The sequence below is a fragment of the Struthio camelus genome, chromosome 1 (assembly GCF_040807025.1).
Source record: "Struthio camelus isolate bStrCam1 chromosome 1, bStrCam1.hap1, whole genome shotgun sequence".
NCBI classification, from domain to species: domain Eukaryota; kingdom Metazoa; phylum Chordata; class Aves; order Struthioniformes; family Struthionidae; genus Struthio; species Struthio camelus.
Window position 1 is genome coordinate 213,111,415 of NC_090942.1, and position 144,179 is coordinate 213,255,593.

At 40.7% G+C, this 144,179-nt stretch overlaps 1 protein-coding gene and 1 long non-coding RNA gene across 9 annotated transcripts; one reads left to right on the forward strand and one right to left on the reverse strand.

Annotated features, from left to right (window-relative positions):
* Nucleotides 1–8,189: 8,189 nt before the first annotated feature.
* MTNR1B (melatonin receptor 1B) lies at nucleotides 8,190–66,880 on the reverse strand. 8 transcript variants are annotated; one of them, XR_011138749.1, is made up of 6 exons: nucleotides 66,532–66,880; nucleotides 28,115–28,233; nucleotides 22,166–22,251; nucleotides 16,621–16,788; nucleotides 13,950–14,157; nucleotides 8,190–13,101 (listed from the first exon to the last, which is right to left on the reverse strand). XR_011138749.1 is itself a non-coding variant. In XM_009686780.2 (2 exons), exons 1-2 carry the CDS (start codon nucleotides 66,830–66,832, stop codon nucleotides 27,365–27,367), a joined length of 1,170 nt encoding a protein of 389 aa, XP_009685075.2. In that variant the 5' UTR covers nucleotides 66,833–66,880; the 3' UTR covers nucleotides 22,281–27,364. The 8 variants fall into 8 exon arrangements, 1 of the variants encoding a protein (XP_009685075.2); XR_011138747.1 differs by lacking the exon at nucleotides 22,166–22,251 and having other exon boundaries at nucleotides 27,154–28,233; XR_011138750.1 differs by lacking the exons at nucleotides 8,190–13,101; nucleotides 13,950–14,157; nucleotides 16,621–16,788; nucleotides 22,166–22,251 and adding exons at nucleotides 30,378–30,463; nucleotides 37,999–38,044; nucleotides 56,269–56,362 and having other exon boundaries at nucleotides 28,122–28,233.
* Nucleotides 66,881–67,012: 132 nt separating this feature from the next.
* On the forward strand, nucleotides 67,013–79,123 carry LOC138065651 (uncharacterized). The gene is made up of 3 exons (XR_011138753.1): nucleotides 67,013–67,116; nucleotides 70,633–70,741; nucleotides 75,249–79,123. It is a non-coding gene; the product is annotated as an uncharacterized lncRNA (long non-coding RNA).
* The last annotated feature ends 65,056 nt before the right edge of the window (nucleotides 79,124–144,179 follow it).

Sequence of the window (144,179 nt, forward strand, 5' to 3'; positions counted from 1 at the left end):
TCCAATTTTGTTTTTGTGGTACTGTATATTAATGATATTCCAAATGTCATACATTTAAATGAACTCCTGGAGCTAACAACCCGGAATGAACCCCACTTGCTTTTACTTATTGCTTTGATTGCCTTGAAAAATCTACCACTAACATATTTAACGTGTTCTCTTTTATTTTTATTGTATTTGTATTGGACCTGTGAAACTACCACCTAGTATTGGATAAATGTACAGAAACTACTTTCCATGTGATGTATACTGTATTCTAATGATATGGAATATAAGACCACAAGTTGTATACTGTCCAGTAATTCTGGATGGACAGAATAACATATCTGAAAAGATGTTGCTCTTCAGAGGCCCAGCTGCTTAATGCCTCCAAAATCCATCCCCCTTAAGGCTTCTTTCTCAAACTGAGCATCCAAAATTGAGGTGATCAAAATCACTTTTGAAACTCTTACAGATATCCCTTAAAGTGTATAAATTAGCTAGATTGAACTATATTTAGAAGTTTACAGTATTTATTTATTTGCATTAGTGTTGGGGAAGTTTACATGTGGGCAGAGAACTTTGCTGCTGCCCAGGAAAATGTTCCAAGAATTTGCAGATGTTCCTGTTTTGAATTTGAAGGAAAAGCAGGCTTTCTAGGTTTTTTTATAGAAAGGCAAAAGGTAAGAAGGCAGGAGGCAGGAGGAAGCAATTGTTGAGTACAGAGAAACAACAGAAAGATTGTAACCCCAAAGGACACAATGGCCTGTGAAACAATCAGCCATTGTCCCACAACACATGTGAGTATCACAGACTCAGACACTCACTCGAGTTGGAAGGGATGTCTGGCAACTCTTGGTCCAACCTCCTGCTCCAAGCAGGGCCACCTTCAAAGTTACACCAGGTGCCTCAGGGCCTCATGCTCTTTTGTCTACCCATAATAGGCTTCTACAAGACTCCTTTTGACTGTCTCTCATGAATTTAACAACTGGTAACTGAACTTAAGCTCTTACATCAAATATGGGAAATTTGTGACCAACCCTTGCATCTTAACGTATATTAACCCCATCTAAATAACAGGTGACATCCAAGTGCTGGCAATCAGCTCTCCACTTACCAGGGTATTGCTAACAGGTCTTTCAGATGCTCTTTTTTAGATCTGAATAAAAGAATTGGGCATCTATTGGCCAAAGGCAGTGAACCTGTTTCGTACATCATAAATGATTTCTTTAACAACTATATCAAAAGAATGTTTTGGCTCTTCTGCTGAGTTTTTGGTGATTTATATAAAGTGGAACAGCATAAGCAGGAAAGAGTAAAACGCCCTTACTAGAATAGCCTTGGTGTGCACAGCAGTCTAACTAAGTCAGACACAGAGCAGGTTACCTCCACAGATATACCTGAGATAGCTGTGAAATCACTGTCTCTGGTAGTGGTGCCTATGTAGTCCTTGCAAAATGGGGTTCAAAACAGACTGCTATTTACACAGTATTTTTGTTGCTGTTGTTTATATTTTAAACAAACATATTGACTTGTTTAAATATGGGCCTTAAAATCCCATGCTCATAGTACCTAGGACAGAACTATCTGTCTCCATTATTCCTTCCTGTGGGAGCTCTATGGCCTATAAGTTGACTACATTGTGGATATATCTCTGAATAGGAATACTAAGACCTCCATATGTCTGGTGAGGCCAGGCCCCGATATGTGATATCTGGTATTTCAGTGTGGATGCAGTTTGTATTGTTATATCAAGTATCACAAGGATTTCATAATTTTCAGTAATGGAGGACCTAACTAAATGAATGTGACTTGCTTTTCAAAGGTTAGGTTCCTTTTGACAAGACAGGGTGGAACTAACCCTCAGATAGTTGCTTAGAGCTTAGATAATCTATCTTCACTTCCTAGCTTTGTCACAGCCTTGTACAACTTTGAGCAAAACATTTGCTCTCTCCCAGAACTTGATTCCCATTTGTGAAAGGGAGAGTGTAATCTTGGTTTTCTTCCATCTGCTTTTTGCTGTTAGATGCAAATCCAGCCCAGTCAGACAGTACTCTGTGTGTGGACAGTATCTGAGCATGGTGGGGTTCCAAGCTCCAATACAGTTTCTAGCTTCCAAGCAACACAAGTCATGAGTTATTAAAAATGAAACTCTACTTTATTTCTGTAAACACACAGCACTTGCAACATAGCCTTGATGAATCTGAAAGCACTGAGGATGCTTTCACCTGTGCGGAGGAATCAAGACTCCTCTTGTCTAGTCTCTTTATATTTGCTCTCTGACCTTCATAAATTGCTTACTTCTCTATGCCTTGGTTTCCAACAGCGGATATAGTATTCCCTACTAGAACTGTTCAATTCGTTAAAAAAACTCGGAATATTTTATGACTGCATGAACTGAAGGGTTGGTTGGTGTGAGGGTTGGGTTGTACTTCATCCTGAGCCAAGGATACTGTTGTTTATCTGATATCCACAGGTTCTTTTCTTTCTCAATTATATTTGTGGACACAAATTTATTGAGGGGGAGAGAACCATAGGTGTTCATGGAGTATCAGCCGGAAGGATGCACGCTTACAACCAGTGATTTGGCTCTGTAGCTGCACCTCCTCGTTTAGGTCAGGGCTGCACTGATTGCTGATTCAGTAAGACTTTGCCCCCTCCTTTCTATCACAAACCAGTTGTACTTCCTCCAGGTTTCCACAAGCAGTTTCTCATCTTTCATCTTATCATTTTAGGAGATCACTTTCCTCTTTAAGATGGTTCATGAGTTTCTTGCCTGGACAGTTACACATTCATTATTTTTACTGGTTGGTTGATCAGCTTCTTCATATTTCATTGCCTCTATACCTTGCTGAGGGAGATGCAAGAGGTGCAAAAGTGGAGTTCTATGCTAAGTTTTTCAAAATCTGTGGAACGCTCAAGACAGGACTTGAGAACATTTGGGGAATGCTCAATGCCTAGCTAGCGGAGAAGACGGGGAGAGTAGGGGGTTTGGAGTAGATGATCTCCAGAGGTCTCTTCCAACTTCAACCATTCTGTGACTCTGTGATTCTTTGAGAGCAGAAGAAAGGATCAATACAGAGGATGTGGAAAATTGCCTCATATTTCTCAGATAAAAAATAAACAAATTAACATAGATTTCACAGTACCAAAAGAGGTGCTATATAAGATGTATTCACTGAAGAAGGCTGACCTAGTCTGTTTTTCAGTCCTTCACACTGAATCCGAATAAAAGTGGCTCCAACTAAGAATGCTGTAACCATGTAAATAAAGAAAAATAAGTGTAGCATTTTCTTTTCAGAATTGGTGTAACCAATATGTTTTATACACAATATTCAGAGCTGTCTTCTTTAACCTTGGAAGAGATAAAATGACAAATATTTTTTCAAAGGGAAGGTGGAGAACAAAAAAACCTCACACAAATTGTGTGTACTCAGTTTTTTGTCATAGTAGGGTAATTGCACAAAAACATTATGCAGCTGTGGTTTTAAACTGCCACTGTGTTTAGATTGTCATTTTTTTTGGAAGTCTGTGATTCAGATGCTGTCTGTTAAAACAGAATGCTTATGCTTGACCTCTCCTGACAATAAGGGATGAAACTGAACCTATCTACCCTGGCAATCTACCCAAAGATCAATTTCATTCTTCAGACAACTGTGTTGCTCTTAACAATACCTATTTCTAGCTGCAGTAAGTGTTAGGAAAATACTGTAGCTCACTAAAGTGACAGATTGAATCTCTCTCTTTATAAAGGTGTACTTTTATTTTCATTTTACTTTGAGCCTAGTAGTAAAAAAGTAGAGGTGAGATATAATGAATGTGTCTACGGTGGTGGTAACCATCTCTCCAGCCCTGTGAAGTCGGGAATGACTGCCAAAAGTTACTCGTGGGAAATGCTTCGTTTTGTGCCTCCAAGAGAAAGGTCTGTAGTCTCCTGCTTTCAAGTGGTTAACATTTTATTGAAGATCCCCTCATAACTATTTATTGAATAATTATTAAAGAAATATCCCCATGAAGGTCTCCACATTTTGGAAATATATGCAGTAATTTCGAAGCTGTGATGTTAGTCTCCAAAGAAAGAGCACTGTCCTCTTATGTAGGTCAAGAGAGCTTAGTTAGTGAGGACTTGGCTGTGCTGATAAGAGCTGGCTGATCCTGTGAGTCCTTCTAGTCCAATGGGAGGAATTCATTTCAGAGTAATGAAATTGAGAATTGTCACTTTGGAGTCTTAGGTGCAGCATTCCAGTATTACCAACATCTGGTGTATTTATTCCTTAAAATGGAAAAAAAAGAGAGATGAGAAAGAGTAAAAATGATGAGTAAAATCCACTTAACTGTGTAAAATTTCATTCGAATCAATATTTTAATAAATCATTATTTTATTTTTTAAAGGAAATCACATCACAATGGAAATCTACATTTAACATAGACCTATTTGTGTCCCCATATAGATGCTTTTGCTCATTATACCCATCAGTGGCTTTGGGCAAGTCCTTCATTTGACAAAATGCTGCATGAGAGGTGAAGGGACTGGAGGTCAGCTTGTGGAACCTAATCTTTAACCAAGTCAGGAGCAATTGGAAATAGTAGCCCTGGCATATGGCCCAGCAGTGAAGAACACATGGAAGTGAAAGCCATTTCCATTTCACTCAGCCACCCAGTCAAGAAGCAAAGCTGAGCTGATGATTTGCTGAATGCTTTTAACTTCTGGAAAAATTTCCAGGACCACCATAACAATTCCTTCTTCCTTCCTCTCTTCCTCTGTTCCAGCTTCAGTACTGGCTGTTCAAGTGCACACCAACACCTCTGAGCTCTGTTGCTAGCAGGTAATTTTAATCTGAGTACCCAGCTTCACTGTCCTTCAGTTTTCATCTGCCTTTTCCTCATACTTGCTCCCTCCAGTAGCAGCAATATGTTTCTGGTTATTACTCGGTATGTTAGAAGCAATGTATTAAGTTTCACCCAAAGCCTGAAATGTGTGCATTTGACTCTTCTCCGGCTTCCACTCAGTTAAGTCCTTGTCCAACAAAGCAGGAGACTAGGATTGCTCACTCTCTCTAGTGACTAGAAAATTTAAGCACCAACAATCAGTTCTTCTAATCTTAGCCTGAATCCAATTTGCTTCTGGTTCTAATCCTCCCTTTGATTCCTTGTGCTGTCAGACCCTATGTAAAAATTGTGAGTGACCCCTTCTTGTGTGGAATGAGTGCAAGGTCTTCACCTAGATGCATCTTAGCTCCCGGCAAAGAATTTAAGGGATAATCTGGCCATTCATTCTCCAAATTTATCAGTTTCACGCCTCCTTACAGTCTAACAAATTATGTGACAGGCGATCCTGTTATTTTTAGCACTTCTTTAGCATTGCTCTGATTTGAGATTCACTTATAAGAAAATGATTTAGCAAGATCACCCCCAAGAAATCCCTGTGTGTGTTTGATCATAGTAGCCAGACACTTATGCAGCTGCTAAAAATTTCCTAAATGAGAGACAGATAAATAGCCGGAAGTCTCCTTTATGCTGGCAGATGGGTGGACAGACTGAACTACAAAAGCATACATTTTCAGTCCTCAAAACTTTTATGTAGTATCGTCACCTCTTCAATCCTGAGCTTGTGACTGGATTCTTGAAACTATTACTATTAGATTTCTGAAGTGTAGCACTTACAATGTTAAAAGATTTAGCTTTATTTTGTCAAAAAGCACATATCACCTGTTGCTTACACACAGATAGAGCTAGTTCTTTATTAGACTTCTCAGAAGTAAAGAAGAGGTCAGAGGGAACTCTACCTCCCCCCGTCAGCTTTTCTCAGTAGAGAGGAGAGAAATTCCTGAAGAGAAAAATTATTATCACAGCTCTAGACTGCCCACTAAGCTGTTTTTCTAAATGTGCATTAACTGCACTTTTATTTCTTTTCCTTAAATTTTTAAAATAAAATGAAAATTGAACTCATACGCAAGGCTGAACCTGACTCAGTCAATGTAACAACTGCAAAGAGGTTTCAACAACGCTTAATGATATTTTATGTTCACCTGCTTCTGTACTTCCTACCTCAGGCAGGTTGGCTGGTTGGAACACAGGCTGTCCAAGAGCCCAATCACTCTAGTGTGCCTGCAAGGCATCTGAAAGAATGTCATCTTTTCCTACTGTGATTTCAAACTCATATTGTCTTTCCTCAGCTTCTTCCTGTTCAAGAGGAAGGGTAAAAGCAGATTGTTCTATGTGACTTCATATGACATTAGTTACTGGAATACAAGGATTTTTCAGTGTTGTCTGCCATCCTGGGTTCAAATCCTGGACAAGCCCCCAGTGACCCTGCTTGAGCAGGGGGTTGGACTAGATGATCCCTAAAGGTCCATTCTCAACCATTCTATGATTCTGTGATCTGAGGTCAGGTGGCTTTAAAGCTCAATACAGCTGCCCTTGTTGCATCACTCTTCAGTGAGCTACTTACACTGGTTCTGAACCTCACTATACTGTCCTTAATATTCTTCTACTCTCTATTTTGGGGCAATAAATTCCCTATATATGCTGAAAACAAAATTTAGCTCATCAGGTCTTCATCGCTGCTCACTTTTAATGCATTTCTAAAACCCTTTATTCTGCATACTTTCATCAGAGTCAAATTATTTCTCCACCACTGACTGTAGTTCAGACTCACTCATCCACTTGTGGCTGCTGCTGAGCCCCCCAAAATGTTATTACCCTCTAGCCTGCACTCATCTGCTTTTAACTCTTTCCCATCTATGATGATCATATCTCAGATGAGCCAGCAGGAGTGCTTGTGCAATTGCTCTTTAATCCATCAGACATGATTTAGCTTCTTTTAAACAGCTTAAACTAGGTCTTTTGAATCTAGTCCTAGTTGAATTGACTGAATTCTGTTAGGAAGCAATTACTCAAACAGTTATGCCAATGGATGTGAAGAGTGGTGACCAGCAGGCAGACATAGGCTAAGGATGGAGATTTCTTCATCAGGATCAGCCACAGCCAGGATAGAATGTGTGAAATCAATCTTAAGATATTTTGCATACAGATAATATATATGGGACATTTAGGAAAAGGTTCTACTATTGCATGCACAGCTAGTTTTCAAATTAATTTTGTGTATAAACTACTGAAAAGTCAAGACTGAGTGATTGTTGGGATTTACTCTAGCCTAACAGGTAGTTTAAAAGGAGAGCATAAGCAATAGTGATCTAAACCTCAGCCCCATCTTTCTGACGAAGAGTAGACAAATTTTCCCAAGTTGTATTAGGAACTATTCTTTTTTTCATTCTCAGAAAGCTGACAGTTTGTGGAAGCGTGTGTCAAGCCCTTCACACGTTAGCTGTACACCCCACATGTTTTGTAGGAGTACATACTTTGGCTGGGAAAATTTTTTAGAAGTTTAAGATTCTTCTTTTACAAGAAAAAGACTGAAAACACACAGATTTAGAAGAATGCTTTGTTATGCTTTAAATTACAATAAATACATAATTATTATCTTTTTTTTTTTAATTAGTTAATCAATTTAAGTAATTCACTTGTTAAATGTAGTGGCTGTACTGCTAGGTGTTTATACTAAAGGTGCTTGCCTGAAATGAAGCTGATGAACTACTCATTATCTGAACTGTTTTCTCCAAGAAAGTGGAAATATAGGAATAAGGAGAAATTTGAAAATATGATGTGTTGTTAGTGGAGTCAGACTGACCTAATTTTGAAGGACATATAGACCATACTCAGAACTAACTGGTCTATGGCCCATGGAGTTACCTAGCACTTTCAGAATCTCTGGAGCCCACTACAACACAGCAACGTAAATTCAAAGTGCTCCTCAGTGTCAGTCTTTTATTGTTAGTGTTGCAAAGCTTAAAAGTCCTAAACATTTCCCTTGAAGTTTGTATTTCAGCTGCCTACCTGATTTCACTTGACGCTTTCTTGCTAGATTCCCTGCAGAAAACCCTCATTCTGAGGACGAAAAGCCCCTCTGAGTTAGTCAAGGAGAGGCAGCTGCCCACTCCTCTGTGTGCAGTAGAATTCAGATCTGTGTGGAGGTGTCTCTAAATGCTGTGTAAAAGGCTCTTACCTCCATCCTGACGACATAATACAAGGTTTAACTTACCTGCTGTGGATGTACTATGTTTGTTTCCAAGCAAATAGTCAACAGACTGCAGTCAGTATGAATACTCTGTGTAGTTACTTAATAAACCTAAATGGCTGTAAATAAAAAGGACCTTTCTGAATTACTGAGTAAATAATAATTGTTCAAAGCATTTTTCCCCACAGCAGACCTCAATTACAGCTGTACAGTATGTCACAAGATATTTATTTAGTTACCTTCCAGAGGGCCTAGTGATTCTGCTTATAGTGAATACACCTCCCTAATTACTCCTTTGCAAAAATTACTCTTCTGATGAGATTTTTGTTTAGATGTTGTTGCTGTTTTTGATTAAAAGAAACAAACAACTCAAGAAGAGGTCTTACTGCCTGTCCATCAGTCCCTCTTGCCCATCAGAAAATTTGCTGCTGCTTAGTCTTATCTCCTTCTTACTTTCAGCGCGGGAATTGGTGCCGACACTTCATTGCGATCAGATCTGATAGCAGCTGAAATCACTAGGGATGGGATTCATTTCTAAATTAAGACATCGCAATGAAGATATTCATATGTGAACCAAGTTTCTAAGCTCACATTATTGGTTGAGATCCAGTCGTAAAACCTATGGAACCCTTAAAGCAAATCAGTTGACCAGCTCTGAAGAGCCAAATTAAGTTGCCTAAGCAGAGGCACCTTAAATGATTTGAAATGCCTTAAGGTTTCTCCAGTAGGATACATATCTCCCATAGGTCCTTCATCATACATGGCTAAGATTAGCCTCAGGTTATTGTAAACAGCTTTAAATACCTATGTTTAGGCAACAGGATCATATCTTGGGGATCTAACGTGGGATGAGCTGAACTGATGTACAGACTTCTCTTTGTAATAAGAGCTCACATGTAGAAATCTACATACAGATGGCTAAACTGAAATACCTTAAGACTGATATCCTATCCTTTCCATAAACAGTATTGATTTTACCTCAGACCTTTGTAGGTAGAAAGGATAAAGTGTTTGCTATGAAACTAGGATGAGCAAGTCAGGTTATATGTGGTTCTAGTTCATTTCAGTTGGACTAGTCCATTAGTACAGCAGTGGCTGAATAATACCAGGAATATTTATTTGAATGATAACCCTAAATGTTCTCCACTGGTGTGTGTGTGGTGAGAGAGGCCATACAGAACAGAGGGAGATTTCTCACAGGATGTTCAAGCCAGATGGCTTCAATACTAAGAACTATAGGCTGCACTTCGGAGTCACTCTTTAGGCTTCTCAGAGTCTTATAGAAAGGATTTTTGTGCTCTCTGCTCACTGTTTTCTGGAGAAGACTGGAAGAAATAAGATGTGTGTTCGAGCTAATTTAATACTCACAAAATCCCAGGTCAAATCCTGCCATAAAAACTAAGGGATTAAATCTCTATTCCCTTCCACACTGAACTGTGCTTTGCCACCACTCGAAGAAGGAAAAGAAAAAAGCAGAGTGCCAGAGAGCAGATGTGCATGAATTTATAAAAATGTAGATCTATGGAGTGCTGGACCAAACACCTCTGTTATAATGTGGTTTGACACCACCATAGGACTTCTCAGCACTTCAGGCTTTATGTTCAAACCTATGGGCAAAGCTGAATTTTGCACTCAGGCAAAATTGAATTGTGCCTCACCAAGGATGAGAGGCACCTGCCATGGGTAGGAGAAAGGTAAAAGGAGGACATACAGTGAAGATAAAAATCCAAGGGTGGAGTCCTCGACAGCTGTCTGCTGCTTATCCTACTAGCAGAGGTTGGGAGAGGTTGTGACTGCTCCTGCTGGAAGGGTGCTCATCCCTTCTGCACCCTCACACCATCTTCAGACTGACTTCTTAGGGCTCTGGCATTGACAAATTAGCTGGTCTGTCTGCAACCATTTTAATACTGCTGGTGATCTGCTGCCCATGGCAATGGCCTACTTCATCTACATCTAGAGTCAAGCGTCTTGAGCATAGTAGAAAAGGGGGTAAAGAAGAGAGGAGGACAGAGAATATAGAGTCTACCTCTACAATGCAGTTGTGGCGAAATCAGGGGACCAGTCCACTCATGAGGGTCGTGCTACTGTTCAGTGTATCTAGGTGACTTTAACAGTCCCACGTTGGGAAAGTGTCACTCTTTGTGCAATGAAGCAGGCATCCCTACTTGGCATAAAGGAGCTGGATTATGCTCAGCTCTCTGCTGAGCGTCGCTTGCTTTGCAAGCTGTAATTGTGATCACTGGCAAATTCTCTGCAGTTAGTTAGAGAAACAGCATCATTTAAGTTTCACCTCACCCTTGGACATTTCTAATTTAAAGGAGGGGCTGGGAATAGGGGAGTGAGAGTTGATTCTGTTTAACAATATCGAAAGAGTCAGGAGGCTTCATACATAGCTTAACAACTACATACATACATAGCTTAGCTGTGCTTTTATTTGCAATACAGTGTGAGGAAGATAATCTACTACTACAGCTCATTCTTAGAATAGATGTTAAACGATCTTTGACCCTGCCAACATGATGGTCAGTAAGATTAGGACAAAAAGGAGCCACATTCCTGAAGCAAAAGGGATGTGGATGACTTTCATTTCTACATAAGTTGAGTCTGTCTTCACTGTGGGCCACAATTATTAGACAAAGACCAAGAAAAAAATGGTTTTCTTTTGTATGACCCATGAAAAGACCAGGCAGAATTGCAGCCCTTGCTTCCATCCTGTTTAAAGGGGTGAGTCTGTTATCTTGAAGATGGCAGGGAGAGGGCTAGGATCATTTCTATGCATGCCTCCATGCTTACTGACCATCGAAGTTGGGCAGCTGTGGAGGAAGCAGTAGGCTCTGCAAGTTGTTATAGTATTGTGCCTTTTACCTTCCTACTCTCATGAGCCACTGGAGTCATTTTTCCTTAGAAAACCAATGCCTTCCGGTGCCTCTCAGATGGTATGAGTGCAGTCTTCTTCTAAAATGGATTTTTATGGTACTAATTGCAAAGGGCAGGAGAGTTTTGCCTATAGCAAACTGCACTGATGTCTGACTGAAATGAAGCAATCTCTGACTGACTCAGTAGACCTTTTGATAATCATGCATTCAGCTCTGTCTTTCTTGATCATAGTGAATAGTACTTTAATCTCAAAGGAAACTTTGATGAAATGGATATTTGGGCAAAGTATTATTTACCCTGTGTAATACCCTCACTCTAAGATTAAAAGGTAAGTATGAATATTCATATCCATGAGATCAAAAACTGAAAATTAAGATGAAAGAAAGGAACAAATAGCTATTATCCTGGTACTATGTATTTATTTTAGATTTATATCACCATGATTCTAGAAAATCTACTGCAGTGTTTGGTCATCTGTGGAGAAAGACCGGACCTGATTTTTCATGTGTAGCATCTTAAGAGCGTATAACGCTGAAGGAGCCTAGGAAAATCATAACCAAGCTACAGTCAGTGAACCTAGGCGCTGCACCTTGAGGGCTACCCAGAAATTCATTATGCAACAAATGCGGCCCTGCTGCAAACAGGGGTGGCATCAGGAAATGTGTAGGCCCTCTCATACTCCAGTCTGTTTGGAAGCTTAATATGCCTGATATGTGGCTTAATCCACTAGCAAAAACACTTCAACAAGCTCTCTGTTAGATGCTCAAATGACAGGCTTATATACAGGAGCCAAAAAAATCTAACAGCATGTTGTGTTCATGGATGGTCCAGAAATCAGTCTTTTGGATGGAGTAAGTATAGTAAGTACCTCAGAATCACAGAATGGTTGAGGTTGGAAGGGACCTCTGGAGATCATCTAGTCCAACCTCCCTGCTCAGGCAGGGTCACCTGGAAAGGTTGCTTAGGACTCTGTTCAGACAGCTTTTGAATGTCCCCAAGGATGGAGACTCCACAACCTCTCTGGGCAACCTCTTCCAGTGCTCCGTCACCCTCACAGGAAAGAAGTTTTTCCTCATGGAAAAGTTCAGATGGAACTTCGTGTGGTTCAGTTTGTGCCCGTTGCCTCTTATGCTATCACTAGCCATATTCCTCCCTAGGTGCAGGACTTGGCACTTCCTTTTATTGAACCTCAGGAGGTTCCCCTCTGGCCGTCTCGCCAGCCTGCCAAGTTCCCTCCGAAAGGCAGCACAGCCCTCTGGTGTATCAGCCACTCCTCCCAGCTTTGTATCATCGGCAAACTTGCTGAGGGTGCGCTCTGTCCCTTCCTCCAAGTCACTGGTGAAGAAGTGGAACAAGACTGGACCCCGTACTGACCCCTGGCGCACACCGCTAGCTACAGGCCTCCAACTAGACTTTGTGCCATCAGTCACAGCCCTCTGAGCTCTGCCACCTAGCCACTTCTCAATCCACCTCGCTGTCCACTCATCCAGCCTGCCCTGAACTTGCTCTTGGGGATATTACGGGAGACAGTGTCAAAGGCCTTGCTGAAGTCCAGGTCGACAACATCCACTGCTCTCCCTTCATCTGCCCAGCCAATCATCCCGTCACAGAAGGCGAGCAGGTTGGTTAAGCAGGACTTCCCCCCTGTGCATCCGTGCTGACTACTCCTGACCACCTTCTTGTCCACCACCTTGTGCTTGGAACTGGTGTCCAGGATGAGCCGCTCCATCCCTTTCCCAGGGATGGAGGGCAGGCTGACAGGCCTGTAGTTCCCTGGCTCCTCTTTCCTGCCCTTTTGGAAGACTGGCGTGACACTGGCTTTCTTCCAGTCCTCAGGCACCTCTGCTGATCACTGTGGCCTTTCACAGACGATGGAGAGTGGACTTGCAATGACGTCCACCAGCTCCGTCAGCACTTGGGGGTGCATCCCGTCAGGGCCTGTGGACTTATGCACGAGCAGAGCACCCCTCCTGGTTGACTCCTCTGTCACCTTTTTCGGAAAGTTGTCATCAGTGCTCTCCAGGAACCTCCTGGGATGTTTGTGCCCTGCTGTGTTGTTCCTCCAGCAGATATCAGGGTGGTTAAAGTCCCCGCTGAGAACCAGGGCCTGTGATTGTGAGGCTACTTCCAGCTGTCTCTAGAATGCCTCATCTTCTGGATCAGGTGAGCTATAGCAAACACCCACAACAATGTCACTCATGTTAATCTGCCCGTTAAGCCTTTCCCGTAAACCCCGCTTATCACCCACTCATACATAAAGCTGAATGCATTCCAGTTGCATAAAGGGTGACTCTCCTTCCTGGCCTTCCTGGCCTTCTTGGCCTTCCTGGCCTGTCCTTCCTAAAGAGCATGACAACATGACAGTCATGCAAGCTATCTGCCATGTCTCCGTAATCGCAGTGAGATCATAGCCCTGTGACTGCACACAGATCTCTAACTCCTCCTGTTTATTCCTCATGCTGTGTGCTGCGTATAGTCATTGTGCCCTCATGGTATTTCCCTGAATGTATGGAAACAAATGCAGATTATAGCTAGATCTATACCTCTCCCACTGTTTATTTCTGTCTTAGGAAAAGGGAGTTTAAATTTTTTAGGTACACTGATTGAAGTGAGTAGTAAGTTACTGACAGAATTGAAAGCCAATATTTTTTATATCATCTTTGAGATCCTGAAGACTTAGTTCTTTCCAAAGTGGTCAAGAGACTTCTTTTCCAATTAAATGAGGCAGGAAGACATCCCAGGATGGTTTTACTTGCCCTTTGTTTACGAAGCCCTTATACTTGTGGAAGAATGGGTGCCATACAGTACCAGTGTATGATCACTGCTATCCTACTGCAACATGAACTCTCTAATGTAGAAAGTCCCCCCTGCACCAAAAGCCTTCATCAATATTAGCAGTATCATTGACAGCCTGGACCTACTTGGGTGTAGAAACTGTACATATGTCTCTTGTATAAATATGTCAAGTGTACCAGTAATTACTATTACTTAGGCAGCATGGAGTAAAAGTTCTCACCTGTTTTGTGGATGAAGAGGGAATTTAAACGGTCTTCTTTTCAGTGCCTTTCATAAACACTAAATGCAGCTTCAGAATGACTGGTCTTCATTTCAGTGTAGCTAATCAGTTAACATTTCACCTGTGAATACAGTTATATTTTCTTCTGCTGAAACCTTTGTCTTCCTCTTCTCCTCCATGTAACTACAGAGACTTCACTTTGAATAACCTATAGGAAATGTCATTTCTATATGAAAATTTTCATCTCGAAGTCTAGAAATTGTGCAGCAGTTTAGAAGTCTAAAGTTTAGAAAATAACACATTAACATTTAAATGAAGTGTAAAAATACTATACTTCTGCTGAACTTCAAAGTTGAGGATGTGAATTTTTTACAAAGGGCATTTACGTCTTCAAAGAGAGAGAATCATTGACTTTTGAAACTCATAAGGTAAATCTTGCAGCCTATAACAACCTGGTAAACATAAATGAAAAAGGCCTTGAGGAAGAATTGCAGGGCTCCGTAACAAGCTACAGCGTAGTTACTTAGAATGCAGGCATCTGAAGGAGATCTCTTAGGCTTAATTTACTCATTCATTCAAAATAAGCTAATTTAACAATTGGATAACCTCAGCATCCTCAATCAAACCTGCAGCATTGATCTCTGTACTAACAGCTAACAATTATCCTTCCAGCAGCTAATGCCTCTGGAGAACCATAAGAAATGCTTTAGCCCTTATTATTGTCAGATTTCCTACAGTAGAGAAGGAATATGAAAGCTCCAAACAAAATATTTGATCCTACTTTCCTAAATACCACTTATGCACTTGCTTTGTCTTTTCCTGATGCTTCATACTGCAGATGAAGAGGTCTATCAGCTGATCTAGTACAAACAAAAGGAGCCACACATTAAGCGTGAAAGTAATGAAGAGTCTACTTACCAAGAATTTTCTTTGAAAAGTATTTCAGAGCTCATTTTTCCCCATTTTTAAGTTACCTGAGTTACAATTTACCTGATTAATGTTATGCAGTAACTGCCTAAATGCAACAGTCAAGTCATTTTGGAAACAAAATAGTCCATTTATGGACTTTGGAAACAAAGACTATGTTAATTATTTATGGCCTAATGAGAAATTATTCTTATCCTCCAAAGAGTGTGTACCTCTTCTGATAACACAGAGCTCCTAAAGAAATAACTAGTTTCTTAATACAGAAAGACTTACAAATTCAGTGTACATAGGGTTAAAACATATCCTCTTTTAAAAAATAGGCAGGTATGTATGAAGGAAAAATGAAAGAAACTTTTTTGTTTTTATTAGCATCATGATTACAAATATTCTCTGGTGTCTTTGTGTTTCTAGCAGAAAAAAAATCCATATTTCCATGCTTTTGTTGAATGATAAAATAGGATGAAATGTCATTTGTGTTATGGAAAGCTTTATCCCTTTATCCCATTTCTGCTAGTGCAAGTGGCCATTTTACTTTTAAACTGAGAGAACAGGATTACAGGACTGAGTGTGAAATTTCTACAGGTTGTGGGCCAAGTGCAAGCTCTAAGATCAGACTTCCTAACATAGCTAGTATGTCTTGACTTCCTAATTGCCTCTCTCCTAAAGACTCAAGGTGATTTAGCCACTAGATAAATAATGAGTTAATCCCATCCTGCTTGTGTAGAGCGTAGCAACTCTAAGGTCTTCCTTCACCCACACATTTGAGCAGTAAGAGACCAATGCGAAATACAGTCCCCAAAAGATTCAAGTTCCTTTGAAACACAGAATCCCAAGAAACAAGGAATCACACATAGTGGAGCCACTGTTCTCTCTTCAGATGCTTCAGTGTGGTCTATAAATGCTTGAGGTTGTAGAGTGCCTTTAAGAGTTGTGTGCGAACATATCCCAAGGTCTCAACGGAGCAAATAGGAGGAAGCCAGAACCAAAAGCTGACAAAAGTGGCTGACTCTTTCAGTTACCTTGGTCATGAGTGGGCCTTGCCTAATCAGGCAAAACTAATGCTTGTAAACAATCTTGTAAGACATCTAACCAATACTCTACACTTGGAGTTTCATGTAGCCAAGAAAAATACCGAATGTTTTAGCTTTGTTTCATTTATCCCACTGAAACTACTTATGAGAAATATCATGTGAAAAAAAAACACTCCTATTTTAATTTGTTTGTTTCTAACACTTTGATTTTATCATGACTCTTATGATACTTAGGTATTTTCATTAACATCCAGTTTCATAGTACAAATGTTAGTGGTAGCACTAGAGCAGAAGGACAGTATATACTGTTTCTGTAGTCATTGAGCCATCCTGGGTCTGCTTCACCACAGATTTTCTGAACAAGCCGGTATATTCTGTAAAATATGGTTTAGACACATTTGCTCATCACCAGGGGAGGGTGTGAGATGTTCACTAGAGATTATGAGGTGCCGATTTTGTAAAAGCGATGGGAAGAGAGGCTGTTTTCAGGACTAGATTCTCATTATTCTGAGGAGCAGAAACGTATTGTGCATTTGATTATTCATCTTGCAGCAGCTCATAATAAATTTTTCCATGTACCCATTATGATCTGACCTCTTACTTGGCTTTCTGCTTTGTAAGGCAATATGATTTGAAATGTTAGCAAATGGGTAGACAGCAGTGGAAAACAAAATCAAACACAAAAACAAAAAAAAGGCAGAAAATCTACTTACCTGGGTTTCATATGCAGCCAGCTGTGCAGTGCTTGTTACTTTTACAGAGATTCTCACTACTATTGTCTCAGAGAGGGTGATGTGTGCGGTATGTGATGTCTAGAAGGCGCACATGTCATGTATTGAATTACGTGGATGTACAGATCTCTGTATTATTCTTCAGGAAACCTGTAATAATAATTTTAAGACATTTAACTGCTTTTTTTCATTTTAGAGAGTGTTCCTGAAAATGATTGGAGTAGCACAGATGTAGTATTTAACAGGAATGAGAAAAGCAATTTCCCTATTTCTTACACACTATTCTATTTGCTGTGTAATGGACTGGAGATTGACAAGAGTGATTTGAATTTGGAAAAGGGAGATACGCATGTATTTGCAGCAGATGACTCTTGAAAGTACTAATTTCTCACCAAGAATAGATTTGGCAGTGCTCAAATCCTCATTAATAAAATCTTAAGAACTTCTAGATAACTTAATGGCTGGGTCATGATTTGTATTTAGGTTCTTTGGTGATCCCTGCAACTTCAAATGCTTTCAATCAACAAACTATGAAGAAGAGATCACTCTCTTTTTCTGAAGTTACTTAATTATATTTAACTAAGAGAGACGTATTCAAGTATACTTTAAAATCCCTTTCTTAGCTCGCCAAACAAAAGTCATGTTCTTACAAAGCCTTAGTTCCTCTGGAGTTGTAGAGGTAGGAGGACACTGAATTAAATGTGTCAGAAGCACAGCAAATTCTTACAAATAACACTATTCTAGCTTCACAGGTTTCAGTTCAATTCATGCAACATTATTTGCACAGGAAAAGTTGAGCTGATAGAATTAGCTATTCAAAAAGTGAAAGTACCCTTTGAAAAGTAACTGGAGAATGAGATGCAGCATCGAAGTCAAGGATCTGTATACGTTTTCCCCGATTATATGGCATTCGAGGCAGCATGATTTGTTGCATCTATTGCATTTGAAAGGTGCTCTCTATATATGGAAAACGGTTGTGTTTTTTGAAAAAATTGTTCTCCACACAAACAGATCTGGGAAAAAAAGAAGTAGGCCCAGTGTGTCTTAACGCAGATGACTTCAGTGCCATATCTGTTTATGATATACAACAGAGAGGGCTATTACTGCCATTGGATTCACTTTCTGTATTTCCAGCTAAAAGCTGAGAGTTGTAGCCAATGGCACAGCAGTATAGCTGCAGTAGCTTTTCGATGGTTCATATCTGCTAATTATATAAAATATTGTAAAGCACTAAATGTCTGCTTGAAATTCCGCAGCAGAACAGGCTTTCATGGTGTTGCAAAGTGGTACTCTATTTAAAGATTAATGCCACTTCAGAAGAAAGGGCAAATCTTCTGATAGACAATATTTAATGATGTAATGTTACTTGAAATTCGTATTTCATGATATACTATTGCGTTAAGTGCTGGATTAAGACTAATTAACACTTTCAGAAATCTAGCTCTATGAAGACAAAACTTGCATTGACTTCAGATAGCAGAGTGATTAAAGCATAACAGAAAAGCTGGATTGATTAAAGATGGAATTAGGGCCTAGTATTTAAAAAGCATTGGGATCACTAGCTCATGGTTATATGGATTATTGTATTAAAGCTAAAGTATATGGGATTAGTGTATACATTGCAATTTGGAAAATCTTGCATGTACTTTGTAAAATTATTTATTACGTGCACTTTATAGAAATATTTCTGGTTCCTCATCTGTTAAATAAAGTGAATGATAAAGCAAATATATAAAATAGATGTAGTTGTAGTAGTACGGCTAAGAGTAACTTCTGACAAGGATGCTTTAACCTTAAGAGACATAGGCACAGCTGCTTAAACCAGACTAATTCAATGGACTTTTGGCTAAAGGTCTGCTTGGCAGCAATGAAGAGTTTGGAAAGTGTATAAAATGCCCAGCTGGGGGAAAATCCAGGTGGAATTTGATATTCACTTTTTCAATATCAAAAACAGCTTTTAGAATAAGTCCCTAAATTGCTACTAAAAGCTAAGAAGAGGAAAAAGCCTCAAAATCTGATAATCCTTTTTGATTGATTCCTTCACAAAATATTTACTCTTGAACATACTCTAGCATTTGATGAAATAAGTTGTTATTAAGGATATTACACTACTTTCCAGTCAGAGTCTCCTATATCTCTCCTAGTGAGACATACACTCAGTTTGGATCATCAAGAATTAGCCTGTGCTGAGGGTTGTGGTCAATGGTGCAAAGTCCATCTGGAAGTCAGTAACCAGCGCAGTCCCTCAGAGATCAATAGTGGGACCAATACTGTTTAATGTCTTTATTAATGACCCAGATGATGAGTGATGAGTGCAGTCTCAGCAAGTTTACGGATGACACCAAATTGAGGAGAGCAGTCAATATACTGGCAGGCAGAGCTGCTCTTCAGAGGGATTGAATAGGCTGGAAAAATGGGTTGAGAGCAACCTCATTAAGTTAAATAAGAGCAAGCGCAAAGTTTTATATCTAGAATAGGATACTCCGATACAAAGGACAGGGTGGGGCCCCGCCATTTAGGAAGCAGCTCTGCCAGAAAAGGACCTGGGGGTGCTGGAGAACAAGCCGAGCATGAGCCAGCAATGCATCTTTGCAGCAAAGACCAGCAACTTCTTGAGCTGCATTAGAAAGAACACTACTAGCAGGTCTAGGGAAGTGATCCTTCCCACCTATTAGGTTCTTATAACACCAAATCTGTCGTATTGTCTTGTTTTGAGTTCCCCAGTACAAGAAATATATTGATGTACTGGAGTGAGTCCAGTGGAGGTCACCAAGCTGATCAGGAGGCTGGAGCAGAGGACATTCGAGGAAGTGCTGAGAGAGCTGGGTTTGTTCAGTTTAGAAAAGAGAAGATGAAGGGAAGATCTTACTGCTATTTATAACTACCTGATCAGAGGATACAGAGAAGATGGAGCTAGATTCATCTTGGAGGTGCACAAGGATAGGATGAGAGGCAACAGACAGAAGCTGGAACATGGGAAATTCCGACTAGATATCGGGAAAAAAAATAGCCATGACAAAATACTGACCGGTCTAGAGAGGCTGCGTAATCTCTGTCCTTGGAGGTGGTCAAGATTTGACTAAACACAGTCCTGAGGAATTTGATCTAATTGGATTTGTTTTGAGCAGGGAACTGGATTAGATGACCTCTGCAGGTCCCTACCAATGTAAACTGTGATTCTATGAATCTTAGAGTTTTATGCGAATTAACAGGGAAACTGTATAGCTGCTCATGTACTGATTACCACACAGATGTGAATATTTAAAGCCAGAAGTAGACTTTATTTTAGAATCTCTTCTAAATGTTATTTTTCTTTTGGTAATAATTGCCCCAAAACATAACAAAAATGGTTACACTGAATGCAAGATGTATTCATCAGTGACCTGGATGAAGGGACAGAGTGCACCCTCAGCAAGTTTGCTGATGATCCTAAACTGGGGGGGAGTGGCTGACACACCAGAAGGCTGTGCTGCCCTTCAGAGGGACCTGACCAGGCTGGAGAGCTGGGCGGAGAGGAACCTCCTGAAGTTCCACAAAGGCAAGTGCAGGGTCCTGCACCTAGAGAGGAATAACCGCAGGTACCAGGACAGGCTGGGGGTTGACCTGCTGGAAAGCATCTCTGCCGAGAAGGAGCTGGGCGTCCTGGTGGACACCAAGTTGAGCATGAGGCAGCAGTGTGCCCTTGTGGCCAAGAAGGCCAATGGTCTCCTGGGGTGCATGAGGCAGAATGTTGCCAGCAGGTGGAGGGAGGTGATCCTGCCCCTCTCCTCAGCCCTGGGGAGGCCTCACCTGGGGTAATGTGAGTACTGTGTCCAATTGTGGGCCCCCCAGTACACGAGAGACGTGGCGCTACTGGAGAGAGTGCAGCGGAGGGCTACCAAGATGGTGAGGGGACTGGAGCATGTCTCCTCTGAAGAAAGGCTGAGAGAGCTGGGCCTGTTCAGCCTGGAGCAGAGAAGATTGAGAGGTGATCTCATCAATGTGTACAAGTATCTGAAGGGGGAGTGTCAAGAGGATGGGGCCAGTCTCTTCTCCATGGTGCCCAGTGAGAGGACAAGCGGCAACGGGCACAAACTGAACCACAGGAAGTTCCACCTAAACCTGAGAAAAAACTTCTTTACTGTGAGGGTGACTGAGCACTGGCACAGGTTGACCAGAAAGGTAGTGGAGTTTCCTTCCCTGGAGATATTCAAAAGCCGTCTGGATGTGATCCTGGGCAATATGCTCTAGGTGACCCTGCTTGAGCAGGGGGGTTGGACTAGATGATCTCCAGAGGTCCCTTCCAACCTAAACCATTCTGTGATTCAGGAGGCTATGAGGGAGATTGTCTTTCCCGGAGAACTGATTTTGTCAGATGCAGAGCCAGTTTAAGGCTCCTTAGCCATGTAAGCAAATCATCCTTCCCAAGGCTGGGGAAATGAGGATTGGCCAAGATTATCCTGATATGGGAAAGGGAGCAGCAGGAGAAAGGGATACAAAGGCATTGAAGAACTACAAATAGATCCCTTGAGATTTAATGTCAGCAGAAGATAGGAGGGAGAGTGATCGTGACAGTATTTACTGAAGGAATCACTTTCCTACTAGCAATAACTGTGGTCTTATCTTCCCACAAGCCATCCATCCTGAGCAGCAACAGCTGCAGCAACAACTTGGCTTGCCAAAGTGCTTTCTGAGCCTGGCCTATCTGTGCATTTTTTTTATGGTTGCATCAAGCAAGCTCTGTGTTTTGGAAAAAATAAAAAGTTGTCTATGACCGGAAACCATTATGTGTCCATAGGCAATCTTCTACATTTTGCTCTCGTGTTATTCTACGTGTGTCTTCAGTTTCTTGTGGGGACTTCTGAAACTGTACCCTGTGTCTGAGCTAGCTTAGGAATTGCAGAGTGCAGAACTCTTCAGGAGGGTGTCTTTTGCTTTGGAGTAGGATTGTATTACTTTTTCCTGTGGAATTTTCCAAAGTATTTTGCATTTTTTTTCCAGGATGAAATGGCTGCAATTACACTAAACATATGGAAATACATGACCACCTACAAGGTTTCAGTATGAAACAATTTAAAACAATGGTCAAATGGCTTGTTTTCACAGGCTTTTTGTCTTTTCTAAGTGCAAAACCCGACTGTTCATGCATATGTAATTAAAAAGCAAACCTGTCCCGTTAGTGGACCTCACTTGCCACCGCCTATAATTTTAGCTGGCATGCATTTAGTTCTGATTGTATCGCATTGTAGGAAGAAGAGTGGAATTGGTTGGTATGTATCTCAGACATAAAACATTATTTTTAAAATGCCATTACTGTGGTCAGATCTTCTTCATTCTACCAAGGAATGATTCTTTATGCTGCAATTTCAAGAGTTCATTCTGCAGCCATCAAGGCATTTGCAGTTTTGCCTGCACAAGAATGTGAGATTAACATCTTCTGTGAGTGGACACCAAAAATATTCCATAGAACCATCCCAGCTGTCACAAGGACTAAGCCTTTATAGCTGAACACAACAGTCTCTGCAGTTAATAGCTGTGACAGTCTTACCTCTGTGACTAGATCCAGAGAGAGTTACAGTTGATCACCTTCTTTGTGGCTTCAGCCTTCAAATCCAGCTGTTACATTCAGAGTATCTAATTTTTTTTACAAAAGATTCAATATGGTTCTTATCCTAGAGGTTACATTGAGCAAATTTCTGCCTTAAAATATTTACAAAAAGATTTTAAAAAAAGTTTTAGCCATTTTTTCTACTATAGCTGGAGTCATTACTAATAAGAGGAAGAACATGAATCGGTTATGCATTCTCCAACTCACACGCATAGCTGTCTCTATGAATGCTCATTATGACTGATAAATACTGATTTATTATTATAGACCAGATGTATAAGACCCAGTTAAGCAGCAATAGATGACTGAATATATATATCAATAGATGACTGAAAAGAAATTTTACCTTCCATATTTTCCATTAAATTTGTAATAAACTCAAATGCCAGAAAATATTCAGCTGAACAAAACTGTCTTATATACAAGATTAAGAAATATATGCAGTCTTCCATAGATATTTATTCATTGTAAAATCCAAGCCTCATGCACTTCTTTAAAAATACATTTGGGGAATAAAAGTAATCATTTTTAATCTAAGAGTTTTCTTAAAGCAAGGAGTGGAGACACAGAAGTGTATTTCTGCCCCTGAGAATGGGCAAGAAAGAATCATTCTATTAAGTCAGTAATAATATTTAATCCTTAATATTAGTTTTAATTCTTCCTTGAGAGTGAAATTTTCATTTGCACGAAGGGAGAGCACAAGGCTAATACATCACTTCAGTCTCATTTAGACTTCACTATATCCTCCACTTCCGTCTTTACTGTAGTGGGGTTTATGAGCTGTCTTGACTAATCTGCCTAAGGGTAGGTTTTCTTCTGGTCAGATTTCTACTGTAAGAACAACTGTAGAATAGATTTTTTTAAGTGAGAAAATACAATGCTTTCCAATCAAGATAAAATTAAATGGTTGAAAACACACCAAATTTACTGGAAACTGACTGTCAACACCTGATATGCTGGTATAGATACTTTGGGGTCTTTATAAATTAAATAATAATTTCCTCAAAGATACATAAACCTGTACAGAATGTTCCTCCTGAGTACGCTTTCAAATCATGTTATAAACATATCGCCTATATTGATGGTTAGTTAAATTGCAAATTGCATTCACAATTTCTTTGTCAAATTTAGATTGAGGGGAAAAGGATTTGAATTCAATAAAGTGAGGGATAAAATCAATTTAAGGCTTTTAAAATAGGTAGGTGGGTGCATTATTATATGAAAAAAATAAAATATTGCTCAATGAAGAAGTTTCACCATGGAAGAGCTGTACTTAGTCATCTAAATTAATTTAAAAGAAGTCATGTAGTTAATTGATTTCCAGTTTAAATCAAAATGTAATGCTGTGCAGTAACACATGTTATAAATACTTACTTTACCAAGCACAAGTTATTGTCCATACTTCAAGACTCGATAAGAAGCAGCATCTGGCACATTGAATAACTCCATTGTTTTTGCACAGACACCATGCAGAGCTAAGTCCTATTCAGTGCATGTAGTGGTAGTGGTGGTAGAATCCATGCCTAAGAATTCAGCATTGTTGCCATATTTTTTTAAACACTTGTGATGAAGGATCAAGTGCTGGAACATTTCTTTCTCTGAACAGTGAATTATTCATGTGAGCTTCGTTTAGGATTGTGGGATTGAGGAAATACCAGCAAAAGGATTCTTAAAAGTGACCTTTCATTTTTAATGTCCAGTGATAATTTGTAAAATGACTTCATAAAAATATCAAATCTGCTTCTTATGAATATGCCGAGCAATAACTGCTCACTTTTATGGCTAATGAAGTGGTTACAATGTTTTGATTTTTCTTGTGAAATTAAATAATGATGGGAATTTAATGCAAATTCTGGACTCTGTTCTGATTCATGTCATCAAGTGATAAAAAAATGTTCAAACAGTTTTACTTCTATTGCTAGTTTATCTATAAGTTGGACAACACATTTTGACTTTCAAGTCATAGTTTTGAGTAGTTAGGGATAGGAGTCATTAAAAACAATATTGTCAATGGAGCAAACTTGGAGCCCTCTCCTGCATTCTCTGACTCTCAAAACTTCTTATTTACTATGAGGACAGTTTCCCATGTAGACATGCAAGTACATTAGTTCTATGTTCAGTACCTTGGTATGGAAGTCACGAGGAAAGAAAATACAAAACTTCAAGCAACAGCTTTGCAGAATTATTTTCAAAGTAGAATCAATATATTAATGATTGCTACTTTTAGCTACAATATTTTTACCTCTACTACGAGACCAATTTGTCCCATAATTATCAAGTTACATGAGCAATATTTATAGGTCCTGGTTGTTTAGCTATTTCCTCTAGTAGATTAAATATATCTTTATATCTATCATCTAGAGATGTCTGCATCTCTTTTAGATACCTATTCATAGAGTTTTCAGCTGTCATTAGACTACTACTGTATGAGGGCTAGGGTACTGTACTTCAGAGATTATTAGAAATTACCTGAACAACAGTGAAGTAGCTAGAACAATCATCACATTTGTTATTTGGCTTTACTACTTTTACTTTAGATAGATATTTTGGAAAGTAAATAAAAATTTAATACTGTGGTTCTTTGATATTTGTCTATAAGTATAGCAAAGTAGAGAGCATGTTTAATATGTCTAAACAGATCCAAGAGCAGTATGTTTGATGCATAAATTAACATTACTATACAGAGGTATTTTTCATAATAGTTAGGCCAGAAAACCCGAACTGGAATGTAAATAGCAACCTGCATTCCTCTTTTTTCCTATTTCATTACCAGAAGTGGATTTGCCAGTTAAAAGCTAATTGGCCTCTCTGCTCTCCCTGGTTTGTACTACTAGAGTGATGTACATTCCAGGACTAACAAGGAAATAACTTTATTCAGCCTCTGATTCCATCTACTCCCAATCCCTAATTTGGTATATAAATAATGCAAATCACACTGTGCAAATGACTACAATGCTGAGAGGTATAGCCCAGATTATAGTCTGCTCTGTATGGTCATTGCTAGAATGTGATGACATCTGAAAAAAAAGAAGCCCAGTCTAAGTTACTCCACCTGAGTCTCGAAATATAATGGAAAAATCATCCTTTTATCATATGAACTGTGCAGATTTGAACTGTAGTTACACCAAGGATAGGGTTCAGATGACCTATTTTTGTCTGAAGCGTGCGTGTCTACATATAAACTGTCTGATCTCCATTACAGTCAATAAGGATACAATCAGTAAGGTCTTTTCCTCTGACCAATATGTCTGTTTCAAGATATTATGCATCGTTTCCTAGAACTCCATGCAATACAGTGGGAGTTTAGAAATTAGATCATATGCAAACACCTACACTGCAGACACCCCAAATTAATCAAGGTATATCTTGTTCCAGCTATCAATAGTGAGGAGTTTAAACTAGTAATCAAAGCTCCTTCTAAAGTTAATGAACCAGAATCTCCACAGAGCAATTCATCCCATCCTTGGACACTTGTCTACCATAGGCAGGAAGAATTCTATCTGTGCAGACTGTAGAAGGAGCCTTGGAAGTTAGCTTAGACTAGACACCTAGGGTGGACTTTGTTCAAGATTAGATGTTTGCATGCTAGCCAAATATCTCAGCTACCACTACAGTCAGTGAGCCTTCTTTCATTTGACCACACACAAGTGTCTATTGCTATCTGAGATGATCCAGGGTATCCTAACTGGCCTCCTCTTTCTTCTCCAGAAAAGCACAGGTCATATGCCGTAACTGCCAGCCTGTTGCAAATGTCAGGTATGCTAAAGTACATAAAATGCCATTTGATATATATGTTCAGGTAAATAAATGGAGCCCAGTGAAGATGTAATCAATACAGGCAATGGAGCCTAGACGGGTATTCAGCTCACTGGGAGTTAGAAACCCAATGGCTGTTGAGCTGAATCTTCTGCTAGGTTCCTCTGAATATATTGACAGGTTATCACAAGTAATCACCTACACAGAGACAACTAAATATAAGTGTCTTCACTATAAACTGAATTCACCTCTGAATGGCAGAATTAGATGAGGTAAATCTCACCCTAACAGCTACAGACACAGAAGTTCACAGTGTTACTAGAACTGCACTGCAGACCAGAATACCCTTTTCCGTATTCAGGAAATACTTAACTAGTCACAGCCCCTTCTTAAAAGGTCTTCCACTGAAGCCAGGTTCACTTCAGCTGTTAAGGGTTCTGAGCTGGATCTTTGAGAGTACTATTGAAAAGTGTCATTTTTAATTTTGCTATGTCATTTGTGTCATTCCTATTTGGGACTCATTCCTTCATATGCATTCTGGAGTCTATAACTCAGAAGAATTTGCTCAAAAAAAAGAAAAAGAAAAGGGATTTATAACATTACGTTTTTCAGATTTTTTGTATAGTTATGTGCCTCCTGCATTTTAGTGCAGAAGTAACTCTGCCTGATATTGTAAGAATGCTGATCATATGCCCTTTCTAAAGGAAAAATATTGCTCAAAGTAAATGTATAAGAAATGAAGCCTTTGTATTATATCTTCTACCATAAAATTGACCATAGAAGATGAACAAGAGTAAGTACACTGAGATGGGGAATGCTATGTTAATATTTGTTGTTGCACCAACATTCTTCTCTCCGATTCACAAATTTTTTTCCAAGATACTACTACTTCCACCAGTACATGCACAGAAATGCTATGTTTGACTCATGTATGGAAAGCAGAGTAATATCTGCTTCACTCTCTTTGTTCAGATATAAGAGGGGTAAAAAAATCACTTTCCAGGGCTTGACCGGCTGGTGTGCCCTTAGGTGAGTGCAGTCACTGCATTTTCTAAGGACTAAATCCTGACTTTGGATGAAGCATGCAAAACTGCCACTGAAGTCAAAAAGTGCCTCATTCACATGTCTGAGGGCAGAATTGAGCTCTTAGAACTAAAACAGCTTGCACTCACCTGCTGCTTTAATTCTGAAATATGTTTTCACTTGATATCTTGTATATTTAGTGAATTAACGAGAGCAATGTACTTTATCAAGAAGACAGTATTCCAGTCACAAAGTGCCATTCAAATGGAAAACTCCAAAAAGTAAACAAGAATGCCCAGGATATTACAAATATATTATTGGAGTTCTCCTTTACACTCTCTTGCATTCACTGTTACACATTTACAAGGTATCAGTTTTCATTTGGTCATTGTTGTTTAAAGCAGGAGAAGGCTTGCTCTTCTGACCTTCAGTTCCTCCTTTGGATGTGTCCTGGAAGAAAAGCCTTGGCATCCACAGTGACATTAAAATTCGTTTGTATTCTTTCCGAAAATTCTGATTGAGAAGTCCATATATTATTGCATTAAGGCAGCTGTTGAAATAGGCCATGAAGTAGCTTACAATGAATAACCATTCAGGAACTTTTGGTGCCATTTCCAAAGGATCAATGGCTACAGCCAGTCCAATAAAGTTTAAAGGTGCCCAACAAAAGGCAAAAATCACAAAAACCACAAACATGGTAAGAAAGTTTCTGAAGTCACTTGGCTTCAGTCTTGGCTTTGTTTCTGACTTGACTCGTCTTCTAACTTGAATCACTAAGATCCAAATTCGAAGGTAGCAGAAGCTCACGATGGTGATAGGGACAATGAAGTGAATTACCACAACAGCTATGGTATAGTAGGAGCTAGCAGTCTGAACAAACGTGCATGAATAAATGCGTGGATCATACTTCAAAGACCCCACAAAAAAATTTGGCACAGTTGCGATAACTGTTAACACCCAGATTAAGGAGACATATAGCATTGTGTTCCAACAGCTATACACTTTTTCATAGGCAAAGCTATGACATATATAGCAATATCGGTTTATTGCAATCGCAGTGATGTTGAAAATAGAGCCTATTACACTTAGACCCATTACAAAGCCACTCACTTTACAGTGCATTTCACCCAAAGTCCATCCATTGTGGAAAATGGCTAAGAGCACCAGGGGGTATGGGTATAAGGCCACCACCAGATCAGCCAAAGCCAGGCTAACCACAAATGCATTACCTAGGGAAAAAGAGAAGATACATAAACATAAGTCCAAAGGCAAGCATGTTTGTGAACAAGAAAAAAATATTTTATCGTGTTTTGGATATTGGCAATGTCAAATTATTGATGGTGCCTCCAAGCAGCAAGTATATGGGATCCATTTATCTGTGTTGGAAGTAATTCTGCCCCTTAAAGCAAATTGCCATAGAAATAGCTGCAACAACATGATGGTTCAAATCTACTGGTGACTGGATTATACCTTCATTTCTGTTCTAATCATTAATAAATGCAACCGTCAATGACCTATTACATAAGCACGCACTGAGTTGTTTCCATATAGCTCACTCCAGCAGTAGGAGTAAATAAAGTGAAAAAAAGACGAAAGTGTACAGAGAGCTAGGTAGATAGGCTATTATGTCATTCTAACCTGTCACTGGAATATCAAGGGGCTTGACAGATGGCAAATGTAAAGATACATAAAGACCAAATCTAACAGCATTAGAAGGACGCACGGTTTTATGTCTGTTCTGAACAGCTGCACAATAGGCTGAAATATAGATATTTTCTTGATGAATGGCCTACCCATGCTGCAGCTCTTTTCCTATTCCAGTGGCTAAGGAAGAAGACTGAAGTGCTTTCACTACCTTCTACAGACAGGCATATTAAATTATACAAAATAAAAATACGTGAGTGTAATGGAAATGGAAGAAAGCATTCAAATGCACAGAAAGAGCTGTTACATCTCTTTCTGCTGATGATGCTCAAGGAAATTTTAGTAATATAACTGAAGCTTATCGTCTGTCTTTAAATAGTGTCCGTTTCATCATTTTGAAATTTCTGCACAGTGTATCTAAGGATATACTGCATAAAATAGCTAGTTACTAAAATATATTCTTAAAAAATGAGATTCTTGCCATGGTAAGCAGTGGCCCCTTTAATTTTTAGGAAAATTGTGAAATAGTTCTGTAGGAACTTCCCACGAAGTGGGAAAGGAGATGTACTAATCTTAAGGGTTTGGCATGTAAGCAGCATAAAAGACATATTTTTAAAAGAGACATTAAACTTTCAATCCTGCAAATCCTGAGCTTTCTAGTCTTCATCTAACAAACCAGTCCTGCATATTTTTAATTTTAAGGATGAAAATAATCTTGTGGACAGGGACGTCAGTGGCTAGGAGCCAGAACACTAAGAACTTTGCGGGATTAAACTTCTCAAAAAAATAACAGAATTCCACCTCTATGCCATTTGCTCTACCTGCTCCTTTGCCTAACCTGAACAGAGGAATGAGGAGCTCTCTTTCTGTCTTATACTCTAGAGAAAGACTGTGGTTCATTAGAATTTCTACACCAGTCAGGGAACTCAAGAGAAAGTAGGATTATCCATGTGTAGCCACAGAAGCCTGACTCCCCTCAAGAGCTGCATAACTTATTTCAGGTGGTTCCTTGTTATACATTTAGCAGCCCATCTCTCACCTTCTTTACACTTCTAAGGCCACACAAGTGTCTTCATGTCTATGATTCACTCAAATAGAATTAGATGGAAGGCTATTTGTCTTAGAAGCAGGATGTAAAATTAATAGTATCATGCTACTTTTTGTGCCCTCCCAAGCCATCCTTACTTTAGGGATGAGAAGGGGTTCATGTGAGTATGTTCCTGGACCTGCACAAGGTGATATTTCCTGCTGTCTATGTGTGTGACATACTGAACACTCTTTAGTAATACCATGCTGCTACGAAAAAGGGAAACATCATTTCTAGATTCATGATCTGGACACTTTGAAAAACACATCTTTTTGTACTGTTCAGCATTGGTGAGGCATTAGAGAATTGCCTCCAGTTTGGGACTTTGCACTTCAAGAAAAAAGTGAATCCTAATTAGAGCCAGTCCATCAGAAAGCGATGAGAATGATCTCTGAGGAAACACTGAACAAATTAGGGAGCAGACTGAGGGCATTGTGATAGCAGTCTTCAAAATAAATGAAGAAAAAAAGATATAATCCATTCCCCAAGTCTGCAGAGAACAGAAACAAGCTTCAGTTGCAGCAAGGAAGATTCAGATTAGACATTAAGAAAAACATTTTAATAGTGAGAAAAAGGAAGTGCGGGAACATCTTGCTTTGAAGATTGTAGGAAAAAGATAAACAAACATTTTTCAGGACTGACCTAGATACAAGTGATCCTGCTTGGAGCACAGGAAGAATGGGATGACTTTCAAGGCCCCTTCTAGTCATATGATAACTATGACAAGCCTAAGAGAGATGCAGGGACATCTTTATCAGAATATACTTACATTGTAGAAATAAGAATTTCCCTTATATTTTTTCATCACTGTATCTGACAGTAGATGATAAAGAAGGCAGAAGAAAGAAAGAGTATTTTTTCCCTTTTAATATGTTTTTTGGAGAGAAAAGAATACTGTTTAGTCCAGGATGCATACTAAGATTAACAAATCTCATCTTTCAGGCCTCCCAGCATAAGCACACACTTAAAATGTAATTTTTCAGTTAGAAACAACTGGGCAGTCTACTTCTTCAGCAATATTTGGACACTTCTTTTAAAGTATATTTGGCATCAAAATTTTTAATTGTGTATGTAATTTAGGATTTCTTGATAATTCCAGCTGTAGTGAATCAAGGCAGCTAGTAATGAACCTGTCAAAAAATAGCATACTATTTATACCATAGAAAAAAAGTGGTGCAATATCTATAAAGGGCCCGGGTTATTTGTCCTTTTTATGAGTGTTGTACAGGGTCAGGAGTTTGCTTTGAAACCGAGTAAAGGGTAAATTTTATATCATGGTGTTTGACTTTTCATTCGGAGTTATTTTGGTTGTTACACATTTGTTTAACAAGTTGTTTTACATTGCATATAGACTTCACCCTCTTAGCTCAATTTGCTGACAGCTAGGCTACAGAATCATGGTCTTCCTTTCATACTCTTCTACTGATCCCATTAGTCTTGTCTTCTTTAGAGTAAAATGGCCAAGCTTCAACAGGAAGAGTGCTTCTACACAGGCTATCGTACAGACCATTGCATTTGTCTCTGAGAAATGGGAGAGAGCGTTTTTAATCCTCCCTAGTTTACAAGGGATTTGAACCATACGCTAGTGTTCTGTCTACCACGATAGTCAAAGGCCACAGAGCCCCCTCTTCTCCTATTGTTGAGCTTGGACCACTGCATAGCGAAGAATGGCATGAGGGCAGAAAGGGCGTGAATGTGATTATAGCATAGTGGATGAGTGTTTGGAATAGTGAAGGACAAGGCCTGATGATTCAGGATATTCCTGCTATTCCTCCATTTTCATATGCTAACCTCATGAGGAAACTCAAAATCCCTCTTGCACATTTCTTGCTTCTTTGTGTCTTCGGTTGAAATGTAAGTGAAAAGTCTTTTTGTTAAGGATAAAGGCTTAAAAACATGTATAATAATCAGCACAATGTTTATAATTAAATAGCCTTTCATACTGTTTGATAATGATAAGTAGTAGAGCTTTTAAAATTATATTATCTGTAGGTGTTAACCTTACTGTAAAGAAGAATTCCTCTGCCAGACTGTTGTAGCCCTTGTACTCAAAATATATTTAAAAGAGAGTTCTGGAAGGCTTTGATAATTTTCGAGTTGTGTTTGATGTGTAAAGACACAATCTGGGTTCATTTTCTAGGCAGCTAGTCAAAGGCACAAGGTATTATTTCATGGATGCATGGTTTTATGCATTCTGTAAGTTACTTATGTACAAACAGTAAGCATAAAAAATATTTGTTGTTCTAGTTTTTAAAATGTTCACAAAATACACAAGGTGAGTCTAATCTTTTAGCTCTTTCCTGTAGATCAGTAGAGGAAATTGAAGTATATCTTTTACAATCTCAATCATAATTCCAACTTTCTGCAAGTGTGCAGTGCATGCGTACAAAATCCTTCCTCAACTGTGTTATCACCTCTCTCTAATAAAGGTTACCTTAATCCTAATAATAGGGTTGGTATGGAAATTCTTGGTGGCTTAAAATTTTTATTTCTAACTGTTAGCAATTTCTGCAAAGAAAATGTCATTTTTATAATATTATTTTTAATGTTATTACCTCTAATAAATTATGTAGTTTTGGTCTAAATTATCTGCCTCGTAGGGCTATTTTATGACTGCTGAAGTTAATTGGAGAATTGCCATAGATTTAAATGAGTCATTAATCAGTCCATTAGAGGTCTGAGAAAATAAAGACCACTTATTCTAAAAATGAAGCTTTTATCACCTTACTTTCTAGTCTGGAGTAAGCTAAGAAGTCATGGAATTGTATTAGAAAAATCTAGCAAAATCTACCTGGAATTCTCACCTAGAGACATTCTGATGAGACAGCTCCAGAAGGGTTAAACTCAGAGAACATAAACCTGATAGCAAAAAAATTCTTTGCCGATGAAAGATACAATAATAATTTTTAAAAAGCACATAAATAATAGTTGGAAACAAAAGCAACAAATCAAAGCCAAAAACGCTCTCACAGTTCCTACGACTTTTAAAAGAACAGACCTCACCTTCAGACAAAGATATATAGCAGCATGTTAATCCCAACACACCTTAGTTCACGTTCACTGCAGTGAGTGGCTTATGTGGCTCTATTGTCACAGTCTAAAACATCACGGAAATTGTAGAGGAATATATAACAGACTGAAGAAAGCAATCATCCCTTCAGTCAAGAAGACAATCCCTCTTTAACTTACCCTTCGCTACATAATTAGTAATAAAATTATGCTATTCTGATGAAGTATTGTCATGAACTTTTCTTGTGTAAGATTGTCTTTCTGGATCTAGGCCTAAATCTAATTTCCAGACCCTTCTGACTGAGTCTCAAGGTCTGCAGCAGATCAAATTGGAGCATGCTCAGCTAACAGGAAACTGATACAAAATGGACTTCACATGCCTATGTCCGTACTTCTGGTTGTATAGGAATAGCACTGAAACTGAAACTGAGACCGAATTTACTTCTCAGCCAAATCATTTGAGCAGATGATTCTGCTAAGGGCCGGGTTGAATGTAAACTTAAATAAGATATGAGCATTTTTCCACCTCAGAGTTCAGGATATTGGCAAATCAGATGGTTACTGTGATGCTACTATGTATCTGTTTCCACTCCTGACACTGTGTTGAAACTTCCTCATTATATGTGTGTCCATGTACGCATGAATGTCTAATATAGCATTTCTTTGACTACTCTTCTTTCCTCAAATTTCATATAGTTTTGGTATATTTTAGGAAAGAATTACATCATGAAATAATCAATAAGTTATATTTTCAGAGCCAAAATTTCTGCTAAATGTCCAGCTGATAGCTTTTAAGTGGAATTTCTTGCCAAATTTTTGCTGGTTCTGGCTGCTGCCAGTGACACATGGCAGAAGCATAATGCTTATCTTTTCTGATCCGTCATATTTTTCACTGGGCCACAGTACCTTGCAGCTCCCTTTGGACTTGGCTGGGGGCTTTGCTTCATAAGGTATGCTCTTTTATGTGGAAATAAAAACACTACTCTGGAGGGAAAAACTGTCATGTGGTAGGTAGGCAGAACTAAGGCATAGGTAGGGGCTTTTTCTCTGTTCCCAAAATGCTCCAGAAAACTTGCATGACAGGCATATATGACTGGAGTACTGCAGTGGATGAATACAGGCTATTTAGGAAGGACAGGTCAAGAAGGCAAGGACAGGGGCAGACTAACATGGGTGACGTTGTAGGTGTTTGCTACAGCTCACCTGATGTGGAAAAGGAAGTAGAGGCGGCGTTCTAGAGACAGCTGGAAGTAGCCTCACAATCACAGGCCCTGGTTCTCAGCGGGGACTTTAACCACCCTGATATCTGCTGGAGGAACAACACAGCAGGGCACAAACATCCCAGGAGGTTCCTGGAGAGCACTGATGACAACTTTCCGAAAAAGGTGACAGAGGAGTCAACCAGGAGGGGTGCTCTGCTCGTGCATAAGTCCACAGGCCCTGACGGGATGCACCCCCAAGTGCTGACGGAGCTGGTGGACGTCATTGCAAGTCCACTCTCCATCGTCTGTGAAAGGCCACAGTGATCAGCAGAGGTGCCTGAGGACTGGAAGAAAGCCAGTGTCACGCCAGTCTTCCAAAAGGGCAGGAAAGAGGAGCCAGGGAACTACAGGCCTGTCAGCCTGCCCTCCATCCCTGGGAAAGGGATGGAGCAGCTCATCCTGGACACCAGTTCCAAGCACAAGTTGGTGGACAAGAAGGTGGTCAGGAGTAGTCAGCACGGATGCACAGGGGGGAAGTCCTGCTTAACCAACCTGCTCGCCTTCTGTGATGGGTTGATTGGCTGGGCAGATGAAGGGAGAGCAGTGGATGTTGTCGACCTGGACTTCAGCAAGGCCTTTGACACTGTCTCCCGTAATATCCCCAAGAGCAAGTTCAGGGCAGGCTGGATGAGTGGACAGCGAGGTGGATTGAGAAGTGGCTAGGTGGCAGAGCTCAGAGGGCTGTGACTGATGGCACAAAGTCTAGTTGGAGGCCTGTAGCTAGCGGTGTGCGCCAGGGGTCAGTACGGGGTCCAGTCTTGTTCCACTTCTTCACCAGTGACTTGGAGGAAGGGACAGAGCGCACCCTCAGCAAGTTTGCCGATGATACAAAGCTGGGAGGAGTGGCTGATACACCAGAGGGCTGTGCTGCCTTTCGGAGGGAACTTGGCAGGCTGGCGAGACGGCCAGAGGGGAACCTCCTGAGGTTCAATAAAAGGAAGTGCCAAGTCCTGCACCTAGGGAGGAAGAACCCCATGCACCAGTACATTGTGGAGTCTGATTGGCTGCACAGCAGCTTTGCAGAGAAGGACCTGGGGGAACCTGGTGGGCAACAAGCTGGATGTGAGGCAGCAATGTGCCCTTGTGGCCAAGAAGGCCAATGGTATCCTGGGGTGCATTAGGCAGAGTGTTGCCAGCAGGTGGAGGGAGGCAATCCTCCCCCTCTCCTCAGCCCTGGTGAGGCCATACCTGGAGTACTGTGTCCAGTTCTGGGCTCCCCACTACAAGAGAGACATGGATGTACTGGAGGAAGTCCAGCAGAGGGCTACTAATATGATCAAGGGACTGGAGCATGTCTCCTCTGAAGAAAGGCTGAGAGAGCTGGGCCTGTTCAGCCTGGAGAAGAGAAGGCCAAGAAGAGATTTATCAAAGTGTATAAATATCTGAAGGGAAGGTGTAAAGAAGATAGAGACAAATTCTTTTCAGTGGTGTCCAGCAACAGGACAAGAGGCAACAGGCACAAACTGAACCACAGGAAGTTCCGTCTGAACATGAGGAAAAACTTCTTTCCTGTGAGGGTGACGGAGCACTGGAAGAGGTTGCCCAGAGAGGTTGTGGAGTCTCCATCCTTGGGGACATTCAAAAGCCATCTGAACAGGGTCCTGGGTAACTTGTTCTAGGTGACCTTGCATGAGCAGAGAGGTTAGACTAGATGATCTTTAAAGGTCCTTTCCTGCCTTGCCAGTCTGTGACTGATTCAATTGTCATACATATTAGCTGCTCCTGGAGAAGTGCTGATTTTTCTTACTTCCCAGATGAAGAAAAAGGAAAGTAAGGACTGAATGCTAACCCTGAACCATAATTTCATTCCTTCTTGCTCATGGAATATTGCAGCTACATAATAACCATGGATTTCCAGGTGCTGATTTGGGATACAGCTAGTTGCAGAAGTGTAAGTAAACTCAAACAAACAGCGAAACTTCAGTTTATAAAAGAATGTGGAAGTCTCACCTCTCACATTGCCTATTTTTTTATTCAATTTGGACATTTTGATTATTATTTTTTAAAGAATTTAACTCTTGCAGTTTTTAACTCTTGGTTTAAATATGTAATTTTTTAGACTTTTAAAAATTACCTGTGATTGCTCTATTTTTGTTTTTGGGTTTTTTTTTTTTCACAATAGAAAAAGAAGAATAAATCCTGCCAACTTAATTCAGATGAAACTCCCTTCCTGTCAGCAGGAATGAAGCCAGCAGAAGTGGACACCAGCCTGCAGGTGGAGTGGAGAATTAAGTCTTTCACACACTGATATTTGAATTCCCTGTAACACTACCAGCCAAAACCTGTGGTAATCTTTGATTTACTCAGGCATGTGTTAATCTAGTGTAATGTTGAGCGATATGTTACTAACAGAAGGTTTAACATAATGCTCCAAGCAAGTGCCAGATGGGTTTTTGTTTTCTTTGAACGTGATAGTTTAAAAGTGGTGACACACTCCCTTGCAGTTATATCTCATGTTTTCAGATATCTGTTGGATGTACTGCAGACACTGATGTAACAGAAGGGACAGGTAGTATATTAGTATATTTTAACTAGAACTGCAGTGCTTTAGTGGCAAAAAAGATACTACAGACAGAGAATCAAGGTTGGATCTTTTACCTATGAAATATTGAGGTTATTTCTTTTCATGAAAGGTATGTGCTAGGAAGCTATTTAAAATATTTGATGAGTGTAATTACCCTATGCTATGTCTGAGGGAAATTCTCTAACATCTTTGGGAGTACTCTATGCAGAGCAGAAGGGGAATATTTACCATGGGAGTTATCTTTCTATTGTGCATCTACCGACAGGCTCTGGGAGAGTTTTCCATTCAGAAGAAATTCCAACGTAGACAGCTGGAAAGTTAGAAATCTGTATTTGCTAGTGTTTTTCACAGCAAAATATAGAATCCACACTGAGCAGGCTCAGGACTTAGTCATCTACATTCTGGATGACAGCACTAACCTGTTATGCAGAAGATGAGAAGAAGTACTTCTCATTTTAAAATAGAACAACATAAACAACCCCGCTGTGAGGTAGTTTAGAGGAGAACACTCTGTATACCCCTTGTTTAAGCTGTGCTCCAGTGCCAAGAATACAGGATTCACAGAACTAGAAGCTCAGCAAGTCAAAGGTAGCTTGAGATTGTAGTTTAGTGACTAGCAGACTGCTGTATTGGGACAGACTTGTGATCTTGACCCCAGGCTCAGGATTATTGTTTTATGAGCTGGAGGTAGAACACACATTTGTAGGAGCAGATTTTAGGCCAGAAGCTGTAATTCTCAGGTATTGACATAGCGTTTCTAAAAGAGGTACGTAAGTTGCACCGTTGATGAATATGTTTTCTAAGATCGTTATTTTGGCATGCTTGGCAGGTAGGTGTGAATGTAACTCAGTAAGCAAAGCCTCAGGTTCTGTTCTCAAACTTATTCTTCCACCAGTTAAATATGGGGGCATTGGTACTTGCTGTGAGTTTGCTGCCATAAGTGCCATAATCTATTGTAGGTTTAAAAAATCTTTCTAATGTTGTGCTATTAAAAAGCTGGCAAATGCTCAGGGTTTGTAACCCGTAGATGTATAATTTTGTTCAGCTGTGGCTTTCTCTCATGCAATCATTCAGAATGAATAGGGACTATGATGACTCTATTGCCACCTAGTGCACCAGCCGAAACAGAGACTATAAATTGCATCTAACACCGCAGAAGGTAAAAACAAGTGGGTTGTTCATCCAAAGCAAAAGTCCAATCGTTACTCAGGTAGTATGTTTATTGCGGTGATAAGTATTTTTCTGGGCTCCTGAGACTTTCCGGGATTTCAGGAACTTTCCTGGTGCTTAGTGCATTATTTTTTAAGAAAAAGAAGGGGAGGAGGAAGAGATAAAACAATCTTCCAGAAAATTGACAATCTCCCAGCGGTTAGGACACTTCCGTGGTAGTAGACTCTTTTTAAAACCTTACGTGGAAATAGGACTTAAACCTATGTCTCCCATAGTCCCACGATAGAGCCCTACTCACCAGCCCAGCTGCTCTTCTGGGATTAGCCTGTGTCAAGAATTTCACCCTGGAACCAGAACACATGGGTTATCACTTATGTTGTAGAGCGCTCTTCATCTATCTCAAAGTTAAAAAAAAAAAAAAAAACTTCTCATTTAACAGAAATTGTGAGGAATTGAGATAGATGCAGGAACTCTCCCAAGGAACAGCTTTGGAAGAGCATTTACGGTTCATGAATACTGCTCTTTTATACTAGATAATACTACCTCTATTAGGCTCACCTTGCAAAAAATGACAATGCCTGTCTGGTTCATTGCTCCAAAATGGCACCACAGAGTGGTACTGGTGTTGAGGGACTACTCATAGTCTGCTGTTAAAGACAAAGTATGAGCAGCTGTATGCTTGATCTGAACCAGTACAACTGTTTTATGACGCGTACAGTATGTTTCAGTGACACCAGTCAGAAGCACAGCTTTTGCTGGAGCTCCCATATTGTGCTGATGTAGTATGATGCAACATCCTCGTTCAGATCCTTACCTGCCACTTCACTACACAACCAGCCTATTTTTGTTGGCAAAATGTATGAAGGGGCAGTAACCTTGTTCTACATCTCTATTCACCTGCAATTGAGCTGCTTTTTGCGGCAATCTTAGGACTTACATTGAAGTCAGAATTTTGCCTCCAGGGTAGTCTAGCATGCTCAGAGGCCTCCGTTGTTACCGAGAAAATCTCTACATCTAAGGATATCTAGTCCTCTGACTGTTACTTTTTACACATTTGCAGAGACTAAAGGGAAGATGTTTACTCAGAATTTTCCAGTGTGGGCACCAGTGATGCCCCAACTTAAAAGCCTCCAGTTGCTGAACGGAGTCACCAAATAACAATGAAAATAGACTGTTTTTCACTTGTTCGTGAAAGAAGTCTTATTTCCTTTATCTTGCAGTACATATCTCCTTAATTTTCCTTCAGTTGAGGTAATCACAGCTGTTGATTGCTTCAACCAAGGAAAAATAGGAAACCTACATGAAGGACTGCAAGTATGAAAACTCCTTTACTGCTGACAAAAAGGCTAATATTACAAGTTGTAAAACACTACAGGTGCAATTTAGTCATATCCTATGAATAGTTAGGTAACCTATTTTTGTTAGTAGCATATATATATTTTTTTCAGTCTCCCAACACTATATTGCATTCAGTACACAAAAGTGAAATATGTAGTGTTTTGAAAGATGCTATTTTGTTACAAAAAAGAAACACTGAAAATTGAATCAAGCCAACTGTAACAGACTGGATTTTGTAAGCAAATAAAGCAGGGACACTGCTAAAAATTCTGGACAAAACTTTACTGTGTCCTGCCAGATATTAATTTATACTGTCTGAAAAGCTAGTTCTTCTTCTATGAGCTTTACAAGAACTCTTAGGCACATTAAATACATCATGACTTGTCTTTGCTACTTTCTTTAGCCTGAATTTGTGTCAAAGGGAATTATGTATTCTTTCTTCACTCTCTACAGCAACCAGTGTTCAGGTCCTTTTGATAATTGTTATCATCCACCTTCTTTCAGAAAGGAGGGTAGGATACTGAAGAAAGAAAAGAGTTTTATGAAAACTGTTTGTGAAAACCTATGTTTGGTTTTGTTTGGCTGGTTGGTTTTGTGGTTTTTGTCAATATTCACTAGTATTTTAGTTTCATTAAAAGCATAGAATAATATAAGAGATATTCAGAATGTTCGAAAATGTGTCAAGTCAATAGGAATGACAACCACATTGTTGCTGACTATGGGAGATACTTAGCACCGGTTAGCCAAGAGTTTTGGCTAGCTATGATGAGGTGCACCTTGTAGCTTTGTCCTGCAGATCCTTGATAGCTTTGTTATGGTTCTGACATACAGAATGGTGGAATTAATTCACCTGATGGCACTCAATATGCCTACATGAATATAAGCATCAGGTTATCCAAATCTTCAAGGCCTTCTTTTTTTCAAGTAATGAACATTAGGCTATTTCCAAGGTTACAGTAAGTTTTTAATGCTTTACATGAATTAAGTAACAAAATAGTAGTCCTAGTGTTGAAGTCTGGTATAACTATTCTATATGCACAGCAATAGCTCTCCGAATTAATCTAATAGGCAGCAAATATATCTCAGAATTGCAAATAGCATATGAAAAATAGCAAGGGTTACTGGAGTTTCTGCAAAATTTTACTAAGGCTGTTTTTGTAACGATAGTTCACTGACAAATGCCACTGTTTCATTGTCAACTACAACTCTTTCCTTTCATCTGATTTTAGATACTCATTTAAATCTGGATATAGTAGGGACATTCTACCTGTAAAACCCAGAACAGTCAGGCTAACCTGATAGCCCAAACTAAAAATGAATGGCAGATTTTCAACTCTCAAACAAAATCAAGTTTTCTTTCCTCCTGTTTTTGAGTAAAGACTTACTAATGAATGAATAGAAGAGCCTAACACGGTTAAGACTTCATTACTTCCAGAAACTTTGCTGAAGAACTTTTGGTGCGCTGTGAAGTATTCCAATACTTAGAATAGAAGTACTTCTTCAGATTAAAAAAAAAAAAAAAAAGTGCATGTGATGCATTTTCCACATTTTCCTATTCAGTTGGTTTTCAAGCTAGTTCTCACATATTAGGCTGATGCTTTTCCCAGTCCCTTGGATAAATTTGGAAGGGGCTGTCACAATATGAGGCATAAAATGTTGCATGACCCATTCACTGGGTAATGAATGCATAAACTATTCATTATATCTCCTTCCTTCTAAAAATCTGCAAAGTTTGAAACAACCTGAAGAGGAACATTGGAGCATGTTGTCATCTCTCACCACTTATCATTTGCTAGCCTGTCCCTATACACTGCTTTTAAAAATGGCAGAGCCACTAGTCCACCTTACAGATTGGCCAATAATGAAGTAAATTATTCAATGGCAAGTTGAGAGTAGGCATTATGATTTGGTGAGTACATAGCTGCCAATACTATCTTAGAAGCTATCTGATTTCTATTCGTCATCATTGTGTTTGCATAATAAGAGTTTGTTGTTTTTGTGCCCTCATTTTGGTACCCATATTCATAATGAAAGGAAAGCAGCCCCTAGATGAAAATCCATTCTGGAAACTGTGATAAACTGAAACACAGACAGTTCCATCTGAACGTGAGGAAAAACTTCTTTCCTGTGAGGGTGGCTGAGCACTGGCACAGGTTGAACAGAGAGGTAGTGGAGTCTCCTTCCCTGGAGATATTCAAAACTCGCCTGGATGTGATCCTGGGAAATATGCTCTAGAGGCCCCTGCTTGAGCAGGGAGGTTGGACTAGATGATCTCCAGAGGTCCCTTCCAACCTCAACCGTTCTGTGATTCTGTGATTCTGTGATTCTGTGATTTGCAGCATGTGACAGATATACAACCAGAAACAAGTACATTCAATGCATGCACATGCAAAGCACAGTTGCAAAAAGAAATCAAACTTCTAACAGTTATTACTGCTACATACTTTTATGACTTCTTATATTCAACTTCCCAGCACAGAGGTGGATCCTAAGACCATACTGGAAATCTATAAAATGGTGTCAGATACACTAAAATAACATAAAGTATCCGAGGACATTCAATACTGGGAACGTTTAGGTTGACAAATTGCCAGTGCTTCTAAGTTGTCCTTTGGAGTCCCATCATTATGGTCTTCTCTCTCCTTTTTATCCCTACTTTTTCTTTCCTGTTTCTTATTTCTCTGAAGAAGAAAATAGATGACACTTGATGAAAACAGCCATTATAACCCTTCAGTGAGAAGAAGTATTACCCTTTTTATGTTCTTAGCTTTTGGAAGGCTGCACATGCATATGGAGTTGAATGTCTTTAGAAGCCGTTGTCAGTCTGTGCCATCTGCTTCTTTTGGAAACAAGGCTTTAAAGCAAAGTGCACTGACTTGATTCATCTTATGATGATACACATAGGTTTGTAAACAGCATGTAAACAGATGAGTAAATAAAATGGTATTACAGAAAATGAATGTGTGTTCTCTTCTAAAGCATTGGCTGGCTTATTATTCAACCCAATCTAGAGAAAAAAGCATTGGCTGGCTTATGATTCAACTCGATCTAGAAAAAGTGCGTAATGATCATTTCCTGAATTCAGATCTTTCCTGAGAACCAGCAGAAGTCTTGCAAGTGGACAGAAACTCTGTTCAGGCTGGGCCTGTGAGCCATGCTATCACTGATGTAGTTAAATGAAGGGTGGTAGGTACAGGTGTATAATCATATAATCATTGAGGTTGGAAGGGATCTCTGGAGATCACCTAGTCCAACCATTCTGTTCAAGGAAGGGTCAGCTAAAGTACGTTGCTCAGGGCCACATTCAATCAGGTTTTGAATACCTCCTCCAGTAAGATGCCTTTGATTTTGTACCAGATGAGGGGAGAAAAGAAAGAAGGAAAGAGGGAAGGAAAGAAGGAAGGCGGGAAGGAGGGAAGGAAGGAAGGAAGGAAAGAAGGGAGGGCAAAGAAAGAAGGAGGGAGGGAATGAAGAAAAGAAAAGGAAGGAAGGAAGGAAGCAACCAATGAACAAAGAAATACAAACAAACAACTTGCTTATTTTGAAAACTGATCCAGAAAACAGTTGTCCCTGACAGGTCATTCTAAGCTTATCTGTGAATCTAATAGCTTGTATTTCTGCAGCCACTTTGTAGCTCTCACAAGCAGCCTTTGTAGTTTGCCCTTCAGTAGATGAACTAACGCTCCATCCATTCAAACTTCTGAAAGTAGAAAAGAATAATCTGCGAATTAAATATTATGGTATTTCTTTAATGTACAGTTGCCCAGATTCTGATCTCAATGATTTAATTAAGGTAGAAGAATGTATAGGCAATGAGTAAATTACAACCAGTTTTTATCTAAATTTAATCCAACTGCTTTTTATCCAAGTTTCAAAACAACAGGACATATCACATGAGTAAATATAAAATTTCCCAAGATGATTGATAGAAAATACCGCGAAGCATTTTACATGGCCAAAGAAGACGTCCTTGATTTCAGGTCTTCTCCATCTTAACTTTCTATCGCTTGCCTAATGGTAAACAAAAAGTATGGTCAAGATATAAATTTTTAAAGGATGTAAACTATTGTTATCATCAAGTTAGCATATCTGAAAGTGAAAACACTTTATCGATGTCACATATATCCAGGAGAGAAAACGACAGTCTTATAAGTAAGCAAAACAGAACTAGACTGGTTTCAACTGACTAGCCTATTTTAAGGCATCCACAACACTTATCTGCTGATCAGAGACACTAGCTGGAAAATAAAAGATGGCGTTGAACAACTGGATAAAATATGAGTTCATGTGAAATTAGGTGAGAATAAAATCTCTCTCAATAATTAGGGATCGATTCAGTGTGTAGTTATTTTTATTTTTTTCCTAAACAAAGCTGTTTGTCACTAACACAGATCTGCAATGGGAAAGGTGAGACGGACTGAATGGATATCTAATTGAATATCTTTATTTATGCCAGCTATAACATTGTCTTTAGTGGCTCATTAAAAGCAGGAGTTTCCTCTGGTTCAAAGTGTCAACTTCCACCCCTCAGCTGAAGTTCTAGCAGGTCTGTGAGGCCAGGTGACACTGTAACAGGGGATGTGCAAGAGCCCATACAAACACTTCTAGAATCATCGTTGATTCTGATATCAGTAAAGCAATCTCTACCAAAGATCTCCAAGAAAAGAGCATGTAGAGTAGTCTGTATTTTAGAAGCACAACAATCATTTTCTGCCACTGTATTTTACGTCAGTAAGATACATGGAACATGCCAGTGAACTGCCTGACTTCTGCTAACTATTCTGCTTCAAATTTTAGATTTTCTTTCTATCAGGACCTGTAGCTCACAAGATAGAGGCATATAAAGATACCAGTCTCCTCTTAATCAGATAATTGTTTCATTATCTAAGTTGTAGGCCTTTCTATTTAACAGAAATTTCTTTAAATACAGTCTTTTCTATCAGGTGGCCATCCTGATGCAATTCAGGCTCTGAGAAAGTGTGCTGTTTTGTTTTCTCTTTTGGAAAATTATATTTGTGCATAAATGTTCTGAGGCAGAACATTTATGAGGGTTTACCTCCCAGTTGCTTTCAATAACACTGTACACTGTACACTGCAAATGCAGAGTTCCACAAATACAAACTATTCTCTTGCTATTGTTTATCAAAGAGCTATCCCTTGTTTAGCAAAAGAAAAGACATGCAACCAGATGCACTGCTACTACTGCAAACATATCACCAGCTTTGTTTTATTTCCCTGTTCAATCTTTTCAGAATTGGAGCAATAAAGAAAGGGAAAAATAGTTTTTGTAAGCAATAAAAGAAAGACCACATTAAAAGGCAAAGAAAAAGTTCTACCTTTTAAAATACTTACACTGTAAAAAAGCAAGCATTTCAGAAAATATTTCCTATTGGAATCTCACCAAAATCAGAATGAGTTAATGTCTGCCTATGCATTGTTAAGCCAGTTCTGTTAATAGAGTTCTGCCAGTTTATATTAAGTGAAAATCTTTCCTCTTAATATATGTCTCTTTCAATGCAATACTTAATTATATGAACACCAATAATTAAGTTAACGTACAAGCTTTTTAAGAGCAGGCTAGTGTCATGCTGGAGCCTTACCTCAGTAGGCAATCAGAAGTGGTACCTTCTTGTAGCATCCTGCAAATTTATTGGTTACTTGTCTTACAATCATTCATTAAGTCAAACTTTGCTGAGGTTGTGATAGAATTAATGGGATATTAATGAAAAGGTCATTACATTAATACTCCAAATCATTCCTACATCTAAAAAAGCAGTAGCCAAGGATGGGGCACTAATTAGAAATGTTTCACATTCTTGTAGTCTGAGGCTATGCACAGATAAGAAATTATTTCTTATAACTAAACATTACGGATTAGATTTCTGGGAAAACTATGGGAGTCATTTCAACTTTTCAACTGAGTCATTTTGGCCTCTGTGGTGCTAGCAGTGTTTTGGAGTAAAAGCAGGAATGCAATAGCTGCTGCTCTTAGGGTTCCCAAAATACTTCTCTATCAGGCTTTTGCAGATGATTTATATATTTATATTTACACTCCATGAGTGAAGCCCAGGACAGAGCACAGCATTTTATTCAAAACAAAATGCATGATCAACTCTGATGGAGCTACACATTAAGACAGCGTAGTTAGCTGGTTCCTACAAGAAAACTGCAGGAAAAGTCATCTCTTTGCTTCAAAAGGCACTTACATAAGAAGTATACAAGTATTGCTTGTGTAAGGAGATTCACATCTCCTTTTTGTGAATTCTAAGTCTGTAGATAATAGGATTAAGCGATTTTGCACATAGTCGTAAGGTGGATGGGCTGTATTTTCTGATGAGCTTGGTATCCAATAAGTTCCTCAGCCTGTAAACACTTTGAGAAATCTTTTTTTTTTTCATTTCATGTTTATCTAGAAGAGATTGCATGCTGACTTCTTTTGCAAATCTCTCTATATTTGATATGCAGGGTAACACTCAGCAATCTTAGCAGCTCTTGATTGAATGAAAGATGCAATGCTTAAATCAGAACCTGGAATTGTCAACAGGCAGTCTAGGTGGCTGAGGCTAAAACTGCCCTCAGAGATAAGCGTGGTTTCATTTCCAAACAGTGTAGTAGCAGTTACTGTGAAGATGGCTTATTGCTTCAGAAGGGATTTGCTGAGATGCTTTTAAGACAATAGAGGAATTAACTATCTCTCACCTTAGGGCTAAAAAAGATGGTTCTTTTGTTTTTAAAAGATGACATGGAAGAAAGTACAGTGTGTTAAAGTCACATGCTATCTCGAGTTTGCAGACTCAGTCCCAGAGGGTTTGTCCGAGTGAAGATGGAAATTCCAACTAAGGTGTTTTGTGAAGCTTTTCCTTCGTAGCAATCCAAAGATTACACCCTGTATACTCTAGTAACACCTGATTTCTAACAGGTTTGCTTAGATGCTGTCTTTTCCTCAGTGTTTCCAAATGGCTGGACTGAGTATGACCTTACTCAGCATACTGGCTATCATGAATTTCATTCTGAGGCTCCTAAATACGCCCAGATAAAGAGTGGGGATTCTGCCCGAGGGCTGTGGATTTCACTTTCATGATTCTACCGCTACTGCTTCTGAATTATTTTACATACAAAAGTTTCTCTGTAATGTAATAAATGCTATATTCTACAGAATGCTATCTTTCTCAGAATAAATTTAGCAAACATATAACTTGGGCTTTAGAAAAGACTTAACTATATAGCACTTCATCTTAGCATTCATTCCTCCATCCTACTGGATACATCTTTCTGTTCAATAAAAATGAATGAATAAAAGAAATAGCATGACAGATATCATCATTAATATTTAGAATGAGTCCTTGATGCTTGATAGATTCTAAAATTTACTTTATTATTGTAATACTAATGGATAAGAATCATAGCATAATTAAGTGTTGTGAACTTACAGGTGCTAAAATGATCACAGGGGATTATAGTAAAACCGGTCTGTTTATCCACCAGCATGATACTTTTAGTGCTGTGAAATGTACCAGTTTAATTTGTGACAGGACTGATGGATGAGCCATTGTCCTAAAAGGGCCTTAAATTACAGGCATAAGCACAAACAAAACTGGAGCAAACAGCTATTTTTTCCAAAGTAGCCTGCCAGTGATTTATAATGAAAAGAGTTATTTTCAAGTAAGTATAGCTGCCTTTTCATCAAGAAAAATACTGTATACACTGTTCCTTCACTCTTGATTGGCTGAAATCTTCGTAATTTAAAAAGTCAGGATAACAAAAGCTCGGTTTCTTATTGTCTTAGCTGATCTAAATAAGGTCAGAAGTTGGTTTCTGAGACAGGGAAAATGTGTGATATTTGAACATCTTTCAATATCTGTTTTGGGATAAAACATTAGAAAATCTGCAAACAAACAATAAAAATTTTATGTGAGTGAATATTTTCTTTTTTTTTTTCCAAAAATTTTAACTTTTCCTATTCAATTCAGGTCTGTAGAACCACTTTCTCCTCAGGTATGAGCTTTTAGTGTTGGACAATGTTCTATATTCATGTCTGGATCTCAGGATGAGCCTGAAGGCTGTACTTATTTCAGAGTATACAGCTGAGGAACAAAACTGAAGGCCTGTAGAAGAGTTTTCCAGACCTCATAACCCCCAGAACAAGGCCTCTGCTAAGTTTGGAAACTTTGGGAAAAATGTGATGGGACTGACCCCTTAGCTACTGCTACCCTACCCATTCTGCACTTGCTCTGGAATTATGGCTTCTGGCACTGGGAGGTTATTTGCACTACATGTTTTTTCTGTGTTTGAATTCTGCTATGATATCCAACAAAGGAGATTTTGTAAAATGGATCATATAGGATCATAAAAATGTTCGTTGGAAGGAGCCTCTAAAGGTCGTATAATCCAGATCCCCACCTGAAACAGATTCCAGCTCTGGATCAGGTCAGTCATGGCTTTGTCCAGCTGAGTCTTGAAAACCTCTGAAGCTACTCCTCTTCATAATCTGTTCCAGGTATCACCTTCCTAGTGATTTTTTTTCCTGTAATGTCCAAAGTGGACCTTCCCAGCAGAAACTTGTGGTCATTACCCCTTCTTATTACCTCATATTACTTTATTACCTCATATTACCTCATATTACTTATTACCTACCCCCTCTTATTACCTATTACCATTACCCTTCTTACCTCACTGCAATCTACATGAAGATCATAAGGTCATTTCTTAGGGTTAGAAAGATGCATGCCACCTAAAATGGAGGCTCATAGTTTACATGGCCACTCATCCTAGGTTTTCTCCATCATCAAAGGAAAAATTTAGACATCTCCTTAGGGTGGTTCAGATCTTAAGGATGAAGAACAACTTTTGAAAGTGTTTCTCCTTCTCCAATCTTCATGGAAGAGATATGGGAAGTTTCTAATCCCCGCCTCCTTGTCTCAAATCTTGAAGCTAAATAGAATGAGCTTCCTCTTGGACTACAGTTTTTTAGCAGAAATCTCTTGAGCCATGAAAGTGTGCAGTTAATTTGCAGTTAACTAATGTACAGTTAGTGAGCCTAGGACTTCAGGACCTAACAGCTGAATAACTAATTTACTCTTTGCCATGGAACTCTTGCTTCTAAAATACATATCCTGGAAAAGGATAAAATTCCAGGCCCATGTGCATGGTATTAACATATTATATAGTGTGCAGGCATGAAATCGTTCATCCAAATGCTGGAATAGTCAGGTCAGTTTAAAAGAGAGAGGACATTTAAGTATGTGGCTGGGGGGAAGCTCATAGTCTCTGTCCTTTTTAATAAGTTATGTTCAGTCTATAATAAGCCTGTTAGCTGCATTGAAGGATGAAAAGGCATGTCTTTCTCCAAGCTACTTCTTTCTCCTCTGAGAAGGTGCAGCACTGGAAAGATGCCAAGGTGCATCCATATTGTTTTTAAGGGCAGCTCAAACTATTCAGTACCTTGTATGAGCCTGGAAATCCTAGGACTCAGCTGCAGTTCGCTTTGATTCACTTTCTTTTTTCTTTTTTTCTCAACATGAACCAGAATTTTTAGTTTGTTGTGGCATTATCTCATTGTGGAGAAAAGACTGTAAAGAGAAGGCATTCCATTTAGTGAGAAATATGAGGAACTTTGTCTTATTTCTAATTCCAGAGGCCACACACTGAAAGAACTCCTTTCTCAGTTTTTTCATTCTTGTAATTTTTATGGACATGCTGTGGAGTGTTCAAATCTTTGTAATTCAGACTAGGCATTCAGCTTAGATGTAATAGGATGAAACAAAGTTAGGAGGACTAAAATCTCCACATTGTCAATGTAAAGAAGCATGCAACCTGAGCTTCATGAGTCAGAGCCCAATACTAAGAATGGGATTGAGTTAGAGAGTAAAACAAATTATATTTAAATATTTAAATAAAGGTATATGTATATGATCTAAGTGAATCTAATTTCTCATATATTCAGTGGCGATCTAGTCGATGCGGTCAGTTGTGCCTGGAAAGTGCCCATTCACTATCTCAGGATGAGCTGAATCACTCTGTAGGGCAATTCCAGTGTATTGACTACATTAACTACGGGAGTCTAGATACCATGCTCACACTTAGACACCTGCACGTCTGGAGCAGAAGAATGTCACCATCTGAGCTTCATTCAATTGCCTAAACATAGGCCCTTGGCTTGTTTGTCTGGCTTCCAGCTGCCACTCTAGAAAGGTGTAGGTGCCCTACAGGTCCTGTTCTGCAAGACCCATGCTGATGTTTCACGTTTTCCAAGGCTTCTCAAGTGGCATCAGATGCCTATTTTTAAGCAACTAAGTCAAGGCTACTGTGTCTAAAATATATGATTATCCTCTGAGTGCTTTTTCTTATGGTAGGATGTGCAGTTCTCTCTCCTTCCTACTCTCTTTCTCTTCAAAAATCTTGTAGAAATACTCTTACAGGCTTTCCTTGTAACTGAGTCCAGGAAGGGGGAGTAGCAAGAGGAAACTCTTCAGTTCCAGAATTAACTGTGTTCATTCTCATTTTGTTTGGACAAGGGTTGTGAATTAATACCTTTCTGCCTGTCTTTCTTTTTTAATTTTTTCTTTCTTTTTTTGGGGGGGAGGGGTGGGGAGAGTGGGAAATCTTTCCTCTGCCTTCTGGATGAAGTGGGACCATAATCTGATGGTATATATAATATCATATGAACTGAAAAATTCATATCAAACCTGCCATCTGGAAGATGCTGTTTCAGGACACATGATCTTTTCCCACTTTCTTGACTGCAGACTGCAGTTAGTGGAGTCATTGAGACGTAGCCATATGTGTATCAGGTCTTCTGAACACCCTCGGGAGTAGCCACAGACTACTCTTGAACTTATTTCCACTTCCACTTAAGGAGCAAGAGCTACAGAGTTAGTCTAGTTTGCAGCTATAATTTAGTCTCTGTTGTAAACAGTTATTTAGCCCATTCTCATATAAGCAACTATTTTGTTCCCTTCCATAAGAAACTAACGCTGTTAGGTTATTTTTGAACTGATGAAACAAATTGAGATTGCACCTTGCATACAACAGATCACATCCTGATCACAGACTGAGGTGCAGTATAACCAATTCCTGCCTGTTGGATGCCTGGGTTTCCAGAAGAAGGAACACTTGGCACACTGGTGAGAAGGTCCTATGTCTGGACAGCGAAGAGAATGTGACTCTTGGATGCAGTGAAATAAATTCTTATCGATTGGTATAGAAGCAGTCTTCAATATCAAAACACTTTTATTCAAACCGGAACATGGTGACCTTTCTAATGAGCTGTGATTATTATTATCCACATAGGGTAGACTTTTCAAAAGCTCCTATATAACAAGTAGAAACCTTCTCATTATTTTGCATTTCTCAGTCACATTATTTTTGAAAGTACAATAGTTCTGGTGGATGCACATTATGCCAAGAATTTATAATTCAGAAAAAAAAGTATGGTATCTGCCAGATAAATGTACAGGCTAAGAACAAGCACACAGAGAGTAAAAGGAAGAAAATCAGGGTAAACGTAAAGTGGCCAAGGGTATGATTTGCCATATAATGGTTATATTTGTCCTATAATGGTTATAATCAAATATGTGTCTGAGTTAGAGGGATTAGTAAATTTATTGTTCCTCAGATTTCAGATACGCTATGCATATTGAAAAAGGTTTGTTGCAACAGTCATTCCAGTTCAATAATTGTTGTTTTCTTTAGCAGAAAAAATAAGTATGAAAAGAAGTTCTACGAGTACTGCTTACGGCCTCAGAACATATTGCTTCTACAATGTGGTTCAATAACTGCCAAAATCTGTCATGGAAAGGCTTAAGACTTAAAAGGTGCAATTCAGTCTGTCATTTAAGAGTGTTCAGACAGTGTCTTTATTTATAAAAAGTTCATCATAACTTTTTGACACTTGCTAAAATTTCCTGGTTTGTTTTTTTAGTAATTGTCTGAAGGAGAAGAGTGGTGTAAATCACAAATCTAGATACTCATCTAGATACCATGAAAGACTATGTGACTACTAAAATCCTAAAGAAAAATTGCACATGTCAAACATATAAATAACGATAGTAACAATATTTTTATTACATGAACATTTTACGTGGAAGTCCCATTATTACAACATACCTCCTTTCCTTTGGGAGACATGTAGCGAAAGTGTTGTGTTTTGCTGGTTTTTTTCTTATTTTATTATTTAGTTCTAGTAGTTATGATGAACAGAACACGGCAAAATCAGTAGTAAAGAGATTTAAGAACAGCATCAGCTCCCTCATTAATCTAACTTCTTAAGGAAAAAAAAATCCCAACATTTTGGCAACTCCACTTCCAACTACAAAAAGACCTACTAAGAGTTTTTAGATTTCTCTTTTTATCAATTTGGCATCTATATGACTAGAATCACGAGTGGATTAATTTTATTTTTAATTAGCTTAATCAAGCACGCTTGATTTACGCTTAAATCTTACCTGTTACATATATACTATATATGTATACTGCTTTAATTATTAAATAGTAAACATGCATATACACACATATGTATATCTGTTAATAGGAATATATATATGAGAATTACAAATTTTCATGGTAAGACATTTAACCTATCCCATTTTAATAAACTATTTGATAAGCAGCATAACCTATTGCCAGAATTACACTCTAGGGAGAATGAGGGAAGGGACAAAGCTGATATGACTTCCACATTCAGAAAGATGCGTTTTAAGTGTAAAGAGAATTCCAAGTTCCCTAAACATACTTCCTATACCAAGAGCTCCAGTCTTACAGTCCTGGGACCTAATTCAGCCTACTTAAAGATGACCGGAGGCTACATGAGCTTTAAAAGACTCAGTTGATTTCAGCAGGACATGAGCAAGATAAAAGGTCTTGATCCAACTCTCACTGAAATCCCTATAAAGACCCTCTTTGATTTGATTGTATGATGAATCAGGCCTGAAGAATGCAGAATCAATTCTGAGTAATCAATCAAATTCAGTAATTAGAAATTAAGATAGTGAAAATGTAACTAGTTAAATATTATATAATCATTATATTTAGGCTTCAGTAAATATTTTCTGGAAGAACATGAGTAAAGCATGTTCTTTAGACTCCAGGAACATAAATAATTAATGAAAATGCCTAATTGTCCTGCATCTTACTCTTTAAAACTAAAGTTGAGCCAATGTCTTTCCTGTTTCTTTTTGTATTGCAAATGTGTGTGGATAAATGTTTTCTGCTTTCAGATGTCTTTGCACTTCCAGGCCACAGCTGTGCATAAAAGTACTAATTTATAGTGGGGGGAACAGGAACTTAGAAAATAAACAAATAACTTAGAAATCTAACGTATCCTCTAGGTGGAAATGGGAGCTTATCAGTCAGGACAGCGGTTCAGGAAAAGCCCTCTTAGTCTGTTAGGCCATGAAGTACTTCTATTGCTTGAAATTTCAGGCAAAAACTTTCCTTAATATCTTCAGCTGAAGTTTCCTTTCTCTTCTGAACTTAGTGTGTAGGGCTCCACTTGTGACTAAGGCTTATGCAAGACATAGAAAAGAGTCGTGCTGGCATGAGGTCTCCAAAGGAGTTCAGTTTACTTGGCATGGTCTGAGCACATCTGTTTCACTGAGAATGCCCATTAAAAATGTACGAGTAGTAAGTTTTGAGTTGATGCCTAATAAGTTGAGCACTTGTTCAAAAAGTGAGAAAGACTTGAATCCACAATCTCTATACTGTAAGCCAGGGTCATAATCATGAAGTTATGGGTTATTGTGGATGCTGGAGCAGAGAGGAAAGCAAAATTTCTGGCATGAGAAAAACAAACTAGAAGATCTTGTATGCTCAGCAAAGAGAAGGTGTAGTCATCCTAACCAGAAGACTATGGTACATTGAAGAGTTAGTGATCTATCTAACAGTTTACCTGAACAGGTGGAGGCCTGTGCTCTGCTAAACACACCACTTGGCCGTGAATTAACTTAGTTGACTATATTGTGATGAGGAAACCTGAATGCAGGTCCCGCTTGGCAGAAGGGGAAGGGGAAGGGATAATGATACTCTTCTAAGACTTCATCCTGCTGTGAAAGGTTCAAGAGGTTCAGATGAACTTTTAACATCAGCACACTTATAAAAAATACAGCCAAATGCCTTATACCTGCCTAGCATATATGGAATGCAAAGTATAAGGTTAACCACATTTAATAGTTTGAATAGCCACATTGTTTTAGGACTATGCAGAAAATGCTCAGTAAAATGGATTACTTTTACTTTAATGAAAAGAACTGTTCAAGCTATGAGACAATAAAATAAAAATACCTAGATTGATTAGATAACAATTATTTATAGGTGATAGCCATCTGATACGAGATCCTTTTTACTATCCGAGCTCAAATTAAGTTCTGTGCATACTGTAGTAATAGAAAAATTTTCATTGATATTAGTCGGAGAGGACAACGAGAATTTCAGACTGGTTTTGAGCAAAGCTTAGAGACATGTGGATGTCATTTGTACATCCCTGTCTTTTATGCAGGGCTGTATTTTATGCTTCGGTACCCACTCCGAACTTATAATTAGTCAATAGAATTATATTTACAAGGCTTATACATGAAATGGATATTTTTCCTAATCTTATTAGCCAGACTACTAACTTCAATGGCTATATGTTATATTTTCTGACAGTAATTGCTGCCCTTATTGTGCAAATGTGGTAATCTAATGTAAGAGATGAACAGGTGTTGTTTTATAGCAGAAAGATGGCAGTGCTGTGGAAGTGATATGTAATATCAGTATAACCTTCATATAGGTATTTGAACACCAAAAAAAATCAAACTAAAGTCCATAAATAGTAGCTGAACACAACTGATGACTTTGTGAGAAGGTTTATGTTTTTTTCTTCAGACATAACTTAAACAGCATCTATTAAACAGTGTAATCAAAAATCACCGTAATATATAAGTGAGTAAAAAAGAAACCCAGAAATCCAGATCAGTAGTGTAAGCTGATGGGTGTTCTAGGCTGACGTTATCTGTTGTCATGTTAAGAGGTGACTGTCCCATCTCTGAGTTTAATAGCATTCTTACCCAGCTGAAAAGTCAGGAAAATGTTGGCTTTGTGATATAGTTCACTCTTTATCAGTATTAAATCAAAAGTAAATGAGAAGATTCCAAAACAGCCACTGTTGTTAAGAAAGTCAATGGAGTTGCACCCACAGTGATTTAAACATGTATTTCTGTTTACTTTTGTTATGAGGAAGTCAGTTTCATGCCCATCTCAAGAGGGCAGTTTAAAAACTAGTTCAACTGCTCAGATTTTGATTTTTAGGAAGATATAAATTATGGTAGCCTTTCTTCCTTTCTGCCAACCGAAGCACTGGTTCTGTTAAGTCAGCTCAGGATAACGTAGTTGTTCGCATATGCATTCTGAAAACAGCATCTGTCTTCTTGGGAATAAGGCAATTTATTTGACACTCTACATGAAGGTACCAATATTGCTTGTAAAGGATAATATCTAAGAGGCTAAAATCTCGATCTGAAGCTGGCATATCTGAAGATAGTGGTACGCAGAATAGATCAAATTCTACACCTTCTAAAGGCAGAGAACAAGCTGTCCCTGATTTTAGAGAGCTGAACATAGCCTTTTATAAATTTCTCAGTAGAATGGCTCAAGCTACCTGGTGAACACGTATCTGCAAAGAGAAAAAATTACTGCCTTTTAAAATGAGTTCTAACTGCTCTCACTGAGCATATTTGGTCTCTTAGCTCTTAGCTTGCTTACTGTGTCAAAGAGCTGTGTGAACCCTTGAAGAGTTTCTGCTGGTCTATCCAAGAATAGAGCTTTACTGAAGACAGAACATGCCTCACATAGTCAGCAAGGGCTGCAGAGGAAAAGCCTGTCCAGATTCCAAGGGACAGCTGGCAGTAAAGGGAGTGCTGCTAAGACACGTAAGAACTGCCATACTACAGCAAACTAGAGGTCCTTCTAATTTCCTGTCTCTGAGGTTATGTTTGCACAGGATATTTCAGACATATACAAGCAAACTTACTCAAACTCTGAGCTGAAGAAAAACAAAGAGCTTTGTGACCACATTAGAGCAGGATCTATGGAGAGCCAGGGTATAGTATTGCAGGTGACATGTCACACTAACATCATCATATGGTTTTCTTTCAGCTCAGAGTATGGACAGAGCATACTCATGCCAGCCGCAATAGACAATGTAAATACCTGCTCGGACTCTTCAGTTGGAGGTGCAGGTATTTATTCAGTTCATCTGAATGCTTATCATTTTGTTTCTTCTAAAGAACCCCAGCTATTCAGTGGAACAGAGATCAGCATATTATTCTAAAATACACACAAGTGTCTTGGAGTTGATCTTGGTGATAACGCTTCCTATTCATTTATCAATAAACTGATCTCTTCTTCTACAGGATAAAAGGAAAGTGCCATAATGATTTGGAGCTGTTGTCTGTAATGTATCACCAGGTACCAGAGGACAATACAAAGTATCCCACAGATGTAGAATAACTTGCCCTCAGATTAGAGTTTTATCCTAATCCTTAATTGCTAGAAGCTGGTTTATGCCTACCACTAACACATTTTATACCCTCTAATTTTTGGTAGCATTAGCCATTATAACATTGAACACTCAGAATACTTACAGAATAGTCAACAATTCTTTAAATTTTGCCAAATTCTTGATTTTCACAGATTACTTAGAGTTCAAAAAAGCATTTTCTTTTCCATCTTAGTATTTTTCACCTTTAAATTTTATTGATCATATGCTTGGTCTTGTCATGAGACTCAGGAAAAAGACCATTCTAATCTATCTTCTCTAAGCTATTCATTATTCTGCATATAGTGCCATGCAAAGCTACCTCCTACTGCTTCTGAAGAAACTATTAATCTCCTGAGCATTCTCTATGTAAGGACTGATATAGAAGGTTTTTATTTTTTTCCTAAACAATGTTTGTACACTTCTAAATGCTTCTTTCAATTCTCTTAGGCTACTAATTTCCTTACAGTCTTTTTACTTTCAAAATATTTAAAAATCCTATATGCTTTAGATTTCTTCTCATCTAGAATGCTCTTAGATCTCTGATTTATACATCAAAATTTACTTGCAAGGTTTATTTCCTTTTTCTGAAGGATACTTCCTCTGTTCAAGCAATTTCTCCTACTTTGCAAATGAACAGTATTAGCTTTTCTCTTTGTTTTTCTACTTTTTGGATTAATAACAGGTTAACAGAGTTTAAAGGCACTATTTTATAGATACCTTTGAAGACTTATTTACTCAGCTAGTTACTTTTTCAACCGAGTCTCACAGAAAAGACAATGGATTCAATGATGAACTTATCCTATTTCACCACCTGGAAGAGAACAGAAATGCAATTAGAAGTATTAAATGAGTCAAGGGCATATGACTGGGTGATTTTAGAACTTGTGTACAAGGGTTTGGGATATTGACCATTTGGAGGGATCCTCTGAAAAGAGAATTCCTACCTTGATAGACAGATTTTGTCTAAGATTATGGGATACTTATTTCCAATCCAGCCTGGCAGAATGAATAAAAAGAACTTTAAACTGAGAGGTGGAAAAAGAGTATAGGAAAAATTCATATCATTTCTTGGTTTAATACACAGGGCAGGGGGAAATTGGCTGGGGGAAGGTGATGGCAACAAATACGGACAATTGGAGCTTAGAGATTGAGGAGGTTGACTGTAAAGAGTTACTGATTTGATTGCATTTGTAGTCAGAAAAGTAGCAGACTAAGTAAAAGAATGCAAGGAACATATGCAACAAAGTAAGGGTTCCAAAAATAGTGAAAAATATGAAAGAGATTTCATGGCAATAATTCTATTAGAATGAAATTGCATCAATGATTGGAGATGAGAAATCTTAACTCAAAATTGTATAGTCTTCACAAGACAGAAAAAAGGATGAAGGTTTTGAAGTAGTCCTGTGTATTAATAAAAAGGACATTATAAGGGCAAGTGCAAAAGCGCATTATAAAATATCCTATAAAAAGACAAAATTAAATAGAGGAGGAGCTGTAACAGCAATGTGTAGGGAAGTACCTGGTAATCTGCAATAGGGTAAGATAAGCTCTATTTAGTAGGGCAAAAGGAATGGAATTCATTTAATAATAGGACACTACAGCTTCTTATATGCAAAGGGGATAACAAACACACTCGTGGTGGCTGAGTCCTGGCCAGATACCCAATAGATTTCTTCAACACAAAGTCTACTAGCCAACATATTTCAGCCTTTGCTTTGAAAAAGAACAAAGATATCCCTGAAGAGCTTATCACAGAAAATAGCCTCGCGCTGAAAGCAGAGAAGATGATTTAGTTTGAATTAAATGGAAGGATAAACAAAACAGATATAACTAAGGATTTTTGCTTTAAAAGGACATATTTCAATAAATAAAAGAAACTAATTAGGAAAGTGAACTGTACTGAGGAGCTTAGAGACTTGAATGTGACGAAAGCTTGACATTTCTTTATATTAACGATACAAAAAATTATTTGGAACTTGCATCCCAAAGAGGAAAAATTGTAAGAAAGGGTTGCAGATCTAGATGGAGGAAATGTCTCAGAAAAGATACTGGGGCAAGAAGAGAGGCTGTAGAAGGAACAGGAAAAGAGATCCACCAAAGATTTGCCAGAGAGAGCAAAACTGGATAACATGGGAACCGGTAATGGGAACTGCTAGACCTTGTACTAACAAACAAAGAAGGTCTAGTTGGAGGTGTGAAGGTTGGGGGCAGCCTTGGCTGCAGTGACCATGAGATGGTGGAGTTGAGGATCCTACGAGGAGGGAGCAGGGCAATAAGTAGGATCGCAGCCCAGGACTTCAGGAGAGCTGACTTTGGCCTCTTCAGGGACCTACTTAGGGGAATGTCATGGAGTAGGGCCCTAGAAGGAAGAGGGGTCCAGGAGAGCTAGTTAATATTCAAGTATCACTTCCTCCATGCTCAAGAGCAGTGCATCCCTCTGAGTAAGAAGTCCTGGTGACGGATACAGAGAAGGTAGAGTTGCTGAATGCCTTCTTTGCTTCAGTCTTTACTGCTAAGGCCAGCCCTCAGGAATTCCAGAGCCTGGGGACAAGAGAGGAAGGCTGGAGAAAGGAAAACTCTCCCACAGTGGAGGAGGATCAGGTTAGAGATCTTTTGTCCAAACTTGACATCCATAAATCCATGGGCCCTGAATCCACAAGTGCTGAGGGAGGTGGTGGATGTTATTGCTAGGCCACTCTCCATCATCTTGGAAAGGTCCTGGAGATCAGGAGAGGTGCCTGAGGACTGGAAGAAAGCCAGTGTCACGCCAGTCTTCCAAAAGGGCAAGAAGGAGGAGCCAGAGAGCTACAGGCCTGTCAGCCTCACCTCCATCCCTGGAAAGGTGATGGAACAGCTCCTCCTGGAGGTCCTCACTAAGCATCTGGAGGACAAGAAGGTGATCAGGAGTAGTCAGCATGGATTCACCAAAGGGAAATCATGCTTGACCAATCTGATAGCCTTCTCTGATGGAATGACTGGATGCGTAGATGAGGGCAGAGCAGTGGATGTTGTCTCCCTGGACTTCAGCAAGGCCTTCGACACTGTCTCCTATCACATCCTCCTAGGTAAACTCAGGAAGTGTGGGTTGGATGAGTGGAAAGTGAGGTGGATTGAGAACTGGCTGGATGGCCGAGCTCAGAGGGTTGTGGTGAACGGCGCAGAGTCAAGTTGGAGGCCTGTAGCTAAAGGTGTCCCCCAGGGGTCAGTACGGGGTCCAGTCTTGTTCAATGTACTCATCGATGACCTGGAGGAAGGCACAGAGTGCACCCTCAGCAAGTTTGCTGATGATCCTAAACTGGGGGGAGTGGCTGACACACCAGAAGGCTGTGCTGCCCTTCAGAGGGACCTGGCCAGGCTGGAGAGGTGGGCGGAGAGGAACCTCCTGAAGTTCCACAAAGGCAAGTGCAAGGGCCTGCACCTAGGCAGGAATAACCTCAGGCACCAGGACAGGCTGGGGGTTGACCTGCTGGAAAGTAGCTCTGCCGAGAAGGAGCTGGGAGTGCTGGTGGACAACAAGTTAAACATGAGGCAGCAGTGTGCCCTTGTGGCCAAGAAGGCCAATGGTCTCCTGGGGTGCATTAGGCAGTGTGTTGCCAGCAGGTGGAGGGAGGTGATCCTGCCCCTCTGCTCAGCCCTGGGGAGGCCTCACCTGGAGTCCTGTGTCCAATTGTGGGCCCCCCAGTACACGAGAGACGTGGCGCTACTGGAGAGAGTGCAGCGGAGGGCTACCAAGATGATGAGGGGACTGGAGCATCTCTCCTCTGAAGAAAGGCTGAGAGAGCTGGGCCTGTTCAGCCTGGAGAAGAGAAGACTGAGAGGCGATCTCATCAACGTGTACAAGTATCTGAAGGGGGAGTGTCAAGAGGATGAGGCCAGCCTCTTCTCCGTGGTGCCCAGCAACAGGACAAGAGGCAATGGGCAGAAACTGAACCACAGGAAGTTCCGTCTGAACCTGAGGAAAAACTTCTTTCCTGGGAGGGTGACAGAGCACTGGACCAGGTTGCCCAGAGAGGTGGTGGAGTCTCCTTCCCTGGAGATATTCAAAACCCATCTGGATGTGATCCTGGGCAATGTGCTCTAGAGGACCCTGCTTGAGCAGGGAGGTTAGACTAGATGATCTCCAGAGGTCCCTTCCAACCTCAAGCGTTCTGTGATTCTGTGAAAAACCTAAACTTAATTGGCTTTTCAGAGACTTCTAAAACAAACAAAATCCCTTTTGTCACATTGATGAAAAGAAGAAGGAAAGAGCAGTTACTGATAGAGGGAGAATCCAAACAGAGATTGAAAATCACTTCAGAATGGTCTCTGATATGAAGAAACATTTTGCTATAGTTTTTAATAAGGACAATAGCGGTGGGCTTGGGACAAGGCAGGCTGGCAGGTGAGGAACTATGATATCCACAGTGATGTAAAAATGCCTGCAGGTCAGAGCAATTAGATATACCTGGCAGGAAGAATTATTTAATGTCTGTTATCTCAGAAACAGTGTAATAGGTTCTGATAAGACAGAGAGCTACATGTGGGACATGCCAAAAGAGGCAGGATGTGTTCTCTGGTTCTCAGTCCCAGTAGGAAAGCATTGATTTCTTTGGGGCTGTAGCAGAGAACTTGGCTCCCAGATGTATCCTAAAGGGCAGTTTTGCCCCGGCTCCCCTGCATGTCTGACTGCTCCCACATTTTAGTACCTATTTCCTTCACCCTTGCTAGGGTGCTGGCACTACTTTTGTTTCTTTTTGCATGAATGGTGCTAGCAATGAATAAGCAAAATAATTAGTCAGGGAGTAATTAGAAAACTAAAATACAATTAGCAACTCCTAAGAGATCCATTTTTCTATCAAAGACCATATGCTAACATGGCACCTGTATTTAAGGTGGAGGAGGTGGAGAGGAAGAATGGACCAAGAAATCTTCAGGCTTGTTAATCGCACCTCAACAGTAGACAAGGCTACAGAAAAAAAAATTGAAAGAAAGAAGAATTAAAGACACAGGTAAAAGACAAACACAATAGAATTCAATGAGTTTATAAGAATAGGTTGTGCCAACTAATCTGATCATTTATATTTAATAACATCTAAACTCTCTGTACCTGGGAAGGTTGTTCTAGGCTGGCATGGCTTTGGAAATGCATTTGCTAGGGTATCACACAGACTGTGGCTACCGATGCAATGGACAGTGAGGAAAGCAAAATGTTGGACCACAGGGAGATAACCTACACTGGACTAATTTTGTCTAATGCAGAAGTATTAGATCACAAAACATAGAAATTTGGTGATAATACAGATTTGGAAGGCCACACCAATACAGAGAAAAATCAAGGGAAGATCTGTTTACCTTGAGGAACAAAAGATTAGAAAGTGTATGGAATATAATAGCATGAGGTCAGGGGTTAGGTGCTGAAGGAAAAATGATAATTTTGTGGACTGAAATGACAAAAGTGAAAGAACTGCTCTATTAACAACCGACTGCACCAGTAAGAGTCATCCATATTATGCTATTGCATAAAAGGAAAAGCCGACTACAGATGTATCAAGTACTATCCATGGAAGGATAGGATAGGACAGGGCAGGACAGGTCAGGGCACTTATATTCATTTGTTTAAGGTATTGGTGATACTTCATCTGTAATACTAGGCACAGTTCTCATTTCTCCTGTTTAGGAAAGATGAATTCAGCTGGGAGAGGTGAGCTGAAAGGCTTAAGATAATCAGGAAAACGAAGAAATTGTCTAATTAGAGGAAATTAAAAGTGTTTGCCTGGTTTGGTATGGAAAAAATGAAGGCTGAGGGGGAATATATGTTTGTTTTCTATTAATATTGCATGAGAGTTATCACCAGGGAGAGAAATGATCTATCCAAGTTAAATGACAATGTTGGCTCTACAAATAAAATAAAATCTACTATAAATCAGCAGCTAATAAGTACAAGCTTAAACTAAGAAATTGTTTTGAACCATACAATTATTTTAAAGAGATAAAAGAGCTCTGATTTGTTATAAGCATAGGGTTCAATAAACCTTTGTGTACACTGAAGTCATGTTCCCATGAATTCCTTAGTGTCAGGCAGCTTCAAAGCTAGAGATCCTGAATGTGAAAGAGAATGTGAAGGCCTGGCCTGCCACACACACAGTCCATGGCTAAGGAACCCAAGGATTCAGGGTTCAAAAACTCAGTAGTATAAAGTTCTGCCAAGCCTGCTCCTAGCTGAAACCATAAACAGTGGGATCCCAAGCTCTGCCCAACAAAATTTATTCTTGTGAGTATCATTTCTGATGTTAAAAGCCAACTTCACCAAGCAGTTTCAGGATCTAGGAAGTGTATATAAAGTATTGAATATTTCATTTATATTAGACATTAATTTTTGTTTTTAGCATTAATCTTATTTGAATCAAAATAATTTTTTGGAGGAAAGGGAGTAAGGAAGGGGAACATGCACAAATTAAAGATGATATAAGCCTATAGAAAAATTACATGATGGATTGCTTCTGATTTCATATGCTGATTTCACCTCACCTAATCTCTGATGTTTACATCAGAGCTACATCCGTCTTGCTTTCCTTTGTACCTAGTGAAGAGAAAGAGGCACTTTTAGGGGCTGAATCACATCATCCAAATATAGATTTCAAAAATGGGTTGGATGAACTATCCCTAAAGATGCTTATCTCCCCATTGACTATAAAAAGAGCTCAAGGGAAGAAGCTCAGAAGCAGCTCAGAAGACAGTAGTCTTCTATAGTTAGCTGAGGTGAATCCCATCCCAGGAGAAAATGTTATGACCCTCCGCTGTTCCACACGTAGGAGAAATAATAGGGAAGGAATAAGGGAGATGCAGAATAGAGGAGAGGAAGAGAACTGGTGTGGCTAAAGAGAGGTAGAATAACTGAAAACAACAAATAACAATGGAGAAAACATATCCTCAACTATTTTACAGAAGTAAACGCGGAGTGAAGGATAAGGAAGGAGAAGTAGCAAAGAACAAAAACACAAGGCTTGGTTATGTTTCTAAACTTTTTTATTTAGTAGAAAGATGAAAACCAGAATTACAATTCTTTGTGCAGGAATGTTCTGTTTTGTCCTGATGTCTGTACACGAGTAGCATTGTCTATGTTTACAGCCATACACACACTCATCAATGCAAATACACTTACACTCATGTTCTCACAGGTGGAAAAAGAAGCATAACTTAATTTGTGTCATAGAACTACCTTGCAATTTCAATGGAAATCAGAGTCTCATTGTGCCATGTTAACTGTTATATATAGAAAGGAAAATAGTGGAGTGAAGAAGGTTGACACAATGCACTAAAAATACAGTTTCTACTAATGGATTTTTGGCAGTGCTCTGAGGTTAAAATTAGGCCTTCTGCCAAAATTCAAAGAGTCCCAAGTCCTCACTATTCTCTGAAATAATATGCGAGTTAATGGACCTAATTCAGACCTCTTACGGATTTTATGCTGGCTTAGCACCAAAGAAATACACATGATTTGCTTCATCTCCCTGCTATGGGGAATGCCTTGTCAGGTTCCCACCTGCTGCACTTCTTCCTACTGAGTTTTTGCCCCAACCCCTAATGTTATCGCTATAGCTACGGCTATAGAAACGTACCCTGAAATTCTTAAAAGCGTTTAGTGATTTTAATGGCTTGATAAGCCTTCTGGACACTTGACCATCCAACAATGATTGCTTAGCGCTTGTGGACTTTAGTACTTCAAAAGTTTAGCGTGTTAAAAGCTGCCTCCAATTAGGCATACTTAAGTGAAGACATCCAAAATTAATAGTCACTTTTGAAATTCAGTATACAAAGCCAAATAGGAAGGCAGGCTAATTTATTCATCATTCCCACAGAAAAAGTTTTATTTAACTTTGTAGTGTGTTGGACAAAATTATTTTGTCTCCAAAATGAGAAATCGCAAAAGCATTAATTTCTGTAAATTCAACCAGTTTTTAGAGATCACAAATTGCTCAGACTCTCACAAAAAGGCTGGGTGCAGTTATGTAAGACAAGCAGGTTGATTCACGCCAATTATGCTCTGCATTGCTTGGAAGAACCTTCACAAATTCTCCCCTCCCCCTCCAAAAACAAATTTAAACAAGGGAAAGAGACTTCTGTACGCTGTGAAACAATCCTTCTGTTGTAATGCTGGCAAAATTCCTACTATTTAAGGAGTGAATGAGTAATCTCTAAAAGTGCCAGTCCTATCCATTCTCCACTTCTCTTTTGCTGAGCATAGTACTTACCAACATAAAGGCTAATGGGTCATTTTATTTCACGCCATTCTTATGTCTCATAATATATGACAACATTAAAATAGATTTGCTTTTGATCATGCTTTAACTGTATGGAGGGTAATTCATAATTAAATTGTTTGCAATTATCAGTTTTCTCTGTAAAACCTCAGATAGAATAGTGTTGTTAAACATAAGGAATAGCCTGTTTTGCTCTTTGAGGGAAGATTGTTATTGTATTATAGAAGCAAGTAGAGCTGCTTACTTTATTCCTCATACATCTATGGCTTATTTGAAGTCCTAGACTCTCTTCCCTATCCAGGAATCTATTTAGCTTCTTCAAAGATAATTGTGTTAAGATCTCTCCTCCTTTTTTCTTCAGTCATCCCGATCCCTTGTTTCCCGTTACAACTATTCCACTAGCTTCATCTTGTCTCTCTGACATTCTTTATTACCAGTTTAACTCATTTAATGTCATCTTTCTCACCATTTCACTTTCTCCTGCCTCCCCTCCACTTGCCAGTATGAGCACGCTGCTTCTGAGCTGCTCAGAAAGAAACATCTCTAAGTCCACCTGCCTACCCATCTTGCTTCTTTGTCTCAGCCTAAGGGCTCTCAAGCCCTGCCTCAGCCTCCGCTGCCTCCCCATTCTCTCCAAGACTCCATCCACAGCTCTTTGCAGCCCTCTCTCTGCCTTCTCCTTATGCAACTCTCATTGCAACGATCTCACCCACCCAACTTCTTTCAGCTTAGGGCTACCTCTTCAGCCTTTTCCCATGAGCTTTTCCCCAATGGAAAGCAAAGAACTGGCAATTTATCCGATATTTATTTTTATGAAGATTACACAGAAGGCACTCCCTGCTACTCATCACGATGAATATCAAGGATCAGGAAGAGATCTTCGTGACACCCCATTAAGTAGAAGGAGATCAATTAACAGGTACTTGAATTGGGTAATGAGACCATTTCAAGAAACTCTTAGGATGCCATGGAGCACTTTGATCAGTATCTTGAAGCTTGTTCTTCCAGACAAACTCTTCCACTCCAAACCCTCCTCCTTACTGTCGTTTGAATGGAGGAAACTGTTCAGAAGGAAGTTCCTCTCCTGCTCTCCCCATGGCTGGGATTTGATGCCTTGGGCTGGATGAGCTATACATGAGAGCCTGTTCCCAGGAACAGCTGGCAGGAGCAAAAGGGTTAATTTCTTGACAGAGGTGCGCTGCCTCACACCAAGGGGTGGCAGAGGGCACTGAGTCCCCTGCAGAATGGGGTTGCCTCCCACTGCAGGATGCATGCAGCAGAGCTCGGTGTGTTGGGTAGCAGCCACTGCTTGCACCCTGGCCTGGGTCTCCTCCATTTATGGACTGCTTCTGTTCTTAAATAGCAGTTAGTTTAAGCCAAGTGTGAATGAATGCCCATTTCCAGGTAGCAGGCGCTCCAGCCACATTGCACATGAAGCACCATAGCACGGTAAAGGAACAGGGATCCTCTCTCTCAAACGCAGAGCTCACATGTCGCTGTGAAAGCACTTACAGGTACTGGGAAATACAAGTCAGCAGTTTCCTCCTTTCCCACGCTTCCCGCTATCTCTTAGATGTGACGTTAAACTAAGGTAATGCAGAGCCCATTCACTCAGTGCAAGCAATGCTCTGCCTCTAACTTCACTCAGCTCTCAGTAAAGTTTTGTTATCGAGGTCTGCAGGCACAGCCTGCAAAGTGTCACTCTAGATCTGAAGAAATAAGCAGTTTTGGGAATTTCGTGGTGTAATGAGAATATTAGTAGGTAGAGGACTATTCGTCCAGGCACTGCCTTTTGTAATGGTAACACCTTGCACTACATTAATACTTAACAGTCAAGTGAGTGCGAGTATGTGAGGACCAGCCTAACTGTGCATTATAAGAGAGCTGTTAGACTTGAAACCAGCTGGAGTCAGCAGGGTGGGTGGGATAGAAAGTCCCCATGCAGTGGGAGATAACCAATAAAATAAAAAGAAGTTGGGAGGAGGGAGGCAGATCCTAGTAGATGCCTTCATTACAGGACTCTGATCTCAGGGCTAGTTACACATGCTACTATCTACAATGCAAGTAAGTTTAGTAAATACAACACCCACTGTCACATTTTAGCACACAAAGAAAAACTGTAGACACAATTTGAAAACCCAGTTTATTTGCTGCTTTCCAGTTGAAGAACATTCAGTCAGGGGACAAGAGAAGGACAATTTAATAAAAGCCTACTGTGAACTCTGACGAGAGCTCCGGACCTTGGGCTGAATTTCCCCCCTGCCCCAACCCCAAACATGGATAGCACCTCATCTAAAAAGTGCTCTTGAGCAAGACTTAAGAGTGCATCCTTTCTTCCCCTGACAGTTTTGGGCACACTTTTATCTCATTAGCTTGCACTAATAGACAATTCCCCTCCTCATTAGCTCCACAGAGACTACCCAAGGCTTCATTAAGACCCACTTTGTGGCCCACATTCCTTCCCTGCAGAGCGAGGGCAGGATGCAGGGCAAGCAGAGGGAGTGGAGCACAGGGGCACGCTGGTAGCAGCACCAAAGGAAGGACGGGTGGAGGGTGGAGAGTTTGGACAGGCACCAAACGGAATGGAGCACTGAGGCAGGGGGTCACTTTAGGGCTCCCTGTTTATCTGGTAGCCCAGGCCAGCTTCACAAGTAGACAAGACACCGCAGGGTGGCTGAGAGGGGGGCGCCGCCGTGGCTCCGGACGAGGGCTTGCACCCCTGGGGCTCTCTAAGACTTACCTGAGTTCCTGAGCTTGCGGTTCTTGAAGACGGAGACGATGACCAGCAGGTTGCCCAAGATATCCACCACGGTGGTGAAGATCAGCACGCTGGAGAGCGCCGTGACCACCCAGGCGGGCCGCGGGCCGGCGGCGGCGGCCTCCTCCTCCGCCCGCTCCGCGAAGCCGAAGCTGCCTCGCCCGCCCAGGTCACAGCAGTTCCTCAGGGAGCCATTCTCCAGCATCGCTGCCACCCCAGCCCCAGCGCGCTCCGCTCCGCTCCGCTCCGCCCCGGCAGCCTCCCCCCGTCGCACTCCTCGCATTGAGCGGCCCGCGCTGGCCGCGGCCGCTGCCCCGGTAGCAGGCGCGGCGGCCCCGCTGACTGTCCCTCACGGCGGGGCGCGAAGGCTTTTAACGGCCGCGCCGCGCGCGCACGGCCCCCTCCCCCGCCCCCGCGGAGGCGCCGGGGGCGGGGCGAGGGGCGGGCGGCACCGCCCGCTCGGCCGCGGAGAGGCGGGGTGATGCGGGTGGGCGCTTCGCCCCGGCCCCGCCCACCCGGGCGGGCGGCCGTTGGGGCGGGCGCGCGCTGCGGGCCGTTAGCGGCGAGGTGAGGGAGGGCGCGGCGCGGCGCGGGGCGCGGTGTGTGTTGGGGGGGGGGGTGGCTGACCCGCTGTGCGGCTCCCCGGGCCCGCCGGCGGGAGGGCGGCTCTGGGTGCTGAGGCGGACGGCAGGGAAGTGCCGGGGCAGGGCCAGAGGCAGCGCCCACAGGGAGCGCGGGAGGGAGGAGGAGGCGGCCGTGGCTCGGGGCGTGAATGGAGAGCCGCGGCGGCAGACGGCCGGGCTCGCCTGCCCCGCGCTGCTGGGCGGGGGCGGGGGGGGCGGCGCAGCCCCTCTCAGTCAGCCCTGCCGCTGCCGCGTGGCCTGGCTGCGGTTTCTGACCGCCGCTCCCAGTCGGCAAATCAGGTTTCCGCGGCTGAGAGACGTGTTTTCCTGAGGCTCCCTCCCGTGTGCTCCTGGGAGCGCCAGGCAGGCGAATCCCCCCTTCCCCTCAGCACCCGCCGCCATCAGCTCCTTGGTACCAGAGGCTCTGTGCTTTCAGCCAGGCAGCAGGTTTCTGGTCAGTTCCTACTGTTTTCGCACTCGATCGCTGAATGAGTTGTAATATTGCACCGCCTATCTACATTTGTAATATTGAAGTACCCACTTTGCACTATACTTTTGCCATGTACTACGATATTATGTATTCCCTGCTCCCGCTGATCTACAGTCAAAATAGCTAGAGGTAGTCGAAGACACTGAAAGTTACTCAGGCAGCAAAGCATCAGAACAGGTAGCAGTTGGTTCACAGGTCTCTTGGCTCCTAGTCTCTGCTCCTCTCTTCATCAATACTAGTTGCCTTGAGGTTGCTTTTGTCTTGTGTGTAACCCTTGCCCTCCCACCATGAAAGAAATCAATGCATAGCTGGTTAATGACATGCACTGTGGTCTGAGAAATTCGCATCATGAGGATAAAGTATCCCATTTGGCTTACCAGGCAGTAGAAGTAATAAGTCTGAATGCGAAGCATTCCTTCTTTTAGTGTGGGCTACAGATCTAGGGTTTTACGAGGACATTTCTGTGGCATTGTTCTTTGCATTTGAAGAAAACAGTCTATGAAACCAAGACAGGACACCCCCTGTAAGGACACCCCCCAAACCAGAACACCCCCTATAAGGAAGTCACAGACAGCACGTGCAAAGAAACAGCTCCATAACCATTAATTTTGATGTTACTGTCCATACCTAAGTGGATATTGAGTTCTTGCCCAGGCTTTCCCCTTAAATGTCAACTCTGGAAAATACGTGCATTTCAGAAGTTTTTCCTTTCAAGCTGCAGCAGTAGACAGTGAGGTGTTGATGGGTTTCTATCTTCGATCTGAAATTAAGTTTGAAACTTACAGCTTGGTTCTCAGGTCTCAGGTTCTCAGGTCCCAAAATGACAGATGCTCATTTGCATTAAATAAATAGTATAAGGAAGATGTGTGAGACAAAGCAGGACAGACCCTGTGTGTCTCAGTTCAGGGAGTAGATCTGCTCTACCTCAATACACTTCCTGGCTTCCAGCGTGGCTGGCATAGTTACTAGATGCCACTGACAGTGTGTCAGTGGGTTCGCATAGCATGTGCTGACATTTAGAACTGCTCACAGCAGACATAACTCAGAAGGGTTTTATGTCCTACTTCATGATATTTTCAGGGGAGCCAGGCCGCACAGGATCACTGATCCTTGTCCTGCTTCCAGGTTTTGCCCCACTTTTCAGTATGATATTGGAGCTACGCCTACAGAGAAAGTTAGAGCACAGTTGTATTTTTCCTCTGTGTGGCTGCTCAGCACAGGGGAAAGGTATGTCCCATACTTTTTCAAGAATTAGATCTTGACATAGCCTGCCTCTGTGAAGTGCTTTTGCAAAAATGGGGCAAGTTTCCTCCATTCTAATAGCAAAATAATTTATTATAGCACATTGTTTCTTTGAGACTTATCCCTACACAAATGTGCACTGGTTTAATTAAAATATTTTAAATCCTTATGGAGGATTTCTTTCTTCAATTTAAAAATAGTTTAGTGTTGTTCAGTTTAAACATATTCCTCATCAATTTTAGATATCCTAAAGTGGTCCAGGTTGGAACCAAAATAAAAGTGCCCATGTAGATGTTTGCACCAGTTTTAAATACATTGATTTTTAAAAAAATCATGCCACAGATGCTTTATGCTTAATGTAGACAATATGTAAGTCAATATCTGCATCTCAGTCCTTTTCAAGCTACAGATGAAGTGATGTCCAGAAGCTTAATGTCTTGAACCAAACAAGGACTGTCTTCTGAGAAGTGGCATTACTGAATATCATTTCCCAGTTTTGTCATTGTCATGGGAAAATAATAATTACACACTTGACAAAACAGGTTCTTTCTTGCTGGAGGCAAAAAGTTTGCTTGATTTTTCTTCCTCTAGGAATCTAAAAGGGAGTTTATCTAAGGGAATGCCTAACGTCTGTATTCTTCAGTGTAAATAAGTAAATTTCTGCCAGTGAATAATAATCTATTGGTAAAAAGAGATTTGAGTTACCCACTTCCCTTTATCCACATCTATACTAATTTGCCATTTCAGAAAGTTGGTATTTTCAGTGCTCACTATTCTAGTTTTGTTGAAAGGACAGAGCAGACACTGACTTATTAAGCAATACATGTAAATATTACAATTTATTTTCATTTTCTTTCTTTGTTGTCTGTATTGTGTTATTGCTACATGATTTATCTTTAACTGGATGTCAAAAGTATAAACTGTCCCTGAGCATAAATGAGACTTTTAAAGATAGCCTTTGCTCCTGGCGTTCTCCAGATTTTCAGTTTGTCACCCCAAGAGTAAAGCTGTACATTTTTTCCTGACACACAAAATGATCACGTGTCATTACTGATTGCAATTTGTAGTTCCTAAAAGCATGTCAGGTGATTTAGACAAAAATTAGAAAGCTGTGGCCTTAATTTGGCCCAAAGTATAAGCCAATTGCAAAATGTGAAATAACATAAGTATGCTTGGCTTTGTAACATTAGTCTATTTTTTGTGGTTGCACGGGTATTTGACAGTAGGAAAACAAGTATTAAGGAATCAAAATGGTAGCCTTTCTGCCTCAGCAATCTCTAAAGAGCAGGCTCATGTTCTGATCTGAATTAGCATTCTCTTCGTTTATATCACTAACACAGGCCGGATTTTTTATTTAGGTTATTTATGCAAGGGTAAATTATAAAAATTAATCTGATTTGTTTTTTAGAATGAATGATTAAACTGCATTAAATACACTGTGAGTGAACAGCATTAAAGTAGTCTTGTTTCAAATTAAGCTAATTCTTTTTGAAAGCGAAATGCATGATATTGATTGTTGTGGTTAATATGAAATAACTCATTGTTGCAGAAAGTTCTGTAGCACTCCATCTCAAAGAACGGTCTATATTCTTCAAGGCTGGGTTTTTAAAACTTTTTTACCGTTGTGGAGGTTTCTTCTAATTCTATGTCTAGGAAAAGTAACTGTGTTTTGTGTTTATTTTCTAAAGCAATCTACATTTTCTAAAACAACGTATGTTTGTGCTGCAGGATAAGACCAGGAATTGCCTGGATGGCAGAACAATCAAAATATTCTACGTGTCACTCTGCTGCCGGAGGCTTTACTCTCTTGTTGGGTATTTTTTTCCATTCTGAAGATGTATGGCTGCTTCTTAGAGACACTTTCATGTTCTTTGTTTTCTGTGTTTTGATGCTTTGTTTTTTCAGGGACTTATCTTTAACTGGTTGCAGAAGTCAAAATTCTTCATGAACATGAATGAAATTCCAGAAGACAGAGGTTCCTATTTTTGACATCCCTTGAATTTTGTGTATCCCAGTAAAGCAGAAGAAGAAATTATGTCTCTGCTCTGCTTATTTATATTATCACACTTTCCTACAAGACCAAAGGTTACTCAGAGCTAAAATGCACTTTCTTTTGCATATCTTCCTATTTTCAACTGTCTCAGCTTGTCAGCTGACTATTTTGCCAATACACATGATGGCAGATGCTGGAGTTAGGACTTCTCTACTGCTTCCATTTCCACCCAATTTTGATTTTTTAAAAATAGTTATATATGTTTTTAAGTCAGCTCAAGCAGAAGTACCATTGTTTAAATTAAAGCCTGTTAGCCTGTCTACCGGTTTGCCTATTTACCCTTTAATGAACCTGTACAAAAAAATTCTTTCCTTTAAGAAAGGAGAATCTGTGTTTTCTGTCAGAAACAGAAGTTGATTCACTTAGTGACGTTTTGCTGTTTAACTTTCATCTTCTCACTGCTGCAATGGCACTATTTTTACCTAGAAATCAAAGCTTTATTGGGGGGAGGATTATTTTGTTGTCCATAATTTTCCAGCCATTTTTCCCATTGGAAATTGTCCATAAAATGAGATTTTTTGTCCAATGCTCAACTGTGTTGATATTTTAGGTATACTCATTTTCTGTGGCCCCTAATGGGGTCCTTATGCTGTGAACCATCAGTAAAAGCTCAGAGACTCACCTGATTTTGAAAGGTTAATCTGAACAGGTAGGACAAAACAAAGAAGGAGAAAAAAGGGATTAAGGCTGGCTATATCTCACTTTCATTTTAGAAGACAATTTGTCATCTGTATTGTTTGTAAGTCATTTGAGAAAGAGAGAAAGAGGGTGGGAGAGCTAGAAAGAGAGATCTGCTTCCAAAGGACAGCTTATGTTGTGTCATCCTTGGCTGTAAGATAGGTGGGATGGATAACCTTGTGCCCATCTTTCTGTAAAAACTGGAGAGTCAACTTTGACAAGTAGTTCAGAAGAGATACTTCATTGTTAGGTGACTGAAGGTGAGTCCTGCTTGCTGAAGCTTACTCAAGGAGTCTTAGCAGAGCTAAGAATGAACCTTGCTCTATTGATTCTCATTTCAAAGCCATCCTGCCTCTAAACTTGCTCACGTATTTCACTTTCCTATTGTTTAGTGTAAGCACAAAGAGTATAGGACTTGATCTCACCACTTTTTGTACTGTATTGGTAAAGGAAACAGCCTGTTACACCCTGTCTGGAAGAACAGAGTCTGCCATATGTTAGCCAAATGAAAAAGCTACTCTTGCTGTTCCACTCCTGAAACCATTCTGCCAATTTGTATAGTGCTTTTCTAACGTGCAAACACCAGGTTGGAATGGAAGAAACTGTTTTCATTTGTGACCTAAACTGATATTTGAACTTACATTTTTGAGGAGTGAAAGGCTAATTCCATTATCCTCATAACACTTTGACTAATTCTATTTAAGATGGAAAACAGAGCCAGAGGAAAATAGTTAGCTTATATCATTAAAGGGAACTACCACAATGCCTTTCTCATGTAGCATTCAGGTGCTGTTATCTCTGCCCTTCAACTTGTTTTGAAAGCAGCTGCTAGCTTTGTCACAGCTAGAAAGGCAAGATGGGCTCTGGAGAAACCTCTGCACTGGGATGTTCTGAAGTCCTAGTGGTGACTGTCCCTTGGATTTGCCACAGCACTAGGGCTAACATTCCATTTCTTTGTCTCTTTTGTCCCATGCAAATGGGCTAAGGAAACTCCCTTACTTATTTCTCAGGAGAGGGGTGAGAGTTAATTAGTTAATGATTTAAATGTATTTAATTTTACTATGCCGCTTATAGTCTTTTGTTTAAGTTAATGCATAAGATGCATGAAAAATAGTTTGTGGCCCTCTGCCAATACCAACAGTAGTAACTGATACACTTCACAGGATCTTTAAAATTAGTTGAAATATGCAACTGAGGAAGAATTAGGTTTAGTGAATCAAGCTAGCTAACAACTTAAATATAACTTTTTTATAAAGAAAGAGGTCAAGTTTCATCCTTCACAAGCTGTTTTCACTATGTTGTCTGAAAGACAATGTGAACTGTGCTGCCTTAAAGTACATTATGGTGACAAGGGATCAGTTGAAATGTAGCACTGGTCTTGCTGAAGGTGCTGGAGACTTCTTTTATGTTATTGGACAGTGAGTTTGCCTCTTCAGTTCATACTGTTGAATATGGGAGAGGTAACCACCATCTAAGTTTAAATCCAGATGTGACCTCAGCATTTACAATTGTAACCCAACTGGACAAAGCCATGGGCAGGTATGTGATCCAAATCTCCCAACCTACCACAACAAAGAAAAAGAAGAGGAATTTCTTGCAAAGCCTTCTCAAGTAGAGTCTTAGAAAAAGCAACAGAAAGTAACTGTACTCAAGGTTTTGTTTAACACTGAAGATTTATTGTTTGGAATGCAGACTGAGTATTTGGATGGTATGCTGATGTCAGCAACAAGGACTGAGGTATAGGACATTTCCTGGAGATTAAGGGCCCCTGAGGCTGAACGGTCTCAGTTGCAGCCTAGGGCCATTGATTCCAAAGGCATTTTAATCCCCAGGAAATATTCTGTGCCTCATTTCTTATTGCTTACGTTAACATGCAGGCTGGAAGCTTCATCTACATTCTTAAAGATAAAATGGAAAAAACAAATCCCTGACTTATGGAGCTTTTTCTTCCAATTTTAAAGCAAAGGATGCAAACTTCCACTGTGTGAAGTACATGAGAAACTTCTAAAGAACTATCATCCTGGATATTTTCTATTCAGGACCCTTATATTGTCTGTCAGTATTCTTAAATGGACCTGTTCTGCAGTGTGAAGCATCGACTAAAAAATTCAGCAAAAGATTAGGTGCTGATTCAGTAGAAAGCATCAGCCACCTCACTCTTTCTATTGTTAAAATTCTGGGAAAAAGGAGATGGAGAGGGTCATGCATGACTCGGTGTTGTTGGTCCCTCTCCTTTTAGCATTAAGATTTAATGAAAAACTCCAAGGTTGTTCCCAACTCCACTTTTATACTATGTCTTTCCTATCTCAACATGACAAAAACTAGTTTCCTCTCTCTCTAATCTTCTATTGCTTTCTTCTTGTGTATGCTGCTGAGGTTTATCTATCTGCTCTCCCTGAATAGCTTTGTCTTAGATGACCTGTTTTTGTGACATCAGGTAATTTGTTTGGTGATTTCATGTGAGAGGAGCTAGATAACAGCTGTCCACTGTAGTCAGAAAAAAAAAGTGTTCCCCTCCAGAGGGCATTTCCTATAGATGCCCAAGGTAAGTGGGATTAATGGCCTTCTTGAAGTGCATTTCTCTATTCTATGGCTTATCTGTTCTGTATCACCTAATCTTCCTTTCAAGGGTAGCTCCTTCTCTCATCCACAGATCCTTCTCCTACTCCTTCTCCATTTGTCATGGCAAGCAGAACTTCTTATGGGTTCCATGTGTGCAGGTTGGTCTGGCAGTATGTGTGAACTGACCAGGTGGCTGACACATCTTAACATGCGTAAGGGACAGAATTGTAACTGCGTTTTTCTCAGAAAAGCAGGAATGTGTCGCTTTCTCTTCTAGCCAGCTACTGATTTTCACTAAAACTCTAGGAATGTAATATCTCTGAGGCATGAGGCTATGAATCAGATCTGTTGCTGAATGTGTTTCAAAGTTATGAGAAAAGGACAAATGTGTCAATAGAAAACCTGATTATCATGAATTTCATTTCTTTGGGAAGTTCGGGTTACAAGTGATCTGGAGCTGAGGTGTTTCCGTCTAGACTGCTTAGTGAGGTGTCCACTCGTTTCTTGTATGACAGGGAAATAATGACTGGGATTGGAGATGGAATGTGATGGCCTGGTGGGAATAAAAAACAAGCTAGACTTCATGACTGCTTGATTAGATCATTTACTGACAACCAACTTCAGCTTGACCAGATAACACGCTTAGGCTGTATTCGTTTTTTCTGCTGTTACCATATGATTCAGAGGCAACAGTCTGGTTAATTATCAAAGTGAAAAGGCCAGAGTACCAATGAGTCAACCATGAATGATGGTGAGGTGCTCTTCAGTTGCAACAGATCACATCTTTCAGGGTTCAAACATAATAGATTATTTTCATGTAAGCTGGAAATTATTGTCCAGATTCATTGTCATGCCTAAATAACATAAAAGCTGACCCATGGAATTATCTGCCAGCCTAGGTATAGTGGCTGTCTGGGGGGAATTCATTTAGGGCAAGATACATCTCTTCAATAAAAGTCAGCATAAAGCCTGAACACCATTTCACTTACTATAATAGCGTTTAAGACAGAATTAAGTAATGCGTTGCTCTTGCCTCTTGTCTTCATTCCAGGTGAGTTTCATCTATTACATGAAAGCTGTTGAGATGGAGTGTGGTTGTGCGTGTATGAAGTACTTCATTGCACTAGACTCTTGTGCAAGTGCTGCATCAACATCACAGCAACACATTAAAACTATCTGGATGTTCAGAGTCATCTGGATGTTCAGAGTCCTACTGTCATTATCCTTTTCAGGCTCAAAATCCTAAACTTCTACAGATTATCTGCTAACCAAGCAGCTAATCAACCTGGCCTGGTTAGACCAGCTTCTATGGCCTTTGTGATGGAGATAAGGACAGGAAAGTGAAATGTGCCTGAAAGATACTGAAAAGCAGATAATATTCTTTAAAGAGAAAGATAGAGGCTGCTGACCAAACCTGTCTGGATTTACAACATAGTGATCTACATTGCCTGAAGCTGATGAGAAGAAGGAAAAAGCCCTGCTGAGGGCTAGGAGGCATTGATTTTGTATGTTCTGTTTATGAATATTAAAAGGAGATGACTGTGTCCATTGGTTGCTGGGAAGAGGCTGTTCTGTGGTGCCCTGGTTTGGGTGTGCAAGTTTTGGGTGCTGTCACGAAATTTCAGTGAGGTGTGTCTGTACGTTTCATGATCAATCCATAGGCATGCCAGATCCAGGAGTGCTAGGCGAGCACATAGTCTTACATGTGGGATACTATGTGTATTTCCTTAGTAGGTTCTTGGCTGATGGGAAATAATAAAGCTTTCTCACAAATAAGGAAAAACTAACTTTGTTGTCCTTAAAGTAGAGACAGAACAAAGAGAAAGAGAAGTGGCAAAATGAACTCTATGGGCAAGGATAAGGAAGTTCATTCTGGTGTGTAAATTTGAAGAGAAGCCCTGTAGCTGCAGTCATGAGCCCTATCTCTTCAGGTTATCATGTAACTTTGGGGCAGCATGGTGGTAGCCTAGAATTTGGGTTTGAGAAGCTCAGTTCCACAGGATGCATCAGCAGCTGTTGATGGCATGAAGCAGCGGTGGGGTTAAATTGGTTGATGTCTTCTTGAGGGTCCAGAGAAGAAGGGTTAGTGAACCTTGAGTTTACTGTACCTCTCGAGAAAAGGATGCAGAAAGTGAACAGGAGCTTCAAAGTATTCACTTCAAAGCAATGTTTGCCTAGCCATAACATCCGTGGGCTGCACTCATGTCTCCACGTGCTTTTGTGTGTCTGTCATAGGCTTTGCTCAGTCATCTCAAAGCCCTTTTTTTGCCAGCCTTAGGGAGACACTTGAACCTTTTTCAGTCAGTTACTTAGTAACTATGATTCCCTTTTCTTAACTTCACAGTCCTCTTCCTTCTGCCCTTCTTTTTTATCATAGGGATTCCCTCCATTCCTCAGTTTCCCTCTCAGGCAAGCTTTTCCCTCTGTGGAAGCTTCCATAATCTCCCAAGGCTTTCCTTTATTCTCTTACTCTTTACTGTCATGTTAGCCAGACTTCAGGGAGGGTGAACACCAAACTTGTTCTAGACATTTCTGGTGCTATCACTGTAAGACTAAGAAAACTACCATGCCATCTTTGCTGCATAGCAGCTGGTCATGAACCAATCATAAAACCTTTTTGTTCTTGGATTTTTAGGGTTTTTTTTCCATTTTCATAGTTTCAGGAAGATGTTTTAAAGGCTACCTTGGAGGCCTTAGAAATGATAAGCCTTTTCCCAACTTTTCTCCCATGTCTGAGCATGTTTGAATCATGATGTATTAATCCTCTCTGGCTCTCATACTGATATATAAGTGATTATTTTCTAGTTTGCTATTCCATCTTTCATTTAGGATTATGGAGGCTGCATTGTGTCACAGGTAGATGAAGCTGGAGGAGTATAGCCTAATGAGTCTGGCAGAGTGGCAGCAATTATACTTCTTTGTGCAGTCCTAATTCAAACTGTGTCCCTGAAACATGACAAAGGAGTGATCAAATATGTAATTGGAAAGGTTAAGGAGAATGCTGTAAGATATGCTCTTATTCATGAAAGTAACGTCTTCCTGTGTTCTGTGAGACTGAAAAGGAATCAAAAGAAAGGAAAAAGTCCTGAACTTCAGTGTTACAGTGCTGTCCACTTTTTGTAACTCCTGCAGAGATAATCAAAGTTCACTACACCATTAGAGCTATTTTGCAATGAGTTTTTGGCACTTAAGGGGTAATAGTGCCAATGTCCGCTAACTTGGACTTTGCTACGTGCTGCCTACTTACACTTATGGTATTGCTATCCTATGGCTCAGTAAATGTAAAACTGAATTGTTAAAAGCCTTAGTTGTTTAGAAAAAAAAATTATGCGTTACACTAAATTAAAGTGTGTCTACCTAAAATTATGTCTGTATGTATGAGGAAAGCCTTTCTGCAATTCATGTTTATATAAAACAAAGGCTTTAGTGAAAAAAGATACTATTAACAGTTTTTAAAATTAAGGCTGTAAACTGTTGCACTGGAGATCAGGATCAGGAGAGAGCAATTGGTCTTTGTGAAGGCTTTCCTTCTTTCCCATCTGCTATTTGCCATGCGATAACTTGTGAAGCTCTGAGTGTAGCCCATTGTTTTCTTCAAGCACTGGTTACACACTAACCTGCTAAGCATTCCATTTCTATAGTCTACACGATCTGTACTATCACCAAAATTCCTATAATGATTAAAATGATAACTGTAAGATGGAAGGCCAAGTTCCAGGTTCTTGTAGCTGTAGGAGAACACCCTGTGAGGAACTCCTGCCAGAAGCAGCACCCCACATTTTCGGTTATGATAGCAACGTGGATGATTTGGCTATTTATTTGGCGGACAGTAATCCTTACTTACCTTTGTAGCTTACTATATCACACATTGGACTTCAGGCATAACTACTGAGTGCCTAAAGCATTTGTTACAATTGTTTAGAATCTACCCTAAATGTACGAGGCCTTGCAATGATTGCAATGATTCCTTTAATGTATGTTACTTTTAAAGGTATGTTGTAATAAATATCATCCTTCTACAGGGGTTACATTACATTAGCACACATTATCAGGTAACATAAATAATTAGAAAATTTACAATACTTTTTGGACACACAGAATGCACCCAACAATGATTGCAGCCTACACCAACAATTACAGACTGATGGGAAATAGATCAGACACTTCCATCGTCACTGTCGACCATGATTTGAGCAGAAAACTGTTATCTTCACAAGTGCAATGCTCGCCTTGCCCTGCTGCTTACTGGCATCCTTCTGAAGAGACCGTCCAGAAAATTCCAGCTTGTTCCATAGTCCATTGTTGATGCATAGCTCTAATCTCAGAAATCATATCGTATCATTTTACATTTCAAAAATTACCTGATGAGCTCCTTGATTTAAAAAAAAAAATTTCTTCATCAAACTGATACAGATTTCATATGGTAAACATATGTAGCCGTGCCCCCTGCTCCGGGACACCAGGTCAGGCAGCTGGGGATCCCCCCTGCTACTGACACCGGCGGACACATGAGCACTGCCCTCCTGCCCGCTCCGGGGAGCGGTGACCGCAGCGGCGCACCGGCTCTGCTGTGGCCTGCTCACTGCAGAGCGCCCATGGCGGCGGCCCGCTGCGCCCGCTGCCGCCTGCTCAGTAATCCTCGGGCTTGAAGGGGCACCAACCCCTCACCCCCGCCGTGGCCTGCTTGTCCCCCTCCTCGCCCCACGCCTTCCGACATAACCACCAGGTACCTTCACCTCACCGGTTTGAGCTCCCGTTTGTGTTTGTAATGACTGTAATTGTTCCTGTCCTGTCTTGTGGGGGGAGTTCAATGTGTGGTTACTGACTGATTAATGGTGTATTGTTACTATTGTTGTTATCACTAGCTTTTAATTGTTGTTGTTACCAGTGATGCACATTAAACTTTGTTATTTGTTTCTGGCTGTTAATTGTGAACCCCTTTGTAAGTGACAGGGACACATATTCCGCCACCCGAACCTTTCTAGTAGCCTGGAGCGCTGTGGGGACCTGAGCGTGAGGGTGCTTGGTGGTCAGCTCAGCTGACCCTCCTGGGCCTCCCGTGACAGCTTGGAAGAATATGAGGGTGATGGTGGCGTGCCTTCCTTCTCTTTGAGCTTGGCTTGACTTGGGTTCGTTTCTATATATTTTCTAACACAGTTCTCCTGCTAGCTCTTCCCTCATTGGTTCCCAGTTCCACCTTATACTTGTTTTTCTGTTCTTTTTGCTACCCTAAACTGATTTTACCTAACCTACAAGGTTATGTTCCCTAAGTGACCAATAATTGCTTACTGTGACTTGTGTTTATACTCTGGGCCTCTGGTACCATCTGGTGCCTCTACTCTTCTACACTAGATTTTTGTTCTAGGATCACAGACAGTTCACTCAGCTTGGAATAAATGTTATTACTATCTATTACTTAGTGATAGGCATTACACAACACGATTGCACAAAGTTAAACTGAAGTTAAAACAAATTTTACCAATAGTCACCTGAACTCTTGACAATTGCTCTTGCAGCTGAAACAAGCAAAAATCAGCTTAGGCTAAGGCAAGCCCAGAGATCCTGTGCTATTAGGCCAGCATAAATCCTCTCACCTTTTCCTGTCAGTGAGAAAAACTTTATTTACTGCTCTACAAAATGTAACAAAGTGTACTGTAGAAAACTCATAGAAAGTTCAGTTCTCTGTAAATTCACTGCTCTGTCACGCAAAATAATTGTGGTTGGGAGCTGAATATATATCACAACTACCAGAACAGTAGATACGGAGCTCAGTACTCAATGAGAAATCTGCTGTAGTAGTAGATACTGGTAGGTGGCAGTTTTGGGCAAATGGCAGAAGAAATTAAGAACAAATGAGGAAAAGGTTCCAGAAAATGGAAGACTCATTTTTAGAGGCCGTGGACACAATTTTGAGCCTGTGGAAACAGGCTTTCAGGAAGGGATCTCTGAATTCCACTCACAGTGGGGGACAGTACAACCACTTCAGATACCAGCTAGCACAATGATTTTTACTTTTCCCCTCACTAGTGTACTGGCCACCTGAGCCGTTTCATGGGATTGGGTTAACTGACTGTGGGATGAGGAGAGTGTGCCCTGGAGGCCAAGAAGGCCAATGGTATCCTGGGGTGCATTAGGAAAAGAATTGCCTGCAGGTCGAGGGAGGTGGTCCTCCCCCTCTACTCAGCCTTGGTGAGGCCTCACCTGGATTAATGTGTCTAAGGTTGTGGTCAGTGGTGCAGAATCTAGTTGGAGGCCTGTAGCTAAAGGTGTCCCCCAGGGGTCAGTCCTGGGTCCAGTCTTGTTCCACAAATTCATCGATGACCTGGATGAGTGCACTCTCAGCAAGTTTGCTGATGATCCAAAACTGGGAGGAGTGGCTGACACACCCGAGGGCTGTGCTGCCCTTCAGAGGGACCTGGACAGGCTGGAGAGCTGGGCGAAGAGGAACCTCCTGAAGTTCCACAAAGGCAAGTGCAAGGTCCTGCACCTAGGCAGGAATAACCCCAGGGAGCAGGACAGGCTGGGGGTTGACCTGCTGGAAAGCAGCTCTGCCGAGAAGGAGCTGGGAGTGCTGGTGGACACCAAGTTGAGCATGAGGCAGCAGTGTGCCCTTGTGGCCAAGAAGGCCAATGGTCTCCTGGGGTGCATGAGGCAGAGTGTTGCCAGCAGGTCGGGGGAGGTGATCCTGCCCCTCTGCTCAGCCCTGGGGAGGCCTCACCTGGAGTCCTGTGTCCAATTGTGGGCCCCCCAGTACACGAGAGACGTGGCGCTACTGGAGAGAGTGCAACGGAGGGCTACGAAGATGGTGAGGGGACTGAGCACCTCTCCTCTGAAGAAAGGCTGCGAGAGCTAGGCCTGTTCAGCCTGGAGAAGAGAAGACTGAGAGGCGATCTCATCAATGTGTACAAGTATCTGAAGGGGGAGTGTCAAGAGGATGGGGCCAGTCTCTTCTCCGTGGTGCCCAGCAACAGGACAAGAGGCAATGGGCAGAAACTGAACCACAGGAAGTTCCATCTGAACCTGAGGAAAAACTTCTTTCCTGTGAGGGTGACAGAGCATTGGACCAGGTTGCCCAGAGAGGTGGTGGAGTCTCCTTCCCTTGAGATATTCAAAACCCGTCTGGATGTGATCCTGGGCAATATGCTCTAGGTGACCCTGCTTGAACAGGGAGGTTGGACTAGATGATCTCCAGAGGTCCCTTCCAACCTCAACCATTCTGTGATTCTGTGATTCTGTAATAGTTTCAATCCAAGAAGCAAGGAAGTGTGTGTGTGTGTGTGTGTGTGTGTGTGTGTGTGTGTGTTTGTGTCTGAGAGACAGAGAAACACTGAAGTGTATTAGCTTCAGGCAGCCTCTCAGTCCTTCCTGCAATTTGTCTCACAATAGGAACAAACAAATGCCGCTTGCTTGCACTTTAGCCCTCTCAGACATTTAGACTTTGGAGCTGCTTCTACGCAAAATACACCCGAACAGAAATGAGTAGGCCGAGTGGCAGAAAGTATGCATAGAGCAGCTTGCATTTGATCTCAGAGAAATGATGTAAATGTGAGCAAAGTGCTCTTTCTGTTTTCAGCAGGTTTCTGACCTGCTTCTTTTCTTGTCAATGAGGTCAGCTGTGGGCTGTCAGAGAGGATGTGTGTTGGGAGAGAGATTGCCAAGTTTTGGAAGTGCAACTAATTATAAATGGAAATGCTTTCACACATTATTATTTGTGCAGTGTGCCCACAAATGGCAGAGGAAGGTTAATCTTGGATGACTGTAAGTCATATTTCAGCAGAATGCAAATCTGAAGAGGTCTTATGTGATTTCAGTAGCACAACAGATGTCCAAAATTGAGTTGTTTGTCCAGTCAGCAGGCAAGGGAATTTTATCACTTTGAATCTATAAGCTTTCATGAATGGCTGAAGATACATGAATTCCTTCATCAGTTTCGCAGCCTACTGTTGACAGATTTTAGTTAGTTTGGATATTGTGTTATGAATTATTAAATGGGACCATATCATCCCTAGTGAGCTACGGAACCACAGTTCCATCACCAAAAATATTTTAGCTCCCTTTTTGGCCATGCTAGTAACAGTCTCATCTGTCTTGTTGCATGATACATTTACACTAATGTTTTACTTTCTGATCACTCTAGAAGCAGCAAAACTTATTTTGGTAACATAATGGTGGGATATATAAAGGGTGCGATAAAATTTCTTTCTGTATTCCTTTTTCATATAACATGACATCAAATCCCTTAGGTGTTTACAGGGAATGAGCTGAAGAAATGAGTTTCAGGAAAAAATAAAGAGGGACCATATTTCTCCTTCTCTTTGACTTGGCAGTAGATTTGCTGAGTTTACAAAAAAAAACAAGTCTGATTTTTAATCCTGCAGAATCAGTTTAGACTCTGATAGTCAAACTGAGGTTCTCGGCTTCCCAAGTATCACCATCATTAATAAAAAAAATCTAATGAAGTAATCAGAGATACCTCCTTGAACACCATCAGGGTGTGTTTTTGTTTTGTTCTGTTTTGTATTGTTTTTTGTCACTAATGAAACTGCTCTGTCAGCCTCCTGTCTTCCTCGTGGAGATATTTCTGAATTGACTGTGAGACTGTGATAAGCAGGGACAAACCTCACATTGATTTCCAGAAACTGAATAAACAGGATATATATATATAAAATATAAATATAAATATAAATATAAATATAAATATAAATATAAATATAAATAAATAAATAAATAAATAAATATATATATATATATATATATATATATATATATAAGTTTGGAACTAAGCAAATTTGATAGTGCAATCAATGAAAGAATAAATAGAGAATCCAAATCACCCTCAGAATACAAGAATACTTTAGTTATTTTTGCACCAATTCTGATCCAGAAAAGAAGAATTAAAAGTTTGAATGTGCTTCAGTTTACCCATGTAACTAACCACTTCAACAAGAGTCAAGCGTAACCTAGGTAATGCTCAGAAACCCATAGAGCAGAGAGACAACTTCAGTGAGCTCTCGCTTCATGGGGTTGTTTCATGCTAAGCTCTAAATCACATATCCTGCATTGGTCTCTCATCTACATTTTAATAAGCTAAAAGGATGATTTGTTTTAAATAACCTAATTAGACAGCTTTAAGCAAGGGATTGGTATTGTTAGCAGTCAAATTCTTGTAATTAACTACGTAATCGTACAAAAGTTCGTGCAAAGGTGCACCTGTTTAATAGGATACCTTCCCTATCTACTAGCTGCAGAGATCAGGAAGCATCTGGGTGATAGCTGCATTAGAGGAAAAGCATTTTTCAATTCCTATTTCTGCAGAAGCTTCTCTTCAACAAAATGCTTGGGAGGCTGCAATTTGAAAGGCAATTATTAAAAAAAAATGGAAAGAGCACTACAAGTAGTAGAGTTTGCTAGTACTTGTAGATTCTTCTACAACTTTTATTTCTTGAACATACAGGGCAAAGATCGCAAAGGTCTTGTTGGCCTTATCCTGAATTCTCCTAGTGAAAAGGCAAATAACTATCATCTGCTCTAAGCTGTGTTATTGTAAACTGTTAATCTGCGTGTAGTCATGATTCAAAAGGAATTGTTCCAGTGTGGCATTCTCAAAATACAAAGATATTTTTATTGTGTGCAGCCATATCACCTTGATAAAACATTTTGCTTTTTCTGGTAATTATTTCCAGACAGCAGTCAAGTCAGAAAGAGCCATCAGCAACACTTTTCAGGTTTTTATAAATTCTTCCTCCTCTAATTAAAAAAAAAAAAAGAAAAAAGAAAAAACATTTTAATCAGCCATAAGTTTAGGTGCGTTATTACCAAAGTTACGAGATTTCTTATGCTTGTTGAAGATAGTTTACAGATTCCATTAGAGTAACTGTGAGACTATCCTACAGTTGTGACTGCCAAACTATCAGCTCAGTGGACACCTCAGACTTTCTTGTGAGCCCCCAGTGTAGCAACATGCAGGAAATTTATGGACTTTACTGTTTAATACAGTTTCACAGGCTTGCTTAAACTACTCATTACAGCTTCAAGGTTTTCCGAAGACTGTGGGAAGAAGATTAATAAAAATTTCCTGTATAGGATTATAGATCATGGATTGTAAAACTGCCCCTCTAGAGCAGCTGACACTTGATAAAGTTATAGATGTCCTTTCTTTGAGATGGGCTCAAGCTGTTAGCTGTTAGCTCCACTTTATCACCATGCAGTATGTCACACAGTTATGGCTGTATATTTTTTGTCTATGCCATGCACAATGTGCCTGTGACTTCGTCTTTTCACATGGAGCTAGATTCAGAGATGTTATTCCAGATAGTGAGCTTTTTTACATGCTAGGAAACTGCTGTAAGAGAATATAATAAATTGACATAATTTATGAGGGAAAGCAAGAGAGTCTACCAGACTACCAGAGTATGGAGACCCATGTGTCATCCTGAAGACATGGTTCCCAGGCCCGTGGGGACCCAGGCTTCAGTGAGAACCAGCATCCTGAGAACGTTGCAGCTTACCTTGCCCTGGATATCCAGTGTAGATACATGTACCAGATTATGTTCTTAACAGCAGATATGTAGGTACTGGCCCACAGCAAGTGACTGCAATTTTTGTACAGTGAGAGACAGACCAATGACAACATGAATTGAGGACAGAATAGTCTATCATTAAGTAGAGAACAAAGTGGCTTGTAATTTTGTTTATTAAAGATCCATTCACTGAGAGTACCCCATCTTGTAACATACAGAATGCTTTGTTGAAATATGAACAGATGAGGCTGACTATAGCCCATCACATTTTATTTCTGCTGTGCTTTCTCTTCTGCAGCTGCAGAACTCATTTGACATCACTAACAATAATGTGTCCAGTTTTGGGTGCTTAACTATAAGACAGACATTGAGAAACTCGAGTGAGTTCAGCAGAGGACCATCAAGAAGGGCTGGGACACTGCCCTATGAGAAGAATCTGAGGGGGCTGGGGTTGTTCAACCTGGAGAAGACATGACCTTGGAGGGGCCTAATAGCAGCCTTCCAATACCTGTGCAGAAGTCTTCAAGGAGATGATGCCAGGCTGTTCACGGTGGTATATGGTGGGAGGAAAAAAGACAATGGGCATAAATTGAAACAAGAGAGATTCCGACTAGATAGAAGGAAAAATGTTTGCCCCATGACAACAGTCAAGCATCGGAACAGGTTGTTCAGAGACATCGTGCAGTCTCCATCCTTGGAAATTTTCAAATCCCAATGGGATAAAGCCCTCAGTAACCTTATTAAACCCTGCTTTGTGAAGAGGATTGGACCAGAGACCTCTCGAGATCCTTTCCAACCTGAATCATTCTGTGATTCTGTAATTCTATAAAGCTCTCATAAGTATATCTTTGAACCTCACAGAGATAGTTCTTGCATTTGCTGTTCTCACCCATAGCTACTCTACCCTCTGATGAGAATTTTTCAAAAACAAAAAGGCACCCACAGTAAGTTAGTCACAGAACCAGGACAACAATGAGGACAAAAGCCCAAATTTATAAAACACAGTTTTATGTTTTCATGCAGTTCCATATTTTTTCTATGTTTTCCAGATTTCAGAAGAGTTGTCTGATGGCCAGCAACAAATGCAAAATCTACAAAAACAAGTATGAGGCTATGTTCTTTTTGCCTGTTTCATTCTCTTCACTAGAAAAGGTTGTTTCATTAGACTTTTGCATACAATCCAGGAGAGCCCCCTTCATTACCACAGCAGAACCAATGCAGCTTAGTGGGTGGTTTGGACAGTATGTATGCAGCTATTTCAAAAACAAGGGGAAATAACTCTGCTGAGTAAGGGTATGACATTATTACATATCTGCTTGTGTGACCTTTGTTACATTTTAAGCATGTTAGAGATGAGAATTATATGTTTTAGCTGGCTGGTGTCTCATTGTGATCAGAGCTAGAATTAAAAAAAAAAAGAGCAGTTTTCAGTGTTTGCTTGCTACTTGTATATTTTCAAAATAGTAACAGTGAAAAGAATGAACAAAAGTTTCACATAAGATTAACACTGCAGAAGAGGCTGAAGTATGCAGTGCTTTATTTAAGTGAGAACAAAAAAAAAAAAAAAAAGAATGCCAATTGTAACCAGATACTTAAACTAATTTAACTGACAAGACAGAGGTGCAGACCAAGATAGAGAGGGGAGGCATTAATGACCATTTAGATATGTTAGATGGATTGAATTTGGTCAGATCTACTGAAATTCACTCTGAAGTCATTAGAGAACTTAATCATTAAAAATTACCTGCAAGGATTTTCATAAGAGAAGAGATCCCAGAGGCCTGCAGAGGGCAAAATCTGAAATCAATAAGATGATATTCAGTAGAAGCAAGCGTGGAGCATGACAATTAGAAAGGGAAAATCAAATGCATTAGTTAAAAGTGGTGAATAACTAGCCTGAAGAACTGTAGAAAAAGGACTTAGGGATGTAGCAAATCAGAGACAAACCCAACAAGTTAACATGTTGAAGAAACTGAGGCACAGTGCATTGCTGGTTCCAGAAAAGCAAGTTGTGTTCTATGATGTATTAACAGAAGCAGAAAATGTAGTATAAATGGATAATTATTTCAGCCTATTAAGCACCTGGCTAATCCTTACTGAAATCCTGTGTCCAGTCCAAGCATCGTATTTTAAAGTGAGATGTAAACAAATTGCTATTGCTGTCAGGACTCTCTCCAAGAATAATAAACGTATTAGGTAACATGACCTTTGTGGAATGCCTAAAGGAATAGAGTTTGTTTAGTCAACAAAAGAAAACATGAGAGAAGGTATGAAAACAGAATTCTGATATGTAATGAGTTGTTGTAAAATAGACAATGATCAACTGTTCTGCACATTCAGTATGATTTGGGGAGAGAACAAGAAGAAACTAGAGTAATTATATTAAAATGCAAACTCATTTTTCTTTAACAAAAATTTTTAACTGGGAATTGGAGACAGCTCTCTTTAGGGAGATAATGAAAAGTCTAAACTAAAAGAGTCAAACCAAGCTCAGAGAGGGGAGTGAAGGTTTATTAACAGAGAGTGATGTCCTAGAAACAAGGTGAATTTGGACACCAATGCAAATGGTGGAGTTACTTGAATATGAATAAAAGCCCCAACATATTCATGTCCTCCCGTGGATAGACCTGCAAAATTTATAATTAATTATTCATATGCCAGGCAATGCCGATGTTAAAGAGCGTAACTGTATAAGAAATGGAGCAATGTTTGAAATATGGCATCTTTGATATGGAACAGTTTGTATATTAAAGAATAAATGGAAATACAGAGCATAAGATGGCACAACACTTCTGAAAGCAATTGAAAGTGTTCTAGCGTTACTGCTACTCACTTTTGCATTATGATTATATTCCCATTTTGTTGGATTTGCAGTGATTTGAAGTTTGCATTAGGAGTCAGCGTAGAGTAGGAAGGGGAAAAGGGTGGAAGAGCTGTAAAGAAGACTACTGTAGAAGCTGACTTTGTGTTTAGGGCTGCTTTCAATGGCCGTGTGCGTGCCTGGGAAGGGAGAGGCTGTTTGTCTGCCAAATCAGCTGATTTTGGTAACACGAGAACAGCAGCCATTGGGAAAGAGATAATTAAGGTGTGAAGTTTACAGTATTGTAAAGTATTCTCTAAGGATGGATAATTGTATTAGCAAAACACCTCTGATGATCTTTGGGGAGCAACTCCGTGTGTGAAGAGCCTTTAGAAATGTGAAATATGATGTAAAAATAAACCTAATGAATAAAATACCAATTAGCTCAATCTTGATTTACGTGAGGAAAACTGACATCCCCTGTGAGTCAGGTATTCTAATCTCACATGCAGATAGGATATATATATCGATGAAAGAATTGCCGGGCTTCATGGACTCTTGCTTCTGATATGTTCAACAGAAAAATTCTACCTGAATTAGAGCAGGGGTGTATGTGCATACATGTGTGTAACGTATATGAGTACATTTCATGTGATCATTAGACTGCATTAAGAGCTGTTGTAAATAGCGGGAGATAGGAAGTATGTTATTTAACAACCCTTACATTTTCCAGACTAATGAAATGTCCAATTGGCTTATTTAAAAAAAATGAATTGAGTATACTTCAAGAGACTACAGAACTCAGTCGGTCCATCAAACAAATAATTTTATCAGTGAATTCTTGAAATAATTTATACTGCTGAAGGAAATCATTTATATGTTTAAGAGGAAGATTTTTATTGCTATTATTTTGCTCTTGAAACAGATGCATCAACACATTTATCCAAAGGATCGCAGTTCATGGATTATTTTTCTACAAATAGGGTGAGAAACTTTAAGAGGGATTGTTTATTATGCTCTGAAGAAGAGGCCTTGTGATCTCAGTGAATGTTTAAAATAAGCTGGTGAGGCTACATGTCCCAAAGCCTGTCTATCAATGTCTACCTGCTTGAATGCCAATGCAAATTAACAGAACGAAATGGCAAGAATCAAGCTGACAGATAAGCATGCAATTCCTGGCAAACGTCGTATCCTCTAGGGATAATACGTCCAAGGTTGTAAGAACTGTTTTACTGTAAATTACTTTGTGGATATTTTCAATCCACTTCTACTGAAATGTTGTTGCTAAAATTTCCTGCATTATTTTCACAGCTGATTTTGCGTTTGTCATGGGCAAAAAATAAAAGCAGACTGTGCATGCACTGAAAAGATAAGAAATGGTATATGTATCATTTATATGACCTGCTATATTTTGTAATTTAGTAATCTGGGTGGTTCAGCTCTGTTTTTTGTTTAGTGTCACTGAGACACATATAAGCTGTAACATTTTCCAACAAAATGCCTCTTCCCATAGTTCAAGCTGTAGGAGCTCTTGATTTTGGAGAATGACCCAGTATCTGTTTTACTTAAATATGTGTTGTTTGTCAGATTAATATATGTATTCATGGAACTTCAGCAGCCAGCTAATTTGTAGTGATTGAGTCTATTCTGAATTATAGACGTGAAGTACGTTATTGCAGTTCCCATTTAAAACCTCATATTTTCAATTGGTTAAATAGTGAAACCTAAAAGTATTCAGGTTACATTTTCCATGTTTGATCCTAAATAATTTTAATTTCAGGAAATGTTAGTACAGTCATGCTAACTCTGTTCTATTTGCATAGAAGTCCTATACTTACTGATGTATTGAAAGTACAGAATTCAGACCAGGGTCATACCCCTTTAGCCTCTGCAGCATTTATAAAGATCCTTCAAAACATGTGAAATAAACAACAGGTTTACTCAACTGACCCTTCAAAAATATTCCCTTTCCCAATGGACAAAGTCAAGCTGAAAATTCTTTTATTCACTTCTTGAATTAAACTCCTTCCACCTTATCAGCCTCCTGCCTTCCCAGTTTGCCTTTCTTCCCTTAAACTTCTTGTATCTGTGATGACCTTAATATTATGACCAGGCCTGACTTGTTCAAATTGGTTCATGCAAGTCTATACAAACTACAGTGAGGGTTGATCCCTGGGTTAATGGAAAACTTATTTGTTTATATAATTTATAGCTTCCATAAATACCAGAAGAATGAAATTCCATGTACTGAGCTCTGCATCTGACTTAAACAATCACTGAGGCAATATGACTTGTAACTATGTGATGAAGAAGTTATCAGTCCCTGGCTTCTGGGCAGCGCTGAGAAAAAAATAATTTACAGGACACTTGTCATAAACTCTTTTGCTTATTTGCAGCTCTAAAATCAAATTTAAGAAACTAGAATGGATGAATCTCCACCTTAATCCCTTTTCCAGTAAGGGAGTCACTGTAGCTGTAATCACTGTATACTGCCATAGAGTAGTTGTGAAATTTTAGCTATGTTTGTGTATGGAAAGGAAAAGTCTCAGACTAATGTTTCTAGTATGTTCTGGTCTACAGCGCATAAAACTCGAATGTTATTGAACATTTCTGGTTCTTCAAGGGTCCAAGAAAGAGACTGGTAAAGGAAAAATTAATTCTTTAATAGTGTTCTTGCTTTGTATTGATCATGTGAAAGGTAGCAATGGGCCAATGATACATATTTAATTCTCCACTAATTAATAACAATACCAGTATTCATTTGATTGAATGGTGGCTGTTTTTAGCACTGACTAGTGTCATAAATAGGTTTGCCTAGCAAAGTTAACAAAGTATGACAGACTATTATCCAGAATCCAGCATGATGAGGAAAGAGAAGAGGAGAAACTTTATTGGAAAATGTACAAAAATGGATTTGGTAGGTGTGTCAGTGTTCTGTTGAGAACTTAGGATTCAAACTTTTGCTTAGAATAAACAAAATGAAACCACGGAAAATATTTCAGCTGAATGGAAACAATGGGAGGTGGGAGTCTGCCAAGTGGTAGTTCTGAGATGCTGCACTACAAAAAAGTTCAGCGCTGGCACCTAGGTATGAGTATCTCACAGATCTGATCTAAGGAAGCCACTTGCTGATTCTCCATGTTCTTCCAGCCTTCCCAAAACACTAGACTGACTATTATCATCTCTTCGGGGTGCCAACAGCTTCTAATATCTGGCTTACAGCCACCTAAGTTCTCAGGAAATAAAAATAAAAGCCCCTCTTTGAGGTACATACATTTCCTACAGCAGTCCCTCCAAATACATTTCAGATAACTGTTGTAAGCTGTAAGTTTAGCTTTCTGATTCCTCTAGTTGGTGTATTTAGTTTCATTTTGCTGTGATGTGATAAACTGATATGAGTCCTCTACTAGCGTTTGGGCATCTGGGGTTCTGGTAAAAATTTGAGTGCTGTTTGAATAAAGCTCTGCTGTTTACTTTTTTAAAGATAATTGTATTAATTCAACACATTTTCAGAGGAACAGAAGCAAAGACCCATTGGACAGAAACCTGTTCATTGAGAAAAGTATACCTGGACAGTCTCCAAGGGATGAGGCTCTTCAGTATAAATTGCATACAGTAATTTGTTAAAGTGATAAAACATGATCATTTTCTCCTCTTCTGATTCTGAAGGAAGCAAAAAAAAAAAAAAAAAACCATTGCAGAATCTGCTATTACAATAACTGCTCTTCTTCTTCATCTTTTCACAGTAGACAAAATAGCTATTGGGCACGCTAAAATGATCCTACATTCTCGCATAATTTTGAAGAGCACAGCTCTCATTTTGGCATTCAAATGGGCAATGAGATTCTCAGAACTTCCCAGTGTGTGAATGCCAGGAGAATCACCTGGCAACTGTTGAACATATTTGAAAACCTAGCCCTGTTTAAATGTGAAAGTGTGACAAGTCTATGCTGAAAATCTGATCCCCAATGGAAATGCTGAATAATAGAAAAGCTGGTTCATGCTCATCAAGGTTTCTACTTTAGTATTGCAGTTTTGCACTGAGAAATTTGCTGAGTTCAATTTCTAGCTTTTCATTTTTCTGTGTTTGTGATTTATAATCTACTTGCCCCAAAGCAGGAAAAGAAGAAGGTTTCTGAAATTTTACATCCTCATAAAAATGAAAGGAGTCAGCTACAAAGCCCTAGTTCCAATGTTGTGCAAAGCAGAGTGCATTTCATCGCCATTTCATCGCCACATCATCTATACTCTACATCTACATATATATTTAGGACTCAGAATATAAAGTCATGTTCTATGATATAGCATATCATTTATATAGTTCTCAGAAATTATACTGATATCACGGTTCGGTGGTTTACCCCTTCAAATATACTTTCCAAAGTCACAATCCCAAGTATCGTTACACATTGTGTTTTTACTTATACTCAGGAAAAATGACTATGAACTATTATGACATCACAAAGCAGCAGATGTTAGAGTTTGTAAACTTCACATAGTTCTGAAGAAGGTGGCCCAAGAACAGACAAGGAAAAGATAGAATTAGATCCAGCCACAGAAGATAAGAGAGCTAGGGCATAAAATCCCCTAGTATCCTACCTGAAAAAGAGAAGGAAAAATGGAGATGATGGGAGAAGAAAGGTGGTCCAGCTTCTAATCACTTAATGCTTGAGAAGCTGGAATCAGGAGTGCTGGATATGACTTAGTCCATTGTGTGGTGGTATGACTAGGAAATCCCCTCAGACAGAGAAGAGGGCTGAAAGGAAACAAACTGTCATATAGACAAAGCAGGAATTAGAGACCGATTATTTGGAACTGAAAAAGATCCTTTGGGCATCCAGAATGAAAAACCAATAATCTGATGTCAGTATGAGTAATCTCTTCTGTAAAGGAATTTTACAATTGTGAACTTGTGGCTAAGCTGAGGAGCAGAATGATCCCTTTGTTAGAGTGGAGGTGGCCGACCCTTCTCTCTCTCTTTTTTTTTTTTTTTGTCACCTGCTTTAACCTAACCACAGAGAACAAGCCAGCAGGTATGTGTGGTCATTCAGCAGACTTGCTCATACTAGCAACACAAGTTCATACTCATACTCAAACACAAGTCACCAAACTTGTGTTTGAGTGGCTGTTCTTCTGGAACATCCTCAAGGTGATCTTGAGTATTTATGAATGTTTGCAGAGGGTATCTTGCTCGTTGTAACTGTTGTCAAGCTAAACAGCTGAGAGAAGTAGATTAGCTTGCAGTATCATCACTGTGCTGACAACAGTAGCTCAACTGTTATTCCAGTGGAGACTGTGCAATTTTTTTGCTTTCCCATTTTCTTACCAAGGCTATCAATATTATACAGTGACTGTTGAGCATTGACAGTGTTTGGTGTCAAGATACAAAACACAAATAGTTCCTGCTGGAATCTGGCATGCGTTATGCAATCTCAATATGCAGCTCCAAATAAAAATGGTCACAATTTTAAATTACGTTTTATTATTACTTTTACTGACCCTTATCATGAGGGCAAGAAGAAATATAGGATAAAGTTAAGGGATTTATGTAATTCCAATTATCTAATTTTTAATAAATTTAGTCTTTAGGATGACAGATAAGTATCTTCCACATTAAAAACAGTGTGACAGAGAACATAGGGAGGGTTCACCTGTGTGTGATATTTGGGGTGTAGATGCCTACAGTTGTACTATTTGTTCACAATCCCATTAACTGTAAATTAGTGAAACAGGCATTTCTTGGGTGGATTTCCTTTCTTGCTAAAGTAGATATTTAGAATAGCTCAAGTGAACCACATCTCAAGAGTGCCTCCACTACAGATATCTAGAGCTCAGTTGAATTTGATCCTTGATGGCTTGCTCAGGCATGACTGATATCTCTGCTCAGGGAGAGCAGAGATATTATAGCTACAGCACAGTCGTTCAGAGAAGCAGATAAATGGAAAAAGTGGGAAATAGGCTGCCTTTTTAAGAATTATTACATACCAGCTGTTGCTAAAATCAATGATATGCATTTAAATGTTTTCAAACTCTGTTATCCAGATACTATATGAGAGGTCCTCAAAGAAGTTAGATCTCGTATGTGGCAGCAACCCAGTGTGAAGAACATTTTTTCTAGATTGGCATCTACCCATGGCAAGTCAGGTCCTCTCTTTAAAGGAAGCCTAGTTTCAGTAGCTCAGAGGTAGATGTCTAAAGTTAGGCAAGATGAGTCTGCTCAGACTTCTAAGAGATTCCTGCAGATTTATAAAACCTGTGCAACTGTGAAGATTAAATTCAAGCTAGATAAGGCAGGGCTGAGAGAGAAAGAGAGCATCTGGACAAGCTGAGAAGGAAAGCAAATCTGCTCTACTGAGTGCAAAAAATGTATCTGCCTTCGCTTGCAGAGCTCAGTCCAGGGCTTTAGATGTGGCCCTTTTTGTGTGATCTGAAGATACAATAGCAACCTCCAAGGATGGTTTTTCTTCACTTCTTTCTTAATGCTGATTCTCTCTGGAAACATGTTTCCTCAAACATAGCTTGTTTCAGGATAATCAGCACTTTTTCACATAATATAGCATGCAACAAATATCAGTGTCCACACTGTTTTTTTCTGGAATGTAAAGAAAACAGCTACAGAGGTCTACATAGTTTGTCTCTTTCCCATTTTAAAGGCCACTGCCGTGATCTGGAGGTGGATAATTCTCAGCCCTAAAGTATCATAGCTAGACTGAAGGACGTGCTCTTGCCTTCATGTTCACTCAGGGGCAGTTTGTACTTCTGAAGTCTTTCCAAAGGATATTATGTTTCTGCTGATGCACCATGTAGACTTAGAAAAGAAGTTTTAGAAAAGATTATGGTCAGTGCCCAAACATTTAATCCTTGATATGATGATGAGAAAAATCTCTTACAGAACATAACTTCGTTTGTCACAAATATGACTGAACTGAAGTCCATCCTGTCTAATTATAATAATAATTGAAGACATGTGGTGGCTGAAAAGTTGTTCGCTTTCAGGTCTTACTAATTAACTCAGCTGACAGATATATACAGTGAAGAGGATGTCTAACTGGCAGTTTTATCCTTGGCAGACAAAATTGTTTCTCACTCTCCCTTTTAATTTCTTTTCATTTTTATATCTTTAGGTAGAAATGATTTTTGTAGTCAGAACAACAGCTAAACCATGCAGTTTGAAGCAAATAACAAATAAAAGTTCATGTAATGTCTTTCCCAAGGTCTGATGACTCATAATAGGTGTTAGCGAAGAATGAGATGTGCCTCTTTACCTCAAGATCACTAGGTCCCTGGGTTCATCTATTTCACACTCTCTTCTTCAGAGTGGCAGTGGGAGTGTCACCATGTACCACAGTCACCACTGCTCATTACGCTGAATGTCACTGCTTCTCATCATACCGTATAATGGGCATGAGTGTAACCTCATTGTCTTCCCAGGACAGCTGTTAGTTCTACTTTCTCTTGCTTTAAGCATTATTGACTGTTGTAGGTCATTCTACAGTTCTCTGAAGTTTACTGATCTCATCTATGGTATTTGAGTGCATAGAGCTTGGTAAAGTACACACCAGAGCTGGGAAGGATTCAGTTTCAAACTAATACCCTTAAATTAGGGTGTCTGTATGTGAAATGTCTGTATATATGTGTCTAGGCTCCACTTATAATTGGTGGAGATCTAGGGCTCCATTCAGTTGCTTAAACTTAAGCACATAGTGCCATTTGAGGTGAGGAGGAGACCCAAAACCTCTGCTCAGGGCTAGCAGATGTGACAATGGACCTACAGCAAACCTGTACCCCTTTGGAGTGGCCGCTGGAGGCCAAGGGGATATACCTTCTTGTACTTCAAATGACACTGGACACATCTCCTTGGGCAGATGAATTGAGCCTGTTTTCATTACAGTCAGGGGAGCCTGGACAGAATGATTTGTTTCACTGTATAGCAGGCACCTAGTGGCTAGACATTCAGTAGGCTCCATAGATTGCATTGACTAGGACTTTGATTCAATTGCTGGAAGATAGGTGTCTAGGATCTGTTTTGAGTACCAGAACTATGCTGCCTGGACACCAGTCCAGAAGGCTATACCATTTCCATAGGTTCTGTGTTATGTTAGCTAACCTCACACAAGTGTCTTAGATACCATGGAGCATCTGTAACAGCACTAGAAGTTACATTTAGGCAAACAACCTTGGTCATGGGAGTCCAAAGACTGTAAAGGGAGCTTATTTCACATACAGACATATGCACAAAGGTTTCTAAGGTTAGGAGTGAACCTGTAATTGCTCACACCCAACTAAATCCTTAAATACTGAGCTTCCTATTTAGAAACAAAATTCCTTGTTTCATTTTGGGTCTCTGTGAATATAAGTATCTAGAGTGCCATTTGAGAGGCCCTAGGTGTATGAGATATCAGTATGGAGTGGCATATATGACAACTGGAGGCCAAGCAGGATGCACTTGGAAATCTCAAGTGGCACTAGATGCTTATGTTTATCCAGGTTCTTATTCATCTTCAAAAACTCTGCTCCGTTACTCTCTTACCCAGTTGGAAAAGCCCCTCTCTTGCTGAAGTTGTTCTGTGTTGTCCTGAATACTATTCACTGGAAAAAACTTCTCAATTCACATAGTTTATATCAAATCAGAAACAAGGGGATTTATTGACTATTATTAACAATTGTAAGGATAAGGTGGGAGCACCACCTGGACTCCCCAGCAGGGCCAGATATGCAAACATAAGACACACTAGGGTCTATATTGAGTGTTTATTGCCTCTGTGTCTGAGCAGGGGTTCCCCAGGGATTTCCCAATAGAGGCAATAATGGAGCAGGAGAGTCCCTGGCACTGCTGAGCATCAGTCCCTGGCGAGGAACACTGGAGGGGGGCACTATATGAGGTTTTTATGGACTATATACATGCACATATTGAGCTCATCACTAATCTCAGTTCAAAGCCCAGGTGTAGCTCCATGCTGGCACAGGCTCAGCCACGTGACTATGGGTCAACATGCCCTGTTGATGCTCCTTTACCCAAGGAATGATCTGGCTAGCTTCCATCACCTATCTCTGCGACATTCTTCCCCGTTTTCCCATACAACAATACAAAATTTACCAGCAGTCAGTGAACGATGCATTCAGGATCAATATCAGCAATCTAACAGATGACAATACAAGACACTTACAAAATTTTGTTATACATTTACAAATTTCTAAAAACTCTTCCATAACTAATTCCTAAAAGTTCTAATCCCCCCACCCACACACATGCACTCACAGGAAGTGTGGATTACAAGCACTAGCCCCTCTTTTGGGGGTGTGGGTTGTCCTGCATTTAGGTTATGTGATGATAATCACAGAGAAAACCATTGCTCCTTTTGAGGAACCAAGTCGGACTGAGAGGGTTATTGCCTACAGGGGTACAGGACTCATGATGAGACATAGGCAGAAGAGCATTTTGGGATTGCGTAAAATCCCAAACTATGGGATGTTTAGGGCAACTGGGGGAATGGGTGAAACTTCTTATGGGATTCTTAAGGGAAGGACCAAAGGCAGGGAAAGGGAGGGACCAAGGTGGACTGAGGAAGAACAAGCATGGGAAAAGAAAGCAAAGAGAGGTAAAAGGGGCCATTTGGATGTAAGCAGGTGGCTAGTCAGAATGTTTCTCTGACTGACCCTTGCACTTGATCACCACAGTGTAGCCTCTATTATTATTAAATATGGTTCAACCAATTCATCTTATTAAATATACTCTTACTAAATCCTGTTTGACTCTTCTCTGTGTGGGTGAGCTTTCTGTTCCGAGCCAGTGTGTGAACACCATTGGGAACCTCTGGTGAAGACGGCACATGATTGGAGTGCCCGAAGAGGGGGAGAGGCTGTGCATCTGCTTGTCCCCAAGGTCTGGGTGCCAGTGCTGGGGAGAGGCCACGAACCCATGAGCCCTGAGGTTTGGGTTCCAGTGCTAGGGGAGGCAGGGCCTAGGTCCAGCTCCTGGACGCACCGAATGTTTCCTAGTAGCTGCTGGAGATACCTGCAGTGCATGCGTGTCTATCTCACTGGCAGCCTTCAGTCCCATCAGTGGGAGAGGATGAACAGGATTGGGCCACCAGAGCTCTTTGTGCCTGTGTGAGCACAGCGTGCGTTTCTGTGGGTGCTGACAAAGGCATAGTTTTCTGCCTGTGTTTACCTGTGTATTCGGCTGTGTTAGTACTCTGTGTGTGTTCGTGTGTGTGTGTGTGTGTGTGTGTGTGTGTGTGTGTGTGCGCGCATGTCTGTTGGGAATTGCTGTATTCAGCTGCACTGCTGACTGTACTTGGTATACTGAGCCACAGTAGCCGCCACTGATCCCACTGGCACAGGAGGAAGCCCAATAGATCTGGTGGGCTGCAAGCCCACCAGATTCAGCCACCTCTGACAGTTACACACCCTGCTTGAGAGGTGTGTGCTTTAGCTTTATATTTACTTCTGCTTCTCCCTATAATGCATTAATCTACACACTGATGAGAAAGCACCCTACAAGGTCACGTAAGCACACCCAAGGTGCAGGGCCGTACTTATTGAACCCTGTATTGTCAATCCACTAGCTGGACATGTGTACTTCAGGATGTCTGATGGGGAGGATGCTCTGTGAGGCCTAGACAGAAGTTGTGATGCTAGCAGAGTGACTTCTGGTAGAGTCAAACCAGGTTTTGACTGCTGCTCCCTTCCCACTCCATTGAATAACAGAATGGTTGTGGTTGGAAGGGACCTTTAAAGATCATCTAGTTCAACTCCCCTAATGAAGCAAGGTCACCTAAGGAAGATTGCTCAGGACGCCGTCCAAACGGCTTTTGAATATCTCCAAAGATGGAGACTCCACAGCCTCTGGGCAACAACCTATTTCAGTGCTCAGTCATCCTCACAGTAAAACTGATTTTCCTTAGATTCAGACAGAACTTGCTGAAAAGAGTCTCACTCTGTCTTCCCTTCAGATATTTATACACATTGATAAGATCTCCCTTCAGGCTTCTCTTCTCCAGGCTAAACTATCCCAGCTCCCTCAGCCTTTCCTCAGATGGCAGATGCTCTAGTCCCTTCATCTTTTTAGTAGCCTTTCACTGGAATCACTCTAGGATGTATATGACTCTTTTACACTGAGGTGCCCAGAGCTGGACATGGTACTGCAGATGTTGCCTCACCAGGGCTGAATAGAAGGGAAGGATAACCTCCCTCAACCAGCTGGCGACACTCTTCCTAATGCACCCCAGCATATCATTGGCCTTCTTGGCCAGAAGAGAACTTTGTTAGCTCATGGTCAACTCGTTCACAGAATCACAGAATCACAGAATGGTTGAGGCTTGAGGGACTTTAACCACCCTGATATCTGCTGGAGGAACAACACAGCAGGGCACAAACATTCTAGAAGGTTCCTGGAGAGCATTGATGACAACTTTCTAAAAAAGGTGACAGAGGAGCCAACCAGGAGGGGTGCTGTGCTGGACCTCACATTTACACACAAGGAAGGGCTGGTTGGAGATGTAATGTTTGGGGGCAGCCTTGGGCTGCAGTGACCATGAGATGGAGGAGTTCAGAATCCTGTGAGGAGGGAGCAGGGCAAAAAGCGGGATCACAGTCCTGCACTTCAGGAGAGCAGACTTTGGCCTCTTCGGGGACCCACGCTGAAGAATCCCATGGGATAGGGCCCGAGAAGGAAGAGGGATCCAAGAGACCTGGTTAATATTCAAGGATCACCTCCTCCAAGCAATGAGCAGGAGGTTGAGCAGAAGTATCAGGTGACCTGCATGGATGAACAAGGAGCTCTGGCAAAACTTGAACACAGAAAGGAAATATACAGAAGGGACAGAAAACCTGCAAGGAATACAGGGACATTGTCCGACTATGCAGGGATGAGGCTAGGAAGACCAAGGCCCATCTGCAGTTTAATCTGGTGAGGGATGTCAAGGAGAGCAAGAAGGGCTTCTCTAAAAACATCACTAACAGAAGAAAGACTGGGGAAATGTTGGCCCACTGCTGCGCCCTGGTGCAGGGGCCCTGGTGACAAAGGAGATGATAGAAAAGGCTGAGGCACTGAATGCATTCTTCACCTCCATTTTCACTGGCAAGACTGGCCTTCAGGAATGCCAGGCCCTGGAGACCACGGAGAAAGTCTGGAGAAAGGAAGAGTTTCCCTTGGTGCAGGAGGGTTGGGTTAGGGACCACTTAAGCAACCTGGACATGCACAAGTCCACGGGCCCTGACGGGATGCACCGCTAAGTGCTGAGGGAGCTGGTGGACGTCATTGCAAGTCCACTCTCCATCGTCTGTGAAAGGCTACAGTGATCAGCAGAGGTGCCTGAGGACTGGAAGAAAGCCAGTGTCACTTCAGTCTTCCAAAAGGGCAGGAAAGAGGAGCCAGGGAACTACAGGCCTGTCAGCCTGCCCTCCATCCCTGGGAAAGGGATGCAGCAGCTCATCCTGGACACCAGTTCCAAGCACAAGGTGGTGGACAAGAAGGTGGTCAGGAGTAGTCAGCACGGATGCACAGGGGGGAAGTCCTGCTCGCCTTCTGTGACGGGATGATTGGCTGGGCAGATGAAGGGAGAGCAGTGGATGTTGTCGACCTGGACTTCAGCAAGGCCTTTGACACTGTCTCCCGTAATATCCCCAAGAGCAAGTTCAGGGCAGGCTGGATGAGTGGACAGCGAGGTGGATTGAGAAGTGGCTAGGTGGCAGAGCTCAGAGGGCTGTGACTGATGGCACAAAGTCTAGTTGGAGGCCTGTAGCTAGCGGTGTGCGCCAGGGGTCAGTACGGGGTCCAGTCTTGTTCCACTTCTTCACCAGTGACTTGGAGGAAGGGACAGAGCGCACCCTCAGCAAGTTTGCCGATGATACAAAACTGGGAGGAGTGGCTGATACACCAGAGGGCTGTGCTGCCCTTCGGAGGGAACTTGGCAGGCTGGCGAGACGGCCAGAAGGGAACCTCCTGAGGTTCAATAAAAGGAAGTGCCAAGTCCTGCACCTAGGGAGGAATATGGCTAGTGATAGCATAAGAGGCAACGGGCACAAACTGAACCACACGAAGTTCCATCTGAACTTTTCCATGAGGAAAAACTTCTTTCCTGTGAGGGTGACGGAGCACTGGAAGAGGTTGCCCAGAGAGGTTGTGGAGTCTCCATCCTTGGGGACATTCAAAAGCTGTCTGAACAGAGTCCTAAGCAACCTTTCCAGGTGACCCTGCCTGAGCAGGGAGGTTGGACTAGATGATCTCCAGAGGACCCTTCCAACCTCAACCATTCTGTGATTCTGTGATTCATTCTGTGGTTCTGTGAGTAAAAGTCAATTTTTTCAGCTTTTTGGTTTTTTTATTCATATAAGCTTATGGTATTCTTTATATCTTTGTATAGTCATGTTCTCTAGTTCCCTCTCTCAGTATGATTCCCTTTAGATTTTCAGGTTTTTAAAGACATCTGTTACAGTCATAATGATCTCCAACTATATTTTTCATCTTCAGTGGGATGGCTTGCTGTTGTACATCTATATCAGTAACTTCCAGATCTTCTGCTCTCTTAGGTTATCCCAGGAAATTGTACATCCTATTTCCCTGATTTTGCCAGAGCCTGATTTTCTGAATTTGATTGATTGTTTTAAAGCAAGAAACATTAAAGCAGCAGAAGAATTACAGAATCATTCAGGTTGGGAAAGACCTCAGGAGGTCTGTAGACCAATCCCCTGCTCAAAGCAGGGTCAGACAAGAGTGCAGATCAGGTTTACAGGGTTTTGTCCAGCTGGGTCTTTAAAAAACTTCAAGGATAGAGACTCTGCAAGCTCTATGGACAGCCTATTACAGCGCTTGACTGTCCAAATGGCAACGTTCTTTTTCCTTTATGTTGAGTCAGAATCTCCTCTATTTCAGTTTACATCCGTTCTCTCTTGTCTTCCTGCCATGAATATCAGTAAAGAGACAGGGTCAGTCTTCTCGGTAACTTCCACTTAGGTATTGGCAGGCTGCTGTTAGGTCCCTCTGAAACTATCTCTTCTCCAGGCTGAACAAGCCCAGCTCCCTCAGCCTCTCCTCACCAGGCAAGTACTCCAGGCTCCAAACATCTTGATGGCCCTCCACTGAACTCATTCCAGTTGATCAATGTCTTTCTTGCACTCAAGCCCCCAGAACTGCAAACAGTATTTCAGAAATACTGTAACAAACGATGAGAGAAAGGGAATAATCACTTCCTTGATCAACTGGCTGTTAGCCTTCATCACTACCAGGGTGTGCTATTCAATAATGCTTAGCCCGCTGTCCACCAGGAACCCCCAGATCCTTTTCTCCAGAGCTACTCCCCATGCAGTCAATTCCCAGGCTAACCCCTGTTGCAGGAGTTTAGTCAGTCCAAGGTGCAGAACTTTGCATTTGTTCTTGCTGAAGCTCATGATATTCCTGTAAGCTTATTCCTCTAGCCTGTCTAGGTCCTTCTGAATGGCATCCATGGCCCTGAGCATGTCAGCTGCAGCCACCACTTTGGTGTCATCTGCAAAATTGATGCAAGTGCATTCAATCTCTTCCTTCAGATCACTGATAGAGATATTAAACAAGACAGGTCTCATAATAGACTGTTAAATTGCATATTGGTGGAGTGCAATCCATTAGCCACTACCACTTAGCCAACAATCCAGCCAATTTTGCACCCGTTTAGTAGTCTGCTCATCTAGACTATGACATCCCAACTAGGATACAAGAATGCTCTGTGAAGATGCTGAAAACCATGTGAAAAGAAAGATGAGTTCTCTTTCACGATTATTTTTACTCATTTTACCCTATTTTGATTCTCAATTCTCTTTTCTCATCAGAAACAAGTCTTAAACAGCTTCCTTAAGCTTCCTTCTTCCACTTCCTCAAGCAAAGAAGATTTCCAGTAATCTGATGGACTCAGTTGTATTATTCTTAAGTGTTGTGGGTAATTAGAAGTCCTCCTTTTGCAGAAAATACTTCACTCTCCAAACTTTTCATAGCTTCTCAGAAAACTCTGAGCCCTCCTGTCCCACTACTTAGGCTGATGTAATAAATCGTTTTGATGATGTCACTTCCATTTTTTTCTTTTTCATCTCTTATTCAGTGATTTTCAAACCTTCATATTTCTGGTCTCTAAAGCAAGTACACATATTACTGAGAAGCAGATACAGCAAATACATGTGGAAAAGTTTTTGGAAGATCAGCTAATTCATTCGCTTGTTCCAGGGGCAACAATATCTAAACTGTTCCCATTGGTAACGTAGTCTTAAAAAACTCTGGTGGTGGAGATTTCACAGCATTCCTAGACAACTTATTTCACTGCTTAATTCACAATGAGAAACTTTATCCTTATTTTTTTTCTCCAGTCCTCTCCCTCTTGGGCAACTGACTCCCTTGACTGCCAATAATCCAGTTACGACCTATCTTGCCAAGTATGCTATGTTGTGTGTTTTCTGTGTTCTGGGACACGTCTTTCGCCACATTCCTAGCATTTGCTGGCAGGCATTTCACATCTTTGGCAGGTCACTTCCTTTTGTCTCTCTCCTGTGTCTGATCTATCACCTCATTCCATCAGTTAGGTTTTATTTTACTTACCCTTTTTTTGTTGCAGCAAAAGAAATCACATTTATCTAGTTTCCTACAGCTTTTTAATGTTGACTTCTTTCTGAAATTTAGCCTCTTCTGAAGAGGTTTGTGACTTTTCCTTCTCCTCTTCTGACTAGTCTTCATCATACTTGAGAATAAAACCCTAGGAAAGAGTTAAGAGAGCACGTATCTCAGATATTTGCATATACATATCTGCATATGGTTTTAAGTAGGATACATTCTACAATACTTTATTCATCAAGGAAGAAAAGCAAGTATTCCACAATACTTCAACACAAAACAGTGAGTCAAGACTCCAAACAACTGGAAGAACGCATAAACACAGGTTTTCTGTGAAATATACTATAAGGCAGTATATATTAATTGATTGCTAGCTGGCTAAAGTTGATATGGCAAGATATTCTTTTGCATAAACCAATTTTTAACAAGTTATCTCTAAAACTTCAAGTCTGTATAACATTCAAGCTCTAACTCCGTAGTATGAAAGTATCATATCAAATGCAGCTTACTTTTTGTAAATCAGAGCAATATTGATGGTGGGGTTGATGAGTCAGTTGCTAGAGTGAAGCCCACACTAATAGTGAAAGAAGAACGTAGAAGGAAGAAAGGAAAAGAGAAAACGAAATCATTCAAGGAAAAAAAAATTTCATCGTTATCATCTGGCAAATGGTAACATCTTTCACTTTCCGTATCCATAATTTTATAAAATCACAGAATCATAGAATAATTCAGGTTGGAAGGGTCCTCAGGAGGTCTGTAGTCCAACGCTCTGCTCAAAGCAGGGTCAGCTTTGAGGTCAGACCAAGTTATTCAGAATTTTATTTCATTGAGTCTTGAAAACCTTCAAGAATAGAGATTTTACAGCGTCTCTGGACAACCTGTTCCAGTGCTGACTGTCCAGTTGTTGACAAAATTCTTCATATCTAGCTGGAACCTCTCCTGTTTCAGTTTATAACTGTTGTATTTTGTCCTCCTGCCATATACCATTGCAAGGACCCTAGCCCCTACTCATAGGTACCGGCAGGCTGCTGTTAGGTCCCCACAAAGATTATTTCTGTTTCAGGCTGAACAAGCCCAGCTTCCTGAGCCTCTCCTCAAAGGGAAAATGCTGCAGCCCCCAACCATCTGACAGGCTCTCTGATGAACTTGCTTCCATTTACCTACGCCTTTGTTGCACTAGCGCACTAAAAACTGGATGCAGTATTCTAGAAGTGCTCTGACAAGGGATGAGTAAAAGGGAATAACCACTTCTCTTGCTCTACTGGCTCTGCTTCTGTTCATACAGTCCAGGATGATATTGGCTCCCTTTAGTGCCAGGGCACACTGCTAGCTCATGCTCCGCTTGCTGTCCACCAAGACCCCCAGCTCCTTTTCCACGGAGCTGCTACCCATGCAGCCACTCAGTCCCCAGCTGGTATCTTGGCATAAGAACCAGGATCTGTTATCCAGGGAATTCTTCAAATTTTATCCCATAGTTCTAATAACAGGCTTTGCAAAAAAAGCAGGAACCTTTCACATACAATTAAGTGTATTACAGTTAACAAATTTTCCTGGTAAGCAGTGCTAACCTAAACGGTGAAAACTATGTTAAAATAATGTTTATGGATTCTAGCTCATCTAAAAGTTCATTTGATTTTGTTATGCTTAGACAAAGTCAAGTATTTAAAGTAATGTCATCTCAGCTATTTACTATAACTGAAAAATAAATCACTATGTGAGAAATGCATGATTTTGCTCAGTTGCTTAAGGAAATTTAAACTGTCATTGGTTTAGAAAAATGTAACAGCTTCTAAGAACTGTATGTGTTTAATTTGTTAAATAACTTAACTGAGCCACATTTTAGTGGCTGAAAAACTGAATTTAGTAATGGCACAGATTAAGAGAGACCTAGATTATTCAGACAAGATCCTGCTCAATATCAGGCACTCTGAACATTCCCCTTGCTCTTTCTCTACTTGGTATGGATAATGGCATTGCCATTTCAGACAAGTTAACATTTGGCTATTCTGTAGAGTTGCTGAAAGGATACATCTATAAAGTTGACTAAGTTTGGACTTTCCAAGACACTTATATTTGCAACCCCGCAAAAAGGGGGAGTACAACACATTTGAAAATAGATAAGTTTCAATTCAGCTAGATGAGAGAGCTGCAGTCATTTTGGAGGCAGCTGTGCATTACTAGGAAGTGACTTGGTCCATATAAATCCTCCAGGTTGCATGTGCATGTGCAGTTAATGTTACCAAGGGTAGTATTTTGCTTGATGACATTAAAGGTTTTTATACAATCATAGGATCATAGGATAATTCAGATTGGAAGGGACCTTAAGAACAGTATGTTTTGCAAAGTCAGTGGTATCATTATAAAATATATTCTAAAGCAGTACCCAAATCCATCATTAAAAAATACAAGATCAGTGAATTGAGGCTTGGATGGACGCAGAGGGTGAGTGGATGGCGTATGTCATATGAACAGGAAAGCTCTGACACTAGGAAGTGCTAAGGCAGATGAATAGCCTTTCTTCCCCAGTAAAACCTTCCTAGGATGACCTTTTGTATACTCCACAATAAACTTCATTCTAAGGCTTCTTTGAATCCTTAGTAGAGCAATATGTACAATATTTTCTGTACCTGTGAAAAATCTCATTTGGAAATCTGAGCTCTAAAGTCTTCTTTGATAACTGCTTCATTAAATGCTTTAATTATAAATCACAGAGGTGATAAAATGGGAAGGTCTGTATCAAAATTACTGCTTATTCCTCTGTAAATGGAAGAGCAACAGTTTGGTCCGCATTAGTGCCGAACAGCATGGAAGATTTTGAGCTGAAAATGCTTTCTATTCCCTTACAACTGCTGGAAGTGACTAGTGCAGCGTAGCATCAAGAGTCTGTATACATCCCCAGATATAAACGTACCCTTGGTGGAGGGAGAAGAAAAGGTTGTGTTCAGCTCTAAGAGGGCACCAGGAACACCTGTAGGGTCTAGGCACAGTGCTTAGTCCAAAGAAGAATGACAGTTTCCCGTTGCTGCCAGTGATATCCTTCCTGGACTGGAGAAAATGCCTTTGAGAAAATGAAAACTAGGTAGTCTGAACTATCTGTGGAATCCTGGTATTCATCTCTGTTCAGCTGTGAGGTTCGTTCCTTTGCCATGAAGCAAGCTCATAAATGAACATGCCAGGCATTCTTGGTGACTCTGTCAAGCTGTGGAATGATGCACCATCAGAGCAAACAGCCTTTGAAAATATTGCTACCTCTTCTACTGTGATTTCAAGACATATTTCTTTAACCAAAGTGTTCTCTAACAAAACAGAGAGCAATATGCGTCACTGAAAACTAACTCCAAAACAAATCAGGATCACAGAATCAGACAAAGGTTGTGGTTGGAAGGGACCTTTAAAGATCATCTAGTCCAACTCCCCTGATCAAATAGGGTCATGTAGAACAGGTTTACCAGGACCCTGTCCAGATGGCTTTTGAATATCTCCAGGGAAGGAGACTCTACAACCTCTGGGCAACCTGGCCCAGTGCTCTGTCACCCTCCCAGGAAAGAAGATTTCCTCATGTTCAGATGGAACTTCCTGTGGTTCAGTTTGTTCCTGTTGCCTCTTGTCCTGTCACTGGGCACCACTGAGAAGAGACCGTCTCTGTCTTCTTTACACCTTCCCTTCAGATACTTGTAGACATTGATGAGATCCCCCCTCAGTCTTCTCTTCTCCAGGCTGAACAGGCCCAGCTCTCGCAGCCTTTCTTCAGAGGAGACATGCTCCAGTGCCTTGATCGTCTTAGTAGCCATTCACTGGACTCACTCCAGTACATCCATGTCTCTCTCGTACTGGGGAGCCCAGAATTGGACACAGTACTCCAGGTGAGGCCTCCCCAGGGCTGAGGAGAGGGGGAGGATCACCTCCCTCGACCTGCTGGCAATGCTCTTATAAGAGCATAAACTCTGCACATCTCATATCTAAAGGAAAGTTCTGTTTTGTTCTGTTATTCTCCATGATTTCTCACCATTGTCATACTGCCATTGGAAGAAATAGTCCTTCTAGAGAGAGAGGAGAAATCTTTTGTTTCCCTTATAGGAACAGAAAAATGGAAGGAGAGAATGGGAGAAAAGCTTTATTGGCCCTCCAACAATGCGCATTGTCCTAAAGGACACAGTAACAAAGGAAATCCCCATCATCACTGTCACAGAGGACATAGATTATTATCAGTGGCTAGTCTAGTTCAGCTTTATCCGCAACAGAAGTTAACAGAAGTTGCTCATACAGGCTTCGTTGTGGGGTAAGATGTGCAACCAGAGTCACAGGAGTTCGAGTCACTGAGTGTGCTTCCTGTTCTCTCACTGTAGGTTGCAAAAGAGTGACGTCATTCAGCACTTAGTCAGGATGAATGAATCACAAGTTGTTTTAAGATCACTTATTAGGGATTATCTCTCCACCTTTCTCCCCTAAAGTTTGCATCAACTAAAATGCAAAAGTTTGGAGAAGTCAGAGCATTGCTGTCTCATATCTAATTGCAGGAAATATAGAGCAGCCACCTCCGGACTTCACTACAGCACACTTGGGAGTGAGAGGGGAGGTGCAGGAAGGGAACAGAAAAGCAGAATCAGAGTAGGGGGAGAGCTGTTTGTTAGATAAGAGCCAGAAAAACCACAGATTTTGGCAGAGCAAAGGGCAAGAATCACTTTACTGTACAACCCTGAGGAGAAAAAAAAAGAAACGCTTGAAGCTCTGAATACTGGCCCCAGCAAAAGTGGAAATAAAGGGAGAAAACACATTTAACAAAGGAGAAAGTGCACCTGCAGAATGAGAGCAAATGAGGAAGTAGCTGCAGAGCAACTTTGAGGAGCGCAGGCTTCACAGAAACTTACTATAAATAATGGGATAAGAATACAGGGAAAATAAAATGGAATCACAAAGTCAGTAGTGTGTCCAGCTGTAGCCTCATAAAACATAGAGCTGAACCTGGCCTGGGAAATTATATAACTTCCAGACAGTGTTAAATTTCAACATGAATATATGAGGTACCAGCTTCCTGAAAAAGAATATCTGAGAGCATTACTGCTTGGCACAATTACGGTACAGCAAAACTACTGAGGGAACTTTTCCAGATCAGTAGCTATGAGAACTAGTTTACGGCTATTAAAATGTATACAGGATTGGAGGGAAGGGAACCAGAAAGGCATCTTGTGTAATCCCTGATCTTTTTTCTCTCACAAGCTGCTTTGGGGCACACCCAAAGATGGATTCAAGAATTCCAGTAAGGTTTAATTGGTGGAAAGTGCTGTTAATGACTGAAGAAGCAAAGAGAAACAATTAAAACTGCAGTATACCTTTACTGCTGACCGTTGGTATCCATCACAGCAGATGAGGAGATGCTGACTTCAGGCACAAAATTAATCCAGTTTTCCTAACCTGAACAACACTGTCCTACTCTTTAAAACAGTGCTACAGAATCTGGAAAAACACATGTTTTCTCAGTTACCTGAAGAAATGAGAACTTGAACGTTACTGTGTGTCTAAAAAGGATAAGAAACTTTTTCTTCTTCCAAAAGACATTCTATAAAAAACCACAACAATCGCAACTGAATTTGTGCTTTCTACTCACAACTCTTTTAAAGTAGCTGGTGATAAAAGACACAGTATTTAGGAGAATGGTAGTACCATGGGTACTGAGAAAAAGCACAGGCGTAATACTCACGATTTGTCATGAGGCAAGAAGCAGCTCACTGAATAAGAAATGTGAAAGTGGAACTGAATGTACACATATTCCTATACATGCCGCTTGATGAGAAAGGAAGTTTTATGGGAGATTATAGGAGACATATTTTGTCTGAGCAATGAACTAGACAAGCCAATGGAAAACGTATGGATCAAAAAAAAAAACGTGAAGGAACCTCCATTTTGAGGGTTCTACCCAAGTGAATAAATACAGCTTGGGAGAAATGTACTTAACAAATATTGCTGCAAGCAGGTTCACAGTGCCAGACATTCTTAAAGTTCGGTGTCTGTGTTTCTGAGAGGTGATTTCATCAAGCCAAATTTATTTTTAATAGAAAAACAGTTACATTTTCATAAAATTTGTTCCTACGTAATTACTGGATCACATGGCCAATGTGAATGTGCTTGAGCCTGAGTTAGCTAAAACGCATGTGAGTTCAGACACAGAGGAATGCAGAGAAATCTTGGAGATGGCCACAAACAGGGTAAAATCCAAATTTGCTTGAGATGCAAAAGTGTTCAGTTAATTTCTTTGTGAGCATGGACCATCTAGCAAAAAATAATCCTCCTGAAACATGTGGTGACTTTTTGACCAAAACAGAGGTAATGGGTTTAGCTGAGATTGGATGTACAGTAAGAGTAGCAGAAAAAAATGGCTTTATTTCTCTTATACAAAGTAATTCTGGTAGACTATCATCTTTACATTTAATTGAAAGATCTAAGGTTAAGATTACAAGGCTTTATTGAGTCAAATTTGTCTGAATAACCCAAAGTCTAGACACTTACGCTTCCTCGATGGAAGAAATATCTTGTAAGAGGAAATGGACTTTATAGACCTCTGCAAGTTCTAGCCAAAAAAAAAAAAAAAAACTAAGAAGCTAAGAAATGTCATTTCTTATAGATTCTTACATTTTCTTACAGAATAATTTAGTTGGAGGATTCCTGGGACGTGAGAACACCTATTCTTAACCTTGCTGAATATTCTGCAGAACATGAGAGTGGCAGATTTTTCATTGTATAACCAGGAAGAACAAGAAGCAATGACAAGCTGATTTCATCTACTGAAACCTGAAGGAAACAGATCAATGTTCTGTGCATACAGTGAGGCAAACCAGACATGTCAGCATTCTTATACTTAGCTGATGATCGTAGATTTCTCTGTAACACTAGCCACAATAGGCATTCAGTCTGCTGAATGAAAATACTAAAGCTTGGAGACTTCCTTACATGAGAAATACAATTGAATATTGATCTGTGACAGAAATTACAACAAAATTCATCACCTAGAAATAAAAAAACGTAACTGAAAAGGCAGATGGCATTGGTTTCTAAAAGATGAGTCCCCATATAAGTAGCAATGAACATGAAGTGCAGCTGTTCAGCAGCACAATTTCTTATTAACAAATAATCAAGTCATACTGCATCGATGTAAAATGACCAGTGCTGATTCAATGGGAAATCTAGTAGCCAGGCTTTGATAACAGACTTGTAAATTGGTGCTAGAATCTGGTTACAGTAACTATGATGAAATGTAAATCCCAGGCAATCTTTCAGGACAGCTTGTTTCAAAACTGACTTGCATAGGTCTAAAATAAGCTGTTCTAATTTCCTGTAGAAATTACAAAGAACACAGGTTAATAGCTATTTGCTTTGACTTCCCTTTTTCAGGCACTAGTTGCCGACATGTTTTTCTACCTTACCAAAGACGTGAAAGTTTTAACGTCATCAGGGTCCCTGTTGTTTCCAAGTTCTTTGAAAATGTAACAGTTAGATTGGACCTATCTGATTGTTGACCCTCCAATGTCTATCAAGGTCAGGCAATTTTCAGTTAGTCAGCATTCACCTGGATTCACTTAACATTCTGTTCTGTCTCTGCAAGAACAAATAATACCTCTCCCTGGACACATGTAGTATTTTGTAAGACGAGTACAGGCACTCAGGTCATGGCCTTTTTAGATTTAGATAATAAATCATTCAAACATTTTGATTCAAGAATACCTAACAAGGCCTGAACAGACTGAAGTCCTGAATTCCATGTACATATACCAAGGCAAATTATCTGGAGTGTTTTAAGTGCTTTATTTTACAGTATTCATACACTTGCTGCTCTGTTTCTGTTTGCCCTCAGGAAATGATAGCATATACTGTATCTAGCTGAAGTTATGTGAGGAATGCTCCCTTGGTATAAGAAGGGAGATGTAAGGAGACCTAACGGCTTCTCCTGGCCCTTCAACGTGTCAGGCTGTATAGATAAGCCATTAGCTCCTTGAGTGGTTGTATAATTTGTACAGGGAAGATCTTTCTCTTAGATTTATACCTGTTGCCTATAGTCTCATTACTTTTACAGTACTTTTTCTGGAAACTTATAACTTCCTTTTTGCATAACTCGGGTTTAAGACCATTAGAAGAACTGAAAATACATGCCATCGTCAAATCTGGTTCTTCTCTTGTGCATTTTTTTCAGACTGAGCTCTTATATTATACTAAAGTCCTCTGCCACTTTACTAGCAGTGTTACTAAAATACCCTGGTAGTGGGCTATGAACTTCCTTCAGCAACTGACCTCTACTCCAGTCACTTTCCTATTGGTAGTGTAAAACATTATGGATCACACTGTTTTCGGAAGTGTTGGGTCAGTCAGCACTTCTATAAGGTCTGATGAGTCAAAAGGTGACCTTTTAAATTCTTTCTCCTCCTTTTAAAGTAGCCATTCATCAGCATAAATGAATGACCCAAGAAAGATGTATCTCTGAAAATGTCTAGTTTTCAGTGTTTGCATACTGCTGCTTTGCTTCTCACTCAAAAGGAATTAAGCAGTTAAGTCATCCACCTTCTTGTTCCTGTTGCAGGATCATGCAGTCCATAGATTGTATGGTGTACCATCTGTCACAGCTAATTCTATAAAAGAGACGGAAAAATTAATTCTTTCAAGAACACACAATTATAAAAGATCTATGATGATCACATATCTAAAAAATTCATACTGTGACTCTTGTTACTACACCTGAAGTATTTCAATCTGCTGGAAAATGGAATTAATTTTAGTTTGTCTAGCTCAAAAGATATGTAGACAGACGGATAGAAAGTCAGTAAGACATATGATCCTGAAGGCTATGTTGTAATCAGGCCTCTGATATTTTGGTCCCTCTTCTCCCTCTTCAGTAATGACAGAAAAAAGGCCAGGAATAAAGCATAATATGTAAGAAGTAACTAAGATGACTAAAGGCATGTTAATACATCAAAGTCAAACTTTGATATGTTTAGCTGATGGTTCTTTCAAGTCTTAGAAAACAGACCAGTCTTGATGCTGCACTCTGCAGGCTTACTTCAACATATGGCCCTTGAATCTGAGGGCATGACCATTCTGCTAACCCACCCATAGCAAAATCCATCCAGAGAATTATCCTGAAGTAAGCTGTATGCTCTGCTAGCTACTAGAACTCGAGTTAAAAGTGTCAAATACCTCTGCATATAAGGTATTTTGAGAAGCAATGACAGATTACAAATTAATAGTGAGGTTACTGAGCCATTCAGTTATGTGAATTCCTTTTATTTCTCCCGTGTAAGCATGTACTCTACAGTAATCCACACTGTCAGTAATAGTCTAAAGTTCATCTCAGTCAAAATACAGTAACTTATTGCATCTCTATTTTCTGTGAGTTGTTCAGAAGCAGAGGAATGAGGTTTGGTGTCACTGAGGTGAGGTGAATCCTGGCATCTGTTCCCCGTTTGGAATATGGCGCAAGCCCATTGTACTGCAAGGTCATTGAGTTCTGACAAAAAATTTGAGGCCTCTGATCAAAAAGGGTTTGCCAGATTTGAGCAACATTTGATTCTTTAATTTATCCATAGTGCAGCCATTTCATTTCCAATATTTGTTGATGGAATGGTTGGCAGGACTGGGAAAAAAGTGTCTGCAGCCTTTTTAATATTCTCCCAGCCATTATCAAATTAGGGTTTGTAGACAAAAGAGGTGAGCAATAATCTGCTACTGAATGGATCCGTGCCCCTAAGCCAAAATGATGTACATGTGTTGCGGCTTAAGATAGCATGTGAAAGATATCTACCCTCGACTTTTGCATTGTTTCTTTGTTCTCCACTTGTCTAGACTGACCAGAGCTCTTTTCACTGAAACTTGAAGGTATTGTGGGAAGATAGTAAACATACGAAGAACATGCACTCATTATTGGAGATTTTTGTAGCAACTTGCCCTTACTTTGAATAATAAAAAAGGCATACTACAAAATAATGACAGTTAGGAAAGTTCATTGGATACTTAGGAAGTTTGTAAGGAACAAACAATAGTTTCAATCTGGAGGTCATTGCCTAGTTGGCTATAAATATTAAGTTACAAATAGTTGTATAATTTGTATGTGGATATATTATATATGTGAAACTGTGCATAGTCTTTTCTTTCAATCTACCTACACCACACTCCAAATATTGCTTATTTGGGTTCAATTTAAAAAAGAGTGCATACTCTCCTTGCTCTCTTTCTCCCTCCATTTGCTATTTTTTGGCAAGGAACATAGTAAGGATAAGGTGGGGGCACCACCCAGACTCCCAGCAGGGACAGATACACAAATACAAGGCACACTAGGGTCGATACTGAGCGTTTATTACCTCTGCATCTGAGTGGGAGTTCCCCAGCAATTTCCCGATAGAGGCAAGAACGGAGCGGGAGAGTCCCTGGCACCGCTAAGCATCGGTCCACGGAGAGGAACACCGAGGGCAGGGAGGCACTATATGAGGTTTTTATGGACTATACACATGCACAGTAAGCATATTGAGCTCATCGCTACTTCCAATTCAAAGTCCACGAGTAGCACCACACTGGCACAGGCTCAGTCACGTGACTATGGGTCAGCCTGCTCTGCTGATACTCCTTTTCCCATGGAACGATCTGGCTTGCATCACCTATCTCCTCAATGTTCTTCCACATTTTGCCATACACCACCCCCGCGATGGAAAGCTAGTTACAGGCTGTCCCAGTCTTCAGAAGGGCATGGAGCATAAGGGCAAGGGAATTTACAAAGCAATGAAATCAAAACATAGCATAATACGAAGCAAAAGATAAACAAGAGTCCTCCTTATATGAGGTGGCCCAGCCATCCTGTTAGGGAGCCAAATGAATTAGACAACCAGGCATCTCCATCGTTCTGCTGGATAATATCTTGTTAAGTGGCTGATAGCGCTCTCAGTAGACGCTGATTCAGCAGTGATGTTAAAACAGCACATCCTGGCGAAGTCATGACATCTGCGGTTATGCTGCAGTAGGAGATAGTCGATCACTAGATGCCTTTGCAGTGCTCCTTGCCGTACTGCTCTGAGCTTTTTATTTAAAGAGGCAATGGCTTTAAATGTCCAATTTAAGTCTTGAGCTAAAGCACAGGCAATATGCTCCGCTTATAATTACGTGCCACCACCCCCAGGATCCCAGCCAGGCTTAACAATAGGCCTAAGGCTTCTACATGAGAAAATAAACTTATATGGGGGTTAACAGTGGCATCTAGGATATGCTGTGGGGTCCTTCACCACTCCGTCACAAAGTGAAGGACGCTTAAAGTAACATGATCTACAGTTCATGGGCCACCTGTGACACTGGCTGGTATATATGTATATGCTGTAGTATCCACAGAAGGAACCTTCCTAGTGGTAGTATCAGGTGAGCAGACACATAGGTAATATCCACAGTGTCATTAGAAATTAACTATATATTGGTTACATTCTACAGAACATAGGTAGTATTTACAAAGCAAAAGGAAATATCTGCTTTAGATATGTTAGCTATATGAAAAGAGCAAGTCTAAGGTGTCAGCTTTTGGGAAACAATACCCAAATTGCATAAATTCATGGGAATAATATAAATAGAAAGACCTTTTAGAAAAGTGTAACTCTGCAATGCTACGAGTGGAGTTAGTACACCTATGTAACACACAGTTAAGATGTCATTCACTGATTGTCCTCCTGCAATACAGAAAGCAGAGAGGTAAGCTGATCTTTGTGCGCGCCAGATCCATGTATTTACATGGGAGGCTGGATGGTCTTGTGGATCTGTGGTGGTCCAGCAAGCAGCAGCAACTTACAGATGCCAGCGTGATAACCTGTTGATGGGAAGACAGAAAGGCACGATATCACCATCAGGAAGAACTAGAGTAGTGGCTCCTAGACCATCTGCTAAAACAGTGCCAGATAGTTTTTCCTTCTGAGGAGTTAGTATCCACACACTGGCTAAAGAGTGTACTGAGGGTGTTTGCTGAACTTGAGGCGCTCCGGCACTGTGGACCAGAATTCCTCGCAGTATTGGTGCTCCCTGCGAGACATTCACTGGTGTGGATACAGATACCTGGAAAGATGAATCTTGAGAAGAGGTCAATAAGAGTGGGGTTATTTGAACGGATATTGAAGGTGTAAACAGCCACACACGCTGTGAAGGGCAGTCAAGTCTTAAATGTAAGCTTGCAACTCTTTATTCAGTAGTCGTAAAACTTGTTCAGGTGTATAGAATTCTACCTCCCCAGAGGTAAGTATGCGGGGGGCAATCCCCCCTTTCGTTACAGATATCCAAGTAGGAATTGCTAGGATTGTCTTGTACTCACTCATAGGGAGTACGCCTTCGAACACTCCTGTTGGTAAGCCTAAACAGTGCTTGTAGGAGCATGCTCACCCACGCCCTTAATGTCTGTATGGTGGTAAGCTTTTGAATTTGTTCTTTTAGCAAGCCATTCATTCTCTCTATTAATCCACTAGCGTGAGGGTCGTATGGTACATGCAAGACCCAGGTGATCCCCAAGTCCTTTGCCCAGTCTTGTACTACATGGCCTGCAAAATGGGTTCCTTGGTCATTCTGTATTTCTTTTGGTATACCGTAAGTCTACATGAGCTGCGTTAAGCCCTGTACAGTAGAGGACTGATTCACCTGGGAGGTAGGATATGCAAACACAAGGCCTGTGTAAATGTCTGCAGCAGTTAATACATACTTTCACCCTTGGGAAGGGGCAATGGGCCTACATAATCTATTTGTGAGGTTGCAAAGGGTTGTTCGCCTCGCTTGATGCACCCATACATGCTGGTGAAAGGCACTTTTGTTACCTTCATACAAACGGGATAGTTAGCACATGCTGTCTTATACCAATGTAATGCTAACATGGGATGGTGTCGTGATAGATCCCAAGCCTGAGCTGCGATGGGACCACAATGCCCTGATCATTCCTGCACTTGCCAAGCTTGCTTTAACTCAGAGGGAGCTACCATCTGATCGACTGCTATACTATGCTGAGTTTCGAGGGTCTCTTGTTTCTGGTGAGTGTCAACATGTCTCACAGACACAGCTTTAGTTTGCACAACGTCCCAAATCCTTTCCCACAAGGGGTCCCCCCCAGAGTTCGTTATCATGTATCTTCTACTGCGTGGTTGCCCATGTTGGTAACCAGGTTCGCAGACCCTTGTATACTACCCAGCTATCCATATAGAGATAGCGTGCATCTCCCTCATCAAGAGCTATAGCTGCAGCCTTTAATTCAGCCCGCTAACCTGAGTATCCCGTTCCTGAGGCAAAAATAGATATTATCTGTGGCAGGATTATGTGCTACAGAGCACCACACTCCCCTTCATTGTCTTTTGGCTGGTGATTTCCACATTGTGGCTGGGGTGAGTGGGGGAGGTAGGCTGTGTCTGATACAGCTGATTAGCAGGTAGCCACTGCCACTGCTTAAATAGGTCATCAGTAGAAAGACCATTTATCTCATCATGTAATACCCCTGCCTGCAGCAGATCAGTCCACGTCTGTCTCCCTGTTACCCTTCCACTCAACTTAGTAGTCCCTGGCAATTTTTTCACCATGGAATTCTGAGCTGCTCTCACTCGCTTAGTAGCTGGTCCACCAACAAGTGCTAAATCCCTTATATTGTTTACCAACACCCCTACTGACCCAGCTGTAGGCATTACTGTGCCAAGTAGTAATGGCTTTAAGGCACTTGGAGCCACCTCTAATAACTGGCTTTTCATTCGCCGCGCAATTTCCACATCATCTGGTCCATCTGCCTCTGATAACCCAATTGCTACCCCGAGTTGCCACAACGCGTTAATCCTTTCCTCGAAAGTACACCACGCTCCCACTGTCGTGGCTCCTTCACCTGTGCGCGGGTAAGCACCCACCACAGCGGCGCATAACCATTGATATAATGTTGGAGCTTCAATAACATTTCCTGCCCCATCCCGCCCAGAAGATAATTGGGTAAGATAATACTGTACTTGAGCATCGGTTGATAAGGGGCTCATTAAATTCAGCTCCTCTCCTAAGAGAGGAAGCCATCCGGCACCTGCACCCCATGCTCTCACTAACCAGGCTAACAAAGACTCCCCGGGCTGCTGCTGGAAAGCAGTTAAAAATTCACACAATTCCTTGGGGGTGTACGTCCGAGATTGCTCCACTGTATTGCCATCTGTTTGCCTCTCCCCCTTCAGCTGCACCAGAGGTCGGACCTGGGGAGTAGCCGGTTCTCCTTCTAATCCAAATTCAATCTCCAAGTCACATGAGGTACTCCAAATATTACCATCCCACTCCTCGGGGGCCCAGGAGGCTCTAGTTGTCATTGCTCTCACCCGGACAACTGTAGCTGGGCCTTTACCATAGCGCACACAGCGTTCGATAGCCGCTCATAAAGCCGATCTCTCTACCCTATGGGTTAATTCCTGAGCCTTTTCAGTTTGGGTTGTAATCAGCTCCTGTGCTACGACCTCTGCATCACGCAAATCTCCAGTCTCCCTCTCCAGATCTTTCACGCGTTGCTGCAGAGACGACACCTCATTATCTAAGGCTGGAATACCCGTCAGCAGGGCCCACCCTAATCGTCGGGCTAGCTTCCGAGCTGCTTCCGAAGCAGCACGGTAGGGCATAGCCCGCAAAGCGGATTCAGCTGCCTTGGGGGTAACATTTTCCCCCTGTGCCAACTCTGGCCTCGAGGACCACCAGAGTGGCAAGCAATGCAGCTACCGGCCCCTGTTACTGTGGAGTATCAGGTTATGGAATGGAGGCAATCTGTAAGTGTCCCCTCCAAGAGAGTGTAGGTCATTTAAGAGAGACCATGAAAGCAGAGCAGAGATATTGTATATGGGAAAAAGTAAATTATGTGTTCCTGTGCTGATAAATATAGCTTTACAATGTATGGGTATTAACTCCAGGATCAAAGAGGAGCTCAGTCTCACTTGGTCTTTCTATGATCAAAATAGATAGTTCTCTTAAAGTCTGAGAGGCATATGTATTACTAGCAAAAATATCACATATTCTAGAAGAACAGCTAACAACAGTAATTTTCTTGTCAGAAAAAAAGGTTTCAGAGAAATGAGTGCCAGTACATACTGATTCTAATGGAAAATATCCAAAATCTACCATGTAATTGCTACAACAGTAGGCAGTTCAAAAGAGAGGCATCATCAACTTATGACTCATTTGTGTCCTTTGAGAGGCCAGAGCACGTAGGACAGAACTGTCTGTGGATTTCATTTCTTGTTGGCGGGAATGGAGCCACAGGACGTGATCAGCTGACATAACAATACAAATGATCTCCCAGACTTCATTAACAATTATATACTCCAAAGGGACAGTGTCAAAACAGATGAGAACCTGCTGAACACTGGAAGAGGCAGATCATCAAAGCTGGTAAACAAATTTCATTGTGACATTCCGTTTCAGCCAGATTTCTTATATTTTATTAGTATTACAGCAACTTTGAAAGAGAACATGACAATGAATAACCGGACTATAAAGCAGTCTGTAGGGCCTGTTGATATCCTAGTGTAGGAAAGATATGCCTATAGGAAAGGTAAAAAGTGGAATAATGAACAGTTACCACTTTCTAAAAGTAAATATGCAGCCAACGTATGTTCTAATGTAATTTAAATACCAGGGAAGATATTATAACTTCTTGTAGTCGTCTTTGATAATTGCAAGAATGCAACTGATGCCATTAACCCTAGTGGCCAAACACCTGTAAGAACCTTCTTGTTTGAAAGAACCATTTTGTAATGCTCTTTCTCAGTATCACTTACTGAGATGAGTCTAGCAGAAATTGTTCATTTGAACATGAAGGAATGTTTCATGTTTTCTAACAGTCTTTCACACAAGATATCCCTACACTAGGAAGTTTACAAACAAACATCAAACATCAATGGCTGCAAAGAAATACCAAGCTTGGGAAATCCGTTTGAGTGATTAATTTTATGGAAGGTTACTACAATTGACATCAATGACCTCCTGGTGACAGAGCCGCTAGGACTGATATGAACATTTGACAGTTTTACTGAAATTTACCCATCGTGTTAACTATATGCTTAATATTAAAGAACTTTATAAAGTGAATGACAGTACTGAACATGCTGAAAAGCAGCTGCTTTAATGTCATCTGTAAAAGATCAGAAGCTCTTCTATGAGGCCAAATAAGGAACATTTAGAGTAATATACTGGAAAGCCTGGGAGGAAACAGTATTATCATCAGAGACATTCTATTAATGATGTGGTAACACATGGAACAGCATAGACTAGTGTAGCTTTTGATAAAAAAGCTGCTGTTGAAAATTCAGAGGGACCTTAATGTACCCGTACTCTGGAACATTCTTCTTCAGCCTACAGAAAATGAGAGATCACAAGTTCATACAAAATAATTAGTTTTGAAGGGAAAATATCATTAATATTAAGAAATCAATACATATAGAGACAAAAAAGCAAAATAACATTGCTCTGACTTTTCAGCATTCTAGATAATCTCGGGATAATAAAGATCCAAAGGAGACATTCATATTTGAGGAAAAAAAATCTTACATAATCTTGCATATGTTTCATAAGTAGATAATGTGAGCCCATATGTACATACGCAAGTAATAAAAAAGTAATGAAAGATTGCAATGCATGTAAAATAAATCTTAAGATATCAATTTTAATTTGGTCCAACACTTCATTACAGCAATACTACAATAGCAATGAACTTATTTTTCTAAAATATAAGACAAGTAACAGCTTTCTTTCTCTGTATGTGCAGGAATGGTCAATTTCAACAAAAAACATGCCTCATAATTCATTAACAAGGGTACACATACATTGCTCAGTTACCTACCACCACTGTGACAGCATTGCAAGACTTTGATTTGAAACACGTGACCAGCTTTCTCTGACGAAATAGGAAAATGGAAAGAGCCAGGAGAACTGAAGATCTGTTTTTTAAACTGTAACACTCCAAGAAGCATTATTTGAGCATACTGAAATTCTTTGCATATGTAATTTGTGCAGTAGAACTTTTAATAGGAAGATGACTTTGTCCCTCGTAGCTTGTAGCACTTAAAACAAATTAATTCCTTCCACTATGGGTTGTGAATAGATCTGGTGAGGAGTTCTCGCTGCCTTATTTAAATGCCTAAAGTTGGATTTGTGAGTACTGTCTTGCTCTTCTTCAAGCAGTTATAATGCTATTGTAACTTTGATTATAAAATATATAGTGCCAAAAGTGAGCAGTAAGTCACTGCAAAAAGTTACCATGCAATGTTATTCTTTTCCGTTTGGGATCCATTTCTCTGACAATCAGAGGCTGAAGCTTTTAAGTCAGAAAAGTACAAGGTATTAAAACTGCAGAAAAAACACTAGATGTTTCTATTACGAGACCAATATGTAAGAGAGGCACAAACACTTGTAATTAGGAGTTCTGTTGTAGGGTAATGTTGGGTGGAAAAAGTTCAATACAGTTCATTATTGTTTAGATTCTAGTTTATCTCTTGTCAGTAAGTACAAGTACTTTCTGTATATAAACAATAAGTGAGGAAGAGAATTTGGGCAGGGTATGGAACTGAATAGAGCAGCCATCACGAACTGAAAAAATATTTAGGATAAAGACCAGTAAAAAGAAATTCTAACAGGGAAGTATAGTAGACAAGTTTCCTAAACTGCTAATGGTTCAGTGTAAGAACAAAGAGTATGGACAGAAAGGATGAGTTGTGCTTTAGCTCTCCAGGAAGATTGATAGAGTTCTTATTCTTTCTCCAAGAGCCAAAAACTTATTTTCAGCCTGTGTGCTTTTGCTGTTACTTTTGGTCTGTATATCAAACTGCGCCGTATGGGGAGCACTCAAAAAATTTCCCTGCTGTTATTGATGTGTGGCCATTTTATAGACATTGTAGGATCCCTGCTCAGATCAAAGTCATTTCACATAGACCGCCCTGCAGCATGAGCTAGGAGCAGAGCCCTCCAGGACGAGAAATCAGGATACCTGGGGCAATGACCTCAAGGCAAACCTCTATAAGAAGAAACTAGATGTTGGAAAGGTGTTAGAAAACTGAGCAAAGAGCTGCAGAGAGCAGCTGACCTGTAGAAATAACTGCAGAAACAGCCATGACCAATACCTTTACACTGAGGGAAAGGGGTAAAATGAGGCCTTTTCTTCTGCCCTTATCCCAGCAATTCTCAGGCATAAATGTGTGATGTGGAAGAGCTCCCACATCTAAGGCTACTCACTTCATACCTAAAGGCTGAGGGAAAACCTGCAGAGAAAACCAGAGTGATTTTTGCATGCTATGGTCAGGATTAACAAGGGCTCCCTCCAATACTGTTGCTGCAGGGGAGGATAGCTTTATTTACCACTCTCGCCCCAGCAGCATCAATTGCAGGAGCAGCAGCAAGAGGGCACATACGAAGTCTTCTCTGTTTCGGAGCCGATGATCAGAGGGTGTCAGAAAGCAATGAAATGACACAGAACCATGGCAACTGCTCCCTGTGGTACTGCTCCCACCTATTTCCCAAACAACCTCTCAGCTGCCACCAGCCAGACATATTTTTTATTCCAACCAGGGGGTTTCTAATTACAATCCTACTTACTGCCATAGTACCTAAAACAGTATGTCAGAGACAAGGTTCCCTTTACAATCACTGCACAAATTTAGAACAAGATGGTAAGAGAGAGATGTTTACAGGAAGAAAAGGAGCATTAGTCATCAGGTGGAACAGGAATAGTGTTCACTTTCAAAGCCATGAAGCAGGCATGTTACAGAAATGAGGAAAAATGAGACAAGACCTTCAAATCTTGGAGTAGTAGCTTACAATAGCTGTAATTCAGTGGTGGGGACTGACAATTTTACGGAACATCCTGATCATTGACCCAGATACTCTGGCCTACCTTCACACTCTGCATATGGCATATGGCAATGTGTTTTTCTTCCCTGACTCCGTTTAAGAGTTGTGACACCTTCCTTCTACCCACTGATGTGCGGAATGAAGGCTGTGGCCTCCTCCACAGTGATGGTCAGTTGTTACCTTGGGCTCTCTGGAAAAGAGGAAAGGTTGCTGTTGAGCGTGACCTTGCAACTCGTAAGCTTAAAAAAAAAAAAGATAAACAGATAAATTGAATGCGATAGAGACATTCAAGGCTGTGAAAATAATGAACAAATAGGAGTAGTATTTGGTAAAGAAAATACTGTTAGAGACGTCTTTATGAACTTCTAGTGCATTCTCAGCATGAAGTTCATCCTGTTGTGATATTCAATTTTTATTCCTAAGCAGAAAACATACACAATCTGAGGACGAAGAGCAACAATCTCTTGTTTTCCTGAATCACTTAATAGCCTTAACTATTATGTTGGAAAATTTGTAGGAAACCCGGTGCCCTTCTAAGACCTGCTGCTGTCTGGCAATAAATTTAGGTCCTAGTAGGTTACAAGATTGTGGTCCTTAAAATTGAGATATCATTTTTCTTGCTTTTCTCTTTGTTTTAATTCTATTTTGCCTCTATGATATTGTAAGCACCCAAAATTTAGGAAACAAAATACTCAGTTTTGTAGTTAATATTCCCAAAATCTTGATATCGAGACTTAAGAGTCCTGAATTCCGCAGGAAATTCTGCCACTGACTGATATAACTAGACAAGACATATAAAGTATGGGAGAAGGGGAAGTCTAGTAAATCCCATTCCCCCCAAAAAAGGATAGAGGCACTAAGAGGTTGAGCTACTTTCCATGACTCTACTAATTATCAGGATGATTAATTGTGTTGTAATATTTTTTGGTACTCCCTCCTGTCTGTTTTCTTGTCCCTTGCTTAGATTGTGAACTCCTTGTCAGTGGAGGCAGGAGTCATCTGACCACCTGCAAGCATCTGCATAGCAGATATCCACATCTGAGTTAGTCACCGTGATTTCACTTTATAGTCAATACAGAGGCACTTCTAAGGCATGATTCATCTCATTCTGATTTGATGTCTAAAATAGGTCAAATGAATTGTGCCCTGGAAGCACCTGTCTCTCTCCATCGACTAGCTGAGATGTGGCTGTCTCCAGCTGGGTGAGATCTACGCCACTCAGATTCTGAGATATTGTGCATGGTCTGATGAAGGATCAGGAATCCCAAACACTTCATTAGTTACCAAGATTACACAGAATCTCTGAGAAATTTAGTTTTATTTTAATGCCTAAAGCACTAGGTCAATATTGCTCTCAGATACAGGCAGTATCAGGCGATATCTACGGTGTCTTGGGGAGTCTCTGGGGTTTTGACTGACTCTCTGCTTATAAAAAGAAATTCGAGAGAGTTTCCAGATCTCCTTATTCCCAGCCTAGTTCATTCTTCATGGGACTATGCTCCTTCCTTTCCTCTCAAGAGAACCTTGTCTCAGTTAAAATTTCTGTTAATTGAGACATTCCTACTGTAAGCCAGGATTCTTTTTGCAAGCTTAAAATAATATGGAGTTTGTATGAAGCCATATGCTTACAGTCTGACTAGGTAATAAACAGACATGCCTTTGTGTGTCCATGGATTAGTGACATGTCCAGTTGTGCCACATGAAAAGTTTTGTCCCCACTGAGTGAAAAAACAATTTTAAAACTGTGTAGTTCTTTCTGTGGTGATTTTTCCCTACTCTCTTTCTTATCATATCAGGCAGAAAATCAACTAAAGAATCAGAAGTACGTTGCCTGCCTTTAGTCTAACAAAATAGTGTGTTAAAATGTTATTTTAATAGCATGAGGAAAGAAAAGTCATTCAGCACAAGATGACAGAAGTGCAATTAGGAGAGAAAGCGTTTATTCTCCCTATTATACAGAATTTTCATGTTCCATTTCCTCCTCTAGTTTAAGGGGCAGAACCTGGACATGAGGATAAAAAAAAAGAGAATCTTTCAGCAAAGAAACCTACTGAATTTTTTATTCACCGTGTCCTGCATCAAAAAAAATGATTGTAACTCACATTTGCAAAAATCGTGAAAAGTTATATCAAACTGCTTGCTGTGATTACATGGTAAACATTATCCAACTGATCACAAATTAGGCTGGTGTGACTGCACTCTCTTCAGCAAGTCACCTAGCCAAGTCCAGCAGATTGCAAGAAATCAGAAAAAGGGTTTGAAAGGCTGGATGGTCTGACAGATTGTCTGGTCAATTCCCAATCCCACCCAACCCCAAGAAAGAGATTCCAGTGACTTCTGTATGTTCTAGATATTTGTCGGTATCTTACCTTATAAAGCTGTGAGCACCCTTGAACAGCAAACTTACTGAGTGCAAGTTGCCTAAATCAATTGCATTCTTTAGCTGCTCATAGCACTCACGGTATTATGACACCAGTCCTTCTGATGTGTTAATGAATGTTTCCCACAGTGCAACTGATAAGGACAACAATTACTATCCTCATTTATATTTGGGGAAATGCAGCACACAGAAATGAAGCTCCAGAGGCAGAGATCTAAATTAAGGTGTCTAGAGATGAGCTAAGTGGCTGAGCTCCCATTGCAATTAATGGAGCCCAGAGGGCAGCAATGTTCACCCTGCAGCAGACATCACCAAATTGCTCAGTAGGCTCTATTTACTGCACTGGCTACAGTACATTCAGTGACTACAATGGCAACTTAGACACTTAAGACTATGTTTAGTTATGTCAGCATAGGTTTCTAGTGCCATCTGAGATCTTCTTTGGCCTCCAGCTGCAACTTCTTATATGCCAATCCTGTGCAAATTCTCAGATCTGCCAGAGCATCTCAGATGTGCAAGGCTCTGGGATCAGGACCTATGCTCTTGTGTAGACCCCCTAAATTTAGATGCCTTAGTTTCAAGATTGATATGCACATTGCTTGTGCATGATCATAAGGAAAAGGGAACACAGCAAACAATTGAACCCAGGTACCATTTTAACACTTCAATCAAGAAACCATCCTTTCAGCTACTTAAAAGTCAGTGGAGGTTCCTACAGCAACTACAGCTTGGTTTGCCTGAGTACAAATATTTTTTAATCAATCAGGTATAGTTGGTGTCATATCCTTAAAGCATTGTTTCCTTCCCTGAAGAACTTTGATTAATAAGAAATAAATTGCTTTGGAAACCTAATACACCTCACACTTTGGTTACTGTGTTAATTGCTCACACCATTGTAACTGGGCAGTGGAACTAGGTGGATGAAAAGGAAATATTCTTATTTTTTCATTAATCTTTCTTTCAAATTTCCATTGCCAGAATAGCAATGGGACATTTTGGACACGTGAACCCTGAAGACAAGAGAACCAAGCCAAAACTGGGTGCTTAAAAATCACAGCTGCCCAACCTCTGGAAGACGGCAGAACCCTTTGTAGCATATGGGCTATCACTTCACCTTTCTCCTTCCTAACTCTTCCCAGGCTTTACAGAAGGAGCCAAGGTGTCTTGGGTCCTGCTTCCAGGTGCCTAAAAGTAAATCACTAGAATCTGATCTATTTTTGTTCTGTAGGAGGAGGGTCCAATTAGTGTAGGAATCAATTTAGCTCTGCAAACATCAAACAGCTAATAGCATTTGAGATGACCTAAAGGCTCATGTCTAGCCTGTGAGTGCAGCCCTCTTCCAGGTCCTATGTGAGCCTTGGATGGCTGTACTGGGCAACCTCTGGCATTTGCAATGACATTAGATACCTCTGTGTGGGTATCTGAATCAAGTCCTTCTTGTTGGCTTAAACATCAGTTTGTCATTTTTACTGATAAGCACTCTGGCAGCCGCATCTTCTGTTTGCATTTCTCCAGATCCCTGAGATTCTGTGCTATACTGCATGCTCATTAAATACTGTTGCATTACTCTATTCTAAGTATTAAATAATAACTCATTTGAACTGCTACACTTTTAAGCAGAGACATTTCAATTAGAAGAAGCAATCCTGCACGTTCTTTTCCTTTTCTTCAGCTGATACATTTAAGCATAACTGAGTTAGTTGAGCAGAGCAAAAGGAGCTTCTTCCTGGTCATGAAATGTTTGTGCAGCATCTTGGGCAGCGTGTACTGAGCGTCAGCAAAAGAAGCTAAGAAAATGCAGTGAGTAACTTTATTTTGTCTAGAGATGGAGCTGCACCCATTGGATAGATGTGCATGACGCATTTTCTACGTGCTTTACATGTGTGCTTTCCTTGCTGATGGAGCGAAAATGACTCACTGCTGTGTGGGTTGGCTATCAGCTCTACTGAGCTTTGTAACATCAACATTGCTTCTTAATTGACTCTGACAAGTCTGTATCTATCTTTTATATAATATTTTATAAGGCCCTAAGGTCAAAATGCAAGTTCCGCTCCTCTTGCTTAATCTTCTCTTACAGAATATTGAAGAAAAATGGACTAAACCAACTGGAACTAAGTATTATTTAGGAGGATGTATTGTAAAGTAAATCTTTTTTTCTTTGCTGAATAACAAGCTCGGTAAATATTAGCAAACCTGTATTGCTTGTTCCTGAATGTAAAGCTGGTCAAATCTTATCCCCTGAGTGCCTGCCAGGTGCGTTTTACTATTGGCTAGAAAAGTTGCCATGCGTATGTTTGTGAAACAAAGTTGTTGGTCACTTTTCTGTGATGTATGGTTGCTCTCACTTTATGGAGTAACAGAGCTGTGAAGAATGCTAATGCTTGATGACTGTAATCGAGGAGCTGGGAAGCAAGCAAATAAACGATGATTTTAAAATAAAATCTCCTTTATTAATATGGCACTGTTCAGGAGGTGGACAAGCTGAATAGCCAGAAGCATTGTTTAAAAGGACTTCCTCTAATTTATTTAGCTGTTTCTCCAACAACAGGGGAAAGCTGATTATCAGAGAGTTTTCATCAGTCCTCTGTAATGTTTATACAAAGTTATGGGAAGCACTAAATTTGGCAAAAGGAGCATTATGAAAATAATAATCAGTGAATGCTGAGGATGTCAGGTGCCCAGGCTCTTGAGATATAGCTCATCTATCTAAATTTACCCATGCCAGTTTTGAGTGTCTAGTTTAAGCTAGTCATCTAGTCCTCTGTCATCTAAGAGGAGAGTTACCCACATAGTTCGCCAGGTTTGATTCATCTCTCCCTAAACGTCCCTTTCAGAATAGGATCAGTTGCCCTCTGGAGGTGCTGATCTCTCTTTTATCAGCTTAGTATCAGGCTTGACTTCTAGATGATAGAAGGTAGAGAAGATCAATCCCATCCTTAGCTTTTATACTGAGTGGGCAGGGACTGCCTTTTTTTCTCCATGCTTGTGCAGTGAATGGCCATCAGTCTTGACAAACAGGCCATGGTTTATGGAGGAAAATTCCCAATACTACTGTAAAGCAAAATTTTTTTTTGTAATCTTAGTCCTGTCAGTGGGTATTATTACAGTTCAGTTCTTTCAGCTGATATTAGGCACTGTCCAGCCCAAAATGGTGATGTAGATAGCTGACCAGAAAGGTAAGAAAGATCAGAAAAGTTTTAAACTGAAATCATGAAGGTGCGTATGTGCTATTCACTGCAACATACATAGACAGATAATGAAAAATAGAAGAGGCAGATTTTGTGTCATCTGTGCATATTTATCTTATGCTTCCGTTGCTGCAGCTCAGAAATGAAACCACTTCTTTTAAAAGTAATGTGGTAATATCAGCAAAATTGTGCCTGATGAAAACTAATTCAAAATTGAATTCAGTGGGATCACAGGGATTTATAAATATGGATGAGAAGAGGGAAACAGACCTGCTTTTTAGGAGTCTAGTCTACCAGCGGCTTAGTGGGAGGCTAGTATGGTGCCTTGAAGACCCCAACACCATAAAGGTTGGTTACTGTGGCTGTGCAGTTAAAGTAACAGGGAGTTTGAGACTGTGGCTGATAAATAACTAGATGATGACAGAGCTGTCTACAGCCCCTGAAAGAACTAATGAAGGACTAAAGTCTACCACGCGGTATCTGCAGCTTAATATGGAGGAAGTGGCAAAGATTGGGAGATAGATATACACATAACTTTAACACGAAACTTGCGTGAATTGAACATGTGCCTCTTGAGTGCATACTTAGCCTGGGGATAAAGTTATTCGCTGACTAAAAACTGCATGACGGAAGATGGTATCTGATAGGAAAGTGCATGAGATAAAGTACAGGAAGTCAATTAAGTGGCAGGGAGCGTGCTAAAGATCACGCAAAAATATCGGACCATCATTAGCGGGAGGTAAGAAGAGGGCCACAGGAGGTAAAATAAAGGATACAAAACAATCTGAAAGGACAAATATAGGGGTAAGGTGGAAGGAGAGTAGGAAATAAGGCTTTTATTCAAGCAGGAGTGAATTGCGTTGCAAACAAAAATAATGGTGCCGTGTACTAGAGAGAGTCTTGGGACTTGCTATACCATCACATCTATACATCACCATCTGTGCAGATTAGGAGGCCTAATTGTGATAAGAGCCAGCATGACCAAAAAATAAAGGAAGGACATGGGAGGGTTGTGATAATAGTGAATCAGCAGGAAATAAGCCTACCACTGACTGTACATTTTTATCCTCTGTAGTTCTGGCTTTTAGTTCCCATGAGGAGATTAGAGGTTTCAGCTACAGGAAGAAAAGAGGGCAGGGGGCAGTGCTGATCAAAAGTATCGCACGCTGATGAGAGTGGAGGAGGGAGAGGATGAAGCTGCACATCCCACAGGCTCAACAAAGATATAGCACATGGATGGGGCAGCATGAGAAAGTTTGTCATACAAACACAAGCTGCTTCTCCTCTCTCCTCCCCTTTTCTATTCCCCAAATGCACACCTTCAACCACCACGTCCCACCCACTCCTTAACTTCATCACTTTGTTCCAATATACTGTTTGATTTTATTCTTAAACTTGTGGGAGGTCTGCATGGCACTGACCGTATTTCCCCTTTTCAAAATTCTACCAAGTTCACCCAACTTCAAGCAATAATTAGCTTTCCACAGTTCCTCAGTACTTGCATGGAGAGATGGGCATTGCTAGATACTTCTGAGGCCACCCAAGCGGTTATCTCAGGGCTCCTAACACTTCCACAGGCTCCGTGAGATGCTGTGCTTACCAGAGAGGAGTGGTGAGGCAGGCTCAGAAATCTGCCTGCTCAGAGCTAGAACCGAGAGCAGGACCTCAGACAACAGGGCATGCAATACTACATATCTATATCTGATAAATATAAAATCAACACAATTCATAGGCCAACAATTTTTTTTTCTATAACCATTACCTATAGGGTGTGAAAATCAGTAATAGCTGAGTCTTTTTACTAAGGAAGCCACTCAAATATGAACCAGTTTGAGGGATTTGCTCCCCAAATAAATTTTTTCTTGGGACAAAAATTTTGCTTTTGATTAAAATTTACAATTCCCCCCATTCAATTCCACAGAGTTCTAATTTCAGGCAAAGATTTAACGCTCTCTCAGGAAACACATTACGAGGGAATTTTTATAACACAGGCTATCTCCCCCTAGTGATGGACACGGAAAATCCGTCTTTGCCTGTAATTTGAATGTCTTAATGCAGGCTTCAGAAGAATTTAAAATCTTAAATTGATGATAGTCATCTTTCCTGTATGGCAATAAAAGCACTATTCTACTTTGTAATATGTCTAGTAATCAAACACTAAAAATTCTCTCCCAGCCAAGCTGTGAAGCCCAAGAGAACATGAGAGCAGGCAGTTCAAGGGGTATTTAAAAACATCAGGTGACTTGTATGAGACAATTAAACTTGTGTGGGCTGGCAGGTTTAATAAGCACTGTAGTACTTCTTCAGTAAGTCTCCATGTTCAATAGCAGTATCTACTGGAATAAATAAACTGGTCTATCAGAAACTTCCCCATCAGAATCCGTAGTTATTCTGAAATATAAATTTATTTCAATCTACTTCCACTGTGTTGTGCGTTTTCTGTTCTAAGTGCTCTGAGAACCCAGTCTTTCCTACCAGGAATTAGTATGAATTTAAAATGAATTTTTATACATATCAGCAAATATACCTACATGGATTTGGCTGTTTACAATTGTTAAAAAAAAAAGTCCTTGCACTTTTCCGTTGATTCTAAATATACGTTGTTTAAGTAAATAGCTGTCCATCAAAATATGGGACAAGGCATTATCCAGACTCTACCTGAAATCTCACTTCAGTGTGACTATAAGTAGGTAGAAGAAGGAGCAAAGAATGTTGCAGTTGCTTTTCTGTACACTTCATTCTGGATTTATATTCTTTGTCATGAAGGAACTGCAAACCTATGGAGTAATTTGCAGCATTTATATATTTTGCAAAATTAATACTTGGAAAGGGGAACCTTCACGTGCCTTCTAAATCACACAGAAATAAACACATCCCAAAATCTGGATATACTTCGTTAAAACTAAAATTTACATTGACTTTACAATATCTCTTTGTGCCTTCAGCTACCCAACCACTTCTAGGAAACTAGGCCTGCACAGTGATGAAGGAAATAAATTCTGGTAACTCTGACAGTGATTTCAATAATTAAATTTCATCCAAACTCAGTAAGGTAAGTACAGCGTTGGTGTATTATGAATACAGCCCTGCACTGTGCAATTACGGAATGAAACTTAATTCTAGGTAGTTTTATTAGGCAACCAAAACAGTCCTTTCAGAAATGCTGGGAACTTGATTACCCTAAGCAATAACTATATGTTGTTGTCCAGAAATGTTTAGTTACATGAATATGTATCTCACTCTTGCTTTCTTTCTTTTAGCCATCATGTGATCTTGATGAAACACTATTTCTTTAGCCTATTCTCTGCTGTAAAATGGAATAATTTAGACATAAGTGAACTACCAAGAATTTTCTGACTAGCATGACAGTGAAAGAAACAGAATGGGCTAAGTAAAGGGTTTGAAAAAGGAATGTCCCACAGCCTGCCAGCACCATGCACATCATCATATGCAAGAGGCCAAATTATTCCTTGCCACTGGCTTGGCTACGTCACTCCAGGAAAGATCTCTGACCAGTTCTTGTGTTGCAAGGAGGCTTTGCCCTTCTCACCATCCACATTAATCCACTGCTGGTCAGTGTCAGAGACAGAAAGACAGACTTCCTTCTGGCCCAGTGTTTCCATTCCTATAAGACCAATTATTTATTTCTATCCTCCTTTCCCACTATTGTTCTTTGAGGCAGGGATGCAGCAAGTGGTAACTAGCCTTGGAGCTAGTGGTAAGCAGGGATAAGGAAGACTATCACTAATTTTATACCCTAATTGACCTCAGAATGCAGAGCAGAAATAACTGCCTTGCAAAGATGAAGGTAAGGGTAGAATCTGGCATTTCATCCGTAGCTTTTTACTTCTTGCCATGGTTATGCTCAAATCTTGTTTATGGGCAAAGAGGAAGCACACTTTATATATATATTTATATGTGTGTATATATAAAGGAAAGAATTTATTGGAATAATTGAATTCTTAGGAATCTGATATTATTAATCCAGATCTAATTCTTATAGAAAAGGAGAGAATAATAAAGCAATTAAAATCGTTATACACACTGTTCTTAGTTTTTAACCTCTTTTCCTGGGGTTATGCTCACCCTTCTGCAGCTCCTTTGGGTCCTGAAGTTGGTGGTTTCATGCTGGTGGGGGGGCGGGGGACATTACAGTGAGTTATTAGGATCTAGAGACCTTTGCTAGGAGGAATATGATAATTATGTTGATGGCTTCTTCTTCTTCAGTCTGGGAGCCTCTAGGGGTCATTTTTACATGGTTACTATCATGCTTTTACACCTTTCTCTTTCTTCATTGATCTGCAGCTCAACCTTATGCCTAATTTATTATATATGGTGCCTTTTATGTATGCTAGATAATATTTTCTGATTCTCTTCATTACCTCTAAGGCCAGTTTTGTCCAGCTTCAGATCTGCTTTACTTTAGCTGGCTGTTGGTGAGTTGTTTATAGCAGCGAGGTCTCCACCGCCAGCCTGCGCCCCACGTCTTATCACCCTGTGCCTGGGCTCCACTAAGCCAAAGCCTATCTCCACTTCTCAAGGCCTCTGCTATCATACCAGGCCTGTACTCCTCTGCACTACGTCATTGTGTTAGAGTCATAAATATCTCATTCTGCACAGAATAACTGCTCGTTACTGCTATCTGTCTAAAACTACAGTTGTATCATATAAAGACAACAAAAGTAAAACAAACTGACCATAGACACCTGGCCAACTAGAGAAATTGCTGTTACAGCTAAACGAAGTGAAACAAAGCTGCAGGCAGGTCAAGAAAAGTTCAGAAAGAGCAGGCCTGGTAGGCCTCAGGCTTGAGGCCTTGCAAACTCAGTAGAAAGCTTATGGCCTGTTACTAGCAATGGCAATACTGTATTACAGGACTACATGGTTACACCACCTTTCTGAAACCTCACTTCTGACCATCACTAGTCACAAAAAAATTGCATGGCTCTACCATCCTACTTAAATTTCTACTGGACAGTTGGGTTGCTAATTCCTCCTGCAGTTCCTATTGGAATTCATAGCTTTTGTTTCTTAGCCTTTTCTGTTTGAAAGGCTCCTATATAATATTTCAACAGGATATGTGGTGATCTGTAAGGATCTTATCAGTTTTACTACTACAAAAATAAATTATAAGTTATGACACAAATGCTGTTGAATGATTGGAGAATTGTGACCATATTATTTATTTTGGTCATGTTAGTTTTAAAGTTACTTTTGTAAGAGAGGATGAAAGATAGTTTTAAATGAAAGCTACTGTATACATATTAGCAATGATTATCATTATACCGTTGCTGTTACTGATGACTTTACCATTGAAGAATTAACAAACAGACCTCCACTGTAGCCAAGCTAACTTACATCAGCTGAAGGTATCACCTCATTTTCCTTTAAAAGATTGCCTATGTCAGTGAAACTTTGGCTTTGAGGGAGGTGACTGTTCCAGTCATCATTATTTTTTTCCTAGAACTTGTCCCACCTAAGGCTAAGGCCATACAATTCTAAAATGCCCTTAAGGCTCTGCTGTATTTTATGTGTTGTAGTGAATTCATGACTGAACGCAAATTTTTACAATGACGAACATGAATGATTAGGTCACCTTGACCCACACTTCAGAGTATAGATGGAGCTCTCTCCTCCATCCCAGCCTGTGGGCAGAGCAAGAGCACAGAAAATGCCTTTGTTGGCTGCTGAGCCGCTCCAAGGCCTAGTCTGCCTTCTCGTGATTTGAACAGCGTCATTTGCTCTTTAAAGATACAGCACCAAGTGAGGACTGCAAAATCTTCCCCTCAGCAAAGAGGTTATAACAAGTTGGAAAATTAGTCATGTCTTAGTATTTTTCCTCATTGTTACATGCTTTCCAAACTCCCACTTGTAAAAACAGTGCTACTGAGACCCAGTCGATACACTGCACGTGGCTAATTGTCCATCGCTTCATGTCTTTAGGTCAAAGTTGCATAATTTTCTAAAAATACTCTGCAAGAAGGAAGGAAGAAAGGAAGGAGATAAAACCTGCTGTAGAAATGACAGGGTGAAATCAGGTAAGTTTTAGTTTTGCAGGAGGACAGAGTAAATTATCTAAGCATCAAGCCTCTTGCCTCCCAAAGTAGGAAAAGCTTTTTGGCACCAGTGCTGGGAGGCAGATGTCCTCAGTTACTCTGTGAGGAGGATTACTGGACATTCTGAGTATATATGGATGAGGCTAGGAAGGCCAAGGCCCATCTGCAGTTTAATCTGGTGAGGGATGTCAAGGAGAGCAAGAAGGGCTTCTCTAAATTAAACATCACTAACAGAAGAAAGACTGGGGAAATGTTGGCCCACTGCTGCGCCCTGGTGCAGGGGCCCTGGTGACAAAGGAGATAGAAAAGGCTGAGGCACTGAATGCATTCTTCACCTCCATCTTCACTGGCAAGACTGGCCTTCAGGAATGCCAGGCCCTGGAGACCATGGAGAAAGTCTGGAGAAAGGAAGAGTTTCCCTTGGTGCAGGAGGGTTGGGTTAGGGACCACTTAAGCAACCTGGACATGCACAAGTCCACGGGCCCTGACGGGATGCACCCCCAAGTGCTGACGGAGCTGGTGGACGTCATTGCAAGTCCACTCTCCATCATCTGTGAAAGGCCACAGTGATCAGCAGAGGTGCCTGAGGACTGGAAGAAAGCCAGTGTCACTGCAGTCTTCCAAAAGGGCAGGAAAGAGGAGCCAGGGAACTACAGGCCTGTCAGCCTGCCCTCCATCCCTGGGAAAGGGATGCAGCAGCTCATCCTGGACACCAGTTCCAAGCACAAGGTGGTGGACAAGAAGGTGGTCAGGAGTAGTCAGTACGGATGCACAGGGGGGAAGTCCTGCTTAACCAACCTGCTCGCCTTCTATGACAGGATGATTGGCTGGGCAGATGAAGGGAGAGCAGTGGATGTTGTCTGCCTGGACTTCCGTAAGGCTTTTGACACTGTCCCCCATGACATCCTCGTAAGCAAGCTGATGAAGTGTGTGGGCTGGATGAGTGGACAGTGAGGTGGATTGAGAAGTGGCTGAATGGCAGAGCTCAGAGGGTTGTGATCAGCGATGCAGAGACTAGTTGGAGGACTTTAGCTAATGGTGTCCCCCAGGGGTCAATATAAGGTCCAATTCTGCTCCACTTCTTCATCAGTGACCTAGCTGAAGAGAGAGAGTGCACCCTCAGCAAGTTTGCTGATGATTGAAAACTGGGAGGAGTGGCTGATACACCAGAGGGCTGTGCTGCCATTCAGAAGGACTTTGACTGGCTGGAGTTCAATAAAGGCAAATGCAGGGTCCTGCACCTAGAGAGAAATAACCCCATGTACCAATATAGGCTAGATACTGACCTGCTAGAAAGCAGCCTTACAGAGAAGGAACTGTGGGATCCTGGACAAGTTGAGCATGAGGCAGCAATGTGGCCTTGTGGCCAAGAAGGCCAATGGTCTCCTGGGGTGCATTAGGCAGAGTGTTGCCAGGAGTGGAGAGAGGTGATCCTGCCCCTCTCCTCAGCCCTGGGGAGCCTGCATCTGGAGTACTGCGTCCAGTTCTGGGCTCCCCAGTATAAGAGAGACATGTGTATAAGAGAGACAGTATAAGAGAGACATGTGAGAGGATGTACTGGAGCAAGTCCAGCAAAGGGCTACTAAAAAGATGAAGGAACTAGAGCGTCTGTCATAGAAGTAAATGCTGAGAGAGCTGGGCGTGTTTAGCCTGGAGAAGAGAAGACTAAGGAGGAATCTTATCAGTATGTATATCTGAAGAGAAGTTGTCAAGAGGATTGGGCCAGACTCTTTTCAGTGGTGCCCAAAGACACAATGAGAGGCAACAGGAATAAACTGAAATACAGCAAGTTCTGTCTGAATCTAAGGAAAAAAGCTTTTACTGTGAGGGTGACAGGACTGGAAGAGGTTGCCCACAGAGGTGTGGAATCTGTATCCATCTGGACATAGTCGAGCAACCTGTGATGACCCTGCTTGAGCAGGGGGGTTGGAGTAGATGATCTTTAAAGGGTCCTTCCAACCTCAATCATTGTGTTATAAACGACTCTGCGATAGACATCCCCCTTTGTCAGAAGTGAGATGGGGCAGGCATGCAGAGCCGTACACAAAGCTTTCAGCTCTTCATGGCTCCCTTAAAAAGTCAATGTGCCTGAGCGCTCATCCCATGTATTCACCAATTTCCTCCATCTCCAGCCCTTTTACTTCCATCTCCATGTGCTTCACTTCCCTCCTTTTCCAATTAGGACACTCTACACTCCTATCCAAAACCTTACCCCACTCCCCATCCTTAAATAGGTGTTGTCTCTGCCTCGCTCCAGGTCTTCACCCAGCATGTCAGTTCGGACAGCCGCACCCAGAGCAAAAGCTGCTGCCCACCAGCTACCGCACAGCAACTCTGTATTCAGACACTCCCTGCAGCCGATGCAGGGCACTAGTACTCCATGCAGGAGGCGTAAGCTATGTCACTGGTGCTGTGCAGTCCCAACAGAGGTAGGAATTGTGAAGCAGGGAAGTAATCAGAACACAGTCATGCAAGACTAGGCCATTTCCAGCCCGCTAAATGTAAAGCCTGGAACACTCATACAGTCATTTTTTTGGTGTCTTAGACCTGCGCTGTTTGCTCAGGTTCTGTCACATGTTGAAACTGTGACCCAGGACTCTTCTTCTCAGAAAAGGAGGCCTTGTCCCATGTGGGCATCTTTAAATATGGGATGATCTGTCACCAGAGGATCCTTTCCAGGGACGGTGGTCCCTTCGAAAAAAAGGAAGAAGAACTTCTTCCTGTGTCAGTGGAACCCTGGGTCTTCCTTTTAGCTATTACTGTTGATATTGGACAATACCCCAATACCCTACATCCATACCTACTCTGTCATAACTTTCTGCGTTCCCTATTATACCTCTGTAGGCCTATCACACTATTGGCTCAAAGAGGAAATGATGAGGCCATGCAAGAGGCCGTGAGATGTTCTGATACACCTGTAATTTGCTTATACAGACTCCCTGTTACTTTAGCAATTCCTTAGACTGCATTTTTAGAAATTCAGTATATTTCAAATAAGTATAACTAATAACTAGCATGAGAGAGCAAAACTTCCAGTACAGGCTAATATCCATGGGAGGCCATAAATAAAGTTAAATAGATCATTTTTTATTTAAGACTACTCTGAAATGTGTAGAGAGAAACAAATCTTATACTCATTTTATAAAGAAAAAAATGGGGGAAAATTATTGACATTTTGTGCATTGAAGAAATGAGAAAGCAGTTCTAGAATCTGTTAAAATGATATAATTGGCACAAAGTGGGTGCTTTTCACTATTGATTCTGTAATGTGTTTATACATCTTTCATTGCTAATCTTCTTCATGCATCTGGTATGCATTATAGACCACTGTGAATGATAAAACGAGACATGTTAAGGCCATGGGAATAGCTTTCCTTCTTAGTTAACCAGGCTTGTGTCCTCCTGACATTCCTGAGTGATTCTTTCTCCCAAATTAAATAGCATCTCCTTTACTCACTTCCAATTTGGACCCATTTTCAAATTATCCTCTTCCACTCCACAGATTCTCACTTGTAATTTTATTATACAGCAACAAGTTTCTGTGCAGTGAAGGTCTTCAATAGCAGCAAACCGGACCAGGGACTGAAAATGTCTCTTCTGCTCCCACGTTCACACTGGTATGAGCTGAGTGTCATAAACAATATATGAACCTCATTCTAAAAAGCAGCACTTGTCGGCATAGCCACAGTTACCCACTGCAGCTACCATAGTGGTACAAACACGTGAGCTTAAATCACGACAGAAGTGGGCATCTGCCCATATCTTAGGTAGCTTGTGAACTCTGTCCATGCTGTATGTCATCCAAATTACTTTACAGGTACACAAGTTTATAATGCTGAAACTTCTCTCAGTATAGTCATGGGTTCCATTATATTTCTGATTTTACTTAAATCCCTAGATCTTCGAGTCTTGGTTTACTTATCTGTAAGCTTCCAGTCATGATATGGAAATCAGCAACAAAGTATAAAAGAGTCCTTCAATACATAATTAAACTATTTTGAGCTACTTTGAGTTTTTATTTTTATATTTTGGTCCACTCTCAAGATTCTGGAACCTGGCAAGATTTTTCAGTGCTTTAACAGCAAGTGCCCTGACCTAGAGCACCCTTAGTTTGGACAAACAGAGGGTCAGCTACTTCCAAGCGGGTGTTTGGGATACAGCCTCAGGGCTTTCACTCGGGAAGAAATGCCGCGCTCACCAGGGAAGCTGACTGGCTGACTGTTCCCACCTGTAAGAAAGACTTGCTGGAGGAAAGGAGGGCAGGATGGACTCAGCTTGGGGTAAGCATGCTGGACACATTAGCTCCACTGAGAGCTGCCCAGAGTGCAGTGTGGAGGCAGCTCAGGTTTCTCTTTTCATGCATATTTTAGTGCAAAATCTTCAATTTCAACAGAACTTCCCAGGAAGCTGTATGCACAGCCTATGAGATTACCTGTTAAAAGATAATTTTCTTCGTAAAACATAACATCACAGTGTACTTCATATTCTGCCTGCCCTAATTCTTATACAGGCTTCTCTCACTTCTAGCACTTCCTTCAACCTATCTGCAAATCTCATTCAGTAAGATTATCCCCATTCGGTAAGATTATCAGCTTGAACAAAGAAAAATGTGTTCTTCAACATTTTTCCCAACCTCACCTCAGGTAAAGCATTTTCATGGAAGGCATTTTGGTGAACTCCAGGAAAAGAATAGTATCAGTTATGAATATTTTCGAAAAACAACAACAGCAACAACAACAAAAACCAGAACATCATAGGCCAGAGTGTGGTACTCTGGTGTTATTGCCAAGCTCTCAGGTATGATAACAATAGCCATCAGCTACCATAGCTAAAATTCAGCCAGTTTGCCAAGGGAAGCTGATCATTTGTGGAGGCAGAAGCAAGTCTTGGATAGACATCACATGAAAAAAGATAAAACATTAATGGTTTGGGTTCTTTTAGGAACACATCTTGCTGTGAATTAGAGCCAATCAAGTAATTTTCACTAAAAAACATATGGCCGGTTCCTTTTAAAAAAGCCTGTAAAAATGTAATAAAACTTACCTGCTTGTCACCTCCTTCTCCTATTGAAAGCAATGAATCAGCATCTTATTGAAGAGTCACTTTTTGAACAGTGATGCATCTTTGACTTTCTTGCACTTTTGATATTTACTACATCCAGCCTTTAGATTCCTTCCTGTCCTTGTCCTTTGAAAACAACAAACTAGAGCTCCCCGCCTTCAAATCCATTCAGTAGTTTAGACACCTTTTGGTAGTAATTATTGGCTAGTCTTAAGAGTTTGCTTTGCATATGTATCTCTGCACCCTTTTTGTCTGCTTATGTAGAAAGTTGTCTAAGAGGACATTAAATGCCCAGTACACTGAAATATCGATGCATCTTGTAGTGACTTACGACACTTTTCTCCTGTGTTTGTCTCCTGAATGTTTAGATGAACTGCTGCCAACAGTGCATTTAACACATAAGTTGCTTTTCTCTCCCTTGATAGTTTTTTCTTGGCATTTTTGTAGCGTGTGCTTGTGTAATGTTTTCCTGCCTTGGTAGATTCTCACGAAGAACTTTTCTGAGAACCAGGAGACAGAAACAGAAGAACTCTCTAAGGTACCACATAGCAGGAACTTTCCAAGAAAAATGAACAGTGAGGTGATGAACTGGAAAATTACATTGCACATTGAAGAGAATAGTAATATGTTCCTTTTGATTCTAGTCACATGCGCTTGCTAATTTATTCCTTTCTGATATTCCAGTCTCCTGGGCATGATCAAAAAGCCATCTTTTTAAAATCACTCCTGTCAGAAAATGATGTTCTCTTTGTCCTTGTAGATGTATGAGTTCTCCCTAAAATTAATTATTCTGTTAAATGAGTTCCATTCCTGGGTGATCAAGATCCGTTTCTGGGCCAGTAACAGGTTTTCAATATCATAGTTTCAAGGTCTGACACCTCATAATCCTGTAAGCCCAAAAACTATTTTGCATCATGAGGAAGCAAAAAGTTGGAGTTTCGTAAGGAGGTGTATAGCATTTGTTAGAAGTTTGAATGTCAGGCCATTATTCCTTGAGAATGACAGTTTTGATATAGAAAAGTTCCTTTGGAGAAGTTTTTATGCATCTTTCTAAGTCTAACTTCTTGGGTTAATGACCACTGAAGCTTCTAGCTGCATGTGTGAAGGGGCACAAAAATTATTTAAATATCTTTTTAAGCAAGAAGAAATCCTATGAACCGTTTTAAGAAAATCTGTAACCTATGTAGCATATCTGTAATAAAGTCAATTTGCAGCCTGGGATTTTCTCCAGAGGCTTTAGAAATTTATTTCCAGAATGTTTAATGATAAAATTCTCATTTAGTAAACTTTCTGAAAAACTTCAGCTACCTTCCTCCCTAAGAAAACTGTAGTGGATTTGGTCCTGACGTTCTTCACACACAAAAAAAGACCAAAAAAAAGTAAAACAACTGAATAGGTATTTTCAAATGTCCTTTACGTATAACCTTGATTTAATTGTAAGTTATTTATGTAAACACCCGTAATTGGCCATGCAGAAACTAATGCAGGTAATATGTGTGAAAGTAAGGATAAAGATCACTTTTAAGTAATACGCTTCTGAAATAATGCAATCCAGGCTTTTGGTTTGGGGCAGTCAAGCTGTCCTGTCTGACAGCTGTCCTGTCTATGTTTCAGACTGAAACAGAGACATTTATTTGTTTCATATTTTTTTATTTTAAAATCTAATTGAAAGTTTGATAGTATTCATCTTTACCATATATATTCTATAAACAAATGACTTGAGGCCTGGTGAAAGCGCTAACAGCAGTGCCTGGCCGCACCAGGTTGTGAGGAAAGTAGACATTCGTAGAGTTGAAACTAAGATTTATGACTATATAAAAGACAGGATTTAGATAACTAGATATGTCTAGGGAGAAATTCTTATTGCTATAAAATTTGCAAACCAATCCTGGCTATTTGCATGCAGCACAACAGCCCTGATAACACCTTGCTGAACAAAAGCACTGCATCTTAATGGGTTTCACTGCGAATGCGTTTCCCCAGCCGAAGGTTCTGCTGAATCATCTTATGTGCTTTATGTTGAAGCAAATGCAAGCATGGAGCTCTACTGGAAATTCAGTATCAGAAACTATCTGCGCTTTGTAAAAGCAAGTCGTGAAAGATGCTGTTACTGTACATACTGCATCTGCTGTTTTCTTTCATCTGAGGTATACAAGAAGGCAAGAAATTATTCAAATAAGTACCGTTGTTTAGAATGCAAATTCATTAAAATGTGCAAAATCTGGAAAAGCAGTTTGGGACATATTTAGCACCTTCAGGTAAGCAAGATAAGGAGAGAATTGGGAGCTTGCTGCATTAAACACTTGAGAAGAAACCAGAGTTGTAAAGCCATCTCTGCTGTACCTGGTATATGTGTAGGATATATGGGAGCTCAGAGCATAACTGGCTTTCGGTAAGCTGCAGTGTGCCTCTCTGCAAACAGTTGTGCTGGGAAGCTGCCCAGGGGATATTGACTTCTCTTTTTGTGGATCCAGGAAATAGTACTGCCACATCCTGAGGGGTAAAACTAATCCTTATTTAATTAAGAACTTTGATTAACTGAGTTTGGGTAAACAGGACCAAAATATCTTGAAAACAAAATACTGGAACTGAGACACAAGTCATCGTTCAGGACTTGTCAATCAAGATGTCTCCTTCACCTCCCGCCATTACAGCTGCTGAGGGCAAAACTTCAGCCTCCTGGCTGCGGTGGGCTGTGCGTAAGCATGTGTGGGCATAGCTGGGAGCAACCTTTGGTGGAACTCATGAAAGGCATCTGCCAGAGGGTTTCATGAGCATCAAATGTCCTACCTGAATGTGCTTTAGAAGAAACAATGAACCTTGCACTGGGGCCCTTGTGACAAGTTATTCTCCTCCATAGCCCAAACCTTTACCTTTAAATGGTTTTTTTTTTCCTTTTAACTTATACAAACTGTGTTCATGAGACACTCAATAACAGACATGAGTTAAAAAAAAATGTAAGCATGACGTTGCATGCTTAATTGATGTGCACAACTGCAAGGATGTATGCAAAGGAAGCAGTAAAAATGAAGACTGGGATCTCTCGAGGGAGATGTTCATTTGTATACTCTAACAGTTATTTTCCAACTGTTATTTAATAAGAGTAATGTAACTGTTCCGGTTATGTGAACGACCTCTATGCTAATTCCTCTCAGAACATGATTCCAAACAGTGTCCTCGGTCACAGCCATGCAATCACATCGATTTCGGTGAGGTTACGCAGGCATAGCTACCGGCAGAATCCCGCCTGGGTTGTTTACCTTCCTCTGCTACAGAATCAGCAGCTGCTCAGCTCTTGTTTGTGCCATCATATTTAGTTAGTGCTTGTTGGACTAATGCAACAGTGTATGGGTGATTCTCATACTGTTTATCAGCCTGTTTGTCCATTGTCCTGAGCCTGTGCCAGGTGGTTTTGGGCAGGGCTCCTAAATTACTCTCTTCCTTTCCTCACTCATTACCTTATCAACATTCTCTTTGCAATTTATCAGATCAGATTTGATTATTATTTGGCTTTACAGCACTTTCAAAAGAATTAATCTGAAATGGCAATGATGGAGAAATAGTAACAGAATATGTAATCTGACTGGGACAAACCTCTCCCTCGTCCAAGACAGCAGAATATGTTTTGCTTTATGCTGTAACAGAACAGGGATAATTCAACCAGCCTTACGCAGTGATTCCTTCTCAACCATGACATTGTGCCTGTTTTCTAAAGACTGTGCTGCATGGGAACCAACCTGTTTACTTTATCTAAAATGGCAAGAGCCAACAGGCTGTTCAAATTAGCTGCATGTAGATAACTTTTGTAGATTCTAGCTGTGCACGAAACTGCTTATTGCTATAATGTAACAACTCTCTTCAACAGCTCATGCACTAACCTGAGGAGTAAGTCTGTCTGATTAGAGATATTAGGTTTAAACAAAAATATCAGAAGCATGTTAGGATTTTTGGAACTGTCAGCATGATGGTTCAGATTCCTCAATAGATCAAGGTTATACTGAGACTGTTTCCCTGAATTCCCTGAGGCACTGCTGAAATTTTCTGTTAAAGTTTAATGTGGATTTTTGGAAGAGCTTAGTACTGAGAACATTCTGGTCCCACAGCTACTCTCTCAGCCATGTAATATATTTCAAATGCAGATGTAACATTATGATTATGCAGGTGGATCTCCAGGCTTTGCATGAAGCTCGTATCTTCAGCTGGAACTATATCTTTTCTTTCAGAAAGACACCCAGAATTGTAGTAAAGACACTATGATGGATAGTCCATTATGTTTCTAGTTAATTTGTTTCAATCATTAATTATCCTCACTGTTAAAAATTGGCATCTTGTTTCTAATTGGAATATATCCATCTTCAGCTTCCAGCTCTGATTCCATCAGAGGGCTGAATTAAATAAAGGCTGAGAGGTTTGTTTTTGACTACGTTAGCTCAGCTTTGTAGCACAAAGGTTGAGCATCTTTACACTGTCTCCCATCACATCCTCGCAGGTAAACTCAGGAAGTGTGGGCTAGACGACTGGACGACTGGTGAGGTGGTTTGAGAAGTGGCTGGATGGCCGAGCTCAGAGGGTTGTGGTGAATGGCACAGAGTCAAGTTGGAGGCCTGTAGCTAGGGGTGTCCCCCAGGGGTCTCAGTCCTGGGTCCAGTCTTGTTCAATGTATTCATCAGTGACCTGGACGAAGGGACAGAGTGCACCCTCAGCAAGCTTGCTGATGATGCTAAACAGGGGGGAGTGGCTGACACACCAGAAGGCTGTGCTGCCCTTCAGAGGGACCTGGCCAGGCTGGAGAGGTGGGCGGAGAGGAACCTCATGAAGTTCCACAAAGGCAAGTGCAGGGTCCTGCACGTACGGGAGGAAGAACCCCATGCACCAGGACAGGCTGGGGGTTGACCTGTTGGAAAGTAGCTCTGCCGAGAAGGACCTGGGAGTGCTGGTGGACAACAAGTTAAACATGAGCCAGCAGTGTGCCCTTGTGGCCAAGAAGGCCAATGGGATCCTGGGGTTGCATTAGGAAGAGCATTTCCAGCAGGTGGAGGGAGGTGATCCTGCCCCTCTGCTCCGCCCTGGGGAGGCCTCACCTGGAGTCCTGTGTCCAATTCTGGGCTCCCCAGGACAAGAGAGACATGGCACTCCTGGAGGGAGTCCAGCAGAGGACTACCAAGCTGATGAGGGGACTGGGCATCTCTCCTCTGAAGAAAGGCTGAGAGAGCTGGGCCTGTTGAGCCTGGAGAAGAGAAGACTGAGAGGCGATCTTCATCAGTGTGTACAAGTATCTGAAGGGAGGGTGTCAAGAGGATGGGGCCAGCCTCTTCTCCGTGGTGCCCAGCAACAGGACAAGAGGCAACGGGCAGAAACTGAAACACACGAAGTTACATCTGAACATGAGAAAAAACTTCTTCACTGTGAGGGTGACAGAACATTGGACCAGGTTGCCCAGAGGGGTGGTGGAGTCTCCTTCCCTGGAGATATTCAAAACCCGTCTGGATGTGATCCTGGGCAATGTGCTCTAGAGGACCCTGCTTGAGCAGGGGGGTTGGACTAGATGATCTCCAGAGGTCCCTTCCAA

Coding starts and splice junctions, on each gene's coding strand:
- MTNR1B (XM_009686780.2), bottom strand. CDS start 66,832: ATGCGAGGAGTGCGACGGGGGGAGGCTGCCGGGGCGGAGCGGAGCGGA. Junction 28,234..66,531: donor CCGCAAGCTCAGGAACTCAG/GTAAGTCTTAGA, acceptor CTTTTTCCCTAG/GTAATGCATTTGTGGTTAGC.